Genomic DNA, 144179 nt, shown 5'->3' on the forward strand with positions numbered 1-144179 from the left:
AACAGTGTGCATGGTTACAAACAAACAGTGTACATGGTTACAAACAAACAGTGTACATGGTTACAAACAAACAGTGTGCATGGTTACAAACAAACAGTGTACATGGTTACAAACAAACAGTGTACATGGTTACAAACAAACAGTGTACATGGTTACAAACAAACAGTGTGCATGGTTACAAACAAACAGTGTACATGGTTACAAACAAACAGTGTACATGGTTACAAACAAACAGTGTACATGGTTACAAGCAAACAGTGTACATGGTTACAAACAAACAGTGTACATGGTTACAAACAAACAGTGTGCATGGTTACAAACAAACAGTGTACATGGTTACAAACAAACAGTGTGCATGGTTACAAACAAACAGTGTGCATGGTTACAAACAAACAGTGTACATGGTTACAAACAAACAGTGTGCATGGTTACAAACAAACAGTGTGCATGGTTACAAACAAACAGTGTGCATGGTTACAAACAAACAGTGTACATGGTTACAAACAAACAGTGTACATGGTTACAAACAAACAGTGTACATGGTTACAAACAAACAGTGTACATTGTTACAAACAAACAGTGTACATGGTTACAGACAAACAGTGTACATGGTTACAAACAAACAGTGTACATGGTTACAAACAAACAGTGTACATGGTTACAAACAAACAGTGTACATGGTTACAAACGAACAGTGTGCATGGTTACAAACAAACAGTGTACATGGTTACAAACAAACAGTGTACATGGTTACAGACAAACAGTGTACATGGTTACAAACAAACAGTGAACATGGTTACAAACAAACAGTGTACATGGTTACAAACAAACAGTGTGCATGGTTACAAACAAACAGTGTACATGGTTACAAACAAACAGTGTACATGGTTACAAGCAAACAGTGTACATGGTTACAAACAAACAGTGTACATGGTTACAAACACACAGTGTGCATGGTTACAAACAAACAGTGTACATGGTTACAAACAAACAGTGTACATGGTTACAAACAAACAGTGTACATGGTTACAAACAAACAGTGTGCATGGTTACAAACAAACAGTGTGCATGGTTACAAACAAACAGTGTACATGGTTACAAACAAACAGTGTACATGGTTACAAACAAACAGTGTGCATGGTTACAAACAAACAGTGTGCATGGTTACAAACAAACAGTGTGCATGGTTACAAACAAACAGTGTGCATGGTTACAAACAAACAGTGTACATGGTTACAAACAAACAGTGTACATGGTTACAAACAAACAGTGTACATGGTTACAAACAAACAGTGTACATTGTTACAAACAAACAGTGTACATGGTTACAGACAAACAGTGTACATGGTTACAGACAAACAGTGTACATGGTTACAAACAAACAGTGTACATGGTTACAAACAAACAGTGTACATGGTTACAAACAAACAGTGTACATGGTTACAAACGAACAGTGTGCATGGTTACAAACAAACAGTGTACATGGTTACAAACAAACAGTGTACATGGTTACAGACAAACAGTGTACATGGTTACAAACAAACAGTGTACATGGTTACAAACAAACAGTGTGCATGGTTACAAACAAACAGTGTACATGGTTACAAACAAACAATGTACATGGTTACAAACAAACAGTGTACATGGTTACAGACAAACAGTGTACATGGTTACAGACAAACAGTGTACATGGTTACAAACAAACAGTGTACATGGTTACAAACAAACAGTGTACATGGTTACAAACAAACAGTGTACATGGTTATAAACAAACAGTGTACAGGGTTACAAACAAACAGTGTACATGGTTACAAACAAACAGTGTACATGGTTACAAACAAACAGTGTACATGGTTACAAACAAACAGTGTACATGGTTACAAACAAACAGTGTACATGGTTACAAACAAACAGTGTACATGGTTACAAACAAACAGTGTACATGGTTACAAACAAACAGTGTACATGGTTACAAACAGTGTACATGGTTACAAACAAACAGTGTACATGGTTACAAACAAACAGTCTACATGGTTACAAACAAACAGTGTACATGGTTACAAACAGTGTACATGGTTACAAACAAACAGTGTACATGGTTACAAACAAACAGTGTACATGGTTACAAACAAACAGTACATGGTTACAAACAAACAGTGTGCATGGTTACAAACAAACAGTGTACATGGTTACAAACAAACAGTGTGCATGGTTACAAACAAACAGTGTACATGGTTACAAACAAACAGTGTACATGGTTACAAACAAACAGTGTGCATGGTTACAAACAAACAGTGTACATGGTTACAAACAAACAGTGTACATGGTTACAAACAAACAGTGTACATGGTTACAAACAAACAGTGTACATGGTTACAAACAAACAGTGTACATGGTTACAAACAAACAGTGTACATGGTTACAAACAAACAGTGTACATGGTTACAAACAAACAGTGTACATGGTTACAAACAAACAGTGTACATGGTTACAAACAAACAGTGTACATGGTTACAAACAAACAGTGTACATGGTTACAGACAAACAGTGTACATGGTTACAGACAAACAGTGTACATGGTTACAAACAAACAGTGTGCATGGTTACAAACAAACAGTGTACATGGTTACAAACAAACAGTGTACATGGTTACAAACAAACAGTGTACATGGTTACAAACAAACAGTGTACATGGTTACAAACAAACAGTGTACATGGTTACAAACAAACAGTGTACATGGTTACAAACAAACAGTGTACATGGTTACAAACAAACAGTGTACATGGTTACAAACAAACAGTGTACATGGTTACAAACAAACAGTGTACATGGTTACAAACAAACAGTGTACATGGTTACAAACAAACAGTGTGCATGGTTACAAACAAACAGTGTGCATGGTTACAAACAAACAGTGTGCATGGTTACAAACAAACAGTGTACACGGTTACAAACAAACAGTGTACATGGTTACAAACAAACAGTGTAAAGGGTTACAAACAAACAGTGTACATGGTTACAAACAAACAGTGTACATGGTTACAAACAAACAGTGTACATGGTTACAAACAAACAGTGTGCATGGTTACAAACAAACAGTGTGCATGGTTACAAACAAACAGTGTGCATGGTTACAAACAAACAGTGTACATGGTTACAAACAAACAGTGTGCATGGTTACAAACAAACAGTGTACATGGTTACAAACAAACAGTGTACATGGTTACAAACAAACAGTGTACACGGTTACAAACAAACAGTGTGCATGGTTACAAACAAACAGTGTACATGGTTACAAACAAACAGTGTACATGGTTACAAACAAACAGTGTACAGGGTTACAAACAAACAGTGTACATGGTTACAAACAAACAGTGTACATGGTTACAAACAAACAGTGTACATGGTTACAAACAAACAGTGTACATGGTTACAAACAAACAGTGTACATGGTTACAAACAAACAGTGTACATGGTTACAAACAAACAGTGTACATGGTTACAAACAAACAGTGTACAGGGTTACAAACAAACAGTGTACATGGTTACAAACAAACAGTGTAAAGGGTTACAAACAAACAGTGTACATGGTTACAAACAAACAGTGTACATGGTTACAAACAAACAGTGTACATGGTTACAAACAAACAGTGTACATGGTTACAAACAAACAGTGTACATGGTTACAAACAAACAGTGTACATGGTTACAAACAAACAGTGTACATGGTTACAAACAAACAGTGTACATGGTTACAGAACAGGAACGCCACAAGGCGCCCCGTAAAAGGTAAACACTGGGGAGGTATGAGTAAAAAATATCCAATCTAGACTGAGCTCCTAAGGGCGCCCAGTCTGGAGTGGGAAAAACCTCCATGGCAAAGCACATACATATTACAACATACATCAGGAGACTTGCAACAGAGGTGAGGGGGTGGGGGCCACGGTGGCAGGCTGCAGCTCATCACCGTTAAGGGATTCGTGTCAAGGGCGTTGGATGGGGGAGGGGGGGATGGGGGGGGGGGGGGTTGGGGGGGTGAGTATGTAAGCCTCTCTAGTCGGCGGCCTTGATGTCGTGCAGCCGATAGTCAGTCCAAAGTCAACAACAACAGGGGTGTGTCCATGAGAGACAAGAAGGGAATTTGTTATGTTTTCACCACATGGTCCATCTGGAGAGTCTCAAAGCCAAGGAAACAATCCAAGTTACAATGTTTGGTATGCCAGTGGAAATAAAATGTACTTGTACTCTGAATTGTCTTTGACTGGTCCTCAAATATAATATATTATAATATAATATAACATAATATAGTATATCCATCCATCCATTTTCTACCGCTTATTCCCTTTCGGGGTGGCGGGGGGCGCTGGCGCCTATCTCAGGTACAATCGGGCGGAAGGCAGGGTACACCCTGGACAAGTCGCCACCTCATCGCAGGGCCAACACAGATAGACAGACAACATTCACACTCACATTCACACACTAGGGCCAATTTAGTGTTGCCAATTAACCTATCCCCAGGTGCATGTCTTTGGAAGTGGGAGGAAGCCGGAGTACCCGGAGGGAACCCACGCATTCACGGGGAGAACATGCAAACTCCACACAGAAAGATCCCGAGCCTGGATTTGAACCCAGGACTGCAGGAACTTCGTATTGTGAGGCAGACGCACTAACCCCTCTTCCACCGTGAAGCCCTATAATATAGTATAATATAATATAATATAATATAATTGAATATTATATAATGTGATATATAATCCAAGGAAGGCACATATACCCTGGACAAGGAAGGCAGGGTAGACCCTGGACAAGGAAGGAGAGGTACATCCTGGACAAGGAAAGCGGGGTAGACCCTTTACAAGGAAGGCGAGGTACGTCCTGGACAAGGAAGGCTGCGTAGACCCTGGACAAGGAAGTCAGGGTAGACCCTGGACAAGGAAGGCGAGGTCCATCCTGGACAAGGAAGGCAGGGTAGACCCTGGACAAGGAAGGCGAGGTCCATCATGGACAAGGAAAGCGGGGTAGACCTTGGACAAGGAAAGCGGGGTAGACCCTGGACAAGGAAGTCGGGTTAGACCCTGGACAAGGAAAGCGAGGAACACCCTGGACAAAGAAGGCGGGTTAGACCCTGGACAAGGAAGATGGCGTACACCCTGGACAAGGAAGGCGTTTCACACCCTGGACAAGGAAGGCGCGGTAGGCCCTGGACAAGTCACCACCTCATCAACACAGATAAACAACATTAAAACACAAGGGATCATTTAATGTCTTTGGAGGTGGGAGGAGCCTACCCCCAGATGCATGTCTTTGGAGGTGGGAGGAGCCTACCCCCAGGTGCATGTCTTTGGAGGTGGGAGGAGCCTACCCCCAGGTGAATGTCTATGGAGGTGGGAGGGGCCTATCCCCAGGTGCATGTCTTTGGAGGTAGGAGGGGCCTATCCCCAGGTGCATGTCTTTGGAGGTGGGAGGAGCCTACCCCCAGGTGCATGTCTTTGGAGGTGGGAGGGGCCTATCCCCAGGTGCATGTCTTTGGAGGTGGGAGGGGCTTACCCCCAGGTGCATGTCTTTGGAGGTGGGAGGGGCCTACCCCCAGGTGCATGTCTTTGGAGGTGGGAGGAATGATGTAATATTAAATAATATATAATAATAAAATATAATATAATATAATGTGATGTAACATAATATAATACAATATACTATAATATAATATGACATAAAATCATATAATATAATGTGATGTATGAAGTGGTGTGAGTCCTATAGGAAGTGGTGTGAGACTCATATGAAGTGGAAGTGCGTCATGAGGGTGGAGGGGGGGGTGGTCCCCCAAGCGTGTATAAATGGAGCGACGCGGTGGTGAGGCGGAGTGTTGAGACGGCCCAGGAAGCAGAGATGCAGGCTGAGGAATACAACCTTCGAGGTACTTGAACCATCCTAATTCATCATGAGTCACATGACTGTGAGTCCTGATCCCAGGTAAGGAGCTGGTGGACTACATCACCAAGTACCTGAGCACCATCCAGGACCGCAGAGTCATTCCAGATGTGAAACCAGGTTACATGAGCGCCCTCATCCCAGAACGTGCGCCCGCAGAGTCCGAGGACTGGGACGCCATCTTTCAGGACTTCCAGAGAGTCGTCATGCCGGGAGTAAGTACCTGCTCTTCTACAAGCCCTACTGCAGTACTATATGCAGTACTACATGCAGTACTACATGCAGTACTACAGTAAAGGGAGTAAGTACCTGCTCTTCTACACACTCTACTGTAGTACTACATGAAGTACTACATGCAGTACTACAGTAAAGGGAGTAAGTACCTGCTCTTCTACACACTCTACTGTAGTACTACATGTAGTACTACATGCAGTACTACATGCAGTACGACATGCAGTACTACATGCAGTACTACAGTAAAGGGACTAAGTACCTACTCTTCTACAAGCCCTACTGCAGTACTACATGCAGTACTACAGTAAAGGGAGTAAGTACCTGCTCTTGTACACGCTCTACTGCAGTACTACATGAAGTACTTCAGTAAAGGTAGTAAGTACCTGCTCTTGTACACACTCTACTGCAGTACTACATGCAATACTACAGTAAAGGGAATAAGTACCTGCTCTTCTACACACTCTACTGCAGTACTACATGCAGTACTACAGTAAAGGGAGTAAGTACCTGCTCTTCTACACGTTCTACTGCAGTACTACATGAAGTACTACATGCAGTGCTACATGCAGTACTACAGTAAAGGGAGTAAGTACCTGCTCTTCTACACGTTCTACTGCAGTACTACATGCAGTACTACAGTAAAGGGAGTAAGTACCTGCTCTTCTACACGGTCTACTGTAGTACCACATGCAGTACTACAGTAAACTGAGTAAGTACTTGCTCTTGTAGTAAGTACCTGCTCTTCTACACACTCTACTGCAGTACTACATGCAGTACTACAGTAAACTGAGTAAGTACCTGCTCTTGTAGTAAGTACCTACTCTTGTACATGCTCTACTGTAGTACTACATGCAGTACTACAGTAAAGGGAATAAGTACCCGCTCTTGTACATGCTCTAATGCAGTACTACATGCAGGACTACATGCAGTACTACAGTAAAGGGAATAAGTACCTGCTCTTCTACACGCTCTACTGCAGTACTACATGCAGTACTACAGTAAACTGAGTAAATACCTGCTCTTGTAGTAAGTACCTGCTCTTGTACACGCACTACTGCACTACTACATGAAGTACTACATGCAGTACTACAGTAAAGGGAGTAAGTACCTGCTCTTGTACATGCTCTACTGCAGTACTACATGCAGTACTACAGTAAAGGGAATAAGTACCTGCTCTTCTACACACTCTACTGCAGTACTACATGCAGTACTACAGTAAACTGAGTAAGTACCTGCTCTTGTAGTAAGTACCTGCTCTTGTACACGCTCTACTGGAGTACTACATGCAGTACTACAGTAAACTGAGTAAGTACCTGCTCTTGTACACACTCCACTGCAGTACTACATGCAGTACTACAGTAAACTGAGTAAGTACCTGCCCTTGTACATGCTCTACTGTAGTATTATATGCAATACTACAGTAATATATGCAGTACTACAGTACTATATTCAGTACTAAATTAAAGTGAGTAAACACCTGCTCTTGTACACGCCCTACTGCAGTACCACATGCAGTACTACAATAAACTGAGTAAGTACCTGCTCTTGTAGTAAGTACCTGCTCTTGTACACGCTCTACTGCACTACTACATGAAGTACTACATGCAGTACTACAGTAAAGTGAGTAAGTACCTGCTCTTGTACACACTCTACTGCAGTACTACATGCAGTACTACAGTAAACTGAGTAAGTACCTGTTTTTGTAGTAAGTACCTTCTCTTGTACATGCTCTACTGCAGTACTAAATGCAGTACTACAGTAAAGGGAGTAAGTACCTGCTCTTGTACACTCTCTACTGCACTACTACATGAAGTACTACATGCAGTACTTCAGTAAAGGGAGTAAGTACATGCTCTTGTACACACTCTACTGCAGTACTACATGCAGTACTACAGTAAACTGAGTAAGTACCTGCTTTTGTAGTAAGTACCTTCTCTTGTACACGCTCTACTGCAGTACTAAATGCAGTACTACAGTAAAGGGAGTAAGTACCTGCTCTTGTACACGCTCTACTGCAGTACTACATGAAGTACTTCAGTAAAGGTAGTAAGTACCTGCTCTTGTACACACTCTACTGCAGTACTACATGCAATACTACAGTAAAGGGAATAAGTACCTGCTCTTCTACACACTCTACTGCAGTACTACATGCAGTACCACAGTAAACTGAGTAAGTACCTGCTCTTGTAGTTAGTACCTTCTCTAGTACACGCTCTACTGCAGTACTAAATGCAGTACTACAGTAAAGGGAGTAAGTACCTGCTCTTCTACACACTCTACTGCAGTACTACATGCAGTACTACAGTAAACTGAGTAAGTACCCGCTTTTGTAGTAAGTACCTTCTCTTGTACACGCTCTACTGCAGTACTAAATGCAGTACTACAGTAAAGGGAGTAAGTACCTGCTCTTGTACACTCTCTACTGCACTACTACATGAAGTACTACATGCAGTACTACAGTAAAGGGAGTAAGTACCTGCTCTTCTACACGCTCTACTGCAGTACTACATGCAGTACTACAGTAAACTGAGTAAGTACCTGCTCTTGTAGTAAGTACCTCCTCTTGTACACACTCTACTGTAGTACGACATGCAGTACTACAGTAAAGTAAGTACCTGCTCTTGTACACACTTTACTGTAGTACTATATACACACTTTACTGTAGTACTACATGCACACTTTACTGTAGTACTACATGCAGTACTACAGTAAAGTACTATGACATCATAATACCGTCAATATTTATTGTATACAGTACTACTATCCACAATGACATCATAATACTGCAAAGTACTATGATGGGTATAGTGGTATAGCTCGTGTAGTAGAGTGACCGAGCCAGCAACTTGAGGGTTCCAGGTTCGATCCCCGCGTCCGCCATCCTAGTCGCTGCAGTTGTGTCCTTGAGCAAGACACTTGAGCCACCTGCTGCCAGTGTAGTACCACCCACACTGATGTACATGCCACCCACACTGCTGTACATGCCACCCTCACTGCTGTACATGCCACCCACACTGCAGTACATGCCACCCACACTGCAGTACATGCCACCCTCACTGCTGTACATGCCACCCACACTGCAGTACATGCCACCCACACTGCTGTACATGCCACCCACACTGCAGTACATGCCACCCACACTGCTGTACATGCCACCCACACTGCAGTACATGCCACCCACACTGCTGTACATGCCACCCACACTGCAGTACATGCCACCCACACTGCTGTACATGCCACCCACACTGCTGTACATGCCACCCACACTGCAGTACATGCCACCCACACTGCTGTACATGCCACCCACACTGATGTACATGCCACCCACACTGCTGTACATGCCACCCACACTGCTGTACATGCCACCCACACTGCTGTACATGCCACCCTCACTGCTGTACATGCCACCCTCACTGCTGTACATGCCACCCACACTGCTGTACATGCCACCCACACTGCTGTACATGCCACCCTCACTGCTGTACATGCCACCCACACTGCAGTACATGCCACCCTCACTGCTGTACATGCCACCCACACTGCAGTACATGCCACCCACACTGCTGTACATGCCACCCACACTGCAGTACATGCCACCCACACTGCTGTACATGCCACCCTCACTGCTGTACATGCCACCCACACTGCAGTACATGCCACCCACACTGCTGTACATGCCACCCACACTGCAGTACATGCCACCCACACTGCTGTACATGCCACCCACACTGCTGTACATGCCACCCTCACTGCTGTACATGCCACCCACACTGATGTACATGCCACCCACACTGCTGTACATGCCACCCTCACTGCTGTACATGCCACCCTCACTGCTGTACATGCCACCCACACTGCTGTACATGCCACCCACACTGCTGTACATGCCACCCACACTGATGTACATGCCACCCACACTGCTGTACATGCCACCCACACTGCTGTACATGCCACCCTCACTGCTGTACATGCCACCCACACTGCTGTACATGCCACCCTCACTGCTGTACATGCCACCCACACTGATGTACATGCCACCCACACTGCTGTACATGCCACCCTCACTGCTGTACATGCCACCCACACTGCTGTACATGCCACCCTCACTGCTGTACATGCCACCCACACTGATGTACATGCCACCCACACTGCTGTACATGCCACCCACACTGCTGTACATGCCACCCACACTGCTGTACATGCCACCCTCACTGATGTACATGCCACCCACACTGCTGTACATGCCACCCACACTGCTGTACATGCCACCCACACTGCTGTACATGCCACCCTCACTGATGTACATGCCAACCACACTGCTGTACATGCCACCCACACTGCTGTACATGCCACCCACACTGCTGTACATGCCACCCACACTGCTGTACATGCCACCCACACTGATGTACATGCCACCCACACTGCTGTACATGCCACCCACACTGCTGTACATGCCACCCTCACTGCTGTACATGCCACCCACACTGCTGTACATGCCACCCACACTGCTGTACATGCCACCCACACTGCTGTACATGCCACCCTCACTGCTGTACATGCCACCCACACTGCTGTACATGCCACCCACACTGCTGTACATGCCACCCTCACTGCTGTACATGCCACCCACACTGCTGTACATGCCACCCTCACTGCTGTACATGCCACCCACACTGCTGTACATGCCACCCACACTGCTGTACATGCCACCCACACTGCAGTACATGCCACCCTCACTGCTGTACATGCCACCCACACTGCTGTACATGCCACCCTCACTGCTGTACATGCCACCCACACTGCTGTACATGCCACCCTCACTGCTGTACATGCCACCCACACTGCTGTACATGCCACCCACACTGCTGTACATGCCACCCACACTGCAGTACATGCCACCCTCACTGCTGTACATGCCACCCACACTGCTGTACATGCCACCCTCACTGCTGTACATGCCACCCTCACTGCTGTACATGCCACCCACACTGCTGTACATGCCACCCTCACTGCTGTACATGCCACCCACACTGCAGTACATGCCACCCACACTGCTGTACATGCCACCCACACTGCTGTACATGCCACCCACACTGCAGTACATGCCACCCTCACTGCTGTACATGCCACCCACACTGCTGTACATGCCACCCTCACTGCTGTACATGCCACCCACACTGCTGTACATGCCACCCTCACTGCTGTACATGCCACCCACACTGCTGTACATGCCACCCACACTGCTGTACATGCCACCCACACTGCAGTACATGCCACCCTCACTGCTGTACATGCCACCCACACTGCTGTACATGCCACCCTCACTGCTGTACATGCCACCCTCACTGCTGTACATGCCACCCACACTGCTGTACATGCCACCCTCACTGCTGTACATGCCACCCACACTGCAGTACATGCCACCCACACTGCTGTACATGCCACCCTCACTGCAGTACATGCCACCCACACTGCTGTACATGCCACCCACATGTTGGCTTTCACTGTGTAAAGCGCTTTGAGTCACGAAAGAAAAGCGTTATATAAATATAATTCACTTCACTGTCCACTATGACATCATATATATTTACTGTACACAGTACTACTATGACATCATATATATTTACTGTACACAGTACTACTATGACATGATGTGTACAGTACTACTATGACATGATATGAACAGTACTACTATGACATGATGTGTACAGTACTACTATGACATGATATGTACAGTACTACTATGACATGATGTGTACAGTACTACTATGACATGATGTGTACAGTACTACTATGACATGATATGTACAGTACTACTATGACATGATGTGTACAGTACTACTATGACATGATGTGTACAGTACTACTATGACATGATATGTACAGTACTACTATGACATGATATGTACAGTACTACTATGACATGATGTGTACAGTACTACTATGACATGATATGTACAGTACTACTATGACATGATGTGTACAGTACTACTATGACATGATGTGTACAGTACTACTATGACATGATGTGTACAGTACTACTATGACATGATGTGTGTTACAGGTGGTTCACTGGCAGAGTCCTCACATGCACGCTTATTACCCCAGTCTGACATCATGGCCGTCCTTGTTGGGAGACATGTTGGCCGACGCCATCAACTGTGTGGGCTTCACTTGGGTCAGTACACACATACTAAGTACTATACTAGCATCAGTACACACATACTAAGTACTATACTAGGATCAGTACACACATACTAAGTACTATACTAGGATCAGTACACACATACTAAGTACTATACTAGGATCAGTACACGCATACTAAGTACTATACTAGGATCAGTACACGCATACTAAGTACTATACTAGGATCAGTACACACATACTAAGTACTATACTAGCATCAGTACACACATACTAAGCACTATACTAGGATCAGTACACACATACAAAGTACTATACTAGGATCAGTACACACATACTAAATACTATACTAGCATCAGTACACACATACTAAGTACTATACTAGCATCAGTACACACATACTAAGTACTATACTAGGATCAGTACACACATACTAAGTACTATACTAGGATCAGTACACACATACTAAGTACTATACTAGGATCAGTACACACATACTAAGTACTATACTAGGATCAGTACACACATACTAAGTACTATACTAGCATCAGTACACACATACTAAGTACTATACTAGGATCAGTACACACATACTAAGTACTATACTAGCATCAGTACACGCATACTAAGTACTATACTAGGATCAGTACACACATACTAAGTACTATACTAGCATCAGTACACACATACTAAGTACTATACTAGGATCAGTACACACATACTAAGTACTATACTAGGATCAGTACACACATACTAAGTACTATACTAGGATCAGTACACACATACTAAGTACTATACTAGGATCAGTACACACATACTAAGTACTATACCAGGATCAGTACACACATACTAAGTACTATACTAGGATCAGTACACGCATACTAAGTACTATACTAGGATCAGTACACACATACTAAGTACTATACTAGGATCAGTACACACATACTAAGTACTATACTAGGATCAGTACACACATACTAAGTACTATACTACTATACTTGGAACAGTAAACACATATTAAGTACTATACAACTATACTTGGGGTGAGTACACACATACTAAGTGCTGTATTTATGAAGGTGATGCTAATGCTGATGCTAATGCTAACATGGTGTTGACACAGGCGTCCAGCCCCGCCTGCACAGAGTTAGAAATGAAGGTGATGCTAATGCTAATGCTAACAAGGTGTTGACACAGGCGTCCAGCCCCGCCTGCACAGAGTTAGAAATGAAGGTGATGCTAATGCTAATGCTAACAAGGTGTTGACACAGGCGTCCAGCCCCGCCTGCACAGAGTTAGAAATGAAGGTGATGCTAATGCTAATGCTAACAAGGTGTTGACACAGGCGTCCAGCTCCGCCTGCACAGAGTTAGAAATGAAGGTGATGCTAATGCTAATGCTAACAAGGTGTTGACACAGGCGTCCAGCCCCGCCTGCACAGAGTTAGAAATGAAAGTGATGCTGATGCTAATGCTAACAAGGTGTTGACACAGGCGTCCAGCCCCGCCTGCACAGAGTTAGAAATGAAGGTGATGCTAATGCTAATGCTAACAAGGTGTTGACACAGGCGTCCAGCCCCGCCTGCACAGAGTTAGAAATGAAGGTGATGCTAATGCTAATGCTAACCAGGGGTTGACACAGGCGTACAGCCCCGCCTGCACAGAGTTAGAAATGAATGTGATGCTAATGCTAACAAGGTGTTGACACAGGCGTCCAGCCCCGCCTGCACAGACTTAGAAATGAAAGTGATGCTAATGCTAATGCTAACAAGGTGTTGACACAGGCGTCCAGCCCCGCCTGCACAGAGTTAGAAATGAAAGTGATGCTAATGCTAATGCTAACAAGGTGTTGACACAGGCGTCCAGCCCCGCCTGCACAGAATTAGAAATGAAAGTGATGCTAATGCTAATGCTAACAAGGTGTTGACACAGGCGTCCAGCCCCGCCTGCACAGAGTTAGAAATGAAAGTGATGCTAATGCTAATGCTAACAAGGTGTTGACACAGGCGTCCAGCCCCGCCTGCACAGAGTTAGAAATGAAGGTGATGCTAATGCTAATGCTAACAAGGTGTTGACACAGGCGTCCAGCCCCGCCTGCACAGAGTTAGAAATGAAAGTGATGCTAATGCTAATGCTAACAAGGTGTTGACACAGGCGTCCAGCCCCGCCTGCACAGAGTTAGAAATGAAAGTGATGCTAATGCTAATGCTAACAAGGTGTTGACACAGGCGTCCAGCCCCGCCTGCACAGAGTTAGAAATGAAGGTGATGCTAATGCTAATGCTAACAAGGTGTTGACACAGGCGTCCAGCCCCGCCTGCACAGAGTTAGAAATGAAAGTGATGCTAATGCTAATGCTAACAAGGTGTTGACACAGGCGTCCAGCCCCGCCTGCACAGAGTTAGAAATGAAAGTGATGCTAATGCTAATGCTAACAAGGTGTTGACACAGGCGTCCAGCCCCGCCTGCACAGAGTTAGAAATGAAGGTGATGGATTGGCTGTGCAGAGCTTTAGGACTTCCTGACTTCTTCCTGCATCAGCACCGTGACAGCCGAGGGGGCGGAGTCTTGCAGGTAGACCTATCATCTTCTTGTCTTCTTGCTCCTGATTGGCTGACTCTCAGCATCCAATCAGAGCACGGTGAGTGAGAGCACGCTGGTGGCTCTGCTGGCCGCCAGGAAGGACAAGATCATGCAGCTGGACCGGGACCAGGACCTGGACCTGGACCCCTCCGTCCTCAACTCCACCCTGGTGGCCTACGCCTCTGATCAGGTGCTTAGTAGTCTTCTAGTCTCTGCTGGTGAGGAACTGAAGTGTGTGTGCTCCTAGTCCCTGCTGGTGAGGAACTGAAGTGTGTGTGGTCCTAGTCTCTGCTGGTGAGGAACTGAAGTGTGTGTGGTCCTAGTCTCTGGTGGTGAGGAACTGAACTGTGTGTGGTCCTAGTCCCTAGTAGTGAGGAACTGAAGTGTGTGTGGTCCTAGTCTCTGGTGGTGAGGAACTGAAGTGTGTGTGGTCCTAGTCCCTAGTGGTGAGTAACTGAAGTGTGTGTGCTCCTAGTCCCTGCTAGTGAGGAACTGAAGTGTGTGTGGTCCTAGTCCCTAGTGGTGAGTAACTGAAGTGTGTGTGGTCCTAGTCCCTGCTGGTGAGGAACTGAAGTGTGTGTGGTCCTAGTCTCTGCTGGTGAGGAACTGAAGTGTGTGTGCTCCTAGTCCCTGCTGGTGAGGAACTGAAGTGTGTGTGGTCCTAGTCTCTGGTGGTGAGGAACTGAAGTGTGTGTGGTCCTAGTTTCTGGTGGTGAGGAACTGAAGTGTGTGTGCTCCTAGTCCCTAGTGGTGAGGAACTGAAGTGTGTGTGGTCCTAGTCTCTGGTGGTGAGGAACTGAAGTGTGTGTGGTCCTAGTCTCTGGTGGTGAGGAACTGAAGTGTGTGTGGTCCTAGTCCCTAGTGGTGAGGAACTGAAGTGTGTGTGGTCTTAGTCCCTAGTGGTGAGGAACTGAAGTGTGTGTGGTCCGAGTCCCTGGTGGTGAGGAACTGAAGTGTGTGTGGTCCTAGTCCCTAGTGGCGAGGAACTGAAGTGTGTGTGCTCCTAGTCCCTGCTGGTGAGGAACTGAAGTGTGTGTGCTCCTAGTCCCTAGTGGTGAGGAACTGAAGTGTGTGTGCTCCTAGTCCCTGGTGGTGAGGAACTGAAGTGTGTGTGGTCCTAGTCCCTGCTAGTGAGGAACTGAAGTGTGTGTGGTCCTAGTCTCTGGTGGTGAGGAACTGAAGTGTGTGTGGTCCTAGTCCCTAGTGGTGAGGAACTGAAGTGTGTGTGCTCCTAGTCCCTGCTGGTGAGGAACTGAAGTGTGTGTGCTCCTAGTCCCTGGTGGTGAGGAACTGAAGTGTTTTTGGTTCTAGTCTCTTGGGGTGAGGACCTGAAGTGTGTGTGGTCCTAGTCCCTAGTGGTGAGGAACTGAAGTGTGTGTGGTCCTAGTCCCTAGTGGTGAGGAACTGAAGTGTGTGTGCTCCTAGTCCCTGGTGGTGAGGAACTGAAGTGTGTGTGGTCCTAGTCCCTGCTAGTGAGGAACTGAAGTGTGTGTGGTCCTAGTCTCTGCTAGTGAGGAACTGAAGTGTGTGTGGTCCTAGTTTCTGGTGGTGAGGAACTGAAGTGTGTGTGCTCCTAGTCCCTGGTGGTGAGGAACTGAAGTGTGTGTGCCCCTAGTCCCTAGTGGTGAGGAACTGAAGTGTGTGTGGTTCTAGTCTCTGGTGGTGAGGAACTGAAGTGTGTGTGGTCCTTGTCCCTAGTGGCGAGGAACTGAAGTGTGTGTGCTCCTAGTCCCTGCTGGTGAGGAACTGAAGTGTGTGTGCTCCTAGTCCCTAGTGGTGAGGAACTGAAGTGTGTGTGCTCCTAGTCCCTGGTGGTGAGGAACTGAAGTGTGTGTGGTCCTAGTCCCTGCTAGTGAGGAACTGAAGTGTGTGTGGTCCTAGTCCCTAGTGGTGAGGAACTGAAGTGTGTGTGCTCCTAGTCCCTGCTGGTGAGGAACTGAAGTGTGTGTGCTCCTAGTCCCTGGTGGTGAGGAACTGAAGTGTGTTTGGTTCTAGTCTCTTGGGGTGAGGACCTGAAGTGTGTGTGGTCCTAGTCCCTAGTGGTGAGGAACTGAAGTGTGTGTGGTCCTAGTCCCTAGTGGTGAGGAACTGAAGTGTGTGTGCTCCTAGTCCCTGGTGGTGAGGAACTGAAGTGTGTGTGGTCCTAGTCCCTGCTAGTGAGGAACTGAAGTGTGTGTGGTCCTAGTCTCTGCTAGTGAGGAACTGAAGTGTGTGTGGTCCTAGTTTCTGGTGGTGAGGAACTGAAGTGTGTGTGCTCCTAGTCCCTGGTGGTGAGGAACTGAAGTGTGTGTGCCCCTAGTCCCTAGTGGTGAGGAACTGAAGTGTGTGTGGTCCTAGTCTCTGGTGGTGAGGAACTGAAGTGTGTGTGGTCCTTGTCCCTAGTGGCGAGGAACTGAAGTGTGTGTGCTCCTAGTCCCTGCTGGTGAGGAACTGAAGTGTGTGTGCTCCTAGTCCCTAGTGGTGAGGAACTGAAGTGTGTGTGCTCCTAGTCCCTGGTGGTGAGGAACTGAAGTGTGTGTGGTCCTAGTCCCTGCTAGTGAGGAACTGAAGTGTGTGTGGTCCTAGTCTCTGGTGGTGAGGAACTGAAGTGTGTGTGGTCCTAGTCCCTAGTGGTGAGGAACTGAAGTGTGTGTGCTCCTAGTCCCTGCTGGTGAGGAACTGAAGTGTGTGTGCTCCTAGTCCCTAGTGGTGAGGAACTGAAGTGTGTGTGGTCCTAGTTCCTGCTGGTGAGGAACTGAAGTGTGTGTGGTCTTAGTCCCTGCTAGTGAGGAACTGAAGTGTGTGTGGTCCTAGTCCCTAGTGGTGAGGAACTGAAGTGTGTGTGGTCCTAGTCCCTAGTGGTGAGGAACTGAAGTGTGTGTGGTCCTAGTCCCTGCTAGTGAGGAACTGAAGTGTGGTGTGGTCCTAGTCCCTAGTGGTGAGGAACTGAAGTGTGTGTGGTCCTAGTCCCTGCTAGTGAGGAACTGAAGTGTGTGTGGTCCTAGTTTCTGGTGGTGAGGAACTGAAGTGTGTGTGGTCCTAGTCCCTGCTAGTGAGGAACTGAAGTGTGTGTGCTCCTAGTCCCTAGTGGTGAGGAACTGAAGTGTTTGTGCTCCTAGTCCCTGCTGGTGAGGAACTGAAGTGTGTGTGGTCCTAGTTTCTGGTGGTGAGGAACTGAAGTGTGTGTGGTCCTAGTCCCTGCTGGTGAGGAACTGAAGTGTGTGTGGTCCTAGTCCCTGCTAGTGAGGAACTGAAGTGTGTGTGCTCCTAGTTTCTGGTGGTGAGGAACTGAAGTGTGTGTGGTCCTAGTCCCTGCTAGTGAGGAACTGAAGTGTGTGTGCTCCTAGTCCCTAGTGGTGAGGAACTGAAGTGTGTGTGGTCCTAGTCCCTAGTGGTGAGGAACTGAAGTGTGTGTGGTCCTAGTCTCTGGGGGTGAGGACCTGAAGTGTGTGTGGTCCTAGTCCCTAGTGGTGAGGAACTGAAGTGTGTGTGGTCCTAGTCCCTAGTGGTTAGGAACTGAAGTGTGTGTGCTCCTAGTCTCTGGTGGTGAGGAACTGAAGTGTGTGTGCTCCTAGTCTCTGGTGGTGAGGAACTGAAGTGTGTGTGCTCCTAGTCCCTAGTGGTTAGGAACTGAAGTGTGTGTGCTCCTAGTCTCTGGTGGTGAGGAACTGAAGTGTGTGTGCTCCTAGTCTCTGGTGGTGAGGAACTGAAGTGTGTGTGGTCACAGGCGCACTCGTCAGTGGAGAAGGCGGGTCACATCTCGCTGGTCAAGATCCGCTTCCTGCCCACAGACCACCTGATGGCCCTCAGGGGGGACACGTTGAGACGGGCCGTGCAAGAAGACCGGCGGAGAGGACTACTTCCCTTCCTGGTTTGTAGTCCACCACACCTTCCCAACCAAGACCATGGCACACTGCAGAGGACATAACTCCATGTTGTGTGTCAGCTGTGTGCCACCCTGGGAACCACAGGAGTCTGTGCCTTCGACGCCCTCTCAGAACTGGGACCTGTCTGTACGTATCTAGACTTCTAGTCTTTTAGTCATCTAGTCACATAGTCTTCTAGTCATCTAGTCTTCATGTAAGTGAGTCAGCTGTGTGCCACCCTGGGAACCACAGGAGTCTGTGCATTCGACGCCCTCTCTGAACTGGGACCTGTCTGTAAGTAACTCCTTTTCTAGTCTCTTAGTCATCTAGTAATCTAGATGACTAATCTTCTAGTCATCTAGTCTTCATTTAAGTGAGTCAGCTGTGTGCCACTCTGGGAACCACAGGAGTCTGTGTCTTCGACGCCCTTTCGGAACTGGGACCTGTCTGTAAGTATCTAGTCTTCTAGTCATTTAGTCATCATGTTAGTGAGTGTCTGTAAGTATCTAGTCTTCTAGTCCTCTAGTCTTCTAGTCTTCATGTAAGTGAGTCAGCTGTGTGCCACCCTGGGAACTACAGGAGTCTGTGCCTTCGACGCCCTCTCTGTACTGGGACCTGTCTGTAAGTATCTAGTCTTCTAGTCATTTAGTCATCTCGTCTTCTAATCATCTATTTATCTAGTCATCTAATAATCTATTTATCTAGTCATCTACTCATTTAATCATCTATTCATCTACTCATCTAATCTTCTAATCATCTAGTCATCTACTCTTCATGTCAGTATCTTCATCTAGTCATCTAGTCTTCTAGTTATCTAGTCTCCATGTCAGTATCTTCATCTAGTCTTCTGGTCACATAAGTTTCATGTAAGTATCTTCATTTAGTCTTCAAGTTATCTAGTCTCCCTGTCAGTATCTTCATCTAGTCTTCTAGTCATCTAGTCTTGTAGTTATCTAGTCTCCCTGTCAGTATCTTCATCTAGTCCTCTAGTCTTCTAGTCATTTAGTCTTCATGTAAGTTGTGGAGAGACGCAGCCGAGGGGCCGACAGCAGGCTGAGAGAGGCGGTCTGGACCAAGTTGGAGGCCAGGAGGCGGGGCATGTGGCGGGGAGGAGAGGCGTGACTCACGCCGAGCGGCAGGAGAACGGCAATCAGAGTCAGGTGCGTAAGACACACACCTGCTCACAATCTGGCCTCCAACTTGGTCCAGACCGCCTCTCTCAACCCGCTGTCGGCCCGTCGGCTGCGTCTCTCCCCATAAGTATATTCATCTAGTCTTCAAGTCACTTAGTCTTCATGTAAGTATATTCATCTAGTCATCTAGTCTTTTAGTCGTCTTGTCACCTAGTCGTCATGTGAGTATCTTCATCTAGTCTCCATGTGACTAATCATGGCGATGCTGCTGCTGCTGCTCACTAATCATCATGAAACAGGTGCAGAGGAGGGACTATGGCTCCACGTGGACGCCGCCTATGCAGGCTCCGCCTACTTGTGTCCGGAGCTGCGTTGGTCCCTGGAAGGCATCCAGTTTGCCGACTCCTTCGTCTTCAACCCTTCCAAGTGGATGATGGTTCACTTCGACTGCACCGCCTTTTGGTGAATGAAGCTCCTTAAAACCACATCCAGCCTGGGGTTTAGGTCTGTCCTGGTCCAGGTCTGTAGTTGTTCTATGGAGAGTTGGTTTTAGGTCTGTAGTGGTCCAGGACTGTAGTGGTCCTATGGAGAGTTGGTTTTAGGTCTGTAGTGGTCCAGGACTGTATTGGTTCTATGGAGTGTTTGGTGTAGGTCTGTAGTGGTCCTATGGAGCGTTGGTTTTAGGTCTGTAGTGGTCCAGGACTGTAGTGGTCCTATGGAGTGTTGGGTGTAGGTCTGTAGTGATCCTATGGAGCGTTGGGTTTAGGTTTGTAGTGGTCCAGGACTGTAGTAATCCTATGGAGCGTTGGGTTTAGGTCTGTAGTAGTCCAGAACTGCAGTGGTCCTATTGAGTGTTGGGTTTAGGTCTGTAGTGGTCCTATGGAGCGTTGGTTTTAGGTCTGTAGTGGTCCTATGGAGCGTTGGGTTTAGGTCTGTAGTCGTCCAGGACTGTAGTAATCCTACGGTGCGTTGGGTTTAGGTCTGTAGTAGTCCAGAACTGCAGTGGTCCTATTGAGTGTTGGGTTTAGGTCTGTAGTGGTCCAGGACTGTAGTAATCCTATGGAGCGTTGGGTTTAGGTCTGTAGTAGTCCAGAACTGCAGTGGTCCTATTGAGTGTTGGGTTTAGGTCTGTAGTGGTCCTATGGAGCGTTGGTTTTAGGTCTGTAGTGGTCCTATGGAGCGTTGGGTTTAGGTCTGTAGTTGTCCAGGACTGTAGTGGTCCTGTGGATCGTTGGGTTTAGGACTGTAGTGGCTCTATGGAGTGTTGGGTTAAGGGTTGTAGTGGTCCTATGGACTGTTGGAACTAGGTCTGTAGTGGTCCTATGGAGCGTTGAGTTTAGGTCTGTAGTGGTCCTATAGAGCGTTGGTTTAGGTCTGTAGTGGTCCTATGGAGCGTTGGTTTTAGGTCTGTAGTGGTCCAGGACTGTAGTGGTCCTATGGAGTGTTGGGTGTAGGTCTTTAGTGGTCCTATGGAGCATTGTTTTTAGGTCTGTAGTGGTCCAGGACTGTAGTGGTCCTATGGAGCGTTGGGTTTAGGTCTGTAGTGGTCCAGGACTGTAGTAATCCTATGGAGCGTTGGGTTTAGGTCTGTAGTAGTCCAGCACTGCAGTGGTCCTATTGAGTGTTGGGTTTAGGTCTGTAGTTGTCCAGGACTGTAGTGGTCCTATGGATCGTTGGGTTTAGGACTATAGTGGCTCTATGGAGTGTTGGGTTAAGGGTTGTAGTGGTCCTATGGACTGTTGGAACTAGGTCTGTAGTGGTCCTATGGAGTGTTGAGTTTAGGACTGTAGTGGCTCTATGGAGTGTTGGGTTAAGGGTTGTAGTGGTCCTATGGACTGTTGGAACTAGGTCTGTAGTGGTCCTATGGAGCGTTGAGTTTAGGTCTGTAGTGGTCCTATAGAGCGTTGGTTTAGGACTGTAGTGGTCCTATGGAGAGTTAGTTTTAGGTCTGCAGTGGTCCAGGACTGTATTGGTCCTATGGAGTGTTGGGTGTAGGTCTGTAGTGGTCCTATGGAGCGTTGGTTTTAGGTCTGTAGTTGTCCAGGACTGTAGTGGTCCTATGGAGCGTTGGGTTTAGGTCTGTAGTGGTCCAGGACTGTAGTAATCCTATGGAGCGTTGGGTTTAGGTCTGTAGTAGTCCAGCACTGCAGTGGTCCTATTGAGTGTTGGGTTTAGGTCTGTAGTTGTCCAGGACTGTAGTGGTCCTATGGATCGTTGGGTTTAGGACGGTAGTGGCTCTATGGAGTGTTGGGTTAAGGGTTGTAGTGGTCCTATGGACTGTTGGAACTAGGTCTGTAGTGGTCCTATGGAGCGTTGGTTTAGGACTGTTGTGGTCCTATGGAGAGTTGGTTTTAGGTCTGCAGTGGTCCAGGACTGTAGTGGTCCTATGGAGTGTGGGTGTAGGTCTGTAGTGGTCCTATGGAGCGTTGGTTTTAGGTCTGTAGTTGTCCAGGACTGTAGTGGTCCTATGGAGCGTTGGGTTTAGGTCTGTAGTGGTCCAGGACTGTAGTAATCCTATGGAGCGTTGGGTTTAGGTCTGTAGTAGTCCAGAACTGCAGTGGTCCTATTGAGTGTTGGGTTTAGGTCTGTAGTTGTCCAGGACTGTAGTGGTCCTATGGATCGTTGGGTTTAGGACTATAGTGGCTCTATGGAGTGTTGGGTTAAGGGTTGTAGTGGTCCTATGGACTGTTGGAACTAGGTCTGTAGTGGTCCTATGGAGTGTTGAGTTTAGGACTGTAGTGGCTCTATGGAGTGTTGGGTTAAGGGTTGTAGTGGTCCTATGGACTGTTGGAACTAGGTCTGTAGTGGTCCTATGGAGCGTTGAGTTTAGGTCTGTAGTGGTCCTATAGAGCGTTGGTTTAGGACTGTAGTGGTCCTATGGAGAGTTGGTTTTAGGTCTGCAGTGGTCCAGGACTGTATTGGTCCTATGGAGTGTTGGGTGTAGGTCTGTAGTGGTCCTATGGAGCGTTGGTTTTAGGTCTGTAGTGGTCCAGGATTGTAGTGGTCCTATGGAGTGTGGGTGTAGGTCTGTAGTGGTCCTATGGAGCGTTGGTTTTAGGTCTGTAGTTGTCCAGGACTGTAGTGGTCCTATGGAGCGTTGGGTTTAGGTCTGTAGTGGTCCAGGACTGTAGTAATCCTATGGAGCGTTGGGTTTAGGTCTGTAGTAGTCCAGAACTGCAGTGGTCCTATGGATCGTTGGGTTTAGGACTGTAGTGGCTCTATGGAGTGTTGGGTTAAGGGTTGTAGTGGTCCTATGGACTGTTGGAACTAGGTCTGTAGTGGTCCTATGGAGCGTTGAGTTTAGGTCCGTAGTGGTCCTATAGAGCGTTGGTTTAGGACTGTAGTGGTCCTATGGAGAGTTGGTTTTAGGTCTGCAGTGGTCCAGGACTGTATTGGTCCTATGGAGTGTTGGGTGTAGGTCTGTAGTGGTCCCATGGAGCGTTGGTTTTATGTCTTTTGGTTCCAGGACTGTAGTGGTCCTATGGAGTGTGGGTGTAGGTCTGTAGTGGTCCTATGGAGCGTTGGTTTTAGGTCTGTAGTGGTCCAGGACTGTAGTAATCCTATGGAGCGTTGGGTTTAGGTCTGTAGTAGTCCAGCACTGCAGTGGTCCTATTGAGTGTTGGGTTTAGGTCTGTAGTTGTCCAGGACTGTAGTGGTCCTGTGGATCGTTGGGTTTAGGACTGTAGTGGCTCTATGGAGTGTTGGGTTAAGGGTTGTAGTGGTCCTATGGACTGTTGGAACTAGGTCTGTAGTGGTCCTATGGAGCGTTGAGTTTAGGTCTGTAGTGGTCCTATAGAGCGTTGGTTTAGGTCTGTAGTGGTCCTATGGAGCATTGGGTGTAGGTCTGTAGTGGTCCAGAACTGTAGTGGTCCAATGGACTGTCGGGTCTAGCTCTGTAGTGGTCTTATGGAGCATTGGGTTTAGGCCTGTAGTGGTCCAGGACTGTAGTGGTTCTATGGTCAGATGGGCCTAGCTCTGTAGTGGTCTTATGGAGCATTGGGTTTAGGAATGCAGAGTCCTATAGAGTGTTGGGTTTAGGGCTGTGGTGGTCCTATGGAACGTTGAGTATAGGTCTGTGGTGGTCCACGACTGTAGTGGTCCTATGGACTGTTGGGTCTAGGTTTGTAGTTGACTATGGAGCGCAACTTTGCTGTCGCCATAAATATTACTTAAGATCGATGTACGATCAATGTAAGATCAATGTAGGCTCAATGTAAGATCAATGTAAGATCAATGTAAGATCAATGTAGGATCAATATAGGATCAATATAGGATCAATGTAGGATCAATGTAGGATCAATATAGGATCAATGTAGGATCAATGTAGGATCAATAATTTTTGCAGGAAGAAGCAGAAGTGCTATATAAAAATGAGAAGATGAACGATGGAGGAGAGATCAAATGTTGATGTTCTTGTTTCAGGGTGAAGGACAAACTGAAGCTCCAGCAGACATTTAGTGTGGACCCTGTTTACCTGCGTCACGACAACTCCCAAGTAGCTACTGACTTCATGGTACATCATCAACTGACTACTTTATAGAACATCATTAACATCTTACTGCTAACTTTATAGTACATCCACATCTTATTACTAACTTTAGAGTACATCATCAACATCTTACTAACTTTATAGTACACCATTAACATTTTACTACTAACTTTATAGTACATCATTAACATCTTACTAGTAACTTTATAGTACATCATTAACATCTTACTAACTTTATAGTACACCATTAACATTTTTACTACTAACTTTATAGTACATCATTAACATCTTACTAGTAACTTTATAGTACATCATTAACATCTTACTAACTTTATAGTACACCATTAAAATCTTACTACTAACTTTATAGTACATCATAACATCTTACTACTAACTTTGTAGTACATCAACATCTTACTACTAACTTTATAGTACATCATTAACATCTTACTACTAACTTTATAGTACATCAACATCATATTACTAACTTTATAGTACATCATTAACATCTTACTACTAATTGTATAGTACATCATCAACATCTTACTACTAACTTTATAGTACATCATTAACATCTTACTACTAACTTTATAGTACATCAACATCATACTGCTAACTTTATAGTACATCATTAACATCCTACTACTAACTTTATAGTACATCATTAACATCTTACTACTAACTTTATAGTACATCATCAACATCTTACTAACTTTATAGTACACCATTAACATTTTACTACTAACTTTATAGTACATCATTAACATCTTACTAGTAACTTTATAGTACATCATTAACATCTTACTAACTTTATAGTACACCATTAACATTTTTACTGCTAACTTTATAGTACATCATTAACATCTTACTAGTAACTTTATAGTACATCATTAACATCTTACTAACTTTATAGTACACCATTAAAATCTTACTACTAACTTTATAGTACATCATAACATCTTACTACTAACTTTATAGTACATCAACATCTTACTACTAACTTTATAGTACATCATTAACATCTTACTACTAACTTTATAGTACATCAACATCATATTACTAACTTTATAGTACATCATTAACATCTTACTACTAACTGTATAGTACATCATCAACATCTTACTAACTTTATAGTACACCATTAAAATCTTACTACTAACTTTATAGTACATCATTAACATCTTACTACTAACTTTATAGTACATCAACATCTTACTACTAACTTTATAGTACATCATTAACATCTTACTACTGACTTTATAGTACATCAACATCATACTACTAACTTTATAGTACATCATTAACATCTTACTACTAACTTTATAGTACATCATTAACATCTTACTACTAACTTTATAGTACATCATCAACATCTTACTAACTTTATAGCACACCATTAACATCTTACTACTAACTTTATAGTACATCATCAACATCTTACTAACTTTATAGTACACCATTACAATCTTACTACTAACTTTATAGTACATCAACATCATACTACTAACTTTATAGTACATCATTAACATCCTACTACTAACTTTATAGTACATCATTAACATCTTACTACTAACTTTATAGTACATCATCAACATCTTACTAACTTTATAGTACACATTAAGATTTTACTACTAACTTTATAGTACATCATTAACATCTTACTAGTAACTTTATAGTACATCATTAACATCTTACTAACTTTATAGTACACCATTAACATTTTTACTGCTAACTTTATAGTACATCATTAACATCTTACTAGTAACTTTATAGTACATCATTAACATCTTACTAACTTTATAGTACACCATTAAAATCTTACTAACTTTATAGTACATCATAACATCTTACTACTAACTTTATAGTACATCAACATCTTACTACTAACTTTATAGTACATCATTAACATCTTACTACTAACTTTATAGTACATCAACATCATATTACTAACTTTATAGTACATCAATAACATCCTACTACTAACTTTATAGTACATCATCAACATCTTACTAACTTTATAGTACACCATTAAAATCTTACCACTAACTGTATAGTACATCATTAACATCTTACTACTAACTTTATAGTGCATCAACATCTTACTGCTAACTTTATAGTACATCATTAACATCTCACTACTAACTTTATAGTACATCATCAACCACTTACTAACTTTATAGTACACCATTAACATCTTACTACTAACTTTATAGTACATCATCAACATCTTACTAACTTTATAGTACACCATTAAAATCTTACTACTAACTTTATAGTACATCATTAACATCTTACTACTAACTTTATAGTACATCAACATCTTACTACTAACTTTATAGTACATCATCAACATCTTACTAACTTTATAGTACACCATTAAAATCTTACTACTAACTTTATAGTACATCATTAACATCTTACTACTAACTTTATAGTACATCAACATCTCACTACTAACTTTATAGTACATCATTAACATCTTACTACTAACTTTATAGTACATCAACATCTTACTACTAACTTTATAGTACATCATTAACATCTTACTACTAACTTTATAGTACATCATTAACATCTTAATACTAACTTTATAGTACATCAACATCTTATTACTAACTTTATAGTACATCATCAACATCTTATTTGTGTCAACACGAAACTGATTTTCTCCTTTTGTCTGAGCAGCATTGGCAAATTCCTCTTAGTCGTCGTTTCCGATCCCTCAAACTTTGGTTTGTCTTACGCTCGTTTGGACTGAAGAAGCTGCAGGAACACATTAGACACGTATGTTATGTACCTTCACCATGCTCTCATTATCATTATATTCATTCAGACTTCATGTTGGATGATGACTGAGCACAGAAGACATGATGTTGGATGATGACTGAGCACATGAGACATGATGTTGGATGATGACTGTGCACATGAGACATGATGTTGGATGATGACTGCACAGAAGACATGATGTTGGATGATGACTGTGCACATGAGACATGATGTTGGATGATGACTGTGCACATGAGACATGATGTTGGATGATGACTGAGCACATGAGACATGATGTTGGATGATGACTGTGCACATGAGACATGATGTTGGATGATGACTGTGTACATGAGACATGATGTTGGATGATGACTGAGCACATGAAACATGATGTTGGATGATGACTGAGCACATGAAACATGATGTTGGATGATGACTGAGCACAGAAGACATGATGTTGGATGATGACTGTGCACATGAGACATGATGTTGGATGATGACTGTGCACATGAGACATGATGTTGGATGATGACTGAGCACATGAAACATGATGTTGGATGATGACTGAGCACATGAAACATGATGTTGGATGATGACTGTGCACATGAGACATGATGTTGGATGATGACTGAGCACATGAGACATGATGTTGGATGATGACTGTGCACAGAAGACATGATGTTGGATGATGACTGTGCACATGAGACATGATGTTGGATGATGACTGAGCACAGAAGACATGATGTTGGATGATGACTGTGCACATGAGACATGATGTTGGATGATGACTGTGCACAGAAGACATGATGTTGGATGATGACTGTGCACATGAGACATGATGTTGGATGATGACTGAGCACATGAGACATGATGTTAGATGATGACTGTGTACATGAGACATGATGTTGGATGATGACTGTGCACATGAGACTTCATGTTGGATGATGACTGTGCACATGAGACATGATGTTGGATGATGACTGTGCACAGAAGACATGATGTTGGATGATGACTGTGCACAGAAGACATGATGTTGGATGATGACTGTGTACATGAGACATGATGTTGGATGATGACTGTGCACAGAAGACATGATGTTGGATGATGACTGTGCACATGAGACATGATGTTGGATGATGACTGAGCACAGAAGACATGATGTTGGATGATGACTGTGCACATGAGACATGATGTTGGATGATGACTGTGCACATGAGACATGATGTTGGATGATGACTGTGCACATGAGACATGATGTTGGATGATGACTGAGCACAGAAGACATGATGTTGGATGATGACTGTGCACATGAGACATGATGTTGGATGATGACTGACCACATGAGACATGATGTTGGATGATGACTGAGCACATGAGACATGATGTTGGATGATGACTGTGCACAGAAGACATGATGTTGGATGATGACTGTGCACATGAGACATGATGTTGGATGATGACTGTGTACATGAGACATGATGTTGGATGATGACTGAGTACATGAAACATGTTGGATGATGACTGTGCACATGAGACATGATGTTGGATGATGACTGAGCACAGAAGACATGATGTTGGATGATGACTGTGCACAGAAGACATGATGTTGGATGATGACTGTGCACATGAGACATGATGTTGGATGATGACTGAGCACATGAAACATGATGTTGGATGATGACTGTGCACATGAGACATGATGTTGGATGATGACTGAGCACATGAGACATGATGTTGGATGATGACTGTGCACATGAGACATGATGTTGGATGATGACTGTGCACATGAGACATGATGTTGGATGATGACTGTGTACATGAGACATGATGTTGGATGATGACTGTGCACATGAGACATGATGTTGGATGATGACTGAGCACATGAGACATGATGTTGGATGATGACTGTGCACATGAGACATGATGTTGGATGATGACTGTGTACATGAGACATGATGTTGGATGATGACTGAGCACATGAAACATGATGTTGGATGATGACTGAGCACATGAGACATGATGTTGGATGATGACTGAGCACATGAGACATGATGTTGGATGATGACTGTGCACATGAGACATGATGTTGGATGATGACTGAGCACATGAGACATGATGTTGGATGATGACTGAGCACATGAGACATGATGTTGGATGATGACTGTGTACATGAGACATGATGTTGGATGATGACTTTGCACATGAGACATGATGTTGGATGATGACTGTGTACATGAGACATGATGTTGGATGATGACTGTGCACATGAGACATGATGTTGGATGATGACTGAGCACATGAGACATGATGTTGGATGATGACTGAGCACATGAGACATGATGTTGGATGATGACTGAGCACATGAGACATGATGTTGGATGATGACTGTGTACATGAGACATGATGTTGGATGATGACTGTGCACATGAGACATGATGTTGGATGATGACTGAGCACATGAAACATGATGTTGGATGATGACTGAGCACATGAAACATGATGTTGGATGATGACTGTGCACATGAGACATGATGTTGGATGATGACTGAGTACATGAGACATGATGTTGGATGATGACTGTGCACATGAGACATGATGTTGGATGATGACTGTGCACATGAGACATGATGTTGGATGATGACTGAGCACAGAAGACATGATGTTGGATGATGACTGAGCACATGAGACATGATGTTGGATGATGACTGTGTACATGAGACATGATGTTGGATGATGACTGAGCACATGAAACATGATGTTGGATGATGACTGAGCACATGAGACATGATGTTGGATGATGACTGAGCACATGAGACATGATGTTGGATGATGACTGAGCACATGAAACATGATGTTGGATGATGACTGAGCACATGAGACATGATGTTGGATGATGACTGTGTACATGAGACATGATGTTGGATGATGACTGTGCACATGAGACATGATGTTGGATGATGACTGAGCACATGAGACATGATGTTGGATGATGACTGAGCACATGAAACATGATGTTGGATGATGACTGAGCACATGAGACATGATGTTGGATGATGACTGTGTACATGAGACATGATGTTGGATGATGACTGAGCACATGAAACATGATGTTGGATGATGACTGAGCACATGAAACATGATGTTGGATGATGACTGTGTACATGAGACATGATGTTGGATGATGACTGAGCACATGAGACATGATGTTGGATGATGACTGTGCACATGAGACATGATGTTGGATGATGACTGTGTACATGAGACATGATGTTGGATGATGACTGTGTACATGAGACATGATGTTGGATGATGACTGTGTACATGAGACATGATGTTGGATGATGACTGTGTACATGAGACATGATGTTGGATGATGACTGTGTACATGAGACATGATGTTGGATGATGACTGTGTACATGAGACATGATGTTGGATGATGACTGTGTACATGAGACATGATGTTGGATGATGACTGTGTACATGAGACATGATGTTGGATGATGACTGTGTACATGAGACATGATGTTGGATGATGACTGAGCACATGAAACATGATGTTGGATGATGACTGTGTACATGAGACATGATGTTGGATGATGACTGAGCACATGAGACATGATGTTGGATGATGACTGTGCACATGAGACATGATGTTGGATGATGACTGTGTACATGAGACATGATGTTGGATGATGACTGTGTACATGAGACATGATGTTGGATGATGACTGTGTACATGAGACATGATGTTGGATGATGACTGTGCACATGAGACATGATGTTGGATGATGACTGTGTACATGAGACATGATGTTGGATGATGACTGTGTACATGAGACATGATGTTGGATGATGACTGTGCACAGAAGACATTATGTTGGATAATTTTGCTGAGGAATAGTCCAGACCTCCTCCTAGACCCGTGTGGTAACCCAGAACAGACTTGTGAACCCTCTCAGGTCCAAAATGGAACTTCAGAGCCTAACAATCTGCACGGGTGTACCAACATTTTGTGTATGAAAAGTTCCTGTTCAGTGTCCTGACCTTGGACTCTGGCCTCTTCAGGGCATCGACATGGCCAAGCTCCTGGAGTCCCTGATCAGGAGTGAGCCACACTTCGACATTCCTGCCCAGAGACACCTTGGCCTGGTGGTGTTCTGCCTCAAGGTAGGTCAACCAAGTGTTGTACATGAGTTACTCATTGCTGGGGTGTTCCAAGGTCTGAGACACACCTTGTTCTAAGACCAGTCAATGAATGTTTGACAGCTGAAGGAAACACTGATTACCTCCAGGATCCTTGGACTCATCAACACTGCCAGTCTTTAACTGCGCTTTCTTTTCTTCCAGGCCGGCAACGCTTTGACCCAGGAACTGCTCCGAAGACTGACCTGTTCCGGGACCATGTACCTCATTCCCGCAGAGGTTCACAACAAACGCATCCTTCGGTTCACAGTCACCTCCCAGTTCACCACAGCCGACCACATCCGCAGGGACTGGGGGATTATTTCCAAAATAGCTTCTGGTCTCCTAGGCGAGACTGCTGGCCCTGATCAGGTCCAGCTAGGAGCCGGGGTCAAGGCAGATGATGAAGCGACTGAGGAGACCACCCCCAGGATGGACAAAGCCCAGGTGGAGCTTTGGATCGACAAGACTTGGAATCGGTCCAGGAGGCCAATGCGCTCTCTGAGCTGCAACAGCGAGCCCTACAGTTACCTCGGTCCTCGATGTGGTCACGCCTTTGAGAGCAAGCTGAGCCCTCAGGAGGAAGCGGGTGTCCTCCCCGCAGCAGGAGGGAAGCAAGCCGTGAAGAAGCTGACCAAGTTCTACAGCGTCCCAAGTTTTTGCAACCAGTGGACACCAGGTAGTCGCCACCACCTTTGCTGCCCCCTCAAAGTGTCTCAGGCTGCCAGACCCCCGTCCTGCCGCAGGTTGACCTGCATCCCTCCTTCCGGTCACGGAGACTCGTCTCCTCCACCGGGAGACAGCAAACTCCTTTGAAGCGGGTGGAAAGATGACAAAGCAGAAGCTTGAGAAGAAAACTTTATTCCAGCCTAAGTTCGTGTTGAAAACTTTATTCCAGACTAACTTCTTGTTGAAAACTTTATTCCAAACTAAGTTCTTGTTGAAAACTTTATTCCAGACTAAGTTCTTGTTGAAAACTTTATACCAGACTAACTTCTTGAAAACTTTATTCCAGACTAACTTCTTGTTGAAAACTTTATTCCTGACTAAATTCTTGTTGAAAACTTTATTCCAGACTAAGTTCTTGTTGAAAACTTTATTCCTGACTAAGTTCTTGTTGAAAACTTTATTCCTGACTAAGTTCTTGAAAACTTTATTCCAGACTAAGTTCTTGTTGAAAACTTTATTCCAGACTAACTTCTTGTTGAAAACTTTATTCCTGACTAAGTTCTTGTTGAAAACTTTATTCCAAACTAAGTTCTTGTTGAAAACTTTATTCCAGACTAAGTTCTTGAAAACTTTATTCCAGACTAAATTCTTGTTGAAAACTTTATTCCAGACTAAGTTCTTGTTGAAAACTTTATTCCAGACTAACTTCTTGTTGAAAACTTTATTCCAGACTAAGTTCTTGAAAACTATATTCCAGACTAAGTTCTTGTTGAAAACTTTATTCCAGACTAACTTATTGTTGAAAACTTTATTCCTAAATTCTTGTTGAAAACTTTATTCCCGACTAAGTTCTTGTTGAAGACTTTATTCCAGACTAAGTTCTTGTTGAAAACTTTATTCCAGACTAAGTTCTTGTTGAAAACTTTATTCCAAACTAAGTTCTTGTTGAAAACTTTATTCCAAACTAAGTTCTTGTTGAAAACTTTATTCCAGACTAAGTTCTTGTTGAAAACTTTATACCAGACTAACTTCTTGAAAACTTTATTCCAGACTAACTTCTTGTTGAAAACTTTATTCCTGACTAAATTCTTGTTGAAAACTTTATTCCAGACTAAGTTCTTGTTGAAAACTTTATTCCTGACTAAGTTCTTGTTGAAAACTTTATTCCTGACTAAGTTCTTGAAAACTTTATTCCAGACTAAGTTCTTGTTGAAAACTTTATTCCAGACTAACTTCTTGTTGAAAACTTTATTCCTGACTAAGTTCTTGTTGAAAACTTTATTCCAAACTAAGTTCTTGTTGAAAACTTTATTCCAGACTAAGTTCTTGAAAACTTTATTCCAGACTAAATTCTTGTTGAAAACTTTATTCCAGACTAAGTTCTTGTTGAAAACTTTATTCCAGACTAACTTCTTGTTGAAAACTTTATTCCAGACTAAGTTCTTGAAAACTATATTCCAGACTAAGTTCTTGTTGAAAACTTTATTCCAGACTAACTTATTGTTGAAAACTTTATTCCTAAATTCTTGTTGAAAACTTTATTCCCGACTAAATTCTTGTTGAAGACTTTATTCCAGACTAAGTTCTTGTTGAAAACTTTATTCCAGACTAAGTTCTTGTTGAAAACTTTATTCCAGACTAATTTCTTGTTGAAAACTTTATTCCTGACTAAGTTCTTGTTGAAGACTTTATTCCAGACTAAGTTCTTGTTGAAAATTTTATTCCAGACTAACTTCTTGAAAACTTTATTCCAGACTAAGTTCTTGTTGAAAACTTTATTCCAGACTAACTTATTGTTGAAAACTTTATTCCTAACTAACTTCTAGTTGAAAACTTTATTCCTAACTAAGTTCTTGTTGAAAACTTTATTCCTAACTAAGTTCTTGTTGAAAACTTTATTCCAGACTAAGTTCTTGAAAACTTTATTCCAGACTAAGTTTTTGTTGAAAACTTTATTCCAGACTAACTTCTTGTTGAAAACTTTATTCCTAACTAAGTTCTTGTTGAAAACTTTATTCCAGACTAATTTCTTGTTGAAAACTTTATTCCTGACTAAGTTCTTGTTGAAGACTTTATTCCAGACTAAGTTCTTGTTGAAAATGTTATTCCTGACTAAGTTCTTGTTGAAAACTTTATTCCAGACTAAATTCTTGTTGAAAACTTTATTCCAGACTAACTTCCTGAAAACTTTATTCCAAACTAACTTCTTGAAAACTTTATTCCTGACTAAGTTCTTGTTGAAAACTTTATTCCAGACTAAGTTCTTGTTGAAAACTTTATTCCAGACTAAGTTCATGTTGCATGGCTGAAAAGTGCTCCTGATTGTGAAATAAAGTGAAGCAGATTTACAGTTTGATTCTTCCCTCTTGCACGGACTGGAACAAGTCCTGGGTCAGGGGCACGTAGCCCTGCTGGTCCTCCAGGAAGTACAAGGGGTCCTTGATGAGAGCGGGGTCGAAACCTTCCTCCGCCAGCCTGGCCTTCATCAGCTTGAAGGTCGTCGTCAGCGACATGGCGTCCTGCACAAGGTCATTCATCTCAGAGCGTTGCATCATCTCATCTAATTCATTAAGTACGTCGTTAGCAGCAGCCAATCATTTAATTGATCCAACACGTCGTTAGCAGCAGTGTCCGCATTACGGAAGACGCCGCACCGATCTGCCTGTCCATCTCACCATCCACTCTTCCCTCACTTGTGAACAAGACTCCCAGGTACTTGAACTCCTCCACTTGGGGAAAGATCTCCGACCCAAAGAGATCCATGGACTCGGACTTGGAGGTGCTGAATCTCATCCCGGTCGCTTCACACTCGGCTGCAAACCGATTAAGTGAGAGCTGAAGTTCTTGACCAGATGAAGCCATCAGGACCACACCATCTGCAAAAAGCAGAGACCTAATCCTGCGGTCACCAAATCAGAACCCCTCAACGCCTTGGCTGCGCCTAGAAATTCTGTCCATAAAAGTTCAGAACAGAATGGGTGACAAAGGACAGCCTTGGCGGAGTCCAACCCTCACTGGAAACGTGTCCGACTTACTGCCGGCAATGTGGACCAAGCTCTGACACTGATCATACAGGGAGCGGACCGCCACAATAAGACAGTCCGATACCCCATACTCTCTGAGCACTCCCCACAGGACTTCCCGAGGGACACGGCCGAATGCCTTCTCCAAGTCCACAAAGCAAATGTAGACTGGTTGGGCAAACTCCCATACACCCTCAAGAACCCTGCCAAGAGTATAGAGCTGGTCCACAGTTCCACCACCGGGACGAAAAGCACACTGTTCCTCCTGAATCCGAGGTTCGACTATCCGGCGTAGCCTCCTCTCCAGTACACCTGAATAGACCTTACCGGGAAGGCTGAAGAGTGTGATCCCACGATAGTTGGAACACACCCTCCAGTTCCCCTTCTTAAAGAGAGGAACCACCACCCGGTCCGCCAATTAAGACGTACCGTCCCCGATGTCCACGCGATGCTGAAGAGTCTTGTCAACCAAGACAGCCCCACAGCATCCAGAGCCTTAAGGAACTCCGGGCGGATCTCATCCACCTCTGGGGCCTTGCCACCGAGGAGCTTTTTAACTACCTCAGCAACCTCAGCAACCTCAGCCCCAGAAATAGGAGAGTCCACCACAGATTCCCCAGGCACTGCTTCCTCATAGGAAGATGTGTTGGTGGGATTGAGGAGGTCTTCGAAGTATTCCCTCCCCCAATCCACAACATCCGCAGTCGAGGTCAGCAGAACACCATCCGCACCATACACGGTGTTGATAGTGCACTGCTTCCCCTTCCTGAGGCGGCGGATGGTGGTTCAGAATCGCTTCGAAGCCGCCCAGAAGTCATTTTCCATGGCTTCCCTGAACTCTTCCCATGTCCGAGTTTTTTCCTCCGCGACCGCTGAAGCTGCACACCGCTTGGCATGTCGGTACCTGTCCACTGCCTTCGGAGTCCTATGAGCCAAAAGAACCTGATAGGACTCCTTCTTCAGCTTTACGGCATCCCTCACTGCTGGTGTCCACCAAGGGGTTCTAGGATTACTGCCCCGACAGGCACCAACAACCTTGCGACCACAGCTCCCATCAGCCGCCTCGACAATAGAGGTGCGGAACATGGTCCACTCGGACTCAATGTCCCGCACCTCCCTCGTGAAATGTTCGAAGTTCTTCCGGAGGTGGGAATTGAAACTCTCTCTGACAGGAGACTCTGCCAGACGTTCCCAGCAGACCCTCACAATGCGTTTGGACCTGCCAGGTCTGTCCGGCATCCTCCCCCACCATCGCAGCCAACTCACCACCAGGTGGTGATCGCTAGAAAGCTCCGCCCCTCTCTTCACCCGAGTGTCCAAAACATGAGACCGCAAATCCGATGACAAAACTACAAAGTCCATCATGGATCTGCGGCCCAGGGTGTCCTGGTGCCAAGTGCACATATGGACACTCTTATGTTTGAACATGGTGTTTGTTATGGACAATCTGTGTAAACTAGTCTTTGACCTGCAGTGTAAACTAGTCCTGGCGTGTCCTGCCATGTTAATTAGTCTTTGACCTGCAGTGTTAACTAGTCTTTGACCCGCAGTGTTAACTAGTCTGTGTCCTGCAGCGTAAACTAGTCTTGTCGTGTTGAGTTTTACTATAGCGAGGTTATCATAAAGTGTTGAAAGTAGAACCTAGTGAAGTAACACACTTGTCTAGTTCAGGTGTGTTTACCTGGATGCGAAGAAAGCGAGGTCGGGCGTAGCTGGGGAGACAACTTCTCACATGTTCAGACACCAGCTGCCCGTCAAAGTCCATCTTGTCCTTCAGCCTCACCGCTGCCATTCCAATCCTGCCCTCCTGACCTGCAACATCAACACAGCACATACACAACATCAACACAGCACAAACATCAACACAGCACATACACAACATCAACAAAGAACATACACATCAACACAGCACATATACAACATCAACACAACACATACACAACATCAACACAACACATACAGAACATCAACACAGCACATACACAACATCAACACAGCACATACACAACATCAACACAGCACAAACATCAACACAGCACATACACAACATCAACACAGCACATACACAACATCAACACAGCACATACACAACATCAAAAACACATACACAACATCAACACAGCACATACACAACATCAACACAGCACTTACACAACATCAACACAGCACAAACATCAACACAGCACATACACAACATCAACACAGAACATACACAACATCAACACAGCAGAAACACAACATCAACACAGCACATACACAACATCAACACAGCACTTACACAACATCAACACAGCACAAACATCAACACAGCACATACACAACATCAACACAGAACATACACAACATCAACACAGCACATATACAACATCAACACAACACATACACAACATCAACACAGCACAAACACAACATCAACACGGCACATACACAACATCAACACAGCACATACACAACATCAACACAGCACATACACAACATCAACACAGCACATACACAACACAAACATCAACACAGCACAAACATCAACACAGCACATACACAACATCAACACAGCAAAAACATCAACACAGCACATACACAACATCAACACAGCACAAACATCAACAACACATGAACGGAACATAAACAAACAAAACATGAACTAATTAAAAAAAAAACATGAACATAACATAAACAAACAAACAAACATATCCTAAACATGAACAAAACATGAACATAAAATAAACAAACAAACACATCCTAAACATGAACATAATGTAAACAAACAAACACATCCTAAACATGAACATAATGTAAACAAACAAACACATCCTAAACATGAACAAAACATGAACATAACATAAACAAACAAGCACATCCTAAACATGAACAAAACGGGAACAAACAAACATATAATAAACAAACAAATAAACATAAACAAACAAACCAATCATAGACAAAACATACACTTAAACACATCATTAGCATAAACAACATGAACATAACATAAACAAACAAACAAATTATAAACAAAACATACACTTAAACACTATGAACACAACATAAACGTAACATAAACATAAACAAAATAAACATAAACTAACAAACAAAACATGAACATACACAAACAAACAAAACATAAAAATAAACACATCAAAAACCAAACATGAATGTAACACTAATATAAACAAACATCAACAGACATAGCAAAACATAAATATACCAAACAAAACAAATAAAGCATAACAAAAACATGAATAAAAACAAAACAAACACAAACAAGCATACTATGAACAAAACAAATTAACTTAAACAAAACATAAACGAAATATTAACAAAACAAAACTAACAAAACATAAACAGACAAACAACCAAAACATCAACAAAACAAACAAACAAAAGATAAACATAAACCAACTTGAAAAAAATAAAAATATTACATAAACAAAAAAACGTAAACCAAACAAACATCAACAAAAGATAAACAAATGACAAATGGGTGAAATACTTGAGCAGTAAGTAAAATATCAAGCTAGGATGTAACCATACTTGGAGCCCAACAGACTACACACTTGATGGTTACTGGGCATGCTCAGATGAAACATAATATAACACTTGATGGTTACTGGGCACGCTCAGATGAAAGATAATATTACACTTGATGGTTACTGGGCACGCTCAGATGAAACATAATATTACACTTGATGGTTACTGGGCACGCTCAGATGAAACATAATATTACACTTGATGGTTATTGGGCATGCTCAGATGAAACATAATATAACACTTGATGGTTACTGGGCACGCTCAGATGAAACATAATATTACACTTGATGGTTACTGGGCACGCTCAGATGAAACATAACATTACACTTGATGATTACTGGGCACGCTCAGATGAAACATAATATAACACTTGATGGTTACTGGGCATGCTCAGATGAAACATAATATTACATTTGATGGTTACTGGGCACGCTCAGATGAAACATAATATAACACTTGATGGTTACTGGGCACGCTCAGATGAAACATAATATTACACTTGATGGTTACTGGGCATGCTCAGATGAAACATAATATTACACTTGATGGTTACTGGGCACGCTCAGATGAAACATAATATTACACTTGATGGTTACTGGGCACGCTCAGATGAAACATAATATTACACTTGATTGTTACTGGGCACGCTCAGATGAAACATAATATTACACTTGATGGTTATTGGGCATGATCAGATGAAACATAATATAACACTTGATGGTTACTGGGCACGCTCAGATGAAACATAATATTACACTTGATGGTTACTGGGCACGCTCAGATGAAACGTACTATTACACTTGATGGTTACTGGGCATGCTCAGATGAAACATAATATTACACTTGATGGTTACTGGGCACGCTCAGATGAAACATAATATTACACTTGATGGTTACTGGGCACGCTCAGACGAAACATAATATTACACTTGATGGTTACTGGGCACGCTCAGATGAAACATAATATAACACTTGATGGTTACTGGGCACGCTCAGATGAAACATAATATTACACTTGATGGTTACTGGGCATGCTCAGATGAAACATAATATTACACTTGATGGTTACTGGGCACGCTCAGATGAAACATAATATTACACTTGATGGTTACTGGGCACGCTCAGATGAAACATAATATTACACTTGATTGTTACTGGGCAAGCTCAGATGAAACATAATATTACACTTGATGGTTACTGGGCACGCTCAGATGAAACATAATATTACACTTGATTGTTACTGGGCAAGCTCAGATGAAACATAATATTACACTTGATTGTTACTGGGCAAGCTCAGATGAAACATAATATTACACTTGATGGTTATTGGGCATGATCAGATGAAACATAATATAACACTTGATGGTTACTGGGCACGCTCAGATGAAACATAATATTACACTTGATGGTTACTGGGCACGCTCAGATGAAACGTACTATTACACTTGATGGTTACTGGGCACGCTCAGATGAAACATAATATTACACTTGATGGTTACTGGGCACGCTCAGATGAAACATAATATTACACTTGATGGTTACTGGGCACGCTCAGGTGAAACATAATATTACACTTGATGGTTACTGGGCACGCTCAGATGAAACATAATATAACACTTGATGGTTACTGGGCACGCTCAGATGAAACATAATATTACACTTGATGGTTACTGGGCACGCTCAGATGAAACAATCCCAACATAATATTGCAGTAAAAGCAGAAGAATGTAGATCATTGTGTGGAGGATGAAGAAGAAGAAGAAGAAGAAGATGAAGATGCAAGATCACCTGGCACCTTGACACCGTAGACGTTGGCCTCCTGGATGCAGTCCAGAACCAGCAGGTGATCTGACACCTCCGTGCTGGCAACATTTTCTCCTTTCCACCTGTCCTTCATGAACACAAATTATTCTACACTTCATGTACTTCATCAATATGAACAACATCACTTACATTCTTACATCTAGTCTTAGATTTGAAGTGGTCACATCTAGTCTTAGACTTAGATCAGTCACACCTAGTCTTAGACCTAGATTGGTCACATCTAGTCTTAGACCGAGATTGCTCACATCTAGTCTTAGACATAGGTTGGTCACATCTAGTCTTACACTTAGATTGGTCACATCAAGTCTTAAACTTAGATCAGTCACATCTAGTCTTAGATTTAGATCTGACACATCTAGTCCAGGGTGTACCCTGCCTTCCGCCCGATTGTAGCTGAGATAGGCGCCAGCGCCCCCCGCAACCCCGAAAGGGAATAAGCGGTAGAAAAATGGATGGATGGATGGACATCTAGTCTTGGACATAGATTGGTCACATCTAGTCTCAGACTTAGATCAGTCACATCTAGTCTTAGAGTTAGATGAGTCACATTTAGTCTTACACTTAGATTGGTTACATCTAGTCTTATACTAAGACTGGTCACATCTAGTCTTGGACGTATATGAGTCACATCTAAGACTGAGATGAGTCACATCTAGTCTTAGACGTAGATGAGTCATATCTAGTATTAGACTTAGATGAGTCATATCTAGTCGTAGCCTTAGATGGGTCACATCTAGTCTCAGACTTAGATCAGTCACATGTAGTCTTAGATTTAGATCAGACACATCTAGTCTTAGACATAGATTGGTCACATCTAGTCTCAGACTTGGATCAGTCACATCTAGTTAGATCGGTCACATCAAGTCTTAAACTTAGATGAGTCACATGTAGTCTTAGATTTAGATCTGACACATCTAGTCTTGGGCATAGATTGGTCACATCTAGTCTCAGACTTAGATCAGTCACATCTAGTCTTAGAGTTAGATGAGTCACATTTAGTCTTACACTTAAATTGGTTACATCTAGTCTTATACTTAGACTGGTCACATCTAGTCTTGGACGTATATGAGTCACATCTAAGACTGAGATGAGTCACATCTAGTCTTAGACGTAGGTGAGTCATATCTAGTATTAGACTTAGATGAGTCATATCTAGTCGTAGCCTTAGATGGGTCACATCTAGTCTCAGACTTAGATCAGTCACATCTAGTCTTAGACATAGATTGGTCACATCTAGTCTTACACTTGGATTGGTCACATCAAGTCTTAGACTTAGATTGGTCACATCTAGTCTTAGACTTAAATGAGTCACATCTAGTTTTACACTTAGATTGGTTACATCTAGTCTTATACTTAGACTGGTCACATCTAGTCTTAGACGTAGATGATACACATCTAAGACTTAGATGAGTCACATCTAGTCTTAGACTTAGATGAGTCATATCTAGTCTTAGACTTAGTTAAGTCATATCTAGTCGTAGACTTAGATGGGTCACATCTAGTCTTAGACTTAGACTGGTCACATCTAGTCTTAGACGTAGATGAGTCACATCTAAGACTTAGATGAGTCATATTTAGTCGTAGACTTAGATGGGTCACATCTAGTCTTAGACTTAGATGGGTCACATCTAAGACTTAGATGAGTCATATCTAGTCGTAGACTTAGATTGGTCACATCTAGTCTTAGACTTAGATCAGTCACATCTAGTCTTAAGATAGATTGGTCACATCTAGTCTTAGACTTAGATCGGTCACATCTAGTCTTAGACTTAGATTGGTCACGTCAAGTCTTAAACTTAGATCAGTCACATGTAGTCTTGGACTTAGATCTGACACATCTAGTCTTAGGCATAGATTGGTCACATCTAGTCTCAGACTTAGATCAGTCACATCTAGTTTTAGAGTTAGATTGGTCACATCTAGTCTTAGTCTTAGATTGGTCACATCTAGTCTTGGAGTTAGATTGGTCACATCCAGTCTTAGACTTAGATTGGTCACATCAAGTCTTGGACTTAGATGAGTCACATCTAAGACTTAGATGAGTCACATCTAGTCTTAGACGTAGATGAGTCATATCTAGTCTTAGACTTAGATGAGTCATATCTAGTCGTAGACTTAGATGGGTCACATCTAGTCTTAGACTTAGACTGGTCACATCTAGTCTTAGGCGTAGATGAGTCACATCTAAGACTTAGATGAGTCACATCTAGTCTTGGACGTAGATGAGTCATATCTAGTCTTAGACTTAGATGAGTCATATCTAGTCGTAGACTTAGATGGGTCACATGTAGTCTTAGATGGGTCACATCCAGTCTTAGACTTAGACTGGTCACATCTAGTCTTAGACTTAGATGAGTCACATCTAAGACTTAGATGAGTCATATCTAGTCGTAGACTTAGATGGGTCACATCTAGTCTTGGACTTAGGTGAGTCACATCTAAGACTTAGATGAGTCATATCTAGTCGTAGACCTAGATGGGTCACATCTAGTCTTAGACTTAGATGAGTCATATCTAGTCGTAGACTTAGATGGGTCACATGTAGTCTTAGATGGGTCACATCTAGTCTTAGACTTAGACTGGTCACATCTAGTCTTAGACTTAGATGAGTCACATCTAAGACTTAGATGAGTCATATCTAGTCGTAGACTTAGATGGGTCACATCTAGTCTTAGATGGGTCACATCTAGTCTTAGACTTAGACTGGTCACATCTAGTCTTAGACTTAGATGAGTCACATCTAAGACTTAGATGAGTCATATCTAGTCGTAGACTTAGATGGGTCACATCTAGTCTTGGACTTAGGTGAGTCACATCTAAGACTTAGATGAGTCATATCTAGTCGTAGACCTAGATGGGTCACATCTAGTCTTAGACTTAGATGAGTCATATCTAGTCGTAGACTTAGATGGGTCACATGTAGTCTTAGATGGGTCACATCTAGTCTTAGACTTAGACTGGTCACATCTAGTCTTAGACTTAGATGAGTCACATCTAAGACTTAGATGAGTCATATCTAGTCGTAGACTTAGATGGGTCACATCTAGTCTTAGATGGGTCACATCTAGTCTTAGACTTAGACTGGTCACATCTAGTCTTAGACTTAGATGAGTCACATCTAAGACTTAGATGAGTCATATCTAGTCGTAGACTTAGATGGTTCACATCTAGTCTTAGACTTAGATTGGTCACATCTAGTCTTAGACGTAGATGAGTCACATCTAAGACTTAGATGAGTCATATCTAGTCTTAGACTCAGATGGGTCATGTTATGTGTGACTGAGGGACCTGAAGGTGTCTCCAACACGGTCCTGAAAGAAGATGAAGCCTTCATGGTCGATCTTCAAGAGGTCTCCAGTGTTGAAGTAAATGTCTCCTTTGACAAACACATCTTTCAGCTTCTTCTTGTCAGTCTGATGTTGGTTTTTAGCATAACCACTGAAGGGGGCGCTCTCTGCGATCCTGCACACCAGCAGACCGCTCTCTCCTAAATGCAAGCCCAGCAACAGGACCATCAGACAGTTGGGTCTTTACAATCACTTCCTGTCCTGGTGATCTTATTTTCTCGCTGTTTCCTGTTTGCTCTCTACTTTTACTTTCTGTTCCATGTCCTCTCAGCACACCTGTTCCCGGTTTTGGTACGACCCAAGGATGCAGTGCAGAGAATGCAAGTAAAAGACAACTTATTAGCTACATGGAGGCGTGGAACCAAAACAGCACACCAAGCATCGGTCGCCTGAGGACGATCGATCCAACACTGAAGGAGACACCCAGGTGGAACTAATCAAGGCAGGAACAGGTGTGCTGACAGGACATAGAACAGAAAGTAAAGGTAGAGACCAAAGAGGAAACTCTGACAAAACAAGAGCACCAGGACAGGAAGTGATTGTAAAGACAGAGCATTTGTGTGACTTGTTGGAATATTACAGGGCTCACCTCTTGGAACCTCCATGCAAAATCCTTTGGAGTCTCGAACCACCTCCTCTTTCTCCGTATCAAACCTGAGGAGCGCATAATTGTACGCCATCTGAAGGAGAAACCACGGAGAACTTGTGACTATCACAACTTCCTCTGAAGGCAGCCTGAATTGAATGAAAAGCTAGTTTTGCAACTTGCTCAAAGTTAGATTTAGTAGAGTGGAAATAAACAAACAAACAAACAAACATACATACATACATTTTTTTTTTTTCCCAAGATGGCGCTGCTGTAGTGGCTGCTGTAGGCAGGAGCTCTGTGCTCTTGTGTCATCCTTTTGTGTTTCCCTCTTGTTTTCATGTCTTATTATATTTTTTTGTGCATTTTGGTCCGGGACCCTTTGGGACTGTGTGACAAGGGGTGCCACTTTTGTGACCACTGTGGTGCTTTTTTTTGTGGACTTCTGGATCTGCCTCCCGGGAGCCTTTTGGCCATGGAGACCAGCTGCTGGGTATCTGCCACACCGGAGTCGGTTTGGATGGACTGGAGGAGATGCGGATGAGGAGACAGGACTGCGGAGCTGGTACTGAGCGCTGGGACGGAGAGGTTTCGCGGTGTCTTGACTGGGTGAGCAGGTGTCGGACACCTCAGTCACCTTGGACGTATCCTCGCTCATCCATGCGGACTGGACACAGGCCGAGAGTGGAGTCGGCTGTCTTGGTTGCTTTGTTGGGTCTGCTCCTGTCTCTGGCCATGCTCCCTCCTCCCCAGCGGACAATGGCGTGGAAGACCGCAGAGGCCACCACAGTGGATATGTTTCTTTTACTTTTTATTCATAGCTGTATGTAGAAGTGTCTGCTTGTATCTGCTGCTTTAATGTCTTTAATGTCCTCTGTCTTCTTTGATGTTTCCCTCTTACACACATGTAAGAGGGATGTGTTCTAGGGCTATGAGTCGTTGTTTTTTGGGGTTTTTTTTCCCCCTTGGCCTCAGTCTGCACCCCACTCCAGGGCCCAGGCTAAGACCGATTTTTATTTTATTTGATTTTAATCTTTTATTCTTCCCCCCCCCCCCCCGTTTACCTGTATGTCATCTTTTTTGTAAGGGGCTCTGGAAGCCAGCAGACCCGTCAGCGATCCTGTTCTGTCTCCCTGTAATGTTTGTCTGATCTTGAATGGGATTGTGCTGAAAATTGTGATTTTCCTGAAGGAACTCTCCTGACGGAATAAATAAAGTACTATCTAATCTAATCTAATCTAATCTAACATACATACATACATCTGACTAAGACTTACCAAGACTGGATGTGACCAATCTAAGTCTAAGACTAGATGTGACCAATCTAAGTCTAAGACTAGATGTGACCAATCTAAGTCGAAGACTGGATGTGACCGATCTAAATCTAAGCCTAGATGTGACCGATCTAAGTCTAAGACTAGATGTGACTGATATAAGTCTAAGACTAGATGTGACCGATCTAAGTCTAAGACTAGATGTGACCAATCCAAGTCTAAGACTAGATGTGACTGATCTAAGTCTAAGACTAGATGTGACCAATCTAAGTCTAAGACTAGATGTGACTGATATAAGTCTAAGACTAGATGTGACTGATCTAAGTCTAAGACTGGATGTGACCGATCTAAGCCAAAGACTAGATGTGACCATCTAATTCCAAGACTAAATGTGACTGATCTAAGTCTAAGACTAGATGTGACCATCTAAGACTAAATGTGACTGATCTAAGACTAGATGTGACCAATCTAAGTCTAAGAGTAGATGTGACCAATCTAAGTTCAAGACTAGTCTAAGAACTGATGAAGTTTACTAGGATGATAAGATAAAGGTCCACTTGTGATGGACTGAAGGTCCTGGGACTACCAAGACCAGATGAATGTGAAGCTTGACAGACAAATGAAATCCCATGTTGACTGAGGTTGGTAAGAAATAACATTCTTACCTTGTGCAGGAAGTGAACTCGGCCAACGGCTCCGATCTTTCCAGCGTAGTTGACAAAACCGATGTTTCCTTCGGTGGCTCCGTAACATTCAAACACGCTGATGTTGCCAAAGCGCTGAAGAAAGTCCTCCCAGGTGTCCGCTCGCAGTCCGTTTCCCAAAGCCAGTCGCACTTTATGGTCTCGCTCGTTGTCTCTCTGAGGGCCACAGGAGCCCCAGTCAGGTGGGGAGACCAGAAACCTCATTTAGGTTTTACCTTGGGCGTATTGCACAGGTAGCGCATGATCTCGCCGATGTACTGGATAACGGTGACCTCGTACTTCCTGCAGTCGCTCCAGAAGTGGCTGGCAGAAAACTTCTGTCTTAGGACCACGGTGATGCCTGCACTCCAGACACACACAACCTTCAGACTTGAAGACCACACAGGGACCATTAAAGACTTGAAGACCACACAGGGACCATTAAAGACTTGACGACCACACAGGGACCATTAAAGACTTGAAGACCACACAGGGACCATTAAAGACTTGACGACCACACAGGGACCATTAAAGACTTGAAGACCACACAGTGACCATTAAAGACTTCAAGACCACACAGGGACCATTAAAGACTTGAAGACCACACAGGGACCATTAAAGACTTGAAGACCACACAGGGACCATTAAAGACTTGAAGACCACACAGTGACCATTAAAGACTTGAAGCCCACACAGGGACCATTAAAGACTTGACGACCACACAGTGACCATTAAAGACTTGACGACCACACAGGGACCATTAAAGACTAAACGACCACACAGGGACCATTAAAGACTTGAAGACCACACAGTGACCATTAAAGACTTGAAGACCACACAGTGACCATTAAAGACTTGAAGACCACACAGGGACCATTAAAGACTTGAAAATCACACAGCGACCATTAAAGACTTGAAGACCACACAGTGACCATTAAAGACTTGAAGAACACACAGGGACCATTAAAGACTTGAAGACCACACAGTGACCATTAAAGACTTGAAGACCACACAATGACCATTAAAGACTTGACAACCACACAGGGACCATTAAAGACTTGAAGAACACCCAGTGACCATTAAAGACTTGAAGACCACACAGTGACCATTAAAGACTTGAAGACCACACAGGGACCATTAAAGACTTGAAAACCACACAGTGACCATTAAAGACTTGAAGACCACACAGTGACCATTAAAGACTTGAAGAACACACAGGGACCATTAAAGACTTGAAGACCACACAGTGACCATTAAAGACTTGAAGACCACACAGTGACCATTAAAGACTTGAAGACCACACAGGGACCATTAAAGACTTGAAAACCACACAGTGACCATTAAAGACTTGAAGACCACACAGTGACCATTAAAGACTTGAAGAACACACAAGGACCATTAAAGACTTGAAGACCACACAGTGACCATTAAAGACTTGAAGACCACACAGTGACCATTAAAGACTTGACGACCACACAGGGACCATTAAAGACTTGAAGAACACACAGTGACCATTAAAGACTTGAAGACCACACAGGGACCATTAAAGACTTGAAGACCACACAGTGACCATTAAAGACTTGACGACCACACAGGGACCATTAAAGACTTGAAGAACACACAGGGACCATTAAAGACTTGAAGACCACACAGGGACCATTAAAGACTTGAAGACCACACAGTGACCATTAAAGACTTGAAGACCACACAGTGACCATTAAAGACTTGAAGACCACACAGGGACCATTAAAGGCTTGACGACCACACAGGGACCATTAAAGACTTGAAGAACACACAGTGACCATTAAAGACTTGAAGACCACACAGTGACCATTAAAGACTTGAAGACCACACAGTGACCACTAAAGACTTGAAGACCACACAGGGACTATTAAAGACGTGAAGACCACACAGTGACCATTAAAGACTTGAAGACCACACAGGGACCATAAAAGACTTGAAGACCACACAGTGACCATTAAAGACTTGAAGACCACACAGGGACCATTAAAGACTTGACGACCACACAGGGACCATTAAACATTTGAAGAACACACAGGGACCATTAAAGACTTGAAGACCACACAGGGACCATTAAAGACTTGAAGACCACACAGTGACCATTAAAGACTTGACGACCACACAGGGACCATTAAAGACTTGAAGAACACACAGGGACCATTAAAGACTTGAAGACCACACAGGGACCATTAAAGACAACACAGTGACCATTAAAGACTTGAAGACCACACAGGGACCATTAAAGACTTGAAGACCACACAGGGACCATTAAAGACTTGAAGACCACACAGGGACCATTAAAGACTTGAAGACCACACAGGGACCATTAAAGACTTGACGACCACACAGGGACCATTAAAGACTTGAAGAACGCACAGGGACCATTAAAGACTTGAAGACCACACAGTGACCATTAAAGACTTGAAGACCACACAGGGACCATTAAAGACTTGAAGAACACACAGGGACCATTAAAGACTTGAAGACCACACAGGGATCATTAAAGACTTGAAGACCACACAGGGACCATTAAAGACTTGAAGACCACACAGTGACCATTAAAGACTTGAAGACCACACAGGGACCAGTAAAGACTTGACGACCACACAGGGACCATTAAAGACTTGAAGAACACACAGGGACCATTAAAGACTTGAAGACCACACAGTGACCATTAAAGACTTGAAGACCACACAGTGACCATTAAAGACTTGAAGACCACACAGTGACCATTAAAGACTTGAAGACCACACAGTGACCATTAAAGACTTGAAGACCACACAGGCACCATTAAAGACTTGAAGACCACACAGGGACCATTAAAGACTTGAAGACCACACAGGGACCATTAAAGACTTGAAGACCACACAGTGACCATTAAAGACTTGAAGACCACACAGGGACCATTAAAGACTTGACGACCACACAAGGACCATTAAAGACTTGAAGACAACACTGTGACCATTAAAGAAAGTACATCTTGTGATGAGGTGGCACTTATACTGGTTGATGAGTAATAATTACCCTGGTCCTATGACTGGTTGATGAGTAATAATTACCCTGGTCCTATGACTGGTTGATGAGTGGTAATTACCCTGGTCCTATGACTGGTTGATGAGTAATAATTACCCTGGTCCTATGACTGGTTGATGAGTGGTAATTACCCTGGTCCTATGACTGGTTGATGAGTAATAATTACCCTGGTCCTATGACTGGTTGATGAGTGGTAATTACCCTGGTCCTATGACTGGTTGATGAGTGGTAATTACCCTGGTCTTATGACTGGTTGATGAGTGGTAATTACCCTGGTCTTATGACTGGTTGATGAGTGGTAATTACCCTGGTCCTATGACTGGTTGATGAGTAATAATTACCCTGGTCTTATGACTGGTTGATGAGTGGTAATTACCCTGGTCTTATGACTGGTTGATGAGTGGTAATTACCCTGGTCTTATGACTGGTTGATGAGTGGTAATTACCCTGGTCTTATGACTGGTTGATGAGTGGTAATTACCCTGGTCTTATGACTGGTTGATGAGTGGTAATTACCCTGGTCTTATGACTGGTTGATGAGTGGTAATTACCCTGGTCTTATGACTGGTTGATGAGTAATAATTACCCTGGTTTTATGACTGGTTGATGAGTGGTAATTACCCTGGTCTTATGACTGGTTGATGAGTGGTAATTACCCTGGTCTTATGACTGGTTGATGAGTGGTAATTACCCTGGTCTTATGACTGGTTGATGAGTGGTAATTACCCTGGTCTTATGACTGGTTGATGAGTGGTAATTACCCTGGTCTTATGACTTGTGGTGAGTGGTAATTACCCTGGTCTTATGACTGGTTGATGAGTGGTAATTACCCTGGTCTTATGACTGGTTGATGAGTGGTAATTACCCTGGTCCTATGACTGGTTGATGAGTGGTAATTACCCTGGTCTTATGACTGGTTGATGAGTGGTAATTACCCTGGTCCTATGACTGGTTGATGAGTGGTAATTACCCTGGTCTTATGACTGGTTGATGAGTGGTAATTACCCTGGTCCTATGACTGGTTGATGAGTAATAATTACCCTGGTCCTATGACTGGTTGATGAGTGGTAATTACCCTGGTCTTATGACTGGTTGATGAGTGGTAATTACCCTGGTCTTATGACTGGTTGATGAGTGGTAATTACCCTGGTCCTATGACTGGTTGATGAGTGGTAATTACCCTGGTCTTATGACTGGTTGATGAGTGGTAATTACCCTGGTCCTATGACTGGTTGATGAGTGGTAATTACCCTGGTCTTATGACTGGTTGATGAGTGGTAATTACCCTGGTCCTATGACTGGTTGATGAGTGGTAATTACCCTGGTCTTATGACTGGTTGATGAGTGGTAATTACCCTGGTCCTATGACTGGTTGATGAGTAATAATTACCCTGGTCCTATGACTGGTTGATGAGTGGTAATTACCCTGGTCTTATGACTGGTTGATGAGTGGTAATTACCCTGGTCTTATGACTGGTTGATGAGTGGTAATTACCCTGGTCCTATGACTGGTTGATGAGTGGTAATTACCCTGGTCTTATGACTGGTTGATGAGTGGTAATTACCCTGGTCCTATGACTGGTTGATGAGTGGTAATTACCCTGGTCTATGGCTCCACACAGTCCCATGAGGAAGCCAGACGTGTGGTAGAGCGGCAGGTAGATGTAGATGACATCATCAGAGCGGACACCAGCAATGGACTGAAGAAGGCTGGCAAACCAAAGTCTCTTGTGGTTTATGACAGCTGCCTTGGGAAGACCTGCAGGTGACATGACCAACACAATCAGGTGTGTGCAGGTGAGAAAAGTTTTTCAGGTGACATGACCAACACAATCATGTTATCCAGGTGTGTGCAGGTGAGAAAAGACCTTCAGGTGACATGACCAACACAATCATGTTATCCAGGTGTGTGCAGGTGAGAAAAGTTTTTCAGGTGACATGACCAACACAATCATGTTATCCAGGTGTGTGCAGGTGAGAAAAGTCCTTCAGGTGACATGACCAACACAATCATGTCATCCAGGTGTGTGCAGGTGAGAAAAGACCTTCAGGTGACATGACCAACACAATCATGTCATCCAGGTGTGTGCAGGTGAGAAAAGACCTTCAGGTGACATGACCAACACAATCATGTTATCCAGGTGTGTGCAGGTGAGAAAAGACCTTCAGGTGACATGACCAACACAATCATGTCATCCAGGTGTGTGCAGGTGAGAAAAGTTTTTCAGGTGACATGCTCAACACAATCATGTCATCCAGGTGTGTGCAGGTGAGAAAAGTTTTTCAGGTGACATGACCAACACAATCATGTTATCCAGGTGTGTGCAGGTGAAAAAAGACCTTCAGGTGACATGACCAACACAATCATGTTATCCAGGTGTGTGCAGGTGAGAAAAGACCTTCAGGTGACATGACCAACACAATCATGTTATCCAGGTGTGTGCAGGTGAGAAAAGACCTTCAGGTGACATGACCAACACAATCATGTTATCCAGGTGTGTGCAGGTGAGAAAAGACCTTCAGGTGACATGACCAACACAATCATGTTATCCAGGTGTGTGCAGGTGAGAAAAGTTTTTCAGGTGACATGACCAACACAATCATGTTTTCCAGGTGTGTGCATGTGAGAAAAGTTTTTCAGGTGACATGACCAACACAATCATGTTATCCAGGTGTGTGCAGGTGAGAAAAGTTTTTCAGGTGACATGCTCAACACAATCATGTCATCCAGGTGTGTGCAGGTGAGAAAAGTTTTTCAGGTGACATGACCAACACAATCATGTTATCCAGGTGTGTGCAGGTGAAAAAAGACCTTCAGGTGACATGACCAAACAAAGAGGTGTGCGCAGGTGAGCAGTTGTTACCTGTGGTTCCTGAGGTAAAGATGTAGAGTGCAGGACTACTGATGTGAACGTTGGCTCTCAGCTCAGGTGATACAGGTGTACCTGAGGCCTGTTGAATCTTGTGTGAGAGACACTGGATGTTGTTGGACTCAGGACCCTCACCCACCATGAACACACGGACCCCCTGCTGCTCCAGACTTGGAAGAACTTCCTCTGCTGCCTCTTGGAGGTCTGTTGATCACCAGCTCATCATTAGGACATAAGCTGTTGTACACCAGGTATATATAAATATATATATATATATATATATTAGGGCTGGGCAACGATTAAAATTTTTAATCGAAGTTAATTGCACTATTTCTCCGATTAATCGCGATTAACTGCATTGTATACGCAAAGCCCAATAATGAATTCAAAAGTAGTGTGTAGTGCACCTTTATTGGAATATTCTCCCACATGAACAAAAGCGCCAAAACATTTGTTGTGCAAACACAATTTAAATCAGTCCTTGTTAAACAGTAGCAGTTAAATAGCATATTTGATGAAAATCAACTCCAAAAATGTAAATACAAACATTTAAGCTTATTGCCACTGCCAGGGTATTTAAGTTATCCTGTTTGTTATGGAAAATAAATATAATCTACATACAAATCTCTGAGCCACAATCATAGCATCTGAACAGGCAATTTCTGAGGTAACAGCAGAAACATTTTTTTTTTATCAGGGATCTTATGTTTAAAAAACCTATATTATAGGTAGTGGGCTGTTTTAGGGAATATTTGATCAAATTATCTGTAGTAGCAATATTAATAATGTTGTGTTTATTCTGCGTAGTGCACTTAAAATTGGAATTGATATGATGGGAATTTTCCGATTGTTTGCTTAGTGCTTTGATAAACTGAACGCATATACATGGTACTATATTGTGATGTTATGAGCCAGGGAAAAAAAGAACTACCCTACCCAGCATGCAACAGGAGTGAGGAGCATGCGCGGTAGCCCGGTATAGGTTGTGTCGCCATGACGGCATCTTGTATGTTGTGATATGCACGCTCTGAAAGTAAACGTTAAGAACTCAGCCAACACTCCTGGTCTGCATTATTCATAAATAGACAGACAACACATATACTCCACTGCTTCACAGGCCGCTGGATGTAGCCGGCAAAGTATTCCCATGCTAGCTAGCCGCTCTAGCAAGCACGCCTCATTCAGTCCAAAACGGCCCGATCTATCCACATTCAGAATTGTCTGGCGGTCGTAAGTGATCCCGGAGTGACCACGCTGTAAGCCGGCCATGACATTTGCAGAATTGTCCGCTATTTTTTGCCAAATGTTCCATCTTGTTAAGAAAAGGCGTTAACGAAAATAAAAGCATGTAAACAACATACGCAAATGTGCGATAAAATAATTGTCGGCGTTAATAGATTGATGAGTTAACTCATAATTAATGCACTAATTTGCCCACCCCTAATATATATATATACACCTGTACTGGCTCACCTGCACTAGCTTCCTGTACACTTAAGATGAGACTTTAAGGTTTTACTACTTACGTATAAAATACTACACGGTCTAGCTCCATCCTATCTTGCCGATTGTATTGTACCATATGTCCTGGCAAGAAATCTGCGTTCAAAGGACTCCGGCTTATTAGTGATTCCCAAAGCCCAAAAAAAGTCTGCGGGCTATAGAGCGTTTTCCGTTCGGGCTCCAGTACTCTGGAATGCCCTCCCGGTAACAGTTCGAGATGCCACCTCAGTAGAAGCATTTAAGTCTCACCTTAAAACTCATTTGTATACTCTAGCCTTTAAATAGACTCCCTTTTTAGACCAGTTGATCTGCCGTTTCTTTTCTTTTTCTTCTATGTCCCACTCTCCCTTGTGGAGGGGGTCCGGTCCGATCCGGTGGCCATGTACTGCTCGCCTGTGTATCGGCTGGGGACATCTCTGCGCTGCTGATCCGCCTCCGCTTGGGATGGTTTCCTGCTGGCTCCGCTGTGAACGGGACTCCCGCTGCTTTGTTGGATCCGCTTTGGACTGGACTCTCGCGACTGTGTTGGATCCTTTATGGATTGAACTTTCACAGTATCATGTTAGACCCGCTCGAAATCCATTGCTTTCCTCCTCTCCAAGGTTCTCATAGTCATCATTGTCACCGACGTCCCACTGGGTGTGAGTTTTCCTTGCCCTTATGTGGGCCTACCGAGGATGTCCTAGTGGTTTGTGCAGCCCTTTGAGACACTAGTGATTTAGGGCTGTATAAGTAAACATTGATTGATTGATATATATACACAAGAAAAGGCGTTAACAAAATAAAAGCATGTAAACAACATACGCAAATGTGCGATAAAATAATTGTCGGTGTTAATAGATTGATGAGTTAACTCATAATTAACGCACTAATTTGCCCACCCCTAATATATATATATATATATATATATATATATACACACACACATCGTAAAGAACTTGCTCACAAAAAACATTCATGAAGTTTGCTTCTTTTATGGATTTATTATGGCTCTACTGAAAATGTCAGCAATCAAAAGTATACATACAGCAATGTTCATACTTGCTTCCATGTCCCTTGGCAAGTTTACCTGCAATAAGGCGCTTTTGGTAGCCATCCACAAGCTTCTGCTTACATTTTTGACCACTCTTTGTCATGCCTGTAAATCAGGTTTACGTTTGGTCATGTTTTGTTTTGTTTTTGGACTCTTGCTTCACGTTTTGCAATTCCTGGTTTAGTTTGTTTCCATGCCAACCCATTAGTTTCCACCTGGGTCCCCTTAGTCACGCCCCGATCCTCAGCTTCTCACACCTGGTTCTAATTACCACAGCAGTATTTAAGTCATTTGTTTTCCTGTCCTCGGCCTGGCTTCTTTACCTACTGGACTGTGTTGACCGCGGGCTATAGAGCGTTTTCCGTTGGGGCTCCAGTACTCTGGAATGCCCTCCCGGTAACAGTTCGAGATGCTACCTCAGTAGAAGCATTTAAGTCTCACCTTAAAACTCCTCTGTATACTCTAGCCTTTAAATAGACCTCCTTTTTAGACCAGTTGATCTGCCGCTTCTTTTCTTTTTTCTCCTATGTCCCCCCCCTCCCTTGTGGAGGGGGTCCGGTCCGATGACCATGGATGAAGTACTGGCTGTCCAGAGTTGAGACCCAGGATGGACTGCTCGTCGGGACCCAGGATGGACCGCTCGCCTGTGTATCGGTTGGGGACATCTCTACGCTGCTGATCCGCCTCCGCTTGAGATGGTTTCCTGTGGACGGGACTCTCGCTGCTGTCTTGGATCCGCTTGAACTGAACTCTCGCGGCTGTGTTGGAGCCACTATGGATTGAACTTTCACAGTATCATGTTAGACCCGCTCGACATCCATTGCTTTCGGTCCCCTAGAGGGGGGGGTTGCCCACATCTGAGGTCCTCTCCAAGGTTTCTCATAGTCAGCATTGTCACTGGCGTCCCACTGGATGTGAATTCTCCCTGCCCACTGGGTGTGAGTTTTCCTTGCCCTTTTGTGGGTTCTTCCGAGGATGTTGTAGTCGTAATGATTTGTGCAGTCCTTTGAGACATTTGTGATTTGGGGCTATATAAATAAACATTGATTGATTGATTGACTGATAGGATGCAGTGTGTCTCCCATAACAATGTGACCTCGTACTACGTTAAGGTAACGTGTGGAGTTCCCCAGGGTTCGGTCCTTGGCCCTGCACTCTTCAGCATCTACATGCTGCCGCTAGGTGACATCATACGCAAATACGGTGTTAGCTTTCACTGTTATGCTGATGACACCCAACTCTCTCCTTTGAGGCACACATTAAAAGCGTTACTAAAACGGCCTTCTTTCATCTCCGTAACATCGCTAAAATTCGCTCCATTCTGTCCACTAAAGACGCTGAGATCATTATCCATGCGTTTGTTACGTCTCGCCTCGACTACTGTAACGTATTATTTTCGGGTCTCCCCATGTCTAGCATTAAAAGATTACAGTTGGTACAAAATGCGGCTGCTAGACTTTTGACAAGAACAAGAAAGTTTGATCACATTACGCCTGTACTGTATATACCTTTATATACATATATACATACATATATACCTATACTGGCTCACCTGCACTGGCTTCCTGTGCACTTAAGATGTGACTTTAAGGTTTTACTACTTACGTATAAAATACTACACGGTCTAGCTCCATCCTATCTTGCCGATTGTATTGTACCATATGTCCCGGCAAGAAATCTGCGTTCAAAGGACTTCGGCTTATTAGTGATTCCCAAAGCCCCAAAAAAGTCTGTGGGCTATAGAGCGTTTTCCGTTCGGGCTCCAGTACTCTGGAATGCCCTCCCAGTAACAGTTCGCGATGCCACCTCAGTAGAAGCATTTAAGTCTCACCTTAAAACTCATTTGTATACTCTAGCCTTTAAATAGACTCCCTTTTTAGACCAGTTGATCTGCCGTTTCTTTTCTTTTTCTTCTATGTCCCACTCTCCCTTGTGGAGGGGGTCCGGTCCGATCCGATCCGGTGGCCATATACTGCTTGCCTGTGTATCGGCTGGGGACATCTCTGCGCTGCTGATCCGCCTCCGCTTGGGATGGTTTCCTGCTGGCTCCGCTGTGAACGGGACTCTCGCAACTGTGTTGGATCCATTATGGATTGAACTTTCACAGTATCACGTTAGACCCGCTCGACATCCATTGCTTTCCTCCTCTCTAAGGTTCTCATAGTCATTATTGTCACCGATGTCCCACTGGGTGTGAGTTTTCCTTGCCCTTATGTGGGCCTACCGAGGATGTCGTGGTCGTTTGTGCAGCCCTTTGAGACACTAGTGATTTAGGGCTATATAAGTAAACATTGATTGATTGATTGATTGATTGACTAGTCATGACCACGCCCTCTACCTTTCCTTGCCGGACCCTCATGCTTTGCCACGCTGTTTGTTTGACCACGCCACGCAAGACTTCTTTGTTTATATACCTCAGTGCTAGTTTTTGGTTTGCCATGTGCCTTTTATAGTATCTTCTGTTTGTTTTGCCATTGTGCTGTTTTTGTTCTAAGTTTTAGCATAGATTATTATCCGCCATCGAGCGTGCTTTTTGTTTTGCCTTTTTGTATTATAATGTATAAATAAAAACTATGTACTTACATTCATGTCTCGCCCGTTCGAATCATCATTTGCGTAGAAGAAGCAAAATAAATCCATGTCACAGTCCTGACACTCTTATGGTTTTAGTGTTGACAATGTGCTTGCTGCTGATGCTGTGTTTTCCCATCACAGTCCTGTCATGGTCAGTTGAAGTTTGGACCCTGAAGTAGAACTTCCTGCCGTGTGTCATGGCTGTCTTATTATGTCTGACATCCTGCGTGGACGTGATCTGCCCTGCTAAGACTGTTCGGTGCTACCCTAATAACAAACCCTGGGTAACACAAGAAGTTAAAGCTGTCCTCAACAAGAAGAAAGCTGCCTTCAGGAGTGGAGACAGGGAGGCAATGAGAGCAGCACAGCGGGAGGTGAAACGACGCGTGAGGGAGGCTAAGGACAGCTACAGGAAGAAGCTGGAGCAGAAGCTGCAGCAGAACAACATGAGGGTGGTCTGGGAAGGTGTGAAAACCATCACAGGCCACAAGACAAAGACCAGAGCTGTTGTGGGGACAATAGAGAGGGCCAATGAGATGAATAATTTCTTTAACCGGTTTAACCAGCCCGTGTTCTCTCCGTCCCCCACTCCCCATCACAGCCACCCCCTCACCGCACCCCCCTCCACCACCTCTACGCAGACATTAGTCATCTCTGCGGACCAGGTCAGAGGTCAACTGAGGAAGCTACAGCCAAGGAAAGCAGCAGGCCCAGACAAGCTGTGCCCCCGACTCCTGAAGACCTGTGCTGCAGAACTGGGTGAACCACTTCAAAGGATCTTCAACGTCAGCCTGCAGCTGGGAAGAGTGCCCACCCTCTGGAAGACGTCATGCATCGTTCCAGTTCCCAAAAAGAACCGCCCCAGTGAGCTGAACGACTACAGACCAGTGGCGCTCACCTCTCATCTAATGAAGACATTGGAGCGGCTATTTCTCAGCCTCCTCAGACCACAGGTGCAACATGCCCAGGACAGCCTGCAGTTTGCGTACCAGGAAGGCGTTGGTGTGGAGGATGCTATCCTTCACCTGCTGCATGGAGCCCACTCACACCTGGATAAGGGAAATGGCACTGTGAGGATCCTGTTCCTGGACTTTTCGAGTGCCTTTAATTCCATCCAGCCCCGCCTCCTTCAGGACAAGCTCTACAAAATGCGAGTGGACCCCTGCCTGGTTGCCTGGATTTCGAACTACCTCACCGACAGGCCACAGTACGTCAGACTGAAGGACATCAGGCCTGACACTGTGATCAGCAGCACCGGAGCACCGCAGGGAACGGTGCTGGCCCCTCTTCTCTTCACCCTGAACACCGCTGACTTCTGCTACAACTCAGAGCTGTGTCACATCCAGAAGTACGCGGATGACACAGCCATCGTCGGGTGCATCAGGGACGGCAGAGAGGAGGAGTTTCGGAACCTGGTGAGGGACTTTTTTGTGTGGTGCCACACGAACCTCTTGCAGCTCAATCCATCAAAGACCAGGGAGCTGGTCATTGACTTTGTGAGGTGGAGTCCACGTTCACAACCTATTGTGATCGAGGGAGTTGAGGTACAGACCGTGGACTCATTCAAGTACCTCGGGGTTTGGGTGGACAATAAGCTGGACTGGACTGTTAACACGGACCACCAGTACAAGAAAGGACAGAGCAGGCTGTATTTCCTCAGGAGACTGCACTCCTTCAACATGTGTAGAAAACTCCTGTGGATGTACTACCAGTCTGTGGTTGCCAGTGTTCTGTTCTACATGGTAGTGTGCTGGGGTGGGGCAGTACATCTAAGAAGGACAGCTCCAGACTTGAGAAACTGATCAGGCGGGCCGGTTCTACAATAGGAATGAAACTGGACTCACTGGTGAGGGTGGCAGAGAAGAGGACTGTGGACAAACTAGTGAGCATCCTGGATGATGCCAGTCACCCTCTGCATAGCGTTACCAGTAGCCAGAGGAGCCTGTTCAGTGCTAGACTGCTTCATCCCAAGTGCAGGACTAATAGACTCAAGAACTCCTTTGTCCCACATGCCATTAGACTGTACAACTCCTCTCTGGGGCGGGGGGCAGGGGGCGGGGGGTACTAGGATGACAGGGGATGCAAAACATTAACAGTGCAATACGTTTTCATAACATGGTCACTACTGCCTACTTTGTCTTGTTATATTCTTATTTTACTGTTATATTGTTATTCCCATTGTTTTTATTCTTTTTGTAATATTTCTCTATTTTGTTTCCTTTTAAACCCCCATTATTTACTTTTTACTCTTTTTTAAATTGATCTCAACTCTGTACACTGCTGCTGGAATTTTAATTTTCCTGAAGGAATCAATAAAGTACTATCTATCTGTCTACCTATTTGTGTCCTTTGTTTCGCGTCATCGTGTGCACGCAGACTACATCACACTCTGCACACACTCAGCACTTGATCTGCTCTTTTATTTGCACATGTTGTGAGACTGTGGACAGCCCTCAGAGCTCAACGTCCAAAGTCAAAACAGGAGCCTTGGCTCAACGACACCACGCACACTCCTCGGCGTGAGTGGTGGAGGGTGCAGCGTAGGTGGATAGGTGATCACTTGGACCACGACTGTATATATAGATATATATGTGTCATTATATTATATATATACACGACGAGTCGAGTTTATACCTAAAAGTTCTATTTTGGTTTCATCTGACCACATGACATTCTCCCAATCCTCTGCTGTATCATCCATGTATCCATTTTGGTATAAACTCAACTGGTCCTGTTTGGAGGAAGAAGAATACTGAGTTGCATCCCAAGAACACCACACCTACTGTGAAGCATGGGGGTGGAAACATCATGCTTTGGGGCTGTTTTTCTGCTAAGGGGACAGGACGATTAATCCGTGTTAAGGAAAGAATGAATGGGGCCATGTATCGTGAGATTTTGAGCCAAAACCTCCTTCCATCAATGAGAGCTTTGAATGGTTGACCAAATACTTATTTTCCACCATCATTTACAAATAAATTCTTTAAAATTCCTACAATGTGAATTCCTGGATTTTTTTTCCCACATTCTGTCTCTCACAGTTGAAGTGTACCTATGATGAAAATGACAGACCTCTGTCATCATTTTAAGTGGGAGAACTTGCACAATCGCTGGCTGACTAAATACTTTTTTGCCCCACTGTATATATATATATATATATATATATATATATATATATATATATATATATATATATACACACATACTGTATAGACACAGTTTAAGTGGAAAGGGTGTGATTTGGAAGTCTCTTATCAAATAGTAAAAGCAAGCTGTCTTTTGATTGATTGATTGATTGATAGGTACTTGTACTAGTACAGTACATATTCCCTACAATTGAGTACTAAATGCAAACACCCCAATAAGTTTTTCACTTGTTTAAGTCGGGGTCCACGTTAATCAATTCATGAAGAATGATCAAAGTGTGGTTATAGCTGAGAAAACAAAAAAATGTGTCAGACTTCATTGGAAATAATTTCAGCAAGCCAGGTGTTCTTTTTAAATCTATGAGTTCTCTTCTTAATCTCAATCCAGCCACTTGACTAAAGATGACAAGTGAAACTTGTAAAAAAAAATTAACATCCTTTTTTAACAACATGGTTGCTTCTATTGGGGCAAATCTTTCTCCTCCATTGAGCTTGAAGGTGGCCTCTCAGTGCTCAATGTCCGAATAAAGAAGTTGTCACACAACATCAACACTGTCCGAATAAAGAAGTTGTCACACAACATCAACACTGTCAGAATAAAGAAGTTGTCACACAACATCAACACTGTCAGAATAAAGAAGTTGTCAGACAACATCAACACTGTCAGAATAAAGAAGTTGTCACACAACATCAACACTGTCAGAATAAAGAAGTTGTGACACAACATCAACACTGTCAGAATAAAGAAGTTGTCACACAACATCAACACTGTCAGAATAAAGAAGTTGTCACACAACATCAACACTGTCAGAATAAAGAAGTTGTCACACAACATCAACACTGTCAGAATAAAGAAGTTGTCACACAACATCAACACTGTCAGAATAAAGAAGTTGTCACACAACATCAACACTGTCAGAATAAAGAAGTTGTCACACAACATCAACACTGTCAGAATAAAGAAGTTGTCACACAACATCAACACTGTCAGAATAAAGAAGTCACACAACATCAACACTGTCAGAATAAAGAAGTTGTCACACAACATCAACACTGTCAGAATAAAGAAGTTGTCACACAACATCAACACTGTCAGAATAAAGAAGTTGTCACACAACATCAACACTGTTAGAATAAAGAAGTTGTCACACAACATCAACACTGTCAGAATAAAGAAGTTGTCACACAACATCAACACTGTCAGAATAAAGAAGTCACACAACATCAACACTGTCAGAATAAAGAAGTTGTCACACAACATCAACACTGTCAGAATAAAGACGTTGTCACACAACATCAACACTGTCAGAATAAAGAAGTCACACAACATCAACACTGTCAGAATAAAGAAGTTGTCACACAACATCAACACTGTCAGAATAAAGTTGTCACACAACATCAACACTGTCAGAATAAAGAAGTTGTCACACAATATCAACACTGTCAGAATAAAGAAGTTGTCACACAACATCAACACTGTCAGAATAAAGAAGTTGTCACACAACATCAACACTGTCAGAATAAAGAAGTTGTCACACAACATCAACACTGTCAGAATAAAGAAGTTGTCACACAAAATCAACACTGTCAGAATAAAGAAGTTGTCACACAACATGAACACTGTCAGAATAAAGAAGTTGTCACACAATATCAACACTGTCAGAATAAAGAAGTTGTCACACAATATCAACACTGTCAGAATAAAGAAGTTGTCACACAACATCAACACTGTCAGAATAAAGAAGTTGTCACACAACATCAACACTGTCAGAATAAAGTTGTCACACAACATCAACAGTGTCAGAATAAAGAAGTTGTCACACAACATCAACACTGTCAGAATAAAGAAGTTGTCACACAACATCAACACTGTCAGAATAAAGAAGTTGTCCCACAACATCAACACTGTCAGAATAAAGAAGTTGTCACACAACATCAACACTGTCAGAATAAAGAAGTCACACAACATCAACACTGTCAGAATAAAGAAGCTGTCACACAACATCAACACTGTCAGAATAAAGAAGTTGTCACACAACATCAACACTGTCAGAATAAAGAAGTTGTCACACAACATCAACACTGTCAGAATAAAGAAGTTGTCACACAACATCAACACTGTCAGAATAAAGAAGTTGTCACCCAACATCAACACTGTCAGAATAAAGAAGTCACACAACATCAACACTGTCAGAATAAAGAAGCTGTCACACAACATCAACACTGTCAGAATAAAGAAGTTGTCACACAACATCAACACTGTCAGAATAAAGAAGTTGTCACACAACATCAACACTGTCAGAATAAAGAAGTTGTCACACAACATCAACACTGTCAGAATAAAGTTGTCACACAACATCAACACTGTCAGAATAAAGAAGTTGTCACACAACATCAACACTGACAGAATAAAGAAGTTGTAACACAACATCAACACTGTCAGAATAAAGAAGTTGTCACACAACATCAACACTGTCAGAATAAAGAAGTTGTCACACAACATCAACACTGTCAGAATAAAGAAGTTGTCACACAACATCAACACTGTCAGAATTAAGAAGTTGTCACACAACATCAACACTGTCAGAATAAAGAAGTTGTCACACAACATCAACACTGTCAGAATAAAGTTGTCACACAACATCAACACTGTCAGAATAAAGAAGTTGTCACACAACATCAACACTGTCAGAATAAAGAAGTTGTCACACAACATCAACACTGTCAGAATAAAGAAGTTGTCACACAACATCAACACTGTCAGAATAAAGAAGTTGTCACACAACATCAACACTGTCCGAATAAAGAAGTTGTCACACAACATCAACACTGTCCGAATAAAGAAGTTGTCACACAACATCAACACTGTCCGAATAAAGAAGTTGTCACACAACATCAACACTGTCAGAATAAAGAAGTTGTCACACAACATCAACACTGTCAGAATAAAGAAGTTGTCACACAACATCAACACTGTCAGAATAAAGAAGTTGTCACACAACATCAACACTGTGAGAATAAAGAAGTTGTAACACAACATCAACACTGTCAGAATAAAGAAGAAGTCACACAACATCAACACTGTCAGAATAAAGAAGTTGTCACACAACATCAAAACTGTCAGAATAAAGAAGTCACACAACATCAACACTGTCAGAATAAAGAAGTTGTCACACAACATCAACACTGTCAGAATAAAGTTGTCACACAACATCAACACTGTCAGAATAAAGAAGTCACACAACATCAACACTGTCAGAATAAAGAAGTCACACAACATCAACACTGTCAGAATAAAGAAGTTGTCACACAACATCAACACTGTCAGAATAAAGAAGTTGTCACACAACATCAACACTGTCAGAATAAAGAAGTTGTCACACAAGATCAACACTGTCAGAATAAAGAAGTTGTCACACAACATCAACACTGTCAGAATAAAGAAGTCACACAACATCAACACTGTCAGAATAAAGAAGTTGTCACACAACATCAACACTGTCCGAATAAAGAAGTTGTCACACAACATCAACACTGTCCGAATAAAGAAGTTGTCACACAACATCAACACTGTCCGAATAAAGAAGTTGTCACACAACATCAACACTGTCAGAATAAAGAAGTTGTCACACAACATCAACACTGTCAGAATAAAGAAGTTGTCACACAACATCAACACTGTCAGAATAAAGAAGTTGTCACACAACATCAACACTGTGAGAATAAAGAAGTTGTAACACACCATCAACACTGTCAGAATAAAGAAGAAGTCACACAACATCAACACTGTCAGAATAAAGAAGTTGTCACACAACATCAAAACTGTCAGAATAAAGAAGTCACACAACATCAACACTGTCAGAATAAAGAAGTTGTCACACAACATCAACACTGTCAGAATAAAGTTGTCACACAACATCAACACTGTCAGAATAAAGAAGTCACACAACATCAACACTGTCAGAATAAAGAAGTCACACAACATCAACACTGTCAGAATAAAGAAGTTGTCACACAACATCAACACTGTCAGAATAAAGAAGTTGTCACACAACATCAACACTGTCAGAATAAAGAAGTTGTCACACAAGATCAACACTGTCAGAATAAAGAAGTTGTCACACAACATCAACACTGTCAGAATAAAGAAGTCACACAACATCAACACTGTCAGAATAAAGAAGTTGTCACACAACATCAACACTGTCAGAATAAAGAAGTTGTCACACAACATCAACACTGTCAGAATAAAGAAGTTGTCACACAACATCAACACTGTCAGAATAAAGAAGTTGTCACACAACATCAACACTGTCAGAATAAATAAGTTGTCACACAACATCAACACTGTCAGAATAAAGAAGTGGTCACACAACATCAACACTGTCAGAATAAAGAAGTGGTCACACAACATCAACACTGTCAGAATAAAGAAGTTGTCACACAACATCAACACTGTCAGAATAAAGAAGTTGTCACACAACATCAACACTGTCAGAATAAAGAAGTTGTCACACATCATCAACACTGTCAGAATAAAGAAGTTGTCACACAACATCAACACTGTCAGAATAAAGAAGTTGTCACACAACATCAACACTGTCAGAATAAAGTTGTCACACAACATCAACACTGTCAGAATAAAGAAGTTGTCACACAACATCAACACTGTCAGAATAAAGAAGTCACACAACATCAACACTGTCAGAATAAAGAAGTTGTCACACAACATCAACACTGTCAGAATAAAGAAGTTGTCACACAACATCAACACTGTCAGAATAAAGAAGTTGTCACACAACATCAACACTGTCAGAATAAAGAAGTTGTCACACAACATCAACACTGTCAGAATAAAGAAGTCACACAACATAAACACTGTCAGAATAAAGAAGTTGTCACACAACATCAACACTGTCAGAATAAAGAAGTTGTCACACAACATCAACACTGTCAGAATAAAGAAGTTGTCACACAACATCAACACTGTCAGAATAAAGAAGTTGTCACACAACATCAACACTATCAGAATAAAGACGTTGTCACACAACATCAACACTGTCAGAATAAAGAAGTTGTCACACAACATCAACACTGTCAGAATAAAGAAGAAGTCACACAACATCAACACTGTCAGAATAAAGAAGTTGTCACACAACATCAACACTGTCAGAATAAAGAAGTCACACAACATCAACACTGTCAGAATAAAGAAGTTGTCACACAACATCAACACTGTCAGAATAAAGTTGTCACACAACATCAACACTGTCAGAATAAAGAAGTTGTCACACAACATCAACACTGTCAGAATAAAGAAGTCACACAACATCAACACTGTCAGAATAAAGAAGTTGTCACACAACATCAACACTGTCAGAATAAAGAAGTTGTCACACAACATCAACACTGTGAGAATAAAGAAGTTGTAACACAACATCAACACTGTCAGAATAAAGAAGAAGTCACACAACATCAACACTGTCAGAATAAAGAAGTTGTCACACAACATCAACACTGTCAGAATAAAGAAGTCACACAACATCAACACTGTCAGAATAAAGTTGTCACACAACATAAACACTGTCAGAATAAAGTTGTCACACAACATCAACACTGTCAGAATAAAGAAGTCACACAACATCAACACTGTCAGAATAAAGAAGTCACACAACATCAACACTGTCAGAATAAAGAAGTTGTCACACAACATCAACACTGTCAGAATAAAGAAGTTGTCACACAACATCAACACTGTCAGAATAAAGAAGTTGTCACACAAGATCAACACTGTCAGAATAAAGAAGTTGTCACACAACATCAACACTGTCAGAATAAAGAAGTCACACAACATCAACACTGTCAGAATAAAGAAGTTGTCACACAACATCAACACTGTCAGAATAAAGAAGTTGTCACACAACATCAACACTGTCAGAATAAAGTTGTCACACAACATCAACACTGTCAGAATAAAGAAGTTGTCACACAACATCAACACTGACAGAATAAAGAAGTTGTAACACAACATCAACACTGTCAGAATAAAGAAGTTGTCACACAACATCAACACTGTCAGAATAAAGAAGTTGTCACACAACATCAACACTGTCAGAATAAAGAAGTTGTCACACAACATCAACACTGTCAGAATAAAGAAGTGGTCACACAACATCAACACTGTCAGAATAAAGAAGTTGTCACACAACATCAACACTGTCAGAATAAAGAAGTTGTCACACAACATCAACACTGTCAGAATAAAGAAGTTGTCACACATCATCAACACTGTCAGAATAAAGAAGTTGTCACACAACATCAACACTGTCAGAATAAAGAAGTTGTCACACAGCATCAACACTGTCAGAATAAAGAAGTTGTCACACAACATCAACACTGTCAGAATAAAGAAGTTGTCACACAACATCAACACTGTCAGAATAAAGAAGTTGTAACACAACATCAACACTGTCAGAATAAAGAAGTTGTCACACAACATCAACACTGTCAGAATAAAGAAGTTGTCACACAACATCAACACTGTCAGAATAAAGAAGTTGTCACACAACATCAACACTGTCAGAATAAAGAAGTTGTCAAACAACATCAACACTGTCAGAATAAAGAAGTCACACAACATCAACACTGTCAGAATAACGAAGTTGTCACACAACATCAACACTGTCAGAATAAAGAAGTTGTCACACAACATCAACACTGTCAGAATAAAGAAGTTGTCACACAACATCAACACTGTCAGAATAAAGAAGTTGTCACACAACATCAACACTATCAGAATAAAGAAGTTGTCTCACAACATCAACACTGTCAGAATAAAGAAGTTGTCACACAACATCAACACTGTCAGAATAAAGAAGAAGTCACACAACATCAACACTGTCAGAATAAAGAAGTTGTCACACAACATCAACACTGTCAGAATAAAGAAGTCACACAACATCAACACTGTCAGAATAAAGAAGTTGTCACACAACATCAACACTGTCAGAATAAAGTTGTCACACAACATCAACACTGTCAGAATAAAGAAGTTGTCACACAACATCAACACTGTCAGAATAAAGAAGTCACACAACATCAACACTGTCAGAATAAAGAAGTTGTCACACAACATCAACACTGTCAGAATAAAGAAGTTGTCACACAACATCAACACTGTGAGAATAAAGAAGTTGTAACACAACATCAACACTGTCAGAATAAAGAAGCAGTCACACAACATCAACACTGTCAGAATAAAGAAGTTGTCACACAACATCAACACTGTCAGAATAAAGAAGTCACACAACATCAACACTGTCAGAATAAAGAAGTTGTCACACAACATCAACACTGTCAGAATAAAGTTGTCACACAACATCAACACTGTCAGAATAAAGAAGTCACACAACATCAACACTGTCAGAATAAAGAAGTCACACAACATCAACACTGTCAGAATAAAGAAGTTGTCACACAACATCAACACTGTCAGAATAAAGAAGTTGTCACACAACATCAACACTGTCAGAATAAAGAAGTTGTCACACAACATCAACACTGTCAGAATAAAGAAGTTGTCACACAAGATCAACACTGTCAGAATAAAGAAGTTGTCACACAACATCAACACTGTCAGAATAAAGAAGTCACACAACATCAACACTGTCAGAATAAAGAAGTTGTCACACAACATCAACACTGTCAGAATAAAGAAGTTGTCACACAACATCAACACTGTCAGAATAAAGAAGTTGTCACACAACATCAACACTGTCAGAATAAAGAAGTCACACAACATCAACACTGTCAGAATAAAGAAGTTGTCACACAACATCAACACTGTCAGAATAAAGAAGTTGTCACACAACATCAACACTGTCAGAATAAAGAAGTCACACAACATCAACACTGTCAGAATAAAAAAGCTGTCACACAACATCAACACTGTCAGAATAAAGAAGTTGTCACACAACATCAACACTGTCAGAATAAAGAAGTCACACAACATCAACACTGTCAGAATAAAGAAGCTGTCACACATCAACACTGTCAGAATAAAGAAGTCACACAACATCAACACTGTCAGAATAAAGAAGTTGTCACACAACATCAACACTGTCAGAATAAAGAAGTTGTCACACAACATCAACACTGTCAGAATAAAGAAGTTGTCACACAACATCAACACTGTCAGAATAAAGTTGTCACACAACATCAACACTGTCAGAATAAAGAAGTCACACAACATCAACACTGTCAGAATAAAGAAGTCACACAACATCAACACTGTCAGAATAAAGAAGTTGTCACACAACATCAACACTGTCAGAATAAAGAAGTTGTCACACAACATCAACACTGTCAGAATAAAGAAGTTGTCACACAAGATCAACACTGTCAGAATAAAGAAGTTGTCACACAACATCAACACTGTCAGAATAAAGAAGTCACACAACATCAACACTGTCAGAATAAAGAAGTTGTCACACAACATCAACACTGTCAGAATAAAGAAGTTGTCACACAACATCAACACTGTCAGAATAAAGAAGTTGTCACACAACATCAACACTGTCAGAATAAAGAAGTTGTCACACAACATCAACACTGTCAGAATAAATAAGTTGTCACACAACATCAACACTGTCAGAATAAAGAAGTGGTCACACAACATCAACACTGTCAGAATAAAGAAGTGGTCACACAACATCAACACTGTCAGAATAAAGAAGTTGTCACACAACATCAACACTGTCAGAATAAAGAAGTTGTCACACAACATCAACACTGTCAGAATAAAGAAGTTGTCACACATCATCAACACTGTCAGAATAAAGAAGTTGTCACACAACATCAACACTGTCAGAATAAAGAAGTTGTCACACAACATCAACACTGTCAGAATAAAGTTGTCACACAACATCAACACTGTCAGAATAAAGAAGTTGTCACACAACATCAACACTGTCAGAATAAAGAAGTCACACAACATCAACACTGTCAGAATAAAGAAGTTGTCACACAACATCAACACTGTCAGAATAAAGAAGTTGTCACACAACATCAACACTGTCAGAATAAAGAAGTTGTCACACAACATCAACACTGTCAGAATAAAGAAGTCACACAACATAAACACTGTCAGAATAAAGAAGTTGTCACACAACATCAACACTGTCAGAATAAAGAAGTTGTCACACAACATCAACACTGTCAGAATAAAGAAGTTGTCACACAACATCAACACTGTCAGAATAAAGAAGTTGTCACACAACATCAACACTATCAGAATAAAGACGTTGTCACACAACATCAACACTGTCAGAATAAAGAAGTTGTCACACAACATCAACACTGTCAGAATAAAGAAGAAGTCACACAACATCAACACTGTCAGAATAAAGAAGTTGTCACACAACATCAACACTGTCAGAATAAAGAAGTCACACAACATCAACACTGTCAGAATAAAGAAGTTGTCACACAACATCAACACTGTCAGAATAAAGTTGTCACACAACATCAACACTGTCAGAATAAAGAAGTTGTCACACAACATCAACACTGTCAGAATAAAGAAGTCACACAACATCAACACTGTCAGAATAAAGAAGTTGTCACACAACATCAACACTGTCAGAATAAAGAAGTTGTCACACAACATCAACACTGTGAGAATAAAGAAGTTGTAACACAACATCAACACTGTCAGAATAAAGAAGAAGTCACACAACATCAACACTGTCAGAATAAAGAAGTTGTCACACAACATCAACACTGTCAGAATAAAGAAGTCACACAACATCAACACTGTCAGAATAAAGTTGTCACACAACATAAACACTGTCAGAATAAAGTTGTCACACAACATCAACACTGTCAGAATAAAGAAGTCACACAACATCAACACTGTCAGAATAAAGAAGTCACACAACATCAACACTGTCAGAATAAAGAAGTTGTCACACAACATCAACACTGTCAGAATAAAGAAGTTGTCACACAACATCAACACTGTCAGAATAAAGAAGTTGTCACACAAGATCAACACTGTCAGAATAAAGAAGTTGTCACACAACATCAACACTGTCAGAATAAAGAAGTCACACAACATCAACACTGTCAGAATAAAGAAGTTGTCACACAACATCAACACTGTCAGAATAAAGAAGTTGTCACACAACATCAACACTGTCAGAATAAAGTTGTCACACAACATCAACACTGTCAGAATAAAGAAGTTGTCACACAACATCAACACTGACAGAATAAAGAAGTTGTAACACAACATCAACACTGTCAGAATAAAGAAGTTGTCACACAACATCAACACTGTCAGAATAAAGAAGTTGTCACACAACATCAACACTGTCAGAATAAAGAAGTTGTCACACAACATCAACACTGTCAGAATAAAGAAGTGGTCACACAACATCAACACTGTCAGAATAAAGAAGTGGTCACACAACATCAACACTGTCAGAATAAAGAAGTTGTCACACAACATCAACACTGTCAGAATAAAGAAGTTGTCACACAACATCAACACTGTCAGAATAAAGAAGTTGTCACACATCATCAACACTGTCAGAATAAAGAAGTTGTCACACAACATCAACACTGTCAGAATAAAGAAGTTGTCACACAGCATCAACACTGTCAGAATAAAGAAGTTGTCACACAACATCAACACTGTCAGAATAAAGAAGTTGTCACACAACATCAACACTGTCAGAATAAAGAAGTTGTAACACAACATCAACACTGTCAGAATAAAGAAGTTGTCACACAACATCAACACTGTCAGAATAAAGAAGTTGTCACACAACATCAACACTGTCAGAATAAAGAAGTTGTCACACAACATCAACACTGTCAGAATAAAGAAGTTGTCACACAACATCAACACTGTCAGAATAAAGAAGTCACACAACATCAACACTGTCAGAATAACGAAGTTGTCACACAACATCAACACTGTCAGAATAAAGAAGTTGTCACACAACATCAACACTGTCAGAATAAAGAAGTTGTCACACAACATCAACACTGTCAGAATAAAGAAGTTGTCACACAACATCAACACTATCAGAATAAAGAAGTTGTCTCACAACATCAACACTGTCAGAATAAAGAAGTTGTCACACAACATCAACACTGTCAGAATAAAGAAGAAGTCACACAACATCAACACTGTCAGAATAAAGAAGTTGTCACACAACATCAACACTGTCAGAATAAAGAAGTCACACAACATCAACACTGTCAGAATAAAGAAGTTGTCACACAACATCAACACTGTCAGAATAAAGTTGTCACACAACATCAACACTGTCAGAATAAAGAAGTTGTCACACAACATCAACACTGTCAGAATAAAGAAGTCACACAACATCAACACTGTCAGAATAAAGAAGTTGTCACACAACATCAACACTGTCAGAATAAAGAAGTTGTCACACAACATCAACACTGTGAGAATAAAGAAGTTGTAACACAACATCAACACTGTCAGAATAAAGAAGCAGTCACACAACATCAACACTGTCAGAATAAAGAAGTTGTCACACAACATCAACACTGTCAGAATAAAGAAGTCACACAACATCAACACTGTCAGAATAAAGAAGTTGTCACACAACATCAACACTGTCAGAATAAAGTTGTCACACAACATCAACACTGTCAGAATAAAGAAGTCACACAACATCAACACTGTCAGAATAAAGAAGTCACACAACATCAACACTGTCAGAATAAAGAAGTTGTCACACAACATCAACACTGTCAGAATAAAGAAGTTGTCACACAACATCAACACTGTCAGAATAAAGAAGTTGTCACACAACATCAACACTGTCAGAATAAAGAAGTTGTCACACAAGATCAACACTGTCAGAATAAAGAAGTTGTCACACAACATCAACACTGTCAGAATAAAGAAGTCACACAACATCAACACTGTCAGAATAAAGAAGTTGTCACACAACATCAACACTGTCAGAATAAAGAAGTTGTCACACAACATCAACACTGTCAGAATAAAGAAGTTGTCACACAACATCAACACTGTCAGAATAAAGAAGTCACACAACATCAACACTGTCAGAATAAAGAAGTTGTCACACAACATCAACACTGTCAGAATAAAGAAGTTGTCACACAACATCAACACTGTCAGAATAAAGAAGTCACACAACATCAACACTGTCAGAATAAAAAAGCTGTCACACAACATCAACACTGTCAGAATAAAGAAGTTGTCACACAACATCAACACTGTCAGAATAAAGAAGTCACACAACATCAACACTGTCAGAATAAAGAAGCTGTCACACATCAACACTGTCAGAATAAAGAAGTTGTCACACAACATCAACACTGTCAGAATAAAGAAGTTGTCACACAACATCAACACTGTCAGAATAAAGAAGTTGTCACACAACATCAACACTGTCAGAATAAAGAAGTTGTCACACAACATCAACACTGACAGAATAAAGAAGTTGTCACACAACATCAACACTGTCAGAATAAAGAAGTTGTCACACAACATCAACACTGTCAGAATAAAGAAGTCACACAACATCAACACTGTCAGAATAAAGAAGTCACACAACATCAACACTGTCAGAATAAAGAAGTCACACAACATCAACACTGTCAGAATAAAGAAGTCACACAACATAAACACTGTCAGAATAAAGAAGTTGTCACACAACATCAACACTGTCAGAATAAAGAAGTTGTCACACAACATCAACACTGTCAGAATAAAGAAGTTGTCACACAACATCAACACTGTCAGAATAAAGAAGTTGTCACACAACATCAACACTATCAGAATAAAGACGTTGTCACACAACATCAACACTGTCAGAATAAAGAAGTTGTCACACAACATCAACACTGTCAGAATAAAGAAGAAGTCACACAACATCAACACTGTCAGAATAAAGAAGTTGTCACACAACATCAACACTGTCAGAATAAAGAAGTCACACAACATCAACACTGTCAGAATAAAGAAGTTGTCACACAACATCAACACTGTCAGAATAAAGTTGTCACACAACATCAACACTGTCAGAATAAAGAAGTTGTCACACAACATCAACACTGTCAGAATAAAGAAGTCACACAACATCAACACTGTCAGAATAAAGAAGTTGTCACACAACATCAACACTGTCAGAATAAAGAAGTTGTCACACAACATCAACACTGTGAGAATAAAGAAGTTGTAACACAACATCAACACTGTCAGAATAAAGAAGTTGTCACACAACATCAACACTGTCAGAATAAAGAAGTTGTCACACAACATCAACACTGTCAGAATAAAGAAGTCACACAACATCAACACTGTCAGAATAAAGTTGTCACACAACATAAACACTGTCAGAATAAAGTTGTCACACAACATCAACACTGTCAGAATAAAGAAGTCACACAACATCAACACTGTCAGAATAAAGAAGTCACACAACATCAACACTGTCAGAATAAAGAAGTTGTCACACAACATCAACACTGTCAGAATAAAGAAGTTGTCACACAACATCAACACTGTCAGAATAAAGAAGTTGTCACACAAGATCAACACTGTCAGAATAAAGAAGTTGTCACACAACATCAACACTGTCAGAATAAAGAAGTCACACAACATCAACACTGTCAGAATAAAGAAGTTGTCACACAACATCAACACTGTCAGAATAAAGAAGTTGTCACACAACATCAACACTGTCAGAATAAAGTTGTCACACAACATCAACACTGTCAGAATAAAGAAGTTGTCACACAACATCAACACTGACAGAATAAAGAAGTTGTAACACAACATCAACACTGTCAGAATAAAGAAGTTGTCACACAACATCAACACTGTCAGAATAAAGAAGTTGTCACACAACATCAACACTGTCAGAATAAAGAAGTTGTCACACAACATCAACACTGTCAGAATAAAGAAGTGGTCACACAACATCAACACTGTCAGAATAAAGAAGTGGTCACACAACATCAACACTGTCAGAATAAAGAAGTTGTCACACAACATCAACACTGTCAGAATAAAGAAGTTGTCACACAACATCAACACTGTCAGAATAAAGAAGTTGTCACACATCATCAACACTGTCAGAATAAAGAAGTTGTCACACAACATCAACACTGTCAGAATAAAGAAGTTGTCACACAACATCAACACTGTCAGAATAAAGAAGTTGTCACACAACATCAACACTGTCAGAATAAAGAAGTTGTCACACAACATCAACACTGTCAGAATAAAGAAGTTGTAACACAACATCAACACTGTCAGAATAAAGAAGTTGTCACACAACATCAACACTGTCAGAATAAAGAAGTTGTCACACAACATCAACACTGTCAGAATAAAGAAGTTGTCACACAACATCAACACTGTCAGAATAAAGAAGTTGTCACACAACATCAACACTGTCAGAATAAAGAAGTCACACAACATCAACACTGTCAGAATAACGAAGTTGTCACACAACATCAACACTGTCAGAATAAAGAAGTTGTCACACAACATCAACACTGTCAGAATAAAGAAGTTGTCACACAACATCAACACTGTCAGAATAAAGAAGTTGTCACACAACATCAACACTATCAGAATAAAGAAGTTGTCTCACAACATCAACACTGTCAGAATAAAGAAGTTGTCACACAACATCAACACTGTCAGAATAAAGAAGAAGTCACACAACATCAACACTGTCAGAATAAAGAAGTTGTCACACAACATCAACACTGTCAGAATAAAGAAGTCACACAACATCAACACTGTCAGAATAAAGAAGTTGTCACACAACATCAACACTGTCAGAATAAAGTTGTCACACAACATCAACACTGTCAGAATAAAGAAGTTGTCACACAACATCAACACTGTCAGAATAAAGAAGTCACACAACATCAACACTGTCAGAATAAAGAAGTTGTCACACAACATCAACACTGTCAGAATAAAGAAGTTGTCACACAACATCAACACTGTGAGAATAAAGAAGTTGTAACACAACATCAACACTGTCAGAATAAAGAAGCAGTCACACAACATCAACACTGTCAGAATAAAGAAGTTGTCACACAACATCAACACTGTCAGAATAAAGAAGTCACACAACATCAACACTGTCAGAATAAAGAAGTTGTCACACAACATCAACACTGTCAGAATAAAGTTGTCACACAACATCAACACTGTCAGAATAAAGAAGTCACACAACATCAACACTGTCAGAATAAAGAAGTCACACAACATCAACACTGTCAGAATAAAGAAGTTGTCACACAACATCAACACTGTCAGAATAAAGAAGTTGTCACACAACATCAACACTGTCAGAATAAAGAAGTTGTCACACAACATCAACACTGTCAGAATAAAGAAGTTGTCACACAAGATCAACACTGTCAGAATAAAGAAGTTGTCACACAACATCAACACTGTCAGAATAAAGAAGTCACACAACATCAACACTGTCAGAATAAAGAAGTTGTCACACAACATCAACACTGTCAGAATAAAGAAGTTGTCACACAACATCAACACTGTCAGAATAAAGAAGTTGTCACACAACATCAACACTGTCAGAATAAAGAAGTCACACAACATCAACACTGTCAGAATAAAGAAGTTGTCACACAACATCAACACTGTCAGAATAAAGAAGTTGTCACACAACATCAACACTGTCAGAATAAAGAAGTCACACAACATCAACACTGTCAGAATAAAAAAGCTGTCACACAACATCAACACTGTCAGAATAAAGAAGTTGTCACACAACATCAACACTGTCAGAATAAAGAAGTGGTCACACAACATCAACACTGTCAGAATAAAGAAGCTGTCACACATCAACACTGTCAGAATAAAGAAGTTGTCACACAACATCAACACTGTCAGAATAAAGAAGTTGTCACACAACATCAACACTGTCAGAATAAAGAAGTTGTCACACAACATCAACACTGTCAGAATAAAGAAGTTGTCACACAACATCAACACTGACAGAATAAAGAAGTTGTCACACAACATCAACACTGTCAGAATAAAGAAGTTGTCACACAACATCAACACTGTCAGAATAAAGAAGTCACACAACATCAACACTGTCAGAATAAAGAAGTCACACAACATCAACACTGTCAGAATAAAGAAGTCACACAACATCAACACTGTCAGAATAAAGAAGTCACACAACATCAACACTGTCAGAATAAAGAAGTCACACAACATCAACACTGTCAGAATAAAGGTATAGAAGTTGGAGGTGTCGGTTTCTTTGATCTTTTGGACAGCCACAGGAAGACCTTGTCATGACCCGAGGTCTACAAAGCAAAGAGGGGTTAAACCTGACAGCGCTCCAAACACCTTTTCTTTGAACTGTTTATGACCGAGTGCGGCAGAAGTTTATGACCCCCTTCCCCTTCGAAACTGCTGCAGCTATGTAATCAGAAAAGGCTCAAATAAAGGAGGAGGCATAGAACCCTTTCATCAAAACGTGGGACGACACTTTACGAGGGTGCAGGTCGACGCGCTCTCCTCATGAGCTAAATTGAATCCAGTCTCTGTTTGATTCCTTGCTTCTTGTCTTTATTTAATAGATAGTTTGGTGTTTGAACCTGACACTCACCTGTCTTTGTTCACTTAGAGCCTGGGTCCATGCCTAAGCCTACAGGAATAGTTGACAAACCAGTCCTCTCCCACAGACCCAGTCCCCCCTTGCTTTTTTAGAGAAGTCTGGGACTATATGGACTTTTCTGATACACCAGAGATCTCTTCACACTGCTAGCTTGTGCTAATGCTAATTATGTGAATCCGCTGCTCATTTATCACTCGGAAACTCCCGGAGTGTTCAAGAATGTCACAGTGGACCTTGTTTACAGCGAATGAGAAGGCACTACCGGGACAGCAGCAGGTGAAGGATCTACAAACCCTGTTTCCATAGGAGTTGGGAAATTGTGTTAGATGTAAATATAAACAGAATACAATGATTTGCAAATCCTTTTCAAGCCATATTCAGTTGAATATGCTACAAAGACAACATATTTGATGTTCAAACTCATAAACATTTTTTTCTGCAAATAATCATTAACTTTACAATTTGATGCCAGCAACATGTGACAAAGAAGTTGGGAAACGTGGCAATAAATACTGATAAAGTTGAGGAATGCTCATCAAACACCTATATGGAACATCCCACAGGTGTGCAGGCTAATTGGGAACAGGTGGGTGCCATGATTGGCTATAAAAACAGCTTCCCAAAAAATGCTCAGTCTTTCACAAGAAAGGATGGGGCGAGGTACACCCCTTTGTCCACAACTGCGTGAGCAAATAGTCAAACAGTTTAAGAACAACCTTTCTCAAAGTGCAATTGCAAGAGATTTAGGGATTTCAACATCCACGCTCCATAATATCATCAAAAGGTTCAGAGAATCTGGAGAAATCACTCCACGTAAGCGGCATGGCCGGAAACCAACATTGAATGACCGTGACCTTCCATCCCTCAGACTGCACTGTATCAAAAACCCACATCAATCTCTAGAGGATATCACCACATGGGCTCAGTACACTTCAGAAAACCACTGTCACTAAATACAGTTGGTCGCTATATCTGTAAGTGCAAGTTAAAGCTCTACTATGCAAAGCCGAAGCCATATATCAACAACATCCAGAAACGCCGCCGGCTTCTCTGGGCCCGAGATCATCTAAGATGGACTGATGCAAAGTGGAAAAGTGTTTTGTGGTCTGACGAGTCCACATTTCAAATTGTTTTTGGAAATATTTGACATGGTGTCATCCGGACCAAAGGGGAAGCGAACCATCAAGACTGTTATCCACGCAAAGTGTAAAAGCCAGCATGTGTGATGGTATGGGGGTGCATTAGTGCCCAAGGCATGGGTAACTTACACATCTGTGAAGGCACCATTAATGCTGAAAGGTACATACGGGTTTTAGAGCAACGTTATCATGGACGCCCCTGCTTATTTCAGCAAGACAATGCCAAGCCACGTGTTACAACAGCGTGGCTTCGTAGTAAAAGAGTGCAGGTACTTTCCTGGCTTGCCTGCAGTCCAGACCTGTCTCCCATGGAAAATGTGTGGCGCATTATGAAGCGTAAAATAGGACAGCGGAGACCCCGGACTGTTGAAGGACTGAAGCTCTACATAAAACAAGAATGGGAAAGAATTCCACTTTCAAAGCTTCAACAATTAGTTTCCTCAGTTCCCAAACGTTGTTAAAAGAAAAGGTGATGTAACACAGTGGTGAACATGCCCTTTCCCAACTACTTTGGCACGTGTTGCAGCCATGAAATTCTAAGTTAATGATTATTTGCAAGAAATAAAAAAGTTTATGAGTTTGAACATCAAATATGTTGTCTTTGTAGCATATTCAACTGAATATGGCTTGAAAAGGATTTGCAAATCATTGTATTCTGTTTATATTTACATCTAACACAATTTCCCAACTCATATGTCAGTAAGTCCAAAGATCAGGACAAATGTGGCACAGTAGAGTTCTTACCGGCTCCCACCAGCAGAACTTTGGCATCACAGCAGGAGAAACAATGCAGCAGAGACTTGGACCTGATGTTGGAGTTGAGGAGCGCACAACAACACCCGAGTTTGCTGAGCGCCAACCAGACAAACACAAAGTTTGGCTCGTTGCTCATCAACAATGCCGCACTTTGTCCTTCCTGCAACAAGGAGCTCAACACCCAAGCCACTTTGTTGCTCTCCTGGTCGGCTTCTTGGTAGCTCCAACTTCTGTCCTGGAACCGCAGGAACTTCTTGTGCGGGTCTTTGGCCACGTGGTCAAGGAATGTGTCCAAGATGCTGTGAAACCTTTTGCTGCTGCTCAACTTCCTCATCCTGGAGGCCACTCGCAGGGCAGCCAAGGTGTACCTGAGGTCGCAGGCCAGGTAGGGCTTGGTGCAGTAGACCCAGGACAAGACCACCAGCAGGCCTGCCACGGCCGACAGCAAAACCGAGGCAAACATCACCACAAACACACAACTTCTCTTCCTCTCGTGAGAGACTGCATGTGCTTTCTGAAGTCATTTGACACCAAAGTGAGGGGCGGGGCCTGAAGGGGGCGTGGCTTGAAGGGATTAGGCCAGCTGTTTAAAGTCCTATGAATGAGTGTTTCATTACTGATGTGGTTTTAGGACAGACAGACAACATTCAAAGAAGGAAAGAAAGCAAGTTGACATTGTTTGCTCGAGTTAGGATGTTAATGTTCACCTGCCCTGTTCTGGCTGGGATTTGAACCATGAACTCGCCACCACCTCTGCGGACATTGTTACTCAAACTAGACAGATATATATATATATATATCAAATATTTTATCCACTCAAGATTGGTACTACAAATAATTATTACTCACCTGCAGTTATATACATATATATTTATTCAAAGAAATTATTACTATAAATACTTATTAATACTATAAATAATGATTGTTCATATAAATCATTATTACTCACCTGCAGTTACATACATATATATTTATTCAAAGAAATTATTACTATGAATACTTAATACTATGAATGATTGTTAATATAAATAATTATTACTCACCTGCAGTTATATACATATATATTTATTCAAAGAAAATTATTACTATAAATACTTAATACTATAAATAATGATTGTTAATATAAATAATTATTACTCACCTGCAGTTATATACATAATTTATTCAAAGAAAATTATTACTATAAATACTTAATACTACAAATAATGATTGTTAATATAAATCATTATTACTCACCTGCAGTTATATACATATATATTTATTCAAATAAGATTATTACTATAAATACTTAATACTATTAATAATGATTGTTCATATAAATCATTACTCACCTGCAGTTATATACATATATATTTATTCAAATAAATTATTACTATAAATACTTATTAATACTATAAATAATGATTGTTAATATAAATAATTATTACTCACCTGCAGTTATATACATATATATTTATTCAAAGAAAATTATTACTATAAATACTTAATACTATAAATAATGATTGTTAATATACATCATTATTACTCACCTGCAGTTATATACATATATATTTATTCAAATTAGATTATTACTGTAAATAATTATTAATACTATAAATAATGATTATTAATATAAATAATGATTAATACTATAGATACTGATTATTAATATGAATAATTATTACTCACCTGCACTTGCTGTGTATCTAGGACTCCCCTGCTGGGGGCCTGGGCTTGTTTTGTTGCATTTGGCTGGGGGTTTTGTTTGGAGAAGAGATTCTGCTCGGAGTCCTTGGTTGTAGAGATCGGCCTCCTGGCAGGTGGTCAGACTTGTTGGGGGATCAGCTGGTTGTCAGTGGTCCGTAAGTTTCTGCTGTTTTTTTTTAATGGATTTCATTGTTTATATGTGTATTTATGTAATTATATTGTCGTCTATAGTGTATGTATGTATGTAATTATAATGTTGTATATAGTGTATGTAATTATAATGTTGTATATAGTGTATGTATATATGTATTGTGTAATTATATTGTTGTATGTATGTATGTCCATCCATTTTCTACCGCTTATTCCCTTTTGGGGTCGCGGGGGGCACTGGCGCCTATCTCAGCTACAATCAAGTATGTATGTAATTACAATGTTGTATATAGTGTATGTATGTATGTAATTATAATGTTGTATATAGTGTATGTATGTATGTAATTATAATGTTGTATAGTGTATATAATTATATTGTTGTATATAGTGTATGTATGTAATTATATTGTTGTATATAGTGTATGTATATATGTATGTGTGTAATTATATTGTTGTATGTATGTATGTCCATCCATTTCCTACCGCTTATTCCCTTTTGGGGTCGCGGGGGGCACTGGCGCCTATCTCAGCTACAATCAAGTATGTATGTAATTACAATGTTGTATATAGTGTATGTATATATGTATGTATGTAATTACAATGTTGTATATAGTGTATGTATGTATGTATGTATGTAATTATAATGTTGTATAGTGTATATAATTATATTGTTGTATATAGTGTATGTATGTAATTATATTGTTGCATATAGTGTATGTATATATGTATGTGTGTAATTATATTGTTGCATATAGTGTATGTATGTAATTATAATGTTGTATATAGTGTATGTATATATGTATGTGTGTAATTATATTGTTGTATGTATGTATGTCCATCCATTTCCTACCGCTTATTCCCTTTTGGGGTCGCGGGGGGCACTGGCGCCTATCTCAGCTACAATCAAGTATATATGTAATTACAATGTTGTATACAGTGTATGTATGTATGTAATTATAATGTTGTATATAGTGTATGTATGTATGTAATTATAATGTTGTATAGTGTATATAATTATATTGTTGTATATAGTCTATGTATGTAATTATATTGTTGTATATAGTGTATGTATATATGTATGTATGTAATTATGTTGTATATAGTGTATGTATGTATGTAATTATATTGTTGTATATAGTGTATGTATATATGTATGTAATTATAATGTTGTATATAGTGTATGTATGTAATTATAATGTTGTATATAGTGTATGTATATATGTATGTATGTAATTATGTTGTATATAGTGTATGTATGTATGTAATTATATTGTTGTATATAGTGTATGTATATATGTATGTATGTAATTATGTTGTATATAGTGTATGTATGTATGTAATTATATTTTTGTATACAGAGTATGTATGTATGTAATTAATGTTGTATATAGTGTATGTATATATGTATGTATGTAATTATAATGTTGTATATAGTGTATGTATGTAATTATATTGTTGTATTTAGTGTATGTATATATGTATGTATGTAATTATGTTGTATATAGTGTATGTATGTATGTAATTATATTTTTGTATACAGAGTATGTATATATGTAATTATAATGTTGTATATAGTGTATGTATATATGTATGTATGTAATTATAATGTATATAGTGTGTGTATGTAATTATATTGTTGTATTTAGTGTATGTATATATGTATGTATGTAATTATGTTGTATATAGTGTATGTATGTATGTAATTATAATGTTGTATATAGTGTATGTATATATGTATGTATGTATGTAATTATAATGTTGTATTTAGTGTATGTATTATGTAATTATAATGTTGTATATAGTGTATGTATGTATGTAATTATATTGTTGTATAGTGTATGTATATATGTATGTAATTATGTTGTATATAGTGTATGTATGTAATTATATTGTTGTATTTAGTGTATGTATTATGTAATTATAATGTTGTATATAGTGTATGTATACATGTATGTATGTAATTATGTTGTATATAGTGTATGTATGTATGTAATTATATTGTTGTATAGTGTATGTATATATGTATGTAATTATGTTGTATATAGTGTATGTATGTAATTATATTGTTGTATTTAGTGTATGTATATATGTATGTATGTAATTATAATGTTGTATATAGTGTATGTATATATGTATGTATGTATGTAATTATGTTGTATATAGGGTATGTATATATGTATGTATGTAATTATGTTGTATATAGTGTATGTATATATGTATGTATGTATGTAATTATAATGTTGTATATAGTGTATGTATATATGTATGTATGTAATTATAATGTTGTATATAGTGTATGTATATATGTATGTAATTATAATGTTGTATATAGTGTATGTATATATGTATGTATGTAATTATAATGTTGTATATAGTGTATGTATATATGTATGTATGTATGTATGTAATTATAATGTTGTATATAGTGTATGTATATATGTATGTATGTAATTATAATGTTGTATATAGTGTATGTATATATGTATGTATGTATGTAATTATAATGTTGTATATAGTGTATGTATATATGTATGTATGTAATTATAATGTTGTATATAGTGTATGTATATATGTATGTATGTATGTAATTATAATGTTGTATATAGTGTATGTATATATGTATGTATGTAATTATAATGTTGTATATAGTGTATGTGTGACGGTCCACAAGTGTATGTGGCAAAATGCAGCTCCACACTGCTGTCACTTCAACATATCACTGGCACCAGGTGGATTATGAACTTCTTTAATTACAGTGTCCTGTAAAACAGTGCAAATTGTGAGATTGTGAGTCCACTTGGGTCACGGGATTCTCAGTTTGGAGGCGTCACAGTTCTGATGTTTGACATAAACCATAGTTTCATTGTACAAACAACATGTTACATTTGGGTGTGATCGTATAGTGTTTAGACCAAATCTTTGTACTAATTATCATATTAATTTCTTCAATGGTTTCACATGTACTGACAATGGTGTGCTCAAATGAACAATAATCCTTTTTTTTATATGCAAAATACACAGTAAATTTACAGAAACTACATTTTACAGGATGTCCCTAAACACACCTCGCATCCAAAATGGCTGCTTCAAACCATGCGGTTGATAAAGCAGGCCGCGGCCTAGCCATGCTAGCATTAGCATCATAACAACAGGTGAGGACAAATATGTCAACATCCAAACAAACACAGTGGCATGAAATATAATATTAGCTGTAAAACAGTGCAAATTGTGAGATTGTGAGTCCACTTGGGTCACGGGATTCTCTAAATAACACATCAATAATCACCAATTATTGTATACAGTAAAAGTGTGTTATTGTCTTTAAAATATCACTCTACGATACAGTTTTGGTCAATACCAATTAGCGAACCTTTTTATGTGTCTGTTACAAAGTAGTAATCAAAATATAAACAGTCTGTATTCACTAATTAGTCATCAATCCCGGACAATACAAAAAGGTGTCTCACCAGTTTGGAGGCCTCACAGTTCTGAGCACTTCCCACAGGTGACTAACTGTACATACCACTTCTCGCCAGCAACAGGCGCTGTTGCAACACTTCATTCATCATTTCATCAAGCATGAGGATATTCTGTTTTCTACACCGTTACATATGTATGTATGTATTTATATTGTTATATATAGTGTATGTATGTAATTATATTGTTATATATAGTGTATGTATATATGTATGTATGTATGTAATTATAATGTTGTATATAGTGTATGTATGTAATTATAATGTTGTATATAGTGTATGTATGTAATTATAATGTTGTATATATGTATGTATGTAATTATATTGTTAAATATAGTGTATGTATATAGTGTATGTATGTAATTATAATGTTGTATATATGTATGTATGTAATTATATTGTTATATATAGTGTATGTATGTAATTATAATGTTGTATATAGTGTATGTATATATGTATGTACGTAATTATATTGTTATATATAGTGTATGTATATATGTATGTAATTATAATGTTATATATAGTGTATGTATGTGGTATATATGTAATTATATTGTTATATATAGTGTATGTATATATGTATGTAATTATAATGTTATATATAGTGTATGTATGTGGTATATATGTAATTATATTGTTATATATAGTGTATGTATATATGTATGTAATTATAATGTTGTATATAGTGTATGTATGTGGTATATATGTAATTATATTGTTATATATAGTGTATGTATGTATGTAATTATATTGTTGTATATAGTGTATTTGTATATGCATGTGTACTGTATGTACAAAAGCAGTGAAGTTGTGTAAATGCTAAATAAAAAGAGAATACAACAAATCCTTTTCAACTTATATTCGTTTGAATAGACTGCAAAGACAAGATATTTCATGTCCACACTGACAAACCTTGTTGTTGTTTTTTGCAAATAATCCTGAAGTTAGAATGTAATGGCAGCAACACATGGCAAAAAAGGCATTTTTACCAGTGTGTTACATGGCCTTTCCTTTGAACAACACTCAGTAAAGGTTTGGGAACTGAGGAGACACAATTTTGAAGTGGAATTCTTTCCCATTCTTGGCATTGTCTTGCTGAAATAAGCAGGGGCGTCCATGATAACAACATATGTAGCTCCAAAAGCTGTATGTACCTTTCAGCATTAATGGTGCCTTCACACATGTGTAAGTTAGCCATGCCTTGGGCACTAATACACCCCCATACCTTCACACATGCTGCCTAGAACACTTTCACCCTACAACAATCACTAATACACCCCCATACATCACACATGCTGCCTAGAACACTTTCACCCTACAACAATCACTAATACACCCACATACCATCACACATGCTGCCTAGAACACTTTCACCCTACAACAATCACTAATACACCCACATACCATAACACATGCTGCCTAGAACACTTTCACCCTACAACAATCACTAATACACCCCCATACCATCACACATGCTGCCTAGAACACTTTCACCCTACAACAATCACTAATACACCCCCATACCATCACACATGCTGCCTAGAACACTTTCACCCTACAACAATCACTAATAGGCCCCCATACCATCACACATGCTGCTTAGAACACTTTCACCCTACAACAATCACTAATACACCCCCATACCATCACACATGCTGCCTAGAACACTTTCACCCTACAACAATCACTAATACACCCCCATACCATCACACATGCTGCCTAGAACACTTTCACCCTACAACAATCACTAATAGACCCCCATACCATCACACATGCTGCCTAGAACACTTTCACCCTACAACAATCACTAATACACCCCCATACCATCACACATGCTGCCTAGAACACTTTCACCCTACAACAATCACTAATACACCCCCATACCATCACACATGCTGCCTAGAACACTTTCACCCTACAACAATCACTAATACACCCCCATACCATCACACATGCTGCCTAGAACACTTTCACCCTACAACAATCACTAATAGACCCCCATACCATCACACATGCTGCCTAGAACACTTTCACCCTACAACAATCACTAATACACCCCCATACCATCACACATGCTGCCTAGAACACTTTCACCCTACAACAATCACTAATACACGCCCATACCATCACACATGCTGCCTAGAACACTTTCACCCTACAACAACCACTAATACACCCCCATACCATCACACATGCTGCCTAGAACACTTTCACCCTACAACAACCACTAATACACCCCCATACCATCACACATGCTGCCTAGAACACTTTCACCCTACAACAACCACTAATACACCCCCATACCATCACACATGCTGCCTAGAACACTTTCACCCTACAACAATCACTAATACACCCCCATACCATCACACATGCTGCCTAGAACACTTTCACCCTACAACAATCACTAATACACCCCCATACCATCACACATGCTGCCTAGAACACTTTCACCCTACAACAATCACTAATACACCCCCATACCATCACACATGCTGCCTAGAACACTTTCACCCTACAACAATCACTAATACACCCCCATACCATCACACATGCTGCCTAGAACACTTTCACCCTACAACAACCACTAATACACCCCCATACCATCACACATGCTGCCTAGAACACTTTCACCCTACAACAACCACTAATACACCCCCATACCATCACACATGCTGCCTAGAACACTTTCACCCTACAACAATCACTAATACACCCCCATACCATCACACATGCTGCCTAGAACACTTTCACCCTACAACAATCACTAATAGACACCTATACCATCACACATGCTGCCTAGAACACTTTCACCCTACAACAACCACTAATACACCCCCATACCATCACACATGCTGCCTAGAACACTTTCACCCTACAACAACCACTAATACACCCCCATACCATCACACATGCTGCCTAGAACACTTTCACCCTACAACAACCACTAATACACCCCCATACCATCACACATGCTGCCTAGAACACTTTCACCCTACAACAATCACTAATACACCCCCATACCATCACACATGCTGCCTAGAACACTTTCACCCTACAACAACCACTAATACACCCCCATACCATCACACATGCTGCCTAGAACACTTTCACCCTACAACAATCACTAATACACCCCCATACCATCACACATGCTGCCTAGAACACTTTCACCCTACAACAATCACTAATACACCCCCATACCATCACACATGCTGCCTAGTACACTTTCACCCTACAACAATCACTAATAGACACCTATACCATCACACATGCTGCCTAGAACACTTTCACCCTACAACAACCACTAATACACCCCCATACCATCACACATGCTGCCTAGAACACTTTCACCCTACAACAACCACTAATACACCCCCATACCATCACACATGCTGCCTAGAACACTTTCACCCTACAACAACCACTAATACACCCCCATACCATCACACATGCTGCCTAGAACACTTTCACCCTACAACAACCACTAATACACCCCCATACCATCACACATGCTGCCTAGAACACTTTCACCCTACAACAACCACTAATACACCCCCATACCATCACACATGCTGCCTAGAACACTTTCACCCTACAACAATCACCAATACACCCCCATACCATCACACATGCTGCCTAGACAACTTTCACCCTACAACAATCACTAATACACCCCCATACCATCACACATGCTGCCTAGGACACTTTCACCCTACAACAATCACCAATACACCCCCATACCATCACACATGCTGCCTAGAACACTTTCACCCTACAACAATCACTAATACACCCCCATACCATCACACATGCTGCCCAGAACACTTTCACCCTACAACAACCACTAATACACCCCCATACCATCACACATGCTGCCTAGAACACTTTCACCCTACAACAACCACTAATACACCCCCATACCATCACACATGCTGCCTAGAACACTTTCACCCTACAACAATCACTAATACACCCCCATACCATCACACATGCTGCCTAGAACACTTTCACCCTACAACAACCACTAATACACCCACATACCATCACACATGCTGCCTAGAACACTTTCACCCTACAACAATCACCAATACACCCCCATACCATCACACATGCTGCCTAGAACACTTTCACCCTACAACAATCACTAATACACCCCCATACCATCACACATGCTGCCTAGAACACTTTCACCCTACAACAATCACTAATACACCCCCATACCATCACACATGCTGCCTAGAACACTTTCACCCTACAACAACCACTAATACACCCCCATACCATCACACATGCTGCCTAGAACACTTTCACCCTACAACAATCACTAATACACCCCCATACCATCACACATGCTGCCTAGAACACTTTCACCCTACAACAATCACTAATACACCCACATACCATCACACATGCTGCCTAGAACACTTTCACCCTACAACAACCACTAATACACCCCCATACCATCACACATGCTGCCTAGAACACTTTCACCCTACAACAATCACTAATACACCCCCATACCATCACACATGCTGCCTAGAACACTTTCACCCTACAACAACCACTAATACACCCCCATACCATCACACATGCTGCCTAGAACACTTTCACCCTACAACAACCACTAATACACCCCCATACCATCACACATGCTGCCTAGAACACTTTCACCCTACAACAACCACTAATACACCCCCATACCATCACACATGCTGCCTAGAACACTTTCACCCTACAACAACCACTAATACACCCCCATACCATCACACATGCTGCCTAGAACACTTTCACCCTACAACAACCACTAATACACCCCCATACCATCACACATGCTGCCTAGGACACTTTCACCCTACAACAATCACTAATACACCCCCATACCATCACACATGCTGCCCAGAACACTTTCACCCTACAACAACCACTAATACACCCCCATACCATCACACATGCTGCCTAGAACACTTTCACCCTACAACAATCACCAATACACCCCCATACCATCACACATGCTGCCTAGAACACTTTCACCCTACAACAATCACTAATACACCCCCATACCATCACACATGCTGCCTAGAACACTTTCACCCTACAACAACCACTAATACACCCCCATACCATCACACATGCTGCCTAGAACACTTTCACCCTACAACAATCACTAATACACCCCCATACCATCACACATGCTGCCTAGAACACTTTCACCCTACAACAACCACTAATACACCCCCATACCATCACACATGCTGCCTAGAACACTTTCACCCTACAACAATCACTAATACACCCCCATACCATCACACATGCTGCCCAGAACACTTTCACCCTACAACAACCACTAATACACCCCCATACCATCACACATGCTGCCTAGAACACTTTCACCCTACAACAATCACTAATACACCCCCATACCATCACACATGCTGCCTAGAACACTTTCACCCTACAACAACCACTAATACACCCCCATACCATCACACATGCTGCCTAGAACACTTTCACCCTACAACAATCACTAATACACCCCCATACCATCACACATGCTGCCCAGAACACTTTCACCCTACAACAACCACTAATACACCCCCATACCATCACACATGCTGCCTAGAACACTTTCACCCTACAACAACCACTAATACACCCCCATACCATCACACATGCTGCCCAGAACACTTTCACCCTACAACAACCACTAATACACCCCCATACCATCACACATGCTGCCTAGTACACTTTCACCCTACAACAATCACCAATACACCCCCATACCATCACACATGCTGCCTAGAACACTTTCACCCTACAACAATCACTAATACACCCCCATACCATCACACATGCTGCCTAGGACACTTTCACCCTACAACAATCACCAATACACCCCCATACCATCACACATGCTGCCTAGGACACTTTCACCCTACAACAATCACTAATACACCCCCATACCATCACACATGCTGCCCAGAACACTTTCACCCTACAACAACCACTAATACACCCCCATACCATCACACATGCTGCCTAGAACACTTTCACCCTACAACAACCACTAATACACCCCCATACCATCACACATGCTGCCTAGAACACTTTCACCCTACAACAATCACTAATACACCCCCATACCATCACACATGCTGCCCAGAACACTTTCACCCTACAACAACCACTAATACACCCCCATACCATCACACATGCTGCCTAGAACACTTTCACCCTACAACAATCACTAATACACCCCCATACCATCACACATGCTGCCTAGAACACTTTCACCCTACAACAACCACTAATACACCCCCATACCATCACACATGCTGCCTAGAACACTTTCACCCTACAACAATCACCAATACACCCCCATACCATCACACATGCTGCCTAGACAACTTTCACCCTACAACAATCACTAATACACCCCCATACCATCACACATGCTGCCTAGGACACTTTCACCCTACAACAATCACCAATACACCCCCATACCATCACACATGCTGCCTAGAACACTTTCACCCTACAACAATCACTAATACACCCCCATACCATCACACATGCTGCCCAGAACACTTTCACCCTACAACAACCACTAATACACCCCCATACCATCACACATGCTGCCTAGAACACTTTCACCCTACAACAACCACTAATACACCCCCATACCATCACACATGCTGCCTAGAACACTTTCACCCTACAACAATCACTAATACACCCCCATACCATCACACATGCTGCCTAGGACACTTTCACCCTACTACAGTCTCCATGGTTCTTTCCCTCTTTAGTCCGGAGGACACAACATCCAACATTTTCCAAAAACAATTTGAAATGTGGACTCGTCAAACCAGCGCTATGGTGAGGTGGCGACTTGTCCAGGGTGTACACTGCTTTCCGCCCGAAACGCAGCTGAGATTGGCTCCAGCGACCCCCCGGAACCCCAAAAGGGACAAACGGTAGGAAATGGATGGATGAATGGATGGATGGACACTTTTCATCTTGGATGAGCTCGGGCCCCGCGAAGTGTTTCTGGGTGTTGTTGATAAAGGTCTTTGGCTTTGCATAATAGGGTTTTAACTTGCACTTACAGATGTAGCGACCAACTGTAGTTACTGACAGTGGTTTTCTGAAGTGTTCCTGAGCCCATGTGGTGATATCCTTTACACACAGATGTGACAGTAGCGCCTGAGGGATCCAAGGTGCATACTATCATGGCTTACGTGCAGTGATTTCTCCACATTCTCTGAACCTTTTGATGATATTACGGAGCGTAGATGGTGAGATCCCTAAATTCCTTGCAATAGTTGCTTGACAAATGTTCTTAAACAATTTGCTCAGGCATTTGTTGACAAAGTAGTGACCCTCACCCCGTCCTTGTTTGTGAATGAGTGAGCATTTCATGGAAGCTGCTTTTATAGCCAATCATGGCACCCACCTGTTCCCAATTAGCCTGTTCACCTGTGGGATGTTCCAAATAAGTCTTGGATGAACATTCCTCAACTTTCTCACTCTTTTTTTTGCCGCCTGTGCCAGCTTTTTTGAATCATGCTGCAGCCATCAAATTCCAAATAAGCTAATATTTGCAAAAAAGAAGAAAGTTTGTCAGTGTGGACATGAAATATCTTGTCTTTGCAGTCTATTCAAATGAATATAAGTTGAAAAGGATTTGTTGTATTCTCTTTTTATTTAGCATTTACACAACGTGACAACTTCACAGCTTTTGGGGTTTGTACATACATGTACATTATGAAGTACAACTCAGGATTAATGTACATATTTGGTCCGAAATAAATATAAATCTATCTTGGAGGAAAAGTGCAATACTTGTTAATCATCTGTAATAAAAAAAAGTTGAAAACATGAAGTAGGATGATGATTTGTCCTTGTCGCCACCTTGTGGGCATTTATGTCATTACATTTGTTCTCCTTCAAATCAACTTGAAAATGACGTCATTTAACACCAAGAACAGAAAATCACATGCCAGTTATTGATTGATGTATTTATGTACATGCCTTCATTACAGTAAACATTCACAAATGTATGCTGGAATATATTTATACACTTATATTGAATATATATAGTACATTGTAGGATAGAATATATTTATACACATATAGCAAATATATATACAGTATGTCAATTTATGAAGTACATGCAAGTTTTCCAAACATATGTTGTGCGTATTGTGTTGTCATCTTATATCATGTCATATATCATTAAAAAAAAAACGTTTCCATATGAGTTGGGAAATTGTGTTAGATGTAAATATAAACGGAATACAATGATTTGCAAATCCTTTTCAAGCCATATTCAGTTGAATATGCTACAAAGACAACATATTTCATGTTCAAACTCAAACATTTTTTTTTGTGCAAATAATCATTAACTTTAGAATTTGATGCCAGCAACACGTGACAAAGAAGTTGGGAAAGGTGGCAAAAAAATACTGATAAAGTTGAGGAATGCTCATCAAGCACTTATTTGGAACATCCCACTGGTGTGCAGGCTAATTGGGAACAGGTGGGTGCCATGATTGGCTATAAAAGCAGCTTCGCAAAAAATGCTCAGTCTTTCACAAGAAAGGATGGGGCGAGGTACACCCCTTTGTCCACAACTGTGTGAGCAAATAGTCAAACAGTTTAAGAACAACCTTTCTCAAAGTGACATTGCAAAAAATTTAGGGATTTCAACATCTACGCTCCATAATATCATCAAAAGGTTCAGAGAATCTGGAGAAATCACTCCACGTAAGCGGCATGGCCGGAAACCAACATTGAATGACCGTGACCTTCCATCCCTCAGACGGCACTGTATCAAAAACCCACATCAATCTCTAAAGGATATCACCACATAGGCTCAGTACACTTCAGAAAACCACTGTCACTAAATACAGTTTGTAGCTATATCTGTAAGTGCAAGTTAAAGCTCTACTATGCAAAGCCAAAGCCATTTATCAACAACATCCAGAAACGCTGCTGGCTTCTCTGGATCCAAATTCATCTAAGATGGACTGATGCAAAGTGGAAAAGTGTTTTGTGGTCTGACGAGTCCACATTTCAAATAGTTTTTTGGAAATATTCGACATGGTGTCATCCGGACCAAAGGGGAAGCGAACCATCCAGACTGTTATCCACGCAAAGTGTAAAAGCCAGCATGTGTGATGGTATGGGGGTGCATTAGTGCCCAAGGCATGGGTAACTTACACATCTGTGAAGGCACCATTAATGCTGAAAGGTACATAAGGCTTTTGGAACAACATATGCTGCCATCTAAGCGCCGTCTTTTTCATGGACGCCCCTGCTTATTTGAGCAAGACAATGCCAAGCCACGTGTTACAACAGCGTGGCTTCGTAGTAAAAGAGTGCAGGTACTTTCCTGGCCCGCCTGCAGTCCAGACCTGTCTCCCATGGAAAATGTGTGGCACATTATGAAGTGTAAAATAGGACAGCGGAGACCCCGGGCTGTTGAAGGACTGAAGCTCTACATAAAACAAGAATGGGAAAGAATTCCACTTTCAAAGCTTCAACAATTAGTTTCCTCAGTTCCCAAACGTTTATTGAGTGTTGTTAAAAGAAAAGGTGATGTAACACAGTGGTGAACATGCCCTTTCCCAACTACTTTGGCACGTGTTGCAGCCATGAAATTCTAAGTGAATTATTATTTGCAAAAAAAAATCAAGTTTATGAGTTTGAACATGAAATATGTTGTCTTTGTAGCATATTCAACTGAATATGGCTTGAAAAGGATTTGCAAATCATTGTATTCTGTTTATATTTACACAACTTCCTAACTCATATGGAAACGGGGTTTGTACATCATGTATCATATGTCACATGTTATTACAATATCACACAAACTCTTCATTTTTGAAGTTAAAGTACCACTGACAGTCTCACACACACACACACACACACACACACACACACACACACACACACACACACACACACACACACACACACACACACACACACACACACACACACACACACACACACTAGATGTGGCGAAATTATTCTCTGCATTTGACCCATCACCCTTGATCACCCCCTGGGAGGTGAGGGGAGTAGTGAGCAGCAGCGGTGGCCGCGCCTGGGAATCATTTTTGGGGATTTAACCCCCGATTCCAGGCCTTGATGCTGAGTGCCAAGCAGGGAGGTCATGGCTCCCATTTTGAGACAATAAGAAAATTAACTAGACAATTTGTAAGACAATTAGTGAGACCATAATGAGACAATTAAGAAAACAATTAACTAGACAATTATTGAGACAATTATAATAAGACAAGTAAGTAAACAATAATTAATAAACAATGCACGACCAAGCTGAAAATAAATGCTTATTTCCATTTACTGCTTGCTATTTTCTACAGTTGTTGACATGTTTGTTATTGTTTAGTTTCATATTGTTGACATGTTTGTTATTGTTTCTAGTTTCATATTGTTGACATGTTGGTTATTGTTTATAGTTTCATATTGTTGACATGTTTGTTATTGTTTAGTTTCATATTGCTGACATGTTTGTTATTGTTCCTAGCTTCGTATTGTTGACATGTTTGTTATTGTTTATAGTTTCAAATTGTTGACATGTTTAATATTGTTTATAGTTTCATATTGTTGACATGTTTGTTATTGTTTAGTTTCATATTGCTGACATGTTTGTTATTGTTCCTAGCTTCGTATTGTTGACATGTTTGTTATTGTTTATAGTTTCAAATTGTTGACATGTTTAATATTGTTTATAGTTTCATATTGTTGACATGTTTGATATTGTTTAGTTTCATATTGTTGACATGTTTGTTATTGTTTATAGTTTGATATTGTTGACATGTTTGTTATTGTTTATAGTTTGATATTGTTGACATGTTTGTTATTGTTTCTAGTTTCATATTGTTGACATGTTTGTTATTGTTTAGTTTCATATTGTTGACATGTTTGTTATTGTTTATAGTTTCATATTGTTGACATGTTTGTTATTGTTTCTAGTTTCATATTGTTGACATGTTTGTTATTGTTTAGTTTCATATTGTTGACATGTTTGTTATTGTTTAGTTTCATATTGTTGACATGTTGGTTATTCTTTAGTTTCATGTTGTTGACGTGTTTGTTATTGTTTCTAGTTTCATATTGTTGACATGTTTGTTATTGTTTCTAGCTTCATATTGTTGACATGTTTGTTATTGTTTAGTTTCATATTGTTGACATGTTTGTTATTGTTTAGTTTCATATTGTTGACATGTTTGTTATTGTTTAGTTTCATATTGTTGACATGTTTGTTATTGTTTAGTTTCATATTGTTGACACGTTTGTTATTGTTTAGTTTGATATTGTTGACATGTTTGTTATTGTTTAGTTTCATATTGTTGACATGTTTGTTATTGTTTCTAGTTTCATATTGTTGACATGTTTGTTATTGTTTAGTTTCATATTGTTGACATGTTTGTTATTGTTTCTAGTTCCATATTGTTGACATGTTTGTTATTGTTTATAGTTTCAAATTGTTGACATGTTTGTTATTGTTTATAGTTTGATATTGTTGACATGTTTGTTATAGTTTATAGTTTCATATTGTTGACATGTTTGTTATTGTTTCTAGTTTCATATTGTTGACATGTTTGTTATTGTTTAGCTTCATATTGTCGACATGTTTGTTATTCTTTATAGTTTCATATTGTTGACATGTTTGTTATTGTTTATAGTTTCATATTGTTGACATGTTTGTTATTGTTTATAGTTTGATATTGTTGACATGTTGGTTATTGTTTCTAGTTTGATATTGTTGACATGTTTGTTATTGTTTAGTTTCATATTGTTGACATGTTTGTTATTGTTTCTAGTTCCATATTGTTGACATGTTTGTTATTGTTTATAGTTTCATATTGTTGACATGTTTGTTATTGTTTCTAGTTTCATATTGTTGACATGTTTGTTATTGTTTAGCTTCATATTGTCGACATGTTTGTTATTCTTTATAGTTTCATATTGTTGACATGTTTGTTATTGTTTATAGTTTCATATTGTTGACATGTTTGTTATTGTTTATAGTTTGATATTGTTGACATTTTGGTTATTGTTTCTAGTTTGATATTGTTGACATGTTTGTTATTGTTTAGTTTCATATTGTTGACATGTTTGTTATTGTTTCTAGTTCCATATTGTTGACATGTTTGTTATTGTTTATAGTTTCAAATTGTTGACATGTTTGTTATAGTTTATAGTTTGATATTGTTGACATGCTTGTTATTGTTTATAGTTTCATATTGTTGACATGTTTGTTATTGTTTCTAGTTTCATATTGTTGACATGTTTGTTATTGTTTAGTTTCATATTGTTGACATGTTTGTTATTGTTTCTAGTTTCATATTGTTGACATGTTTGTTATTGTTTATAGTTTCATATTGTTGACATGTTTGTTATTGTTTATAGTTTGATATTGTTGACATGTTGGTTATTGTTTCCAGTTTGATATTGTTGACATGTTTGTTATTGTTTAGTTTCATATTGTTGACATGTTTGTTATTGTTTCTAGTTCCATATTGTTGACATGTTTGTTATTGTTTATAGTTTCAAATTGTAGACATGTTTGTTATAGTTTATAGTTTCATATTGTTGACATGTTTGTTATTGTTTCTAGTTTCATATTGTTGACATGTTTGTTATTGTTTAGTTTCATATTGTTGACATGTTTGTTATTGTTTATAGTTTGATATTGTTCACAGGTTTGTTATTGTTTCTAGCTTCATATAGTTGACATGTTTGGTATTGTTTCTAGTTTCATATTGTTGACATGTTTGTTATTGTTTCTAGCTTCATATAGTTGACAGGTTTGTTATTGTTTCTAGCTTCATATAGTTGACATGTTTGTTATTGTTTCTAGTTTCATATTGTTGACATGTTTGTTATTGTTTATAGTTTGATATTGTTGACATGTTTGTTATTGTTTATAGTTTGATATTGTTGACATGTTTGTTATTGTTTATAGTTTGATATTGTTGACATGTTTGTTATTGTTTATAGTTTGATATTGTTGACATGTTTGTTATAGTTTGATATTGTTGACATGTTTGTTATTGTTTATAGTTTGATATTGTTGACATGTTTGTTATTGTTTATAGTTTGATATTGTTGACATGTTTGTTATTGTTTATAGTTTGATCTGTCCCGATACGACGGCGGTGTAGAGGTTGTGAGTGAGAGGAAGATAAGTCTTGTGCTTGTCATCCAGGATGAAGAGTGGATCAGAAACCCGACTTGGGTCAAAGTTCTGCTCCACCAGCTGCACCTTCACCTGCTTGAAGGTCGCCGTCACCTCCACCTCCTCCTGAAATCATAATTATATCACAATATTTCATCATCGACTCCACCAGGCCTTCTTCTTTTGACTTTCTTGGTGTTTTCCCATGTTTAATGTTGACTTCCTGTCTTGCACACTTCTTTTCTAGTACCACTTCCTGTTTGCAGCTTTGTCACAAGGCCCTCCGGCGGGGGTCTCTGACGCCGCACCTTCTTCTCCAAGGAGGGTTGACTACTTGGCCTCTCCATCCAGGACCTGGACTACTAGCCAATGTCGCCCTAGCTAGCACTGAAGAGGCGGATGACGTCACGCCGCAAGACCTTTCTAGTCAGGCTCCTACAGACCCACTGGCGGGGCGGGGGCCACATCCAGGGACATTTTTCAAAACAGTCCATCAAGCCCAGTTGTCCAAGGTTCATGCAGTTCTCACAGTGACTTGCCATCTTCCCAAAACTGAAGACCCCCCCCCCCTCTTTGACGTTCCACCTCACTAAGATTCAGGCTCCTGCATGTCCTCTATTCCTCCTCTTCAACCTCCTGTTCCTGTTTTCCCGCCAATAACCATAAGAACCCCCCTCCGGACATTCCTCCTCCTTCCTGTTACTCTTGCTCCATTAGTGGGGGAGAGCATCATAAATCCACTTTCTGAGGGGGGGCATTACCACCCACATGGCCACCACCCTCAGTCCTACGCCCAGCCAGGCTGCCACCTCCCACATGGCCACCACCCCCAGTCCTATGCCCAGCCAGGCTGCCACCTCCCGCATGGCCACCACCCTCAGTCCTACGTTAGCGACGCTGCCACCTCCCGCATGGCCACCGTCCCCAGTCTACCGCCCAGCCAGGCTTCCACCTCTCGCATGGCCACCAGTCTCAGTCCTACGTTAGCCAGGCTGCCACCTCCCGCATGGCCACCACCCTCAGTCCTACGTTAGCCAGGCTGCCACCTCCCGCATGGCCACCGTCCCCAGTCCTATGCCCAGCCAGGCTGCCACCTCCCGCATGGCCACCACCCCCAGTCCTACGTTAGCCTGCTGCCACCTCCCGCATGGCCACCACCCTCAGTCCTACGTTAGCGACGCTGCCACCTCCCGCATGGCCACCGTCCCCAGTCTACCGCCCAGCCAGGCTGCCACTTCCCGCATGGCCACCACCCTCAGTCCTACGTTAGCCAGGCTGCCACTTCCCGCATGGCCACCGTCCCCAGTCCTATGCCCAGCCAGGCTGCCACCTCCCGCATGGCCACCACCCCCAGTCCTACGTTAGCCTGCTGCCACCTCCCGCATGGCCACCACCCTCAGTCCTACGTTAGCCAGGCTGCCACCTCCCGCATGGCCACCACCCCCAGTCCTACGTTAGCCAGGCTGCCACCTCCCGCATGGCCACCACCCTCATTCCTACATCCAGCCAGGCTGCCACCTCCCGCATGGCCACCACCCTCAGTCCTACGTTAGCCTGCTGCCACCTCCCGCATGGCCACCACCCCCAGTCCTACGTTAGCCTGCTGCCACCTCCCGCATGGCCACCACCCCCAGTCCTACGTTAGCCAGGCTGCCACCTCCCGCATGGCCACCACCCCCAGTCCTACGTTAGCCTGCTGCCACCTCCCGCATGGCCACCACCCCCAGTCCTACGTTAGCCAGGCTTCCACCTCCCGCATGGCCACCGTCCCTAGTCCTACATCCAGCCAGGATGCCCCCTCCCGCATGGCCACCGTCCCCAGTCTACCGCCCAGCCAGGCTGCCACCTCCCGCATGGCCACAGCCCCAAGTCCTACGTCCAGCCAGGCTGCCACCTCCCGCATGGCCACCACCCCCAGTCCTACACCCAGCCAGGCTGCCACCTCCCGCATGGCCACAGCCCCAAGTCCTACGTCCAGCCAGGCTGCCACCTCCCGCATGGCCACCACCCTCAGTCCTACACCCAGCCAGGCTGCCACCTCCCGCATGGCCACCACCCTCAGTCCTACACCCAGCCAGGCTGCCACCTCCCGCATGGCCACCGTCCCCAGTCTACCGCCCAGCCAGGCTGCCACCTCCCGCATGGCCACAGCCCCAAGTCCTACGTCCAGCCAGGCTGCCACCTCCCGCACGGCCACCACTGCCTGTCCTACATCCAGCCAGGCTGTTCTTGCTCAACCTGCAGACCATTCGCCTGCTGCTCCAGCTCTGCAGACACCCCTAGCAACTTCAGTGGATCTACACATGCCACTAGCTAGACACTGCTTCCTGCCCCGCCTCCAGCTCTGTCTCCAGTAAGTCTTCCGACGACGTGACCAGCCCAGCAGCCAATAAAGCTGGACCTCCAGCCCAGCAGCCTGCCGCAGCTCAGCCTCTTCGCTTGCTGTGGAGGCGCTGGTCTGGCGCCTGCACGCAGGCTAAGAACATGGATGCTCTCCACGCCAGGACCCGCCCATGGTGGCTGCCGGTGCATTGCTAGTGCTGGCGTCTGCCTGCTTGTCAGCCAGTCACCTTTCGCTTCTGTAGACACCCGTCTTGCCAGCTGCCGTCTACTTTCCGTCGCCATCGTTCTCTTCCCCGCTGGCTGCAAAGACACATGGCCAGCTGACCCACCGCCTTGTCCTCCCTTGACTTATCCTGTTTTTCCTAGAACCTTTGGAATCTGTATTTTTAGCAGGGCATTCTGTCAAGGCTTGTTACACCTGGGCTGTGCCTGATTTGGAGTTTTTCATATTAAATGTTGAGTTCCCTTCCTGTGCAATTGTTTTGTAGTTCCACTTCCTGTTTGAATGTACTGCAGCAGCTTTATTTTGTCTGCCAGCACACCTGTTTTCAGTTGAGTCTTCGCTTCTTAGAGCCACCTGGGGCCGGTTTGCTGTTTTCTGTCCCAGACTTTCAACCAAGTTTGTTCCCACGTAGTCGAAGTTTTTGTGCATTTCCAAATGTGTTGGTGATGGTTTGGCATGTGTCACGCTGCACACGTGCCTTGGTGGGTTTTTGTCTTTCTTTATAGTCGATAGTCCTCCCGCACGCAGTCTCCTGCTAGTTTATAGTCGATAGTCCTCCCGCACGCAGTCTCCTGCTAGTTTATAGTCGATAGTCCTCCCGCACGCAGTCTCCTGCTAGTTTATAGTCGATAGTCCTCCCGCACGCAGTCTCCTGCTAGTTTATAGTCGATAGTCCTCCCGCACGCAGTCTCCTGCTAGTTTATAGTCGATAGTCCTCCCGCACGCAGTCTCCTGCTAGTTTATAGTCGATAGTCCTCCCGCACGCAGTCTCCTGCTAGTTTATAGTCGATAGTCCTCCCGCACGCAGTCTCCTGCTAGTTTATAGTCGATAGTCCTCCCGCACGCAGTCTCCTGCTAGTTTATAGTCGATAGTCCTCCCGCACGCAGTCTCCTGCTAGTTTATAGTCGATAGTCCTCCCGCACGCAGTCTCCTGCTAGTTTATAGTCGATAGTCCTCCCGCACGCAGTCTCCTGCTAGTTTATAGTCGATAGTCCTCCCGCACGCAGTCTCCTGCTAGTTTATAGTCGATAGTCCTCTTGCACGCAGTCTCCTGCTAGTTTATAGTCGATAGTCCTCCCGCACGCAGTCTCCTGCTAGTTTATAGTCGATAGTCCTCCCGCACGCAGTCTCCTGCTAGTTTATAGTCGATAGTCCTCTTGCACGCAGTCTCCTGCTAGTTTATAGTCGATAGTCCTCCCGCACGCAGTCTCCTACTAGTTTATAGTCGATAGTCCTCCCGCACGCAGTCTCCTACTAGTTTATAGTCGATAGTCCTCCCGCATGCAGTCTCCTGCTAGTTTATAGTCGATAGTCCTCCCGCACGCAGTCTCCTGCTAGTTTATAGTCGATAGGCCTCCCGCACGCAGTCTCCTGCTAGTTTATAGTCGATAGTCCTCCCGCACGCAGTCTCCTGCTAGTTTATAGTCGATAGTCCTCCCGCACGCTGACTCCTGCTAGTTTATAGTCGATAGTCCTCCCGCACGCAGTCTCCTGCTAGTTTATAGTCGATAGTCCTCCCGCACGCAGTCTCCTGCTAGTTTATAGTCGATAGTCCTCCCGCACGCAGTCTCCTGCTAGTTTATAGTCGATAGTCCTCCTGCACGCAGTCTCCTGCTAGTTTATAGTCGATAGTCCTCCCGGACGCAGTCTCCTGCTAGTTTATAGTCGATAGTCCTCCTGCCTGCAGTCTCCTGCTAGTTTATAGTCGATAGTCCTCCCGGACGCAGTCTCCTGCTAGTTTATAGTCGATAGTCCTCCCGCACGCAGTCTCCTGCTAGTTTATAGTCGATAGTCCTCCCGCACGCAGTCTCCTGCTAGTTTATAGTCAATAGTCCTCCCGCACGCAGTCTCCTGCTAGTTTATAGTCGATAGTCCTCCCGCATGCAGTCTCCTGCTAGTTTATAGTCGATAGTCCTCCCGCATGCAGTCTCCTGCTAGTTTATAGTCGATAGTCCTCCCGCATGCAGTCTCCTGCTAGTTTATAGTCGATAGTCCTCCCGCACGCTGACTCCTGCTAGTTTATAGTCGATAGTCCTCCTGCACGCAGTCTCCTGCTAGTTTATAGTCGATAGTCCTCCCGCACGCAGTCTCCTGCTAGTTTATAGTCGATAGTCCTCTTGCACGCAGTCTCCTGCTAGTTTATAGTCGATAGTCCTCCCGCACGCAGTCTCCTGCTAGTTTATAGTCGATAGTCCTCCCGCACGCAGTCTCCTGCTAGTTTATAGTCGATAGTCCTCCCGCACGCAGTCTCCTGCTAGTTTATAGTCGATAGTCCTCCCGCACGCAGTCTCCTGCTAGTTTATAGTCAATAGTCCTCCCGCACGCAGTCTCCTGCTAGTTTATAGTCGATAGTCCTCCCGCATGCAGTCTCCTGCTAGTTTATAGTCGATAGTCCTCCCGCACGCAGTCTCCTGCTAGTTTATAGTCGATAGTCCTCCCGCACGCAGTCTCCTGCTAGTTTATAGTCGATAGTCCTCCTGCCTGCAGTCTCCTGCTAGTTTATAGTCGATAGTCCTCCTGCCTGCAGTCTCCTGCTAGTTTCTGCACCCTGAATCACATTCATCGCTGTCACGTCACCCAGAAATATTCATAACATCAATCATATTTCATCTCATTTCACACACTAATACTTTGTACACACTATTAGCACACATTAACATGTTAATAATACACACTATTTGATACTTAGTACATGCTAATAGTACACACTATTTTATACTTTGTACACACTAATAGCACACACTATTTTACACTTTATACATGCTTATAATACACACTATTTTATACTTTGTACACACTAATACTACACACTATTCTATACTTTGTAAACCCTATTACTACACACTATTTTATTCTTTGTACACTATAATAGTACATACTATTTTGTGCTTTATACACACTAATAGTACACACTATTTTATACTGTGTACACATTAATAGCACACACTTTTTTATATTTGTACACACTGATAGTACACACTATTGTATACTTTGTACATGTGAAAGGTACACACTATTGTATACTTTGCACATGTGAAAGGTACACACTATTGTATACTTTGTACACACTAATAGTACACACTATTGTATACTTTGTACATGTGAAAGGTACACACTATTTTATACTTTGTACACATTAATAGCACACACTTTTTTATATTTGTACACACTAACAGTACACACTATTGTATACTTTGTACATGTGAAAGGTACACACTATGGTATACTTTGTACACACTAATAGTACACACTATTGTATACTTTGTACATAATAGTAGCACCCACCATTTTACACTTTGTACATGCTAATAGTACAGACTACTCTATACTTTGTACACACTAGTACTACACACTATTCTATACTTTGTAAACACTATTACTACACACTATTTTATTCTTTGTACACTATAATAGTACATACTATTTTGTGCTTTATACACACTAATAGTACACACTATTTTATACTTTGTACACATTAATAGCACACACTTTTTTATATTTGTACACACTAATAGTACACACTATTGTATACTTTGTACATGTGAAAGGTACACACTATTTTATACTTTGTACACATTAATAGCACACACTTTTTTATATTTGTACACACTATTGTATACTTTGTACATGTGAAAGGTACACACTATTGTATACTTTGTACATGTGAAAGGTACACACTATTGTATACTTTGTACACACTAATAGTACACACTATTGTATACTTTGTACACACTAATAGTACACACTATTGTATACTTTGTACATGTGAAAGGTACACACAATTTTATGCTTTGTACACACAAAAGGAACACATCAGTTTGTACACACTATTTTATACACACACACACAGTAATACTAGGGACTATTGTGTACTTTGTACACAGCGTAGCGTGTCTGCTATTTAGTAGATGAGGCCCTTAGTGCTGCTTTGCATTATTTGACAAAATGAAAACATAAAAATAATGCATGTAGAAAATAAAAACTAAAATAATACAACAAAATGAAATAAACAAAACAATACATGTTCAAAATAAATGAAAAACATGAATAAATATAGATAATAATAAAAATCGTGAAAATAATACAGGTAGAGAAATCAAGAGAAATAATGCATGTGATATTTGAATCTTACCTTAATCCTCAAGAAGCGAGGTCGAGCGTAGGCTGGCAGGTGATTGAACACGTGGTCATAAAGTTGACTTCCATCAAATACTCCATCTTTCTTCACCGTCACACACGCCATTCCCACACGCCCTTCATGTCCTAAACAACAACATGGACATCAGTATGTTCATACATGTGGTATTGTCACCTATGAACGTGTGTTATTGTCACCTACGAACGTGTGTTATTGTCACGTATGAACATGTCCTATTAACACGTACTAATATGTTATTGTCACCTATGAACGTGTGTTGTTGTCACCTATGAACATGTCCTATTAACACCTATGAACGTGTGTTATTGTAACATATGAACGTGTTATTGTCACCAATGAACGTCTGTTATTGTCACCTATGAACGTGTGTTATTTTCACATATGAATGTGTGTTATTGTCACGTATGAATGTGTTGTTGTCACGTATAAACGTGTTATTGTCACATATGAACATGTGTTATTGTCACATATGAACGTGTGTTATTGTCACGTATGAATGTGTGTTATTGTCGCCTATGAAGGTGTGTTATAATCACGTATGAACGTGTGTTGTTGTCACGTATGAACGTGTGTTATTGTCACCTATGAACATGTCCTATTAACACACATGAATGTGTGTTATTGTCACCTATGAACGTGTGTTATTGTAACATATGAACGTGTGTTATTGTCACCTTTGAACGTCTGTTATTGTCACCTATGAACGTGTGTTATTGTCACCTATGAACGTGTGTTATTGTAACATATGAACGTGTGTTATTGTCACCTATGAACGTCTGTTATTGTCACCTATGAACGTGTGTTATTGTCACATATAAATGTGTGTTATTGTCACGTATGAATGTGTTGTTGTCACGTATAAACGTGTTATTGTCACATATGAACATGTGTTATTGTCACATATGAACGTGTGTTATTGTCATATATGAATGTGTGTTATTGTCGCCTATGAAGGTGTGTTATTGTCACGTATGAACATGTGCTATAATCACGTATGAACGTGTGTTGTTGTCACGTATGAACATCAATCAATCAATCAATCAATGTTTACTTATATAGCCCTAAATCACTAGTGTCTCAAAGGGTTGCACAAACATGTGTTATTGTCACCTATGAACATGTCCTATTAACACATATGAATGTGTGTTATTGTCACCAATGAACGTGTGTTATTGTCACCTTTGAACGTCTGTTATTGTCACCTATGAACGTGTGTTATAGTCACATATGAATATGTGTTATTGTCACGTATGAATGTGTGTTATTGTCACGTATGAATGTGTTGTTGTCACTTATAAACGTGTTATTGTCACATATGAACATGTGTTATTGTCACATATGAATGTGTGTTATTGTCACGTATGAATGTGTTGTTGTCACTTATAAACGTGTTATTGTCACATATGAACATGTGTTATAGTCACATATGAATATGTGTTATTGTCACGTATGAATGTGTTGTTGTCACGTATAAACGTGTTATTGTCACATATGAACATGTGTTATTGTCACATATGAACGTGTGTTATTGTCACGTATGAATGTGTGTTATTGTCACATATGAATGTGTGTTATTGTCACGTATGAATGTGTTGTTGTCACTTATAAACGTGTTATTGTCACATATGAACATGTGTTATTGTCACATATGAATATGTGTTATTGTCACGTATGAATGTGTTGTTGTCACGTATAAACGTGTTATTGTCACATATGAACACGTGTTATTGTCACATATGAACGTGTGTTATTGTCACGTATGAATGTGTGTTATTGTTGCCTATGAAGGTGTGTTATTGTCACGTATAAACGTGTGTTATAATCACGTATGAATGTGTGTTATTGTCACCTATGAACGTGTGTTATTGTCACCTATGAAGGTGTGTTGATGCCACATATAAATGTGTGTAAATGTCACGTATGAATGTGTGTTATTGTCACGTATGAATGTGTTGATGCCACATATAAATGTGTGTAAATGTCACGTATGAACGTGTGTTCATACGTACAGCTGACCTTAATGAACAAAAAAAATCAATACTTTGCATGATACCATGTATGATGATACCATGTATCATGAAACTATGTATGTTGATACCATGTATCAACTTTCAATATATAATGATACCATGTATGATACAATATATGATGATACCATGAATGATGGTACTATGTATTAAGATACCATGTTTCATGATACCATGTATCATGATACTTTGTATGTTGATAGCACATACAATACAATTTATGATAATAACATGTATGATGATACCATGTGTGATGATACCACATATGATACCTTGTATGATGATACCGCATATGATACAATATATGATACCATGTATGACAATACCATGTATGATGATACCACGTATCATGATACCGTGTATGATGATGCCATGTATACCATGTGTATCATCATACATAGCATGATGATATACATGATGATGATCATGATACCATGTATGATGAGACCATGTATGATGATACCACATATGATACAATATATGATACCATGTATGATGATACCAAGTATGATGATAGCATGTATGATGACACCACGTATCATGAAACCATGTATGATGTAATGATACCACATATGATACCTTGTATGATGATACCGCATATGATACAATATATGATACCATGTATGATGATACCATGAATGATTATGCCATGTATGATACCACATATCATGATACCATGTATGATGATGCCATGTATACCATGTGTATCATCATACATAGCATGATGATATACATAATGATGATGCGATGATGATACCATGTATGATGAGACCATGTATGATGATACCACATATGATACAATATATGATACCATGTATGATGATACCAAGTATGATGATACCATGTATGATGACACCACGTATCATCAAACCATATATGATGATGCCATGAATGGTACCATGTATGATGATACCATGTGTAATGATACCACATATGATGATGCCACGTATGATAGCATGTATGATGATAGCATGTATGATGATAGCATGTATGATGATAGCATGTATGATGATAGCATGTATGATGATGCCAAGGGTTGTATTTTCAGCCATATGGTGAAGGCCTAGCTGCAGTCATGAGTCGATGTTGCAACAAAACCAAACACTTTTCTTTTCTTTGGAACAGCGTTAGCATTAGCCTGTTTTGCTAGGTGTAGAAGTAAAGGGACAAGCTATGGAAGCTGGCGAGGGGCAACAAGTTTAGAGTACAGAGGAGGAAAAAAATGGATGTATTCTTTTTTTAAATTGTCATACAAAGTAGAAAAGCAGTGAAGTTGTGTAAATGCTAAATAAAAATAGAATACAACAAATCCTGTTCAACTTATATTCAATAGAATAGACTGCGAAGACAAGATATTTCATCTTCACACTGACAAACTTCATTTTTGTTCTGCAAATAATCCCGAAGTTAGAATGTAATGGCAGCAACACATTACAAAAAAGGCATTTTTACCAGTGTGTTACATGGCCTTTCCTTTGAACAACACTCAGTGCAGGTTTGGGAACTGAGGAGACACATTTTTGTGAAGTGGAATTCTTTCCCATTCTTGTTTGGTGTACAGCTTAAGTTGTTCAACAGTCTCCTGCCTCATATTTTAGCCTGCACACATTGTCAATGTCTGGACTACAGGCAGGCCAGTCTAGTACCTGCACTCTTTTACTATGAAGCCACGCTGATGTAACACCTGGCTTGGCATTGTCTTGCTGAAATAAGCAGGAGCGTCCGTGAAAAAGTCCCGTAGTTACTGACAGTTGTTTTCTGAAGTGTTCCTGAGCCCATGTGGTGATGTCCTTTACACACCGATGTGGCTTTTTAATGCCTGAGGGATGGAAGGTGCGTAATATCATGGCTTACGTGCAGTGATTTCTCCACATTCTCTCAACCTTTTGATGATATTACGGAGCGTAGATGGTGAGATCCCTAAATTCCTTGCAATAGTTGCTTGACAAATGTTCTTAAAACAATTTGCTCAGGCATTTGTTGACAAAGTAGTGACCCTCACCCCGTCCTTGTTTGTGAATGAGTGAGCATTTCATGGAAGCTGCTTTTATAGCCAATCATGGCACCCACCTGTTCCCAATTAGCCTGTTCACCTGTGGGATGTTCCAAATAAGTCTTGGATGAGCATTCCTCAACTTTCTCACTCTTTTTTGCCACTGGTGCCAGCTTTTTTTGAAACATGTTGCAGCCATCTAATTCCAAATAAGCTAATATTTGCAAAAAAGAAGAAAGTTTGTCAGTGTGGACATGAAATATCTTGTCTTTGCAGTCTATTCAAATGGATATAAGTTGAAAAGGATTTGTATTCTCTTTTTATTTAGCATTTACACAACGTGACAACTTGGGGTTTGTACATAAAAACATTGATAAATTGCCCATGCTTAAAACAAACAAACAAACAAACTAACAAACAAACAAACACGTCCACAAACCTGGTACTTGAACTCCATAAACGTTTGCTTCTTTGAGACAATCACAAAGTGTCAGAATGTCAGAAACTTCTGTTGTTGCAACATTTTCACCTTTCCACCTAAAAGATATTCATCATTACTTGTGAACAACGTCTTATTGTCACATATGAACATGTGTTATTGTCACATATGAACATGTGTGTTATTGTCACGTATAAACGTGTGTTATAATCACGTATGAATGTGTGTTATTGTCACCTATGAACGTGTATTATTCTCACGTATGAATGTGTGTTATTGTCACGTATAAACGTGTGTTATAATCACGTATGAATGTGTGTTATTGTCACCTATGAACGTGTTATTGTCACGTATGAATGTGTGTTATTGTCACGTATAAACGTGTGTTATACTCACGTATGAATGTGTGTTATTGTCACCTATGAACGTGTGTTATTGTCACGTATGAATGTGTGTTATTGTCACGTATAAACGTGTGTTATAATCACGTATGAATGTGTTATTGTCACCTATGAACGTGTGTTATTGTCACGTATGAACGTGTGTTATATTCACGTATGAATGTGTGTTATTGTCACCTATGAAAGTGTGTTATTGTCACATATGATTGTGTTGATGCCACATATAAATGTGTGTAAATGTCACGTATGAACGTGTGTTGTTGTCACCTATGAACATGTCCTATTAACACATATGAATGTGTGTTATTGTCACCTATGAACGTGTGTTATTGTAACATATGAACGTGTGTTATTGTCACCTATGAACGTGTGTTATTGTCACCTATGAACGTGTGTTATTGTCACATATGAATGTGTGTTATTGTCACGTATGAACGTGTGTTGTTGTCACGTATGAACGTGTGTTATTGTCACCTATGAACATGTCCTATTAACACATATGAATGTGTGTTATTGTCACGTATGAATGTGTTATTGTCACCTATGAACGTGTGTTATTGTCACCTATGAACGTCTGTTATTGTAACATATGAACGTGTGTTATTGTCACGTATGAATGTGTTGTTGTCACGTATAAACGTGTCATTGTCACGTATGAACATGTGTTATTGTCACATATGAACGTGTGTTATTGTCACGTATGAATGTGTGTTATTGTCACCTATGAAGGTGTGTTATTGTCACGTATAAACGTATGTTATAATCACGTATGAATGTGTGTTGTTCTCACCTATGAACGTGTGTTATTGTCACGTATGAATGTGTTGATGCCACATATAAATGTGTGTAAATGTCACGTATGAACATGTGTTCATACATACAGCTGACAGCTAATGAACAAAAAAAATCAATACTTTGTATGATACCATGTATGATGATACCATGTATCATGAAACTATGTATGTTGATACCATGTATCAACTTTATATATAATGATACCATGTATGATACAATATATGATGATACCATGAATGATGGTACTATGTATTAAGATGCCATGTTTCATGATACCATGTATCATGATACTTTGTATGTTGATAGCACATACAATACAATTTATGATAATAACATGTATGATGATACCATGTGTGATGATACCACATATGATACCTTGTATGATGATACCGCATATGATACAATATATGATACCATGTATGACAATGCCATGTATGATGATACCACGTATGATTATGCCATGTATAATACCACGTATCATGATACCATGTATGATGATACCATGTATCATGAAACTATGTATGTTGATACATGTATCAACTTTCAATATATAATGATACCATGTATGATACAATATATGATGATACCATGAATGATGGTACTATGTATTAAGATACCATGTTTCATGATACCATGTATCATGATACTTTGTATGTTGATAGCACATATAATACAATATATGATAATACCATGTGTAATGATACCACATATGATACCTTGTATGATGATACCGCATATGATACAATATGATACCATGTATGATGATACCACGTATGATTATGCCATGTATGATACCACGTATCATGATACCATGTATGATGATGCCATGTATACCATGTGTATCATCATACATAGCATGATGATATACATGATGATAATGATGATACCATGTATGATGAGACCATGTATGATGAGACCACCTATGATACAATATATGATACCTTGTATGATGATACCGCATATGATACAATATATGATACCATGTATGACAATACCATGTATGATGATACCACGTATAATTATGCCACATATGATACCATGTATCATGATACCATGTATGATGATGCCATGTATGATGATACCACGTATGATTATGCCATGTATGATACCACGTATCATGATACCATGTATGATGATGCCATGTATGATGAGACCATGTATGATGATACCATGTATGATGATACCATGTATGCTATTATCACTTTTAAGTGATAATAGCAGGTTTGTATGCACTATTATTATCAATGTTACATAGTGATAATATCATGTAAACAACATTTCTTATTTAAAGACACACTGAAGCTCTCTCTCCTTTATTGACTACAACTGCAGAATAAGAAGGATACTACTAAGAAAACTACTACTATTAGCACAAATAAGAAGTACTTCATGAATATTCATAGGAAGTGTATCATACCTGAAGGTGTCACCAACACGGTCTTGAAAGTAGATGAAATCTTCTTGGTCGATCAGCATGAGGTCTCCGCTGTTGAAGTAAAGATCTCCTTTCTTCAAAACGTTGCGCAGTTTTTTTTTCTCCGTCTGTTCTTCGTTCTGCACGTAGCCCACGAAAGGAGCCGTGTCTGTGATCTTGGACACCAGCAGGCCCGTCTCCCCTGGCACAGGAACGTTTTAGCGCGTTAGCACGTTAGCATGTCAACAAATGAGCAGGTTAGCAAGCTAGCATGATAGCACGCTAACAAATGAGCATGTTAGCATCCTGGTGAGGATGAAGGTGTGTTGCTAACCTCTGGCTGCTGGGATGCAGAGACCATCAGAACCTCTCAAGGGTTCCTCTTTCTCGGGGTGGAACCTGATGAGACTGTAAGGAAACAACATCTGCGCACAGCACATGTCATCAAGCTGAGAGCTGGCTGGAGAAAGTTGGGTTGTCCTGTGTTTTATACCCTGTGCAGAAAGTGAACCCTCCCGATGTTGTCCTGTGTTTTATGCCCTGTGCAGAAAGTGAACCCTCCCGATGTAGTCCTGTGTTTTATACCCTGTGCAGAAAGTGAACCCTCCCGATGTTGTCGTGTGTTTTATACCCTGTGCAGAAAGTGAACCCTCCCGATGTTGTCCTGTGTTTTATGCCCTGTGCAGAAAGTGAACCCTCCCGATGTAGTCCTGCGTTTTATACCCTGTGCAGAAAGTGAACCCTCCCGATGTTGTCCTGTGTTTTATACGCTGTGCAGAAAGTGAACCCTCCCGATGTTGTCCTGTGTTTTATACCCTGTGCAGAAAGTGAACCCTCCCGATGTTGTTGTGTGTTTTATACCCTGTGCAGAAAGTGAACCCTCCCGATGTTGTTGTGTGTTTTATACCCTGTGCAGAAAGTGAACCCTCCCAATGTTGTTGTGTGTTTTATACCCTGTGCAGAAAGTGAACCCTCCCGATGTTGTTGTGTGTTTTATACCCTGTGCAGAAAGTGAACCCTCCCGATGTTGTCCTGTGTTTTATACCCTGTGCAGAAAGTGAACCCTCCCGATGTTGTCCTGTTTTATACCCTGTGCAGAAAGTGAACCCTCCCGATGTTGTCCTGTGTTTTATACCCTGTGCAGAAAGTGAACCCTCCCGATGTTGTCCTGTGTTTTATACCCTGTGCAGAAAGTGAACCCTCCCGATGTTGTCCTGTGTTTTATACCCTGTGCAGAAAGTGAACCCTCCCAATGTTGTTGTGTGTTTTATACCCTGTGCAGAAAGTGAACCCTCCCGATGTTGTCCTGTGTTTTATACCCTGTGCAGAAAGTGAACCCTCCCGATGTTGTTGTGTGTTTTATACCCTGTGCAGAAAGTGAACTCTCCCGATGGCTCCTATCTTGCCGGCGTAGTTGATGAAGCCCACGTTCCCCTCAGTGGAAGCGTAGAACTCTTTGATCTGAATATCTCCAAAGCGCTTGAGAAATTCCCGCCATATTTCTGCTCGGATGCCATTGCCAATAGCGAGACGGACTTTGTGCTGCCGGTCGTCTTCTCTCTGCGGACAAGGACAGGACTGGGACCAGGTTCACAAAGTTTGATCCTTTGTATCCATGGTCTAGACCTCTGAGGTCTTCACACTGGGATAAAAAACATGTTTTGCTAGGAATGCTGGGAAAAAGAATAAATCCATTCTAAAAACTCAATTTCTATCATTCAGGAATCAGTTTGGATATTTGTAGGCCATCTTCCTGCTCGCACACATAGTCCATGCCTTGGTCTACAGCAGCTTAGACTGCTGGCATGGTCTTCTCACATTTTCAATGGGAGACAGGTCTGGACTACAGGCAGGCCAGTCTAGTACCCGCACTCTTTTACCATGCTGTTGTAACACCTGGCTTGGCATTGTCTTGTTGAAATAAGCAGGGGCGTCCGTGATAAGATGTGTAAGTTAGCCATGCCTTGGCCACTAATACACCCCCATACCATCACACATGCTGCCTAGAACACTTTCACCCTACAACAATCACTAATACACCCCCATACCATCACACATGCTTCCTAGAACACTTTCACCCTACAACAATCACTAATACACCCCCATACCATCACACATGCTGCCTAGAACACTTTCACCCTACAACAATCACTAATAGACCCCCATACCATCACACATGCTGCCTAGAACACTTTCACCCTACAACAATCACTAATACACCCCCATACCATCACACATGCTGCCTAGAACACTTTCACCCTACAACAATCACTAATACACCCCCATACCATCACACATGCTGCCTAGAACCCTTTCACCCTACAACAATCACTAATACACCCCCATACCATCACACATGCTGCCTAGAACACTTTCACCCTACAACAACCACTAATACACCCCCATACCATCACACATGCTGCCTAGAACACTTTCACCCTACAACAATCACTAATACACCCCCATACCATCACACATGCTGCCTAGAACACTTTCACCCTACAACAATCACTAATACACCCCCATACCATCACACATGCTGCCTAGAACACTTTCACCCTACAACAACCACTAATACACCCCCATACCATCACACATGCTGCCTAGAACACTTTCACCTTACTACAGTCCCCATGGTTCTTTTCCTTTTCTGTCCACAGTTTCCAAAATCAATTTGAAATGTTGAATCGTCAGACCACAGAACACTTTTCCACTTTGCATCAGTCCATCTTAAACGAGCTCGGGCCCAGCGAAACGTTTCTGGGTGTTGTTGATAAAGGTCTTTGGCTTTGCATAATAGAGTTTTAACTAGCACTTACAGATGTAAGTGCTAGATCGACTGACACACCCCCCGCGGTCGACTGGTAGCTCGCGATCGACGTAATGGGCACCCCTGATTTAGACCATGCCACCTACCATTTTTGTAATTTTGGTTAGTTTTGTATCTTTGATAGTATCTTTTGTTTATTTGTAGACCAGGGGTGCCCATTACGTCAATCATGTGCCACCAGTCGACCTCGGGGGGTGTGTCAGTCGATCTCCAGCCAGGCTTTTAAAAAAATAGACCTAAAAATTAGTGATCATCAATCTTCACCAAGACGTCACTTAAATGACATTCACGGTACCGGAGGGTCTTGTGAGATGACGCTGGCTGCTGCAAGATCATTATTATGAAAATATGACCGAGAGGAAGGCGAGAAACACTTTTTATTTCAACAGACTCTCGCGCCGTACCTTCCGTCAAAACTCTAAAGGCCGACTGCACATTTCCTATCTTCACAATAAAAGCCCTGCTTCATGCCGCCTGCGCTAACTAAATACAGAGTCTCGGAAAACTGGCGTGCACAAGCGATCCCTCAGAAAGCTGGCGTGCACATCGCTCGTGCACGCCAGTTTTCCCAGACTCTGTATTTTGTTAGCGCAGGCAGCATGAAGCAGGGCTTTTATTGTGAAGATAGGAAATGTGCAGTCGGCCTTTAGAGTTTTGACGGAAGGGACGGCGCGAAAGTCTGTTGAAATAAAAAGTGTTTCTCGCCTTCCTCTCTGTCATTTTTTCATAATAATGAACTGGCAGCAGCCAGCGTCATCTCACAAGACCCTCGGGTGCCGTGAATGTCAATCAAGCAAGCTACGGAATTTGCCGCCAATGTTTTTCTTGTAAAGTGTATGGAAGCTGGATGAATTAGATGCCAAAAACCAACCACTTTCATGTGGTATTGTACAGAAAGGACAACTTTTTTTCTCCTCCATTTGAAAATGTGGGCGTTATCATCATTACTGTCTGATTCCAATCAATGCAAGTCATCAGAATCAGGTAATACACCAACTTATATTCTTGTCTTCGTGAAATAAAGACATCTATATGTGTTACACATGCTTGTATTATCATTAAACACATTTAACTTGTTTACAAAAATGTCCCTTTCATAAATAAATAAATATAAATGATATATATAAATGAGGTAGATCCCCTCGAGTTGGTCAATTGAAAAGTAGCTCGCCTGCAGAAAAAGTGTGGGCACCCCTGGTCTAGATAGTCATGCCATTGTGCTGTTTTTGTTTGAAGTTTTAGTACAGATTATTATCCGCCACACTGTGCGTCCTTTGTTTTGCCTTTTTGTATTATAGTGTATAAATAAATAAATATGTTCATGTACTCACATCCACGCCTGACTCCTTCTAAATCCTCTCTGCATCGACGAAGCAAAACTAATACTGTGATGCATTGTGGGAAAGTGACCATTTGGACACTCATCTCCAACTTTATCAAACACTGCATGCTCTGCACACTGTCCTGTGTGTGTGTGTGTGTGTGTGTGTGTGTGTGTGTGTGTGTGTGTGTGTGTGTGTACCTGGGGTGTGTTGCAGAGGTAGCGCATGACCTCGCCGATGTACTGCATGACAGTCACGTTGTACTTCCTGCAGTCGTCCCAGAAGTGAGAGGATGAAAACTTCCTCTTCAGGACGATTGTAGATCCTAAAATATAATAAAATATGATTGAATTCATCAAGAACTTGTAAATACTTTGAATATTATTATTGTTTTATTACGATTCATAGTCGGTCAAAGAATATTATGAATAGTTCATATATCAAGGTGTAGTATTACTACTTATAGTTAGTAAAAGTATATTACAATGAGTTTATTTATCAAGTTGTAGTATTACATAGATTATTGTAATACTTATGTAGCTGTATATAATTATTGTAATATGTATTTATACACACAGCATAATAATAATAATAGTGTATGTTGAAGCACAGTACGTCTGACTATGATCGTCGTAATGCTGGACAATCCATCGAGGACTTCAGATCTAACCAAAGTCTTACTAAAACATTTTGACACGGATTCAAATGTTGACCAGGCGTCAACCTGCAGTCCACACCTGTGTCTTATGTGCGACACAATGTAGCAAACACAAGTGCTTCCAGGCAGTGATGACAAGCAGAGGGATTGAAAACAGAAAGCAGCAGGTACATAAGCATCAGTGATCACAGGCAGAATGAGTCATGACAAAAAGCAGCACGTACATAAGCATCAGTGATCACAGGCAGAATGAGTCGTGACAAAAAGCAGCACGTACATAAACATCAGTGATCACAGGCAGAATGAGTCATGACAAAAAGCAGCATGTACATAAGCATCAGTGATCACGGGTAGAATGAGTCATGACAAAAAGCAGCATGTACATAAGCATCAGTGATCACGGGCAGAATGAGTCATGACAAAAAGCAGCATGTACATAAGCATCAGTGATCACGGGTAGAATGAGTCATGACAAAAAGCAGCACGTACATAAGCATCAGTGACCACAGGCAGAATGAGTCATGACAAAAAGCAGCACGTACATAAACATCAGTGATCACAGGCAGAATGAGTCATGACAAAAAGCAGCATGTACATAAGCATCAGTGATCACGGGTAGAATGAGTCATGACAAAAAGCAGCATGTACATAAGCATCAGTGATCACGGGCAGAATGAGTCATGACAAAAAGCAGCACGTACATAAGCATCAGTGATCACAGGCAGAATGAGTCATGATTAAAAAGCAGCACGTACATAAGCATCAGTGATCACAGGCAGAATGAGTCATGACAAAAAGCAGCATGTACATAAGCATCAGTGACCACAGGCAGAATGAGTCATGACAAAAAGCAGCACGTACATAAGCATCAGTGATCACGGGCAGAATGAGTCATGACAAAAAGCAGCACGTACATAAGCATCAGTGACCACAGGCAGAATGAGTCATGACAAAAAGCAGCACGTACATAAGCATCAGTGATCACAGGCAGAATGAGTCATGACAAAAAGCAGCACGTACATAAGCATCAGTGATCACAGGCAGAATGAGTCGTGACAAAAAGCAGCACGTACATAAACATCAGTGATCACAGGCAGAATGAGTCATGACAAAAAGCAGCATGTACATAAGCATCAGTGATCACGGGTAGAATGAGTCATGACAAAAAGCAGCATGTACATAAGCATCAGTGATCACGGGCAGAATGAGTCATGACAAAAAGCAGCATGTACATAAGCATCAGTGATCACGGGTAGAATGAGTCATGACAAAAAGCAGCACGTACATAAGCATCAGTGATCACAGGCAGAATGAGTCATGACAAAAAGCAGCACGTACATAAACATCAGTGATCACAGGCAGAATGAGTCATGACAAAAAGCAGCATGTACATAAGCATCAGTGATCACGGGTAGAATGAGTCATGACAAAAAGCAGCATGTACATAAGCATCAGTGATCACGGGCAGAATGAGTCATGACAAAAAGCAGCACGTACATAAGCATCAGTGATCACAGGCAGAATGAGTCATGATTAAAAAGCAGCACGTACATAAGCATCAGTGATCACAGGCAGAATGAGTCATGACAAAAAGCAGCATGTACATAAGCATCAGTGACCACAGGCAGAATGAGTCATGACAAAAAGCAGCACGTACATAAGCATCAGTGATCACGGGCAGAATGAGTCATGACAAAAAGCAGCACGTACATAAGCATCAGTGACCACAGGCAGAATGAGTCATGACAAAAAGCAGCACGTACATAAGCATCAGTGATCACAGGCAGAATGAGTCATGACAAAAAGCAGCACGTACATAAGAATCAGTGATCACGGGCAGAATGAGTCATGACAAAAAGCAGCACGTACATAAGCATCAGTGATCACGGGCAGAATGAGTCATGACAAAAAGCAGCATGTACATAAGCATCAGTGACCACAGGCAGAATGAGTCATGACAAAAAGCAGCACGTACATAAGCATCAGTGATCATAGGCAGAATGAGTCATGACAAAAAGCAGCATGTACATAAGCATCAGTGATCACAGGCAGAATGAGTCATGATTAAAAAGCAGCACGTACATAAGCATCAGTGATCACGGGCAGAATGAGTCATGACAAAAAGCAGCACGTACATAAGCATCAGTGATCACAGGCAGAATGAGTCATGACAAAAAGCAGCATGTACATAAGCATCAGTGATCACAGGCAGAATGAGTCATGACAAAAAGCAGCATGTACATAAGCATCAGTGATCACGGGTAGAATGAGTCATGACAAAAAGCAGCACGTACATAAGCATCAGTGATCACAGGCAGAATGAGTCATGACAAAAAGCAGCACGTACATAAGCATCAGTGATCACAGGCAGAATGAGTCATGACAAAAAGCAGCACGTACATAAGCATCAGTGACCACAGGCAGAATGAGTCATGACAAAAAGCAGCACGTACATAAGCATCAGTGATCACAGGCAGAATGAGTCATGATTAAAAAGCAGCACGTACATAAGCATCAGTGATCACGGGCCGAATGAGTCATGACAAAAAGCAGCACGTACATAAGCATCAGTGATCACGGGCAGAATGAGTCATGACAAAAAGCAGCACGTACATAAGCATCAGTGATCACGGGCAGAATGAGTCATGACAAAAAGCAGCATGTACATAAGCATCAGTGACCACAGGCAGAATGAGCCATGATTAAAAAGCAGCACGTACATAAGCATCAGTGATCACGGGCAGAATGAGTCATGACAAAAAGCAGCACGTACATAAGCATCAGTGATCACGGGCAGAATGAGTCATGACAAAAAGCAGCACGTACATAAGCATCAGTGACCACAGGCAGAATGAGTCATGACAAAAAGCAGCACGTACATAAGCATCAGTGACCACAGGCAGAATGAGTCATGACAAAAAGCAGCACGTACATAAGGTACATCGTCCAGTGCCAGGCTTTAAGTGTGTCTAATAGTCCCCAAAAAAACGTCCTAATCTGTGTTGAATATCAAATGTCATAACTATAAAGTACAATAAAGTGTACATACATATATACTTGGGGTCAGGAAAAAACACAAGAGGCTATTTCATTCCTACACGTTTCTCTGCTCTTCAGGGGATTTTTAATTTAAGCAGGGAAACCTGTGAAACAGGCTTGTAGGGATGATATATACATTGCCTATATATAAATAATACATACGTTATTATATATATATACATATATATATATACACACACACACACACACACACATATATACACACATACACATACAAATATACATATATATATATATGTGTATATATGTAATGTGTGTATATGTTAAATATATATATATACACATATATACACACATTACATATATATACACATTGAATATATATACATACATATATATATACACACACACACACACACACGTGTGTGTGTGTATATATATACATATATATATATATATATATATATATATATATATATATATATATATATATATATATATATATATATATATGTATATGTATATATATATATATATATGTATATGTATATATATATATATATGTATATATATATATATATATATATATGTATATATATATATATGTATATGTATATATATGTATATATATATATATATATATATATATATATATATATATATATATATATATATATATATACAGTGGGGCAAAAAAAAGTATTTAGTCAGCCAGCGATTATGCAAGTTCTCCCACTTAAAATGATGAAATGACTTATAATTGTTCAAAGCTTCAACAATTAGTTTCCTCAGTTCCCAAACGTTTATTGAGTGTGGTTAAAAGAAAAGGTGATGTAACACAGTGGTGAACATGCCCTTTCCCAACTACTTTGGCACGTGTTGCAGCCATGAAATTCTAAGTTAATTATTATTTGCAATGAGTTTGAACATCAAATATGTTGTCTTTGTAGCATATTCAACTGAATATGGCTTGAAAAGGATTTGCAAATCATTGTATTCTGTTTATATTTACATCTAACACTATTTCCCAACTCATATGGAAACGGGGTTTGTATATATATATATATATATATATATATATATATATATATGTGTGTGAGTGTGTATAAATATATATATAAATATATATATATATATATACATATATACACACACATCTATACGTATATATATATATGTGTGTGAGTGTGTATAAATATATATATAAATATATATATATATATATATATATACATATATACACACACATCTATACGTATATATATATATGTGTGAGTGTGTATGAATATATCCATCCATCCATCCATCATCTTCCGCTTATCCGAGGTCGGGTCGCGGGGGCAGCAGCCTAAGCAGGGAAACCCAGACTTCCCTCTCCCCAGCCACTTCGTCTAGCTCTTCCCGGGAGATCCCGAGGTGTTCCCAGGCCAGCCGGGAGACATAGTCTTCCCAACGTGTCCTGGGTCTTCCCCGTGGCCTCCAACCGGTTGGACGTGCCCTAAACACCTCCCTAGGGAGGCGTTCGGGTGGCATCCTGACCAGATGCCCGAACCACCTCATCTGGCTCCTCTCGATGTGAAGGAGCAGCGGCTTTACTTTGAGTTCCTCCCGGATGGCAGAGCTTCTCACCCTATCTCTAAGGGAGAGACCCAAACTCATTTGGGCCGCTTGTACCCGTGATCTTATCCTTTCGGTCATGACCCAAAGCTCATGACCATAGGTGAGGATGGGGATGTAGATCGACCGGTAAATTGAGAGCTTTGTCTTCCGGCTCAGCTCCTTCTTCACCACAACGGATCGGTACAACGTCCACATTACTGAAGACGCCGCACCGATCCGCCTGTCGATCTCACGATCCACTCTTCCCTCACTCGTGAATAAGACTCCTAGGTACTTGAACTCCTCCACTTGGGGCAGGGTCTCCTCCCCAACCCGGAGATGGCACTCCACCCTTTTCCGGGCGAGAACCATGGACTCGGACTTGGAGGTGCTGATTCTCATTCCGGTCGCTTCACACTCGGCTGCGAACCGATCCAGCGAGAGCTGAAGATCCCGGTCAGATGAAGCCATCAGGACCACATCATCTGCAAAAAGCAGAGACCTAATCCTGCGGTTACCAAACCGGAACCCCTCAACGCCTTGACTGCGCCTAGAAATTCTGTCCATAAAAGTTATGAACAGAATGGGTGACAAAGGACAGCCTTGGCGGAGTCCAACCCTCACTGGAAATGTGTCCGACTTACTGCCGGCAATGCGGACCAAGCTCTGGCACTGATCGTACAGGGAACGGACCGCTACAATAAGACAGTCCGATACCCCATACTCTCTGAGCACTCCCCACAGGACTTCCCGAGGGACACGGTCGAATGCCTTCTCCAAGTCCACAAAGCACATGTAGACTGGTTGGGCAAACTCCCATGCACCCTCAAGAACCCTGCCGAGAGTATAGAGCTGGTCCACAGTTCCACGACCAGGACGAAAACCACACTGTTCCTCCTGAATCTGAGGTTCGACTATCCGACGTAGCCTCCTCTCCACTACACCTGAATAAACCTTACCGGGAAGGCTGAGGAGTGTGATCCCACGATAGTTGGAACACACCCTCCGGTCCCCCTTCTTAAAGAGAGGAACCACCACCCCGGTCTGCCAATTAAGACGTACCGCCCCCGATGTCCATGCGATGCTGCAAAGTCTTGTCAACCAAGACAGCCCCACAGCATCCAGAGCCTTAAGGAACTCCGGGCGGATCTCGTCCACCCCTGGGGCCTTGCCACCGAGGAGCTTTTTAACTACCTCAGCGACCTCAGCCCCAGAAATAGGAGAGTCCACCACAGATTACCCAGGCACTGCTTCCTCATAGGAAGACGTGTTGGTGGGATTGAGGAGGTCTTCGAAGTATTCCTTCCACCGATCCACAACATCCGCAGTCGAGGTCAGCAGAACACCATCCGCACCATACACGGTGTTGATAGTGCACTGCTTCCCCTTCCTGAGGCGGCGGACGGTGGTCCAGAATCGCTTCGAAGCCGTCCGGAAGTCGTTTTCCATGGCTTCCCCAAACTCTTCCCATGTCCGAGTTTTTGCCTCCGCGACCGCTGAAGCTGCACACCGCTTGGCCTGTCGGTACCCGTCCACTGCCTCCGGAGTCCTATGAGCCAAAAGGACCCGATAGGACTCCTTCTTCAGCTTGACGGCATCCCTCACCGCTGGTGTCCACCAAGGGGTTTTAGGATTGCCGCCCCGACAGGCACCAACTACCTTGCGGCCACAGCTCCGATCTGCCGCCTCGACAATAGAGGTGCGGAACATGGTCCACTCGGACTCAATGTCCAGCACCTCCCTCGTGACATGTTCAAAGTTCTTCCGGAGGTGGGAATTGAAACTTTGTCTGACAGGAGACTCTGCCAGACGTTCCCAGCAGACCCTCACAATGCGTTTGGGCCTGCCAGGTCTGTCCGGCATCCTCCCCCACCATCGCAGCCAACTCACCACCAGGTGGTGATCGGTGGAAAGCTCCGCCCCTCTCTTCACCCGAGTGTCCATAACATGAGGCCGCAAATCCGATGACACAACTACAAAGTCGATCATGGAACTGCGGCCTAGGGTGTCCTGGTGCCAAGTGCACATATGGACACCCTTATGTTTGAACATGGTGTTTGTTATCGACAAACTGTGACGAGCACAAAAGTCCAATAACAAAACACCACTCGGGTTCAGATCTGGGCGGCCATTCTTCCCAATCACGCCTCTCCAGGTTTCACTGTCGTTGCCAACATGAGCGTTGAAGTCCCCCAGTAGGACAAGGGAATCACCCGGGGGAGCACTTTCCAGTACTCCCTCGAGCGTTCCCAAAAAGGGTGGGTACTCTGAACTGCTGTTTGGTGCATAAGCACAAACAACAGTCAGGACCCTTCCCCCCACCCGAAGGCGGAGGGAAGCTACCCTTTCGTCCACCGGGTTGAACTCCAACGTACAGGCTTTGAGCCGGGGGGAAACAAGAATTGCCACCCCAGCCCGTCGCCTCTCACTGACGGCAACGCCAGAGTGGAAGAGGGTCCAATCCCTCTCGAGAGAAGTGGTTCCAGAGCCCTTGCTGTGCGTCGAAGTGAGTCCCACTACATCCAGCCGGAATTTCTCGACTTCGCGCACTAGCTCAGGCTCCTTCCCCCCCAGTGACGTGACGTTCCACGTCCCAAGGGCTAGCTTCTGTAGCCGAGGATCGGACCGCCAAGTGCCCTGCCTTCGGCTGTCGCCCAGCTCACATTGCACCCGACCTCTATGGCCCCTGCTATGGGTGGTGAGCCCATTGGAGGGGTGACCCACGTTGCCTCTTCGGGCTGTGCCCGGCCGGGCCCCATGGGAACAGGCCCGGCCACCAGGCGCTCGCCATCGTGCCCCACCTCCGGGCCTGGCTCCAGAGGGGGGCCCCGGTGACCCGCGTCCGGGCGAGGGAAATCTGGGTCCATGATGTTTCTTCTTCATAAAGGTCTTCGAGCTGCTCTTTGTCTGATCCCTCACCTAGAACCTGTTTGCCTTGGGAGACCCTACCAGGGGGCTTTATGCCCCCGGACAACATAGCTCCTAGGATCATTGGGACACGCAAACTCCTCTACCACAATAAGGTTGCAGCTCAGAGAGGAATATATATATATATATATATATATATATATATATATATGTGTGTGTGTATAAATATATACATATATACACACATCTATACATATATATACATATATGTGTATGTATATATACTATAAACAGCAAAATATTTATTTTACAGACATCAGAGCAGACGGGAGAAATAATATGAATTAAGTCATATAGCAGAATGCCCACATAGTGAAGGGAATTATATTTATATAGCGCTTTTCTCTAGTGACTCAAAGCGCTTTACATAGTGAAAGCCAATATCTAAGTTCCATTTAAAGCAGTGTGGGTGGCACTGGGAGCAGGTGGGTAAAGTGTCTTGCCCAAGGACACAACGGCAGTGACTAGGATGGCGGAAGCGGGAATCGGACCTGCAACCCTCAAGTTGCTGGCACGGCCGAGCTATGCCCACATAGGTACGTCCGTGAAAGTGTGACATCTTTGGAAGGCAATTTTCCAACTTTAGTCAGGAAGATGGATCTCATTATGCAAATGAGCAGATGACATCATCAAGGCTGAAGTATTGCCTAAAAGGAACTCAGCTGGAATAAGTGATTATGGGATTGTTGTTGACCTTTGACCTGGGCCTACATAGCTGGGGACTAAAGACCTGCACTCACAATGGTCTGTTCGCTCACAAAAGACTCTTTCACCACACTTAAGAAGCTTTAACACTTCTTCCGAGTTCTCCATAGAAGCATTCCACGTTCTGTACTCCTGCTTTAGTACACTTCTGTACTCCTGCTTTAGTACACTTCTGTACTCCTGCTTTAGTACACTTCTGTACTCCTGCTTTAGTACACTTCTGTACTCCTGCTTTAGTACACTTCTGTACTCCTGCTTTAGTACACTTCTGTACTCCTGCTTTAGTACACTTCTGTACTCCTGCTTTAGTACACTTCTGTACTCCTGCTTTAGTACACTTCTGTACTCCTGCTTTAGTACACTTCTGTACTCCTGCTTTAGTACACTTCTGTACTCCTGCTTTAGTACACTTCTGTACTCCTGCTTTAATGCACTTCTGTACTCCTGCTTTAATGCACTTCTGTACTCCTGCTTTAGTACAGTTCTGTACTCCTGCTTTAGTACAGTTCTGTACTCCTGCTTTAGTACAGTTCTGTACTCCTGCTTTAGTACACTTCTGTACTCCTGCTTTAGTACACTTCTGTACTCCTGCTTTAGTACACTTCTGTACTCCTGCTTTAGTACACTTCTGTACTCCTGCTTTAGTACACTTCTGTACTCCTGCTTTAGTACACTTCTGTACTCCTGCTTTAGTACACTTCTGTACTCCTGCTTTAGTACACTTCTGTACTCCTGCTTTAGTACACTTCTGTACTCCTGCTTTAGTACACTTCTGTACTCCTGCTTTAGTACACTTCTGTACTCCTGCTTTAGTACACTTCTGTACTCCTGCTTTAGTACACTTCTGTACTCCTGCTTTAGTACACTTCTGTACTCCTGCTTTAGTACACTTCTGTACTCCTGCTTTAGTACACTTCTGTACTCCTGCTTTAATACACTTCTGTACTCCTGCTTTAGTACACTTCTGTACTCCTGCTTTAGTACACTTCTGTACTCCTGCTTTAGTACACTTCTGTACTCCTGCTTTAGTACACTTCTGTACTCCTGCTTTAGTACACTTCTGTACTCCTGCTTTAGTACACTTCTGTACTCCTGCTTTAGTACACTTCTGTACTCCTGCTTTAGTACACTTCTGTACTCCTGCTTTAGTACACTTCTGTACTCCTGCTTTAGTACAGTTCTGTACTCCTGCTTTAGTACACTTCTGTACTCCTGCTTTAGTACACTTCTGTACTCCTGCTTTAGTACACTTCTGTACTCCTGCTTTAGTACACTTCTGTACTCCTGCTTTAGTACACTTCTGTACTCCTGCTTTAGTACAGTTTTGTACTCCTGCTTTAGTACACTTATGTACTCCTGCTTTAGTACACTTTTGTACTCCTGCTTTAGTACACTTTTGTACTCCTGCTTTAGTACACTTCTGTACTCCTGCTTTAGTACACTTCTGTACTCCTGCTTTAGTACACTTCTGTACTCCTGCTTTAGTACACTTCTGTACTCCTGCTTTAGTACACTTCTGTACTCCTGCTTTAATACACTTCTGTACTCCTGCTTTAGTACACTTCTGTACTCCTGTTTTAATACACTTCTGTACTCCTGCTTTAGTACACTTATGTACTCCTGCTTTAGTACACTTTTGTACTCCTGCTTTAATACACTTCTGTACTCCTGCTTTAGTACACTTCTGTACTCCTGCTTTAGTACACTTCTGTACTCCTGCTTTAGTACACTTCTGTACTCCTGCTTTAGTACACTTCTGTACTCCTGCTTTAATACAGTTTTGTACTCCTGCGTTAATACACTTCTGTACTCCTGCTTTAGTACACTTATGTACTCCTGCTTTAGTACACTTATGTACTCCTGCTTTAGTACAGTTTTGTACTCCTGCTTTAGTACACTTCTGTACTCCTGCTTTAGTACACTTCTGTACTCCTGCTTTAGTACACTTCTGTACTCCTGCTTTAGTACAGTTCTGTACTCCTGCTTTAGTCCACTTCTGTACTCCTGCTTTAGTCCACTTCTGTACTCCTGCTTTAGTCCACTTCTGTACTCCTGCTTTAGTCCACTTCTGTACTCCTGCTTTAGTACAGTTTTGTACTCCTGCTTTAGTACACTTCTGTACTCCTGCTTTAGTACACTTCTGTACTCCTGCTTTAGTACACTTCTGTACTCCTGCTTTAGTACACTTCTGTACTCCTGCTTTAGTACACTTCTGTACTCCTGCTTTAGTACACTTCTGTACTCCTGCTTTAGTACACTTCTGTACTCCTGCTTTAGTACACTTCTGTACTCCTGCTTTAGTACACTTCTGTACTCCTGCTTTAGTACACTTCTGTACTCCTGCTTTAGTACACTTCTGTACTCCTGCTTTAGTACACTTCTGTACTCCTGCTTTAGTACACTTCTGTACTCCTGCTTTAGTACACTTCTGTACTCCTGCTTAAGTACACTTCTGTACTCCTGCTTTAGTACACTTCTGTACTCCTGCTTTAGTACACTTCTGTACTCCTGCTTTAGTACACTTCTGTACTCCTGCTTTAGTACACTTCTGTACTCCTGCTTTAGTACACTTCTGTACTCCTGCTTTAGTACACTTCTGTACTCCTGCTTTAGTACACTTCTGTACTCCTGCTTTAGTACACTTCTGTACTCCTGCTTTAGTACACTTCTGTACTCCTGCTTTAGTACACTTCTGTACTCCTGCTTTAGTACACTTCTGTACTCCTGCTTTAGTACACTTCTGTACTCCTGCTTTAGTACACTTCTGTACTCCTGCTTTAGTACACTTCTGTACTCCTGCTTTAGTACACTTCTGTACTCCTGCTTTAGTACACTTCTGTACTCCTGCTTTAGTACACTTCTGTACTCCTGCTTTAGTACACTTCTGTACTCCTGCTTTAGTACACTTCTGTACTCCTGCTTTAGTACACTTCTGTACTCCTGCTTTAGTACACTTCTGTACTCCTGCTTTAATACAGTTTTGTACTCCTGCGTTAATACACTTCTGTACTCCTGCTTTAGTACAGTTTTGTACTCCTGCATTAGTACAGTTTTGTACTCCTGCTTTAGTACAGTTTTGTACTCCTGCTTTTGTACTCCTGCTATAGTGGACAAAAGTCTGGAGCCAGGTATGATGTTCTTGTCAAGTTATTTGCGGTTCCTCAGCAGACAAGACACTTGTCAAAAGTAGAGTTAAACTACGTCCTCACCTGTGTCGATGGAGCCAATGAAGTACTTCTACAGTACATGTACATAAGTTCATTTAAACTACGTCCTCACCTGTGTCGATGGAGCCAATGAAGTACTTCTACAGTACTTGTACATAAGTTCATTTAAACTACGTCCTCACCTGTGTCGATGGAGCCAATGAAGTACTTCTACAGTACATGTACATAAGTTCATTTAAACTACATCCTCACCTGTGTCGATGGAGCCAATGAAGTACTTCTACAGTACTTGTACATAAGTTCATTTAAACTACATCCTCACCTGTGTCGATGGAGCCAATGAAGCCGATGATGAATCCAGCTGTGTGGTACAAAGGTAAGTTCAAGTAGATGACATCATCCGACACAACGCCGTTTGATGATAAGACCGCCAACGCCTTGAGGAGACGGTTCTGATTGACCATCGCTGCTTTAGGCAGACCTGCATCGACATAAACATCAACATAAGTATCAACATCAACATAAGTATCAACATCAACATACACGTCAACATAAGTATCAACATAAGTATCAACATCAACATAAACATCAACATCAACATAAACATCAACATAAACATCAACATAAGTATCATCATAAACATCAACATAAACATCAACATAAACATCAACATAAACATCAACATAAGTATCATCATAAACATCAACATAAGTATCAACATCAACATAAACATCAACATAAGTATCAACATCAACATAAACATCAACATAAGTATCAACATCAACATAAATATCAACATAAGTATCAACATCAACATAAGTATCAACATCAAAATAAATATCAACATAAGTATCAACATCAACATAAATATCAACATAAGTATCAACATCAACATAAACATCAACATAAGTATCAACATCAACATAAACATACATAAGTATCAACATCAACATAAACATCAACATAAATATCAACATAGGTATCAACATCAACATAAACATCGACACAAGTATCAACATCAACATAAACATCAACATAAGTATCAACATAAACATCAACATAAGTATCAACATCAACATAAATATTAAATTAAGTATCAACATCAACATAAATATCAACATAAGTATCAACATCAACATAAACATCAACATAAGTATCAACATCAACATAAACATCAACATAAGTATCAACATAAACATCAACATAAGTATCAACATCAACATAAATATGAACATAAGTATCAACATCAACATAAGTATCAACATCAACATAAACATACATAAGTATAAACATCAACATAAACATCAACATCAACATAAACATCAACATAAACATCAACATAAGTATCAACATCAACATAAACATACATAAGTATCAACATCAACATAAACATCAACATAAGTATCAACATCAACATAAATATCAACATAAGTATCAACATCAACATAAACATCAACATAAGTATCAACATCACTATAGGTATCAACAAGATAAACATCGACATAAGTATCAAAATCAATATAGGTATCAACATAAGTATCAACATAAACATCAACATACACATAAATATCAACATAAACATAAGTATTAATATCAACATACATATCAAAATAAGTATCATAACATAAAAATCAACATAAGTATCAGCATCAACATAAACATCAATATAAACAAGTATCAACATAAACAACAAAAATAACAACGTCAACATAAGTATCAACATAAACATCAACATAAGTATCAACAAACACAACATAAAGTAAATATCAACATCAAAATAAGTAGTTCCAGATGTGTACATCCATTGAACATACCTGTAGTTCCAGATGTGTAAATACATTGAACATACCTGTAGTTCCAGATGTGTAAATACATTGAACATACCTGTAGTTCCAGATGTGTAAATACATTGAACATACCTGTAGTTCCAGATGTGTACATACATTGAACATACCTGTAGTTCCAGATGTGTACATCCATTGAACATACCTGTAGTTCCAGATGTGTACATCCATTGAAAATACCTGTAGTTCCAGATGTGTAAGTACATCGAACATACCTGTAGTTCCAGATGTGTACATCCATTGAACATACCTGTAGTTCCAGATGTGTACATCCATTGAACATACCTGTAGTTCCAGATGTGTACATCCATTGAACATACCTGTAGTTCCAGATGTGTACATCCATTGAACATACCTGTAGTTCCAGATGTGTACATCCATTGAACATACCTGTAGTTCCAGATGTGTACATCCATTGAACATACTTGTAGTTCCAGATGTGTAAATACATTGAACATACCTGTAGTTCCAGATGTGTAAATACATTGAACAAATACCTGTAGTTCCAGATGTGTACATCCATCGAACATACCTGTAGTTCCAGATGTGTACATCCATCGAACATACCTGTAGTTCCAGATGTGTACAGTCATTGAACATACCTGTAGTTCCAGATGTGTACATCCATTGAACATACCTGTAGTTCCAGATGTGTACATCCATTGAACATACCTGTAGTTCCAGATGTGTACATACATTGAACATACCTGTAGTTCCAGATGTGTACATCCATTGAACATACCTGTAGTTCCAGATGTGTACATCCATTGAACATACCTGTAGTTCCAGATGTGTACATCCATTGAACATACCTGTAGTTCCAGATGTGTACATCTATCGAACATACCTGTAGTTCCAGATGTGTACATCCATTGAACATACCTGTAGTTCCAGATGTGTAAATACATTGAACATACCTGTAGTTCCAGATGTGTACATCCATTGAACATACCTGTAGTTCCAGATGTGTACATCCATTGAACATACCTGTAGTTCCAGATGTGTACATCCATTAAACATACCTGTAGTTCCAGATGTGTACATCCATTAAACATACCTGTAGTTCCAGATGTGTAGATGTAGACAGCAGGACTTTTGAAGGTGATGTTGGACCTGAGCGAGCGAGGAACAGGAGAGTCTGATGCTCGCTCCACCTGATCAGAGAAGCTCTCCAGTCCAGGTGTGTCACAGTGTTGCATCATCAGCAGGACGAGCACACCTTTCTCCTGAAGTGTTGCTCCAACTTCTTCCACTGCCTCTCGCAGCTCTGCAACACCAAGTATTACTCATATGGGACTATTACTCATTTGGGACTATTACTCATATGGGACTATTACTCATTTGGGACTATTACTCATATGGGACTATTACTCATTTGGGACTATTACTCATATGGGACTATTACTCATTTGGGACTATTACTCATATGGGACTATTACTCATATGGGACTATTACTCATATGGGACTATTACTCATATGGGACAATTACTCATGTGGGACTATTACTCATATGGGACCATTACTCATATGGGACTATTACTCATATGGGACAATTACTCATATGGGACTATTACTCTCTTACTCATAGGGGACTATTACTCATATGGGACTATTACTCTCTTACTCATAGGGGACTATTACTCATATGGGACTATTACTCATATGGGACTATTACTCTCTACCTCATATGAGACAATCACTCATATGGGACTATTACTCTCTTACTCATATGGGACTATTACTCATATGGGACTATTACTCTCTTACTCATAGGGGACTATTACTCATATGGGACTATTACTCATATGGGACTATTACTCATATGGGACTATTACTCTCTACCTCATATGAGACTATCACTCATATGGGACTATTACTCTCTTACTCATATGGGACTATTACTCATATGGGACTATTACTCTCTTACTCATATGGGACTATTACTCTCTTACTCATATGGGACGATTACTCATATGGGACTATTACTCTCTTACGCATATGGGACTATTACTTATATGGGACTATTACTCTCTTGCTCATATGGGACTATTACTCATATGAGACTATTACTCATATGGGACTATTACTCTCTTACTCATATGGGACTATTACTCATATGGGACTATTACTCTCTTACTCATATGGGACTATTACTCATATGGGACTATTACTCTCTTACTCATATGGGACTATTACTCATATGGGACTATTACTCTCTTACTCATATGGGACTATTACTCATATGGGACTATTACTCTCTACCTCATATGGGACTATTACTCTCTTACTCTAATGGGACTATTACTCATATGGGACTATTACTCATATGGGACTATTACTCTCTTACACTAATGGGACTATTACTCATATGGGACTATTACTCTCTTACTCATATGGGACTATTACTCTCTACCTCATATGGGACTATTACTCATATGGGACTATTACTCTCTTACTCATATGGGACTATTACTCATATGGGACTATTACTCTCTTACTCATATGGGACTATTACTCTCTTACTCATATGGGACTATTACTCATATGGGACTATTACTCTCTACCTCATATGGGACTATTACTCTCTTACTCTAATGGGACTATTACTCATATGGGACTATTACTCTCTTACTCTAATGGGACTATTACTCATATGGGACTATTACTCTCTTACTCATATGGGACTATTACTCTCTACCTCATATGGGACTATTACTCATATGGGACTATTACTCTCTTACTCATATGGGACTATTACTCTCTTACTCATATGGGACTATTACTCTCTTACTCATATGGGACTATTACTCTTATGGGACTATTACTCTCTTACTCATATGGGACTATTACTCTCTACCTCATATGGGACTATTTCTCATATGGGACTATTACTCTCTTACTCATATGGGACTATTACTCTCTACCTCATATGGGTCTATTACTCATATGGGACTATTACTCTCTTATTCATATGGGACTATTACTCTCTTACTCATATGGGACTATTACTCTCTTACTCATATGGGACTATTACTCATATGGGACTATTACTCTCTTACTCATATGGGACTATTACTCTCTTACTCATATGGGACTATTACTCTCTTACTCATATGGGACTATTACTCATATGGGACTACTACTCTCTACCTCATATGGGGCTATTACTCATATGGGACTCTTACTCTCTTACTCATATGGGACTATTACTCATATAGGACTATTACTCTCTTACTCATATGGGACTATTACTCTCTTACTTATATGGGACTATTACTCATACGGGACTATTACTCTCTTACTCATATGGGACTATTACTAATATGGGACTATTACTCTCTTACTCATATGGGACTATTACTCATATGGGACTATTACTCTCTTACTCATACGGGACTATTACTCCCTAGCATTGTTGGGACTATTACTCTCTAGCACTGTAACGCTACAACAAACGTCATGTGACCAAAACAACACAAGACTACTGGAGTCTATGTACTAGTACTCTGTGTAGTAACCTGGACATGTACTTAGTTACATCTACTTAGTTACATTGACTGAAGTTACTTTTTGGATCAATTGTACTTGTCAGAGTACTTTTAATCCAACATTCTTTTTACTTTGAGTATTTCTGTGAGGAAGAAACATCCATCCATCCATCCAGCCATTCTTCCATTTATCCATCCATCCATCCAGCCATTCTTCCATTTATCCATCCATCCATCTTTTTCCACATTACCGAGGTCTGGTCACGGGGGCAGCAGCCTAAGCAGAGAAGCCCAGACTTCCGTCTCCCCAGCCATTTCATCCAGCTCCTCATGGGGGATCCCAGGCCAGCAAGGAGACATAGTCCCCCAATGTGACCTGGGTCTTACCCCGTGGAAGGCGTCCAGGAAGCATGCTAACTAATCTCTCCCATGATCAGTGTCTTTTCTCTCATCTCCTCCCCAAAGACAGATCTTCTCACCCTATTTCTAAGGGAGAGCCCCGCCACCTGACAGAGACAACTTGTCCTTTTGGTCATAATCCAAAGTTCATGACCATAGGTGAGGGCAGCAACGTAGATTTACCACTAAATTGAGAGCTTTGCCTTCCGACTCAGCTCTTTTTTTCACCACAACAGATTGATACAGCGTCCGCATTACTGAAGACGCCGCACCGATCCACCTGTCGATCTCACCATCCACTCTTCCCTCACTTGTGAACAAGACCCCAAGGTACATGAACTCCTCCACTTGGGGCAAGATCTCTTCACCAACCCGGAGTTGGCACTCATTTCTGAGCCAGAACCATGGACTCGGACTTGGAAGTGCTGATTCTCATCCCAGTTACACTCAGCTGCGAACCGATCCAGTGAAAGCTGAAGATCCTGGCCAGATGAAGCCATCAGGACCACATTATCTGCGAAAAGCATAGCCCTAATCCTGCAGCCACCAAACCGGATCCCCTCAACTCCCTGACTGTGCCTAGAAATTCTGTCCATAAAAGTTGTCAACAGAATCTGTGACAGACGGGAGCCCTGGCGGAGTCCAACACTCACTGGAAGGAGGTTCTTAGATTACCACCACGACAGGCACCGACCACCTTGCAGCCACGGCTCCGATCGGCCGCCTTGACAATAGAAGTACGGAACATGGTCCACTCTGACTCCATGCGGACCAAGCTCTGACACTGATCATACAGGGAACGGACCGCCAGAATCAGGCAGTCAGAGAGCACATACTCTCTGAGCACTCTCCACAGGACTTCCCGAGGGACACGGTCGAATGCCTTCTCCAAGTCCACAAAAGACATGTAGACTGGTTGGGCAAACTCCCAGAACCCTTAAGGATCCTGCTGAGAACGACCAGGACAAAAACCACACTGCTCCTCCTATATCTGAGGTTTGAGTATCCTGTGTAGCCTCCTCTCTAGTAAACCTGAATAGACCTTACCGGGAAGGCTGAGGAGTGTGATCCCACGATCGTTGGAACACATCCGCCGGTTCCCCTTCTTAAAGAGAGGAACCACCACCCCGGTCTGCCAATCCAGAGGCACCACCCCCAATGTCTACGCAATGTTGCCGTCTTGTTAACCAAGACATCCAGAGCCTTGAGGAACTCTGGGAGGATCTTATCCACCCCTGGTGCCCTGCCTCCGATGAGCTTTTTAACAACCTCGGCAACTTCCGTTCCAGAAATAGGAGAGTCCAGCACAAAGTCCTCAGAGGAAGGTCATTGAAGTATTCCCTCCAGCAATCCACAACACCCCAGGTCGAGTATCAACATCAGGTGGTGGATGGTGGTCCAGAATCCCTTTGAAGTCATCCGGAATTCATTTTCCATGGCTTCCCCAAACTCCTCCCACACAGACTTTTTTTCCTCCACAACCATCGAAGCTTTACACCACTTGGCCAGTCGGTACCTGTCCGCTGCCTCCGTAGTCCCACGAGCCAAAAGGACCCGATAGGACTCCTTCTTCAACTGGATGGCATCCCTACTTCTGATCGCCCGCCTGGACAATAGAAATACGGAACATGGTCCACTCTGACTCCATGCGGACCAAGCTCTGACACTGATCATACAGGGAACGGACCGCCAGAATCAGGCAGTCAGAGACCACATACTCTCTGAGCACTCTCCACAGGACTTCCCGAGGGACACGGTCGAATGCCTTCTCCAAGTCCACAAAAGACATGTAGACTTGTTGGGCAAACTCCCATGGACCCTTAAGGATCCTGCTGAGAACGACCAGGACAAAAACCACACTGCTCCTCCTATATCTGAGGTTTGAGTATCCTGTGTAGCCTCCTCTCTAGTAAACCTGAATAGACCTTACCGGGAAGGCTGAGGAGTGTGATCTCACGATAGTTGGAACACATCCGCCGGTTCCCCTTCTTAAAGAGAGGAACCACCACCCCGGTCTGCCAATCCAGAGGCACCACCCCCGATGTCTACGCTATGTTGCCGTCTTGTTAACCAAGACATCCAGAGCCTTAAGGAACTCTGCGAGGATCTTAGGCAGTGGGAGCGATTCAGATGTTATTAGACACATTTACTAGGATAATTCTGGAAAATCCCTTATCTGATTATTGTGTTACTAGTGTTTTAGTGAGATTATATGGTACCTGAAAGTCGGAGGGGTGTGGCCAATGGTGTGGTGACCGTCAGTGTCTCTGAGGGAAGCCACGCAGCTGCAGGAGGACGCAAGCTCCGCTCATAACTACGGTAAGAGCTGACTTATTACCACAATTTTCTCACCGAAACCTGCCGGTTGACATGTGGTCGGGAACCATGTTCGTTTGACCGCTCTGTTCCATAGTAAAGCTTCACCTTCGGGAATGTAAACAAGGAAACACCGGCTGTGTTTGTGTTGCTAAAGGCGGCTGCAATACACCACTTCCCACCTACATCTTTCTTCTTTGACGTCTCTATTATTAATTGAACAAATTGCAAAAGATTCAGCAACGCAGATGTCCAGAATACTGTGGAATTATGCGATATTGTTGTGTTAATATTTCATCATTGATTTATAAACTATCAGACTGCGTGGTCGCTAGTAGTAACTTTCAGTTGGCCTTTAGTGTTGCCAATCAACCTATCCCTAGGTGCATGTCTTTGGAGGTGGGAGGGGCCTATCCCTAGGTGCATGTCTTTGGAGGTGGGAGGGGCCTATCCCCAGGTGCATGTCTTTGGAGGTGGGAGGGGCTTATCTCCAGGTGCATGTCTTTGGAGGTGGGAGGGGCTTATCTCCAGGTGCATGTTTTTGAAGGTGATATTGATAATAAATCCTATTAATAATCATACTTGGAGAGATACTAATGTGATATTACTGATAAATCATATTAATCATACTTGCTGAGATACTAATGGAATATTGATATTAAATCCTAATAATAATCATACTTGCAGAGATGAAGAAGAATAAATCATAATAGCTCGGTTGGTAGAGCGGCCGTGCCAGCAACTTGAGGGTTGCAGGTTCGATTCCCGCTTCCGCCATCCTAGTCACTGCCGTTGTGTCTTTGGGCAAGACACTTTACCCACCTGCTCCCAGTGCCACCCACACTGGTTTAAATGTAACTTAGATATTGGGTTTCACTATGTAAAGCGCTTTGAGTCACTAGAGAAAAGCGCTATATAAATATAATTCACATAATCCTACTTTTAGAGATACTAATGTGATATTACTAATAAATCATATTATTAATCATACTTGCTGAGATACTAATGGAATATTGATAATAAATCCTAATAATAATCATACTTGCAGAGATGAAGAAGAATAAATCATAATAATAATCCTACTTTTAGAGATACTAATGTGATATTACTAATAAATCATAATAATAATAATCCTACTTTTAGAGATACTAAAGTGATCCATCCATCCATTTTCTACCGCTTATTCCCTTTCGGGGTCGCGGGGGGCGCTGGCGCCTATCTCAGCTACATATTGATAGTAAATTCTATTAATTATCATATTTGCAGCGATACAAATATGATATTGATAATAAATACTATTAGTTAATATCATACTTGTAGAGATACTGAAGTGATATTACTAATAAATCCTATTAATAATCAAACTTGCAGAGATCAGGAAGAATAAATCCTATTAATAATCCTACTTGAAGAGATGAAGAAGAAAAAATCCTAATAATAATCCTAATTAAAGAGATGAAGAATAATACATTTTAATGACAAAAGTAATAATAATAATAATGCTACTTGCAGAGATGAAGAAGAATATATCCTAATAATAATAATAATAATAATAATAATAACAATGCTACTTGCAGAGATGACGAGGAATAGATCCTAATAATAATAATAATAATAATAATAATAATAATGATAATGCTACTTGCAGAGATGAAGAGGAATCGATCCTAATAATAATAATAATAATAATAATAATAATAATAATAATATTGATAATGCTACTTGCAGAGATGACGAGGAATAGATGATAATAATAATAATAATAATAATAATAATAATAATGATAATGCTACTTACAGAGATGAAGAGGAATAGATCCTAAAAATACTACTAATAATAATAATAATAATAATAATAATGATAATGCTAGTTGCAGAGATGACGAGGAATAGATCCTAATAATAATAATAATAATAATAATAATAATAATAATGATAATGCTACTTACAGAGATGAAGAGGAATAGATCCTAATAATATTAATAATAATAATAATAATAATAATAATAATGATAATGCTAGTTGCAGAGATGACGAGGAATAGATCCTAATAATAATAATAATAATAATAATAATAATAATAATGATAATGCTACTTGCAGAGATGAAGAGGAATAGATCCTAAAAATAATAATAATAATAATGATAATAATGATAATAATGATAATGCTACTTGCAGAGATGATGAGGAATAGATCCTAATAATAATAATAATAATAATAATAATGATAATGCTACCTACAGAGATGAAGAGGAATAAATCATAATAATAATAATAATAATAATAATAATAATAATAATAATGATAATGCTACTTGCAGAGATGAAGAGGAATAGATCCTAAAAATAATAATAATAATAATGATAATGCTATTTGCAGAGATGAAGAGGAATAGATCCTAATAATAATAATAATAATGATGATAATGCTACTTGCAGAGATGAAGAAGAATATATCCTAATAATAATAATAATAATAATGATGATAATAATAATAATAATAATGATGATAATGCTACTTGCAGAGATGAAGAAGAATATATCCTAATAATAATAATAATAATAATAATAATAATAATAATAATGATGATAATGCTACTTGCAGAGATGATGATGATGATGATGATGATGATGATGGTACCTGCAGCGGCTATAAGTACGGTGGCCGAGCAGCAGTTGAAGCAGTGCAGCAGAGACTTGCTGCGGATGTTGTGGTTGAGCAGCGCTACAGGTGAGCCCAGTTGGGCCAAAGCCAGCCAGGTGAACAGGAAGTCGGGCTCGTTGGCCATGAAGAGCGCCACCGTGTCACCGGAAGTGTAGTGCGCATGTGCCCGCAGCGCGTTGGCGATCTTGTTGCTCCTCTGCTCCGCCGCCAAGTAGGTGAAAGTTGCGTCTTGGAAGCGCAGGAAGACTTTGTGAGGATGTTTGTGGCGCTGCTCCAAGAAACGATCCAGCACGAAGAAGGAAGGTTTTCTTCTTCTCCTCCTCACGTAGTTCCACACCAGCTTCAGCAGCTGCAGGCTGTACCGCCAGTCCGCCGCCCAGTAGGGGAACACACTTCTGGACACAACGACCACAGCAAACATGACGAAAGCTGCCGTCAAAGTTGATAAAACATAATTCCACATCATCTCTGCAGGCTAAAGACCACTCCGACCCTCCACGACGTGACCTCACCCTTTTTACCAGCCGGGGGAGGGACTCTGTCTGGGGCGGGGCTACGTATGCTAATAGGGGGGCTGGGGGCTGGGGGCGGGGCTTCTGCTGCTTTCAGTTACTAGAAATGTTTAGTTTTTTTGTCAGGGGGCGGGGCTTCTGCTGCTTTCTGTTACTATAAATGTTTAGGTTTTTTTTGTCAGGGGGCGGGGCTTCTGCTGCTGTCAAATATTAAGAATGTTGTTTTTGTTTTGTTTTTTTGTCAGGGGGCGGGGCTTCTGCTGCTTTCTGTTACTATAAATGTTTAGTTTTTTTTGTCAGGGGGCGGAGCTTCTGCTGCTTTAAATTACTATAAATATTTTTTTTTTTTGTCAGGGGGCGGGGCTTTTGCTGCTTTCAAATATTAAGGATGTTGTTTTTGTTTTGTTTTTTGTTTTTGTTTTTTGTCAGAGGGCGGGGCTTTTGGTGTTTTCAATTACTATTAATGTTTTTTTTGTTTTTTGTTTTTAGCCAGGGGGCGGGGCTTCTGCTGGTTTCAATTACTATAAATGTTTAGGGGTTTTTTTGTCAGGGGGCGGGGCTTCTGCTGCTTTAAATTATTATAAATGTTTAGTTTTTTTGTCAGGGGGCGGGGCTTTTGCTGCTTTCAAATATTAAGAATGTTGTTTTTGTTTTGTTTTTTTTTTTGTCAGGGGGCGAGGCTTTTGCTGCTTTCAATTACTATTAATGTTTTTTTTGTTTTTTAATTTTTAGCCAGGGGGCGGGCTTCTGCTGCTTTCAAATATTAAGAATGTTGTTTTTGTTTTGTTTTTTGTTTTGTCAGGGGGCGGGCTTTTGCTGCTTTCAATTACTATTACTGTTTTATTTGTTTTTTGTTTTTTGTCAGGGGGCGGGGCTTTTGCTGCTTTCAATTACATTAATGTTTTTTTTGTTTTTTGTTTTTAGCCAGGGGGCGGGGCTTCTGGTGCTTTCAATTACTATAAATTTTTAGTTTTTTTTGTCAGGGGGCGTGGCTTTTGCTGGTTTCAAATATTAAGAATGTTGTTTTTGTTTTGTTTTTTTGTTTTTGTTTTTTGTCAAGGGGCGGGGCTTTTGCTGCTTTCAATTACTATGAATGTTTTTTTTGTTTTTGGTTTTTAGCCAGGGGGCGGGGCTTCTGCTGCTTTCAAATACTATAAATGTTCATTTTTTTTGTCAGGGGGCGGGGCTTTTGCTGCTTTCAATTATTATTAGTGTTTTTTTTTTTTTTTTTTAGCCAGGGGGCGGGGCTTTTGCTGCTTTCAATTACTATTAATGTTTTTTTTTGTTTTTTAATTTTTAGCCAGGGGGCGGGGCTTCTGCTGCCTTCAAATATTAAGAATGTTTTTGTTTTGTTTTTTGTTTTGTCAGGGGGCGGGGCTTTTGCTGGTTTCAATTACTATTACTGTTTTATTTGTTTTTTGTTTTTGTCAGGGAGGCGGGGCTTTTGCTGCTTTCAATTACTATTAATGTTTTCTTTGTTTTTTGTTTTTAGCCAGGGGGCGGGGCTTCTGGTGCTTTCAATTACTATAAATGTTTAGTTTTTTTTGTCAGGGGGCGTGGCTTTTGCTGGTTTCAAATATTAAGAATGTTGTTTTTGTTTTATTTTTTTGTTTTTGTTTTTTTGTCAGGGGGCGGGGCTTTTGCTGCTTTCAATTACTATTAATGTTTTTTTTGTTTTTGGTTTTTAGCCAGGGGGCGCGGCTTCTGCTGCTTTCAAATACTATAAATGTTTATTTTTTTTGTCAGGGGGCGGGGCTTTTGCTGCTTTCAATTACTATTAATGTTTTTTTTGTTTTTTAATTTTTAGCCAGGGGGCGGGGCTTCTGCTGCCTTCAAATATTAAGAATGTTTTTGTTTTGTTTTTTGTTTTTTGTTTTGTCAGGGGGCGGGGCTTTTGCTGGTTTCAATTACTATTACTGTTTTATTTGTTTTTTGTTTTTGTCAGGGAGGCGGGGCTTTTGCTGCTTTCAATTACTATTAATGTTTTCTTTGTTTTTTGTTTTTAGCCAGGGGGCGGGGCTTCTGGTGCTTTCAATTACTATAAATGTTTAGTTTTTTTTTGTCAGGGGGCGTGGCTTTTGCTGGTTTCAAATATTAAGAATGTTGTTTTTGTTTTATTTTTTTGTTTTTGTTTTTTTGTCAGGGGGCGGGGCTTTTGCTGCTTTCAATTACTATTAATGTTTTTTTTGTTTTTGGTTTTTAGCCAGGGGGCGCGGCTTCTGCTGCTTTCAAATACTATAAATGTTTATTTTTTTTGTCAGGGGGCGAGGCTTTTGCTGGTTTGAAATATTAAGAATGTTGGTTGTTGTTTTTTGTTGGTTTTTTGTTTTTTGTCAGGGGGCGGGGCTCCTGCTGGTTTCAATTACTATAAATGTTTTTCTTGGGGGGGAGTTATCCATGGAGTTTTTTGGGAGTTAGTTATAGTGCATTTTTTGATGGGGCAGTGTGTATCATAAAGTGAGAAAAAATGTCATAAAATAAATGATAAGCTGCATTTATATCTGACGTTTGAAACACAGAATCCCAGTTTTGTTTGGCTAAATCATTTTTAAGTGCTGTTAAGGATCGTTCTGTTGTGGCTCTTTGATAATATTCACTATTTACAGGTTTGGATGTTTTACAGTTATTATTGTACACCATGAACACTGGTAAATGATCACTGACTAACAAGCCTCCAGTTACAGTCTGATCCACGATGTTACAGAACATGTCAAGAAGTGTGGTTCTGTGTGTTGGGATTCTTGTGGCTCCTGTAATCAGTGGCAATAAGCTAATGGAGAACATGCTGTCAACAAATTATTCTGTGTGTTTGTGTTTATTAGGATTGAAAAGGTTGATATTAAAGTCACCGCATACTATATATTTTTTGTTTCTCTTAAATAATTTTTCCATCCACTCAATAAATATTTTCAAGTGGGATCCTGGTGTTTTATAAATGCAGCTTACAATAATGTGTTTCCTATTTGAAAATGATAAGTCCACAGTGACGCATTCAAAGAGTTCCTCAACAGCTAAACATATCATTTACAATACTACAGTTGATATTACATTTACAATATCCATCCATCCATCCATCATCTTCCGCTTATCCGAGGTCGGGTCGCGGGGGCAACAGCCTAAGCAGGGAAACCCAGACTTCCCTCTCCCCAGCCACTTCGTCTAGCTCTTCCCGGGGGATCCCGAGGCGTTCCCAGGCCAGCCGGGAGACATAGTCTTCCCAACGTGTCCTGGGTCTTCGTCCTACCGGTTGGACGTGCCCTAAACACCTCCCTAGGGAGGCGTTCGGGTGGCATCCTGACCAGATGCCCGAACCACCTCATCTGGCTCCTCTCCATGTGGAGGAGCAGCGGCTTTACTTTGAGTTCCTCCCGGATGGCAGAGCTTCTCACCCTATCTCTAAGGGAGAGACCTGGAAACTCATTTGGGCCGCTTGTACCCGTGATCTTATCCTTTCGGTCATGACCCAAAGCTCATGACCATGGGTGAGGATGGGAACGTAGATCGACCGGTAAATTGAGAGCTTTGCCTTCCGGCTCAGCTCCTTCTTCACCACAACGGATCGGTACAACGTCCGCATTACTGAAGACGCCGCACCGATCCGCCTGTCGATCTCACGGTCCACTCTTCCCCCACTCGTGAACAAGACTCCTAGGTACTTGAACTCCTCCACTTGGGGCAGGGTCTCCTCCCCAACCCGGAGATGGCACTCCACCCTTTTCCGGGCGAGAACCATGGACTCGGACTTGGAGGTGCTGATTCTCATTCCGGTCGCTTCACACTCGGCTGCGAACCGATCCAGTGAGAGCTGAAGATCCCGGTCAGATGAAGCCATCAGGACCACATCATCTGCAAAAAGCAGAGACCTAATCCTGCGGTCACCAAACCGGAACCCCTCAATGCCTTGACTGCGCCTAGAAATTCTGTCCATAAAAGTTATGAACAGAATCAGTGACATTTAGAATACTACAGTTGATATTACATTTAGAATACTACAGTTGATATTACATTTACAATACTACAGTTGATATTACATTTACAATACTACAGTTGATATTACATTTACAATACTACAGTTGATATTACATTTACAATACTACAGTTGATATTTTTGTCCACATACAGAGCCACACCTCCTCCTCTCTTAGTTTTACGGTTGGTGCAAAACATTTCATCCCCATTTAATTCAAACTTATTACATTTATTCTCATTCATCCATGTCTCTGAAATAACTATAATATTAAATGGAGATTTGAATTGACTCTAATAGACTCCTGCTATTAAAATGTGCTTGGATAAAATGTCTTGAAAGGAGCCAAGTTGTTCCTCCAATCGCTAGAATCACTTTTGTGATCTATCCTCAGACTCCTTGAAGAATGTCCTGAGTAAAGTCTGCAGGTAGTCCTCAGTGACGACGGCTGTTTGAGACCAGGACGATCTCGAGTCCATTGTTGTCTTTTTCATTTAATCTTTTGTAGCGGGTGTGCGAAAAATGACAAAATATGTGATGTTCACGAAAGAAAAAAGTTCAGAAATCAAAGTAGCTTAGAGGTTGTTTTTTTTTTAGGTTTTTTTAGAGCATGCACAGGTGAGCTTCAGTTCTTCGACATCTTCTACTCCGCCATCTTGATGACATTTAAAACTTAAACAACGAATATTTGATTGAATGTGTTACTGATGTTATTGGGGACAATCAGTATAAACTACTGACAGTGAATGGATGAATGTTCTGACAATCAGTATAAGCATCAGTTGAGTGGACTATCTTGTATAAAGTTGTGTTGAGTGGACTATCTTGTATCATGTTCTGTTGAGTGGACTATCTTGTATAAAGTTGTGTTGAGTGGACTATCTTGTATAAAGTTGTGTTGAGTGGACTATCTTGTATAGAGTTGTGTTGAGTGGACTATCTTGTATAAAGTTGTGTTGAGTGGACTATCTTGTATAAAGTTGTGTTGAGTGGACTATCTTGTATAAAGTTGTGTTGAGTGGACTATCTTGTATCATGTTCTGTTGAGTGGACTATCTTGTATAAAGTTGTGTTGAGTGGACTATCTTGTATAAAGTTGTGTTGAGTGGACTATCTTGTATAGAGTTGTGTTGAGTGGACTATCTTGTATAAAGTTGTGTTGAGTGGACTATCTTGTATAAAGTTGTGTTGAGTGGACTATCTTGTATAAAGTTGTGTTGAGTGGACTATCTTGTATAGAGTTGTGTTGAGTGGACTATCTTGTATAAAGTTGTGTTGAGTGGACTATCTTGTATAAAGTTGTGTTGAGTGGACTATCTTGTATAAAGTTGTGTTGAGTGGACTATCTTGTATCATGTTCTGTTGAGTGGACTATCTTGTATAAAGTTGTGTTGAGTGGACTATCTTGTATAAAGTTGTGTTGAGTGGACTATCTTGTATAGAGTTGTGTTGAGTGGA

The 144179-nt window shown here is 41.2% G+C and overlaps 3 protein-coding genes across 3 annotated transcripts; 1 reads left to right on the forward strand and 2 right to left on the reverse strand.

Moving 5' to 3' along the window:
- The first annotated feature begins 5890 nt into the window (after positions 1 to 5890).
- Positions 5891 to 32859, forward strand: hdc (histidine decarboxylase). Its single transcript, XM_061887398.1, has 12 exons — positions 5891 to 5918; positions 5975 to 6147; positions 12231 to 12344; positions 14760 to 14882; positions 14944 to 15081; positions 18598 to 18741; positions 18817 to 18883; positions 20169 to 20331; positions 24292 to 24382; positions 27044 to 27142; positions 31191 to 31292; positions 31473 to 32859. The coding sequence occupies exons 1-12, from the start codon at positions 5891 to 5893 to the stop codon at positions 32121 to 32123; spliced, it is 1893 nt and encodes a 630-aa protein (XP_061743382.1). The 3' UTR covers positions 32124 to 32859.
- A 1378-nt stretch (positions 32860 to 34237) lies between these two features.
- Positions 34238 to 79522, reverse strand: LOC133543123 (long-chain fatty acid transport protein 2-like). Its single transcript, XM_061887578.1, has 10 exons — positions 78987 to 79522; positions 52157 to 52366; positions 50893 to 51051; positions 46475 to 46599; positions 46221 to 46415; positions 44285 to 44375; positions 43637 to 43835; positions 40313 to 40410; positions 36681 to 36811; positions 34238 to 34495 (listed from the first exon to the last, which is right to left on the reverse strand). The coding sequence occupies exons 1-10, from the start codon at positions 79459 to 79461 to the stop codon at positions 34322 to 34324; spliced, it is 1857 nt and encodes a 618-aa protein (XP_061743562.1). The 5' UTR covers positions 79462 to 79522; the 3' UTR covers positions 34238 to 34321.
- A 15203-nt stretch (positions 79523 to 94725) lies between these two features.
- On the reverse strand, positions 94726 to 138769 carry LOC133543199 (long-chain fatty acid transport protein 2-like). The gene is made up of 10 exons (XM_061887716.1): positions 138219 to 138769; positions 130432 to 130641; positions 127853 to 128011; positions 115674 to 115798; positions 112687 to 112881; positions 111656 to 111746; positions 111325 to 111523; positions 108712 to 108809; positions 104226 to 104356; positions 94726 to 97652 (listed from the first exon to the last, which is right to left on the reverse strand). Exons 1-10 carry the CDS (start codon positions 138706 to 138708, stop codon positions 97476 to 97478), a joined length of 1875 nt encoding a protein of 624 aa, XP_061743700.1. The 5' UTR covers positions 138709 to 138769; the 3' UTR covers positions 94726 to 97475.
- Between the last annotated feature and the right edge of the window lie 5410 nt (positions 138770 to 144179).

The sequence above is a fragment of the Nerophis ophidion genome, linkage group LG25 (genome assembly GCF_033978795.1).
Source record: "Nerophis ophidion isolate RoL-2023_Sa linkage group LG25, RoL_Noph_v1.0, whole genome shotgun sequence".
In the NCBI taxonomy this organism is placed as follows: Eukaryota; Metazoa; Chordata; class Actinopteri; order Syngnathiformes; family Syngnathidae; genus Nerophis; species Nerophis ophidion.

What these genes read in the sequence shown, in the direction of transcription:
- hdc (XM_061887398.1), top strand. Translation starts at nt 5,891, where the DNA reads ATGCAGGCTGAGGAATACAACCTTCGAG. An exon ending in ACTGTGTGGGCTTCACTTGG is followed by an intron (nt 12,345 to 14,759) that starts GTCAGTACACAC and finishes GTGTTGACACAG; the next exon opens with GCGTCCAGCCCCGCCTGCAC. An exon ending in TGGCCTACGCCTCTGATCAG is followed by an intron (nt 15,082 to 18,597) that starts GTGCTTAGTAGT and finishes GTGTGGTCACAG; the next exon opens with GCGCACTCGTCAGTGGAGAA.
- LOC133543123 (XM_061887578.1), bottom strand. Translation starts at nt 79,461, where the DNA reads ATGTTTGCCTCGGTTTTGCTGTCGGCCGTGGCAGGCCTGCTGGTGGTC. An exon ending in CTTTACCTCAGGAACCACAG is followed by an intron (nt 51,052 to 52,156) that starts GTAACAACTGCT and finishes TGTCACCTGCAG; the next exon opens with GTCTTCCCAAGGCAGCTGTC. An exon ending in CGTGTTGGAGACACCTTCAG is followed by an intron (nt 40,411 to 43,636) that starts GTCCCTCAGTCA and finishes CATGAAGGACAG; the next exon opens with GTGGAAAGGAGAAAATGTTG.
- LOC133543199 (XM_061887716.1), bottom strand. Translation starts at nt 138,708, where the DNA reads ATGATGTGGAATTATGTTTTATCAACTTTGACGGCAGCTTTCGTCATG. An exon ending in CATTGGCTCCATCGACACAG is followed by an intron (nt 115,799 to 127,852) that starts GTGAGGATGTAG and finishes ATTATATTTTAG; the next exon opens with GATCTACAATCGTCCTGAAG. An exon ending in CTGCATCCCAGCAGCCAGAG is followed by an intron (nt 111,524 to 111,655) that starts GTTAGCAACACA and finishes TTCCTGTGCCAG; the next exon opens with GGGAGACGGGCCTGCTGGTG.